At 48.9% G+C, this 134141-nt stretch overlaps 2 protein-coding genes across 4 annotated transcripts; both read left to right on the top strand.

The window, feature by feature from the left end:
- The first annotated feature begins 1833 nt into the window (after window positions 1-1833).
- Window positions 1834-22249, top strand: MXRA8 (matrix remodeling associated 8). Its single transcript, XM_056865517.1, has 10 exons — window positions 1834-1972; window positions 11197-11220; window positions 12116-12424; window positions 13450-13551; window positions 14505-14960; window positions 18994-19152; window positions 20353-20383; window positions 20481-20557; window positions 21014-21091; window positions 22163-22249. Exons 1-10 carry the CDS (start codon window positions 1834-1836, stop codon window positions 22186-22188), a joined length of 1401 nt encoding a protein of 466 aa, XP_056721495.1. The 3' UTR covers window positions 22189-22249.
- Window positions 22250-36235: 13986 nt separating this feature from the next.
- Window positions 36236-131858, top strand: DVL1 (dishevelled segment polarity protein 1). Of its 3 annotated transcripts, XM_056865447.1 has the most exons (16): window positions 36236-36412; window positions 86885-86954; window positions 93359-93480; window positions 95482-95594; window positions 109974-110112; window positions 114141-114234; window positions 115776-115845; window positions 116744-116883; window positions 118316-118392; window positions 119538-119605; window positions 120689-120838; window positions 125679-125810; window positions 126945-127112; window positions 128522-128728; window positions 130044-130082; window positions 131357-131451. In XM_056865447.1, exons 1-15 carry the CDS (start codon window positions 36243-36245, stop codon window positions 130052-130054), a joined length of 1731 nt encoding a protein of 576 aa, XP_056721425.1. In that variant the 5' UTR covers window positions 36236-36242; the 3' UTR covers window positions 130055-130082; window positions 131357-131451. The 3 variants fall into 3 exon arrangements, with proteins under 3 accessions (XP_056721425.1, XP_056721423.1, XP_056721422.1); XM_056865445.1 differs by lacking the exon at window positions 130044-130082 and having other exon boundaries at window positions 120689-120766; window positions 131357-131858; XM_056865444.1 differs by lacking the exon at window positions 130044-130082 and having other exon boundaries at window positions 131357-131858.
- Window positions 131859-134141: the final 2283 nt, after the last annotated feature.

The following is a 134141-nucleotide window of genomic DNA, read 5'->3' as shown; positions in this document are numbered from 1 at the left end:
CTCTAAGAGAACTGTGACTAGCCCAAGGTCACCCAGCTGGCTTCATGTGGAGGAGCAGGGAAACCAACCAGGTTCCCCAGATTAGCTTCCGCTGCTCATGTGGAGGAGTGGGGAATCGAACCCGGTTCTCCAGGTCAGAGTCCACCACTCCAAACCAGATCAGACTTCACCGCTCCAACCCACTGCTCTTAACCACTACACCACACTGGCTCTCCCATCTATTACCTGGAGATTGGCAACCCTAATTATACCCCACTGAGGTCCCTTCCCTCCCCAAATCCCACACGCTCCAGACTCCACCCCCAAAACCTCCAGGAATTTACCAACCTGAAAATGGCAACCCTATCCCAAGGCTATGGTGTTTTTTTTGGGGTGGGACTGATGCTGCTTTTAAAAGGAGACTTTTTAAAAACAGTATAGTAACTTGAGAAGGTAAAGTGAACCCCTTTTCTTTCCGTCTTTTTCGTCCCTGGCTTTCCGATTGGGTTGGTTTCTTGTGGGCACTTTTTGACACCTTTGATGCAAAGGTCGATTTTAACAGACACAGTTCTGCCAAAGTTTGTTTGTACAGTCGGGGAGAAAAAGATGACTGCCGTTTTGTCCCAAGGGAGGGAAACCTCTGTCAGAAACTACAGTTTTCATATGGAAAAAAGTACGTTCTCTGAAATTAGGGTTGCCAACCTCCAGGTACTGAGGTGAAACATAGACCATATATGTGACTTATATACAACACAATTATATACAATATGTACAGTTCACACAAAAAATGTAGAGACTAGCTGCACTATGTGATGTACTTTACTGACGTCTGATTGTTCCTACTTACCCTGTGTGGGAAGGAATGATGAATATGTAACAGCACTTTTGTATTAAGGACTGAAGAAAGATTTCCACTGCTGTGGATCTGAAACGGCCGTATCCATCGATGATTGTGGCTTTATATGAACTTTACACGATTACAATATTAGCATTCATTTGGTACTCAGTTGAGACCTTTGGAACTTCCTCTATATATTTGTGGTACTCAGTTGAGACCTTTGGAAATTTCTCTACATTTTTTGTGTGAACTGTACATATTGTATATAATTGTGTTGTATATAAGTCACATATATGGTCTATGTTTCACCTCAGTAGCTAATAAATATTTTCACTTTGTGTATATACAGTTTCCTGTACTGTTTTTCTAAACCTTTTGGTACGAGTACAGAGGTGCCGTTTTTCTCCCCAACCTCCAGGTACTAGCTGGAGATCTGCTATTACAACTGATCTCCAGCCGATAGAGATCAGTTCCCCTGGAGAAAAGGGCCGCTTTGGCAATTGGACTCTACGGCATTGAAGTCCCTCCCCAAACCCCACCCTCCTCAGGCTCTGCCCCCGAAAACCTCCCACTGGTGGTGAACAGGGACCTGGCAACCCTATCTGAAATGGTGTGATGTTCCTAGCAATAACACAGAGCTGGCGTAGCATGGTAATGCAGTAAGAAATGGTCACGGAAACAAGTCTTAAAACACCCTTGGATTTGTTTGCTTGCTTTTGTTGCAAGGGAATATATCCAAGAGCAGCACTTATTGTGACTTTCCCCCCCTCTCGGAGTGAAAGTCATTTGCCGCCATCCTTCCTGAAATCCAAAATGGCATGCCTGGCCAGGAGCCTGAAATGCAAGCGACTCTCCGCTCACGATGGAACGCTTATGGATTCCAGAGCTGGGCCAGGGTCTTATTTCCGCCTTTCTGCTTTTATCCTCCTTGAGGGAGAAATACCCAGTCTTCTGGCTCCTCTGTTTCCTATACCAGCTGCCTTTTCGACTCTGCAGGGCCGTCCGTTATCACGAGCATGGAGCTGGAGATGTGCGCCCCGAACACGGACCCTCCTCCTCCTCCGGGACGCTTGCGGCCGGGTCGACAATCCTCTCTGCTTGTCAAAGGACTCGACTACATTTTGAGAAGAAGCCGTCCAGCGTTTGCAGATAACAGTATTGGCACAAAACTATCTTGGCCGAGATCCAGTTCCTGGGGATCAGATGCAAGTTAGAGCGGGGGTGAACTTTTCCCGGGATCCTTCCTCTGTTTTTATCCTGGCCCAGTGAGCAAGTAGAATAGGAACTTAACCGTTTGTGCCTTCCCCCGGAAGATGACCTGCTCCAAAAGAGCGGATCCCAAAATACAGCTGTTTGGGTTTTCGCTCTGCGTTACTGCAGAGAAAGCTCGAAAGACCTGGTTGCAAGAGAGCCAGCGTGGTGTACTGGTCAAGGGCAGTGGTTAAGAGCGGTGGAGTCTGATCTGGAGAACCGGGTTTGATTCCCCACTCCTCCACATGAGCAGCAGAGGCTAATCTGGTGAGCTGGGTTTGTTTCCCTGCTCCACATGAAGCCAGCTGGGTGACCTCAGGCTAGTCTCACTCTCTCAGCCCCACCTCCCTCACAGGGTGTCTGTTGTGGGGAGGGCAAGGGAAGGCAATTGTAAGCCGGTTTGAGTCTCCCTTAAGTCGGCAGAGAAAGCCGGCATATAAAAACCAACTCTTCTTCCAGTCTCCAGCCAAGCAAGTTAGGGGCATGCAGTAGCTACCAGCCATCAAAACTCACGGCCTTCCCCTGCTGTTCCCCCGCTCATGTGGAGTAGTGGGAATCAAGCCCAGTTCTCCAGATTAGAGTCCTCCACTCCAAACCACTGCTCTTAACCATCATACCACGATGGCTCTCTACTGCAGACAAACCCTTGGGTAGTTGGAAGGTAACAAGCCAAGGAAATGAATCTCTTGAGTTTGGTAAAAAGGATATGCCCAAGGGCATGCAGTTTGCTTTTGAGGAGACCGATCCCACTTGAAAACTATCTCTCAAGGTCCTTCCCTTGTATCTAGGGTTGCCAACCTCCAGGCGGGTCCTAGGGTTCTCACAGATTTACAACTGATCTCCCTTGGAAGAAATGGCAGTCTCAGAGGGTGGACTTTATGGCACCACATCTCCGCTGTCACATCAGATGTCACAGGGGGGCTGTGGCTCAGTGGTAGAGCATCTGCTTGGCATGCAGAAGGGCCCGGGTTCAATCCCCAGCATCTCCAGTTAAGGGGACTAGGCAAGGAGGTGATGTGGAAGACCCCTGCCTGAGACCCTGGAGAGCCACTGCGGGTCTGAGTAGACAATACTGACTTTGATGGACCAAGGATCTGATTCAGTATAAGGCAGCTTCATGTGTTTCTGTGTTCAAACCCCTGCAAGCCCCCCTGTTCTGTCCCTGGGGCTGATCCCCAAGCACTTGGAGAGGTGGGGAGCCGGCAAGAATTTCACCAAGGGGCTTTGCTATCACAGCAAAGATGCCTGCCCGCCGGCACCTTCTAAACAAATGTCCGCCACTCCGTTTTCTGCCCCGTCTTCTGAGATTATAGCAAAGCCAGGCGAAGAGGAGGCAAGAGATCAAAAACCTTCAAGGGAAGGCAAAGGCGAGGGGGAAGAGAGAAAAAGAAACAGAACCCAGGCCGGCATCTTGGCAGCGTGTCAAAAGCGAGGCAGGAGCAGCTGGATTTTGTAAATGCCCGAGAAAATTAATACCATACCCGGCAGGGAGGCGGGTGGGGTGGAGGTTGTTTTTGGAAGGGGGAGTTGAATGGGACCAGCACAAACTCGCTAGATAAACGGTGACATCAAACGGGGCTTGGGAGAGAAGGGCAGAGGAAAAGTTCAGGAGGGATGTCTGTTATGTAGGAAGAGAGTGGTGGAGGGAAAGAAAAGGGTGGGGGGAAGCCTAGCAAAGGGACTGCGAGGAGTTAAACTTGGAGGTTTGGGGGTTGGAGTGCTGGGCGCTCATGTTTTTTGGGTTGTAAACTGATGAGATCATAAGTGTTTGCAAGCAAGCGAGCGAGCAAAGGGGGGGAGAAACCAGCCTGCAGAAATTTGCCTTTTCGAAGGAAAAAAAAGCCAGAGACGAGAATCATGGAGCCCGTGAGCAGATTCCTCTGGTGTGTACTGTTCCTTTTGCAAGGTAAGTTTGCGAAGGAGGGATTGGCTTCCTTTGCCCCCCCCCTTCCTTTTCTGAGCAAAAGGTGAATTTTAGAGCGGCTTTTCTTGGGCGAGTGTGATCCAGAAAGCGAGAGTTCATGCAGAGTTTTTTTTGCAATTGGCTAGATTTATTTACCCAATATACTTTCTCGGCCGACGACGAGCAGAAACATGAAGTATGTTATGTAAGTTTTGTGCTGGGGGGGGGGAGTATTTTATAGGTCTTTGCTCAAATGGCCTCCTTGGCCAGCAAGAATCCAGTGGGGGGTGGGGAAGTCAAAACGGCAAATAGGCTTTTTGCAGAAGTGCAGCGGGCGGAAACCCAACAGGCAAAGCGTCCCCACTGCATTGCCATGGATCTGAAAGCTGTACCTGTTGAACGAAGCACTGGTTTGAAGGCATCCCTGCTGACGTTAACAGGCAAAATTGTCACTGGGATGAAAACGGCGCTTGTTGCGGTGGCGCCTTGTAGAATCAGTCCTCTTCTTTTGCCCTTAACTGGCATGTGGGGAATCTGGCAAACACAGCCTTTCCTGGCCCAGCAAGAAGAGCTGGGAAGAAATTAACCTGTTGGATTTAATCATAGACTCATGGAGTAGGAAGGGACCACCAGGCTCATTTAGTCAGCTGTGTAAAGGCACCAGAACAAAGCCAATTCAGAGCCTCTGGGGTCTCAGAGGGCCACAGTTGCCTCCAGAAACATTGCACCGTCGTTGGTAGAAGAGTGGCCCGGGAGACCTGAGTTCGAATGCTGCTTTCTCGGGCTTAGGCTCCATGCCCGGCTTTGGGAAAGTCGCTCTTTCTGAAAAACGGAGCCACCCACCAACACAGTATGACACCAAGGGAGGATGGTGTGGAGGCGATATTGTAAGGTTATGTTGAAGGTAGGGTCGCCAGGTTCCTCTTTGTCACCGGTGGGAGGTTTTGGGGGCGGAGCCTGAGGAGGGCAGGGTTTGGAGAGGGGAGGGACTTCAATGCCATAGAGCCCAATGCCCATTTTCTCCAGGGGAACTGATCTCTTATTGGCTGGAGATCAGTTGTAATAGCGGGAGATCGGCAGCTAGTACCTGGAGGTTGGCAACCCTAGTTGAAAGGGGGATGGGGTATTGGTGAAAACGGGGGGAAGTGGGAAGAGAGGAAAAGGGGCTTTGAAAAAGTAGGGCTGCAGGCTGTAAATGGGTTAATCAGATGGGTTAACTTAAGAGTTTTTAGTTGATTAAGTGATGAGCTGATTGGTGGGCCTGCAAGAAGAGCACGCTTGTTTTGTGTGGTGGTTTTGGTTTGGGCAGAATACCAGAATCAAAAAGTCGCCGCTAACAACAACAGCTTTTGCTTATTACACTGTTAATTATTTTTACAATGATTGAGTACCTCTTTGTGCTCGGCCTTAGACGGACAGATCAGGCGTGGGAGAGGAACTGTAGATCAGCTTTGAGACCAGTCATGCAAAGCTTTTTACTACCAAAACATAAAGGGAGAAAAGGTTTGCCTGGGCAAGCTTTTGAACTATGCAGAGCTCCTCTTCATGCTAACGAAGAATTCTGTGGAACCTGAGATCCTGCCTACAATTATAACCTCCCGTAAACCGATCCGATAAAAGGTCTCACTGTACTTGGGTTTGTATCACTCCCTCTCAGGGCTCCATGTGACAAAAACCATTTATACCAAGTTGCAAAATTGTTTGTTCCTTTCCTGTTTGTGCTGCAAAACTGTTTTTTAAAGGAGATTTTGCAAATAGGTCCAAAGTAAAGAGACTTCACCCTGTCAGGGAGGCCAGTGGAAAGTCACTGAGAAGCATGAAAACGCTTGCTAGGGTTATTTTTTTTCCTGGTAATGGTTTTTAATGACCAATTAAGTGAATATAAAATGACCAAAACAGTTCAGGTGACATTTGTCCTAGCACACCTGTCCCACAGCAGAAATCACAGCAACCCCCCAATTTTTATTGATTTTTTTTTTGCTTCATTTATACCCTGCCTTTCCCCCTGCTGGAGACTCAAAGCGGCTCACATTGCTCTCCTGTCCTCCATTTTATCCTCACAACAACCCTGTGAGGTAGGCCAGGCTCAGTGTGTGTGACTGGCCCATGGTCAGCTGGCACATTTCCATGGCACAGCAGAGATTCAAACCTGGGTCTCCCAGATCCTAGTCCGACACTCTAACCATTATACCACATTGCCTTCCCATCTCAATATCTAATGCTGAGATGGGTAAATTGTTATGGGTCCGTTTATATACGTACGGATGTGCTATTTCCCAAGATTATCCCTTTTCCAGCGTGGTGTGAAAGCCAGCGTGGTGTAGTGGTTAAGAGTGGTGGTTTGGAGCGGTGGACTCTAATCTGGAGAACGGGGTTCAATTCCCCACTCCTCCCCTTGAGCCGCGGATGCTAATCTGGTCAACCGGGTTGGTTTCCCCACTCCTATACATGAAGCCAGCTGGGTAACCGTGGGCCAGTCGCAGCTCTCTTAGAGCTCTCTTAGCCCCACCTACGTCACAAGGTGTCTGTTGTGGGGAGGGGAAGGGAAGGAGATTGTAAGCCGGTTTGATTCTCCCTTAAGTGGTAGAGAAAGTCAGCATATAAAAACCAACTCTTCTTCTTCCGAATGACTGCAAAATGGAAGTGAGGGCCAATGGGAAGGAGGCCTGTGCCTCTCGTCCGCTCCACAGGAACGGTGGCCACTACTAATCATTCATTTTTTTAAAAAACGTATCAGAAGACTGCATGGGCGGGCTACCCTGTTGCGTCTAGACAAGTTAGGCGTGCGTTGGGCACATGCCTGACCCAGTTTGCAATCCACGTGACCCCTGCTTCGGAAGACAGCCTCACTGCTTTGGGAGAAGCGAAGAGCTTCCACCCAGCCATCTCAGAAGCGCTGTACCTGATCCTTCGAAGCTTTTCCCTGGTCCTTTGAGGGTTTACACTCATTCTTAACTCACCCTGGTGACAATTCCTGGAAAGGGGGAGCCTAGAATTGGCAGTCATTCTTTGTGTGTGTGTATGTGTGTGTGTTAAGTGCCTTCATTAGGGTTGCCAACCTACAGGTACCAGCTGGAGATCTCCTGCTATTACAACTGATCTCCAGCGGATAGAAATCAGTTCCCCTGGAGAAAATGGCTGCTTCGGCAATTGGACCCTATGGCATTGAAGTCCCTCCCCTCCCCAAACCCCACCCTCCTCAGGCTCCGCCCCAAAAACCTCCCGCCAGTTGCGAAGAGGGAACTGGCAACCCTAGCCGTCATGTCGCCTCTGACTCATGGCGACCCTATGAATCAATGTCCTCCAAAATCCTTGTTAACAGCCTTGCTCGGGTCTTGCAAACCAAGGGCCAGGGTTTCCTTTACAGAGTCAATCCATCTCACGTTGGGACCTGTTTTCCTGCTGCCTTCCCCTTTTCCTAGCTTGATTGTCTTTTCCAGTGAGTCATCTTCTCATGACGTGACCAAACTACGACAGCCTCAGTTTAGTCATTTTAACTTCTAGAGACAGTTCAGGCTTGATTTGGTCTAGAACCCACCGACTTGTCTTTTTGGCGGTCCACAGTATCCATAAAACCCTCCTCCAATACCACATTTCAAAGGAATCTACTTTCTTCCAGTAAGCTTTCTTAATTTCCAACTTTCAAACCGATACGTAGTAATGGAGAATACTGTGGCATGGATTATCTTGATCCTAGTCACCAGCAACACTATCCTTATGCTTTAGAATCTTTTCTAGCTTCTTTATGGCTGCCCTTCCCAGTAATGGAGAATACTATGGCATGGATTATCATGATCTTGGTCGCTGGCAACACATCCTTACACTTTAGGATCTTTTCTAGCTCTTTCACGGCTGCCCTTCCCAGTCTCAATCTCCTTCTGATTTCTTGGTAGCGGTCTTGGTCTGATTTCTTGGTTGATGCCATTCCCTGGGGCTTAAAGCTCTCCACACCACAAGACGTAACCTAGGGTTGCCAGGTCCCTCTTAGCCACCGGCGGGAGGTTTTTGGGGCAGAGCCTGAGGAGGGGAGGGACTCCAATGCCGTAGAGTCCAATAGCCAAAGCGGCTATCTTCTCCAGGTGAACGAATCTTTATCGGCTGGAGATCAGTTGTAATAACAGGAGACCGTCAGCTACTGCCTGGAGGTTGGCAACCCTAACGCAACCCCTCCCCTGTTTGAATGGCAGGAGATTAGAGACTTGGGTGGTCCTTATCATGCTAGCAGGTAAAGCGGGTGTAATAAAAAGGACCCCGAAACAGGGTCGACAGCTGTTCTTAGCTTGGAGATTACACCGTTTCACCGAACAGCACATATGGTGAATTTCCTGCTTTTTTTGGAAAGCCAGCCAAACTTTTAGAAACGGCCGAGCCAGAAAGCGGAACGATGGAATCTACAAAGGTCCCCACATTCTGTGCATTAAACAGAAAAGCGGAGAAAGGCCTGGATGCCTTCATGCGCAGCTGGAAAAGCATCATGGTGTTGGAGCGAATGCCACATGAGCTGGAATGTGGCAGGATTTTTTTAAAGGCAGAATAACCCCTGTTGACAGTGCCCCGTCGGGGGCTACGTCAGCCGGCCCCATAATCCTCCGGCGTGGGGCTTTCATCTGCGTCCCATCGTCCCCCGCTTGTTCGCCCTAGCTTGGCAAAGCCAGGCTTGCAATTTGGCCTCCGCAGAGCCGTAATTTGGGACGGGAACATTCTTGTCGGCGCTGTCTTTTCAGCTCTCGGACCACAAATGACAGAGGCGAGGAAGGGCCTTGCTTACGGCCAGCCGGTTCTCGTTCAAAATGTCGGCCGTTCGCGGAGCTCCACCAGCCGGAAAGACAGGCCTTGAAACGCAGCAGGCCTTGAGATAACAATTCCTAAATGTTGGGCTGCTCCATGCTGTATGAAAGGAGGAGAAGGGTTTTTATATGCCGACTTTCTCTACCACTTAAGGAAGAATCAAACCGGCTTACAATCCCCTTCCCTTCCCCACAACAGACACCCTGTGAGGTAGTTGGGGCTGAGAGAGCTCTAAGAGAACTGTGACTAGTCCAAGGTCACCCAGCTGGCTTCATGAGTAGGAGTGGGGGAACAAACCCGGTTCACCAGATTAGCCTCTGCCGCTCATGTGGAGGAGTGGGGAATCAAACCCGGTTCTCCAGATCAGACTCCACCGCTCCAAACCACCGCTGTTAACCACTACACCACGCTGTGAAGCCATCGAGGGCTCCTTCTGACCCTCAAGTACCCACCCAAAGATGAGGCTGCCTAGTGTGTCTCTGCATGACTAGCTGCTCTGGCCTTGTCGCCTTCATTGGGAGGGTGAACAATTCTACCAAATTTTTGCATCAGGTGTAACTAAATCATAAAATTTCCCCCCCTGTGCAGAGACACAGCAGAATTACCTGTTGTCAAAGGAGCGTATTTGTTGCTTCCGCCTCTTTCCAACCGGCTTCCACTGGTAATTTTGCAGAATTGGATGCAATTGGATCATCCGACTGCTTCCAGTGCAAAGATGCCGCGTGTTTTTGTTAGATGTGATCAGAACAATCACGGCCTGAGCAAAGACACAGGAGAATGATCTTTCCTCAGAGGAGGCTGCCTGTTGCATCTTTCCATGAGTCCCTGATCTAGGATTTCCTTTCTGTGTTCAGAAGGTACGTCCAGATCATTGGCTTATGATGAAATACACGTGTATGTCTGCGTGTGCAAGTAATTCTTACTCTTAAGCTCTCGAGAATAAACCTCTCTAAACAGAAAGTGTTGGGTTGGCATAAATGGAAAAAGTGTCTCCAGTTTTAATTCAGAAAAAAAGTGTGTTTCAGCTCTTCCAAGCATGGGAGTTAAGACCTACCAAGCAGGACAGAAGCCTATGAAGGAGATTGGTTGGCTAGATATAACTGATGGTCGTACCCTGTGGCAGAGTTTAAGGCAGCAAATTGCCAATTACTTTCATTTTTCATGTCCTGTCATAGGGACATTTGGACTTTCTTCCTGTGATGCAAAAATATATTTGGTTTTCACCTGGCCGAGTGCCTTCGCAGGAAGTGATGTAACAAGAGGGGAGGCGCTTACGTATGATATAGGTTGGGCAGGGCCAATTCTTCAACCAAGATATCCAAGGAGGGGTTGGGGTGGACCAGTGGGGATGGAACTAATGCGCCACAGAGCATAGCTTGTGTCCATCTGTTAGTGGTGTAGGAAGCTAGAGGGATTGCTTTCTGGATCTGCTGCACCCCTCCTAGCCAAGTCTGATTTTTTTCCTGGCCAGCCGTGGCACAAGAGGAAGAAATAGGAGCCATTTGCTTGGGGTGACTTAATGCCCAGAACTGGCCCTAAGAGTGGATCGTCTGGTACTGTGGGCGCTTCTGAGGCAGATACTTCATGCCAAGTTTTTTTGGAAAAAGCAATTTTGTCACTTGGTGCAATAAAAGAAGATGGCATACATCTCTCTAAAGATGGCATACATCTCTAAAATGACTAAACTGAGGCTATCGTATTTTGGTCACGTCATGAGACGACAAGAGTCACTGGAAAAGACAGTCATGCTAGGAAAAGTTGAGGGCAGCAGGAAAAGAGGAAGCCCCAACAAGAGATGGATTGACTCAATAAAGGAAGCCACAGCCTTCAATTTGCAAGATCTGAGCAAGGCTGTCAAGGATAGGACATTTTGGGGGACTTTCATTCACAGGGTTGCCATGAGTTGGAAGCGACTTGATGGCACTTCACACACACATACATCTCTCTCTCTCTCTGTGTATCAGGATTGGGGGCAAACCCAAGAAGCAGTGAGCAGAAATTGTATTTTGGATGTTGAACTGGTATGTCACGGCACAGTGGATGAACATGTAAAAGTCTGAGGCTATGTGTGCATGGCTGTTTTCTCGCGGTCACCCAGCCGACAACTTCGGGAACTTTTGCTTTGATTATGCCTGCATTTTCCACCCGTCAGAGGTCATCGCGCTCTCCCTGCGTGTTTCCGCGTGTTTCCCCTGCTTTTTCTGAATGCTGGTTAAACAAGAATCCAGTAAATATGGGCAATACGCATGGAAATACACGGGGAGAGCGAGGTGACCTCTGACACGCGGGAAATGCAAGCATGTTCAAAGCAAAGCCCCGAAATAGTTGGGGTGACCGCGAGGAAACAGCCGTGCACAAATGGCCTGAGAGGAAAAATATATTCAAATTCTAATATGACCTTTGTCACAAATTTATTTTTCCATCTTTTTCTTTTCAGAGACGCTAGTTCATCCATATTCAGGTGAGTAATACTAATAATTAAATGAAAAATACTTTATTTATTCTACTTCATTTATACCCCACCTTCCTCCACAATGGGACCCGAAGCAGCCCACGTCGTTCTCCTCTCCTCCATTTTATCCTTGCAACAACCCTGTGGGGTAGGTCAGGCTGAGATGGCATGACTGGCCCAAGGTCACCCAGCGAGCTTCCACGGCTGAGTGGGGATTCGAACCTGGGTCTCCCAGATCCTAGTTCATTGCTCTGACCACACACACACACACATTCTAACACATTCATCATCTTCAAAGCACTTTTCAAACAGCCCTTTAAGGGAGAACAATATTATTCTCACCTCCATATTATAAATGGCAAGACGAGGCAGACAGATGAATTTTTCATGCTGAACTGTCATTCCAGAAGTGACTGTGAAGCCCGCGCATACCAGCTTCGCATTACTTAAGAGCCCCTTTAACATGACCTTTGGTGTTTTCTCCGCCCCCACCGCGAAGAATCCCCTGAAGGAAGCATGCAAAATAACAGCGGTGCGTTAGCTATGCACATGCTAATGGCTATACAAACAGGAACAAAGGAGCAGGCGAGTGGGTGGAATTTCTCCTTTTGAGTTGGGACCATGAATACGCATTTTTAAAGTCGCATTTTAAAAAAGAGCTTTGAGCGAGCATCAAAATTGACCTTTCATAAATGGCCAGAGAGTCTTACCTATGTTTACTGAATGAGTTCATGGCTGAGGCATGATTTGCACATGGAACATGCTTTTAGATACTGTCTGTAACGGTTATCCAACCATTCAGAGCGCTGAGTCCTGACCAACAGTGAGATCCCCTTGGCACAAGAGGGTTTCAAGCGGGGATCCACCTTCCCTTATTGCCTTTCCCCTTCTGTCCCCTTCACAGTCCCCGCCGATGCCGCCAATCTCGAGAGCGTGGTTGTGGCCGTGCTGAACGTTACCGCCAAAGCGGGCTCACAAACGGTCCTGCTGTGCAAGAGCTACCGGATGGTGTGGACCCAGGACCGGCTGAACGACCGCCAGCGCGTGGTCCACTGGGACTTGTACCGGAACCAGCACGAGGATTATATCGGCGAGCGTCTGTGCGACATGTACTCGGCCGGGGAGCAGCGTGTCTACAGTGGCTATAACAAAGGCCGGATATTTATGCCCGACACCGCGTTTGAGGATGGCAACTTCTCGTTGGTCGTCAAAGGTACCAAGAACCCGCGGCGCTTTTCGCTTATGTCCCCGTTTGCGAACATAGAGCGAGCGATCAGCCCAAAGTTACCCAGAGTAGTTTAAAATGAGAAAGAGGTTTCACAACCTCCCAGTGTCTGTCTCAACCACGGATCTTCCCACTCTTCGTCTCACCCTCGTACCCAGGGGGTCCCCAACTTTTTTTTTTAACCTTGTGGGCACTTTTGGAATTCTGATGGTGGGTGCAACAACAAAACGGCTCCCATGAGAGCCGGAGCCAGCCATGACTTGTCAGGGAGCGAGGGCGTCCATAACTCTAATAGCAGCTCTTCAACATTTCAGGGGGAAGCTCTGTTTAACAGGATGCCTTTTAAAATAAACACATTGTTTTAGAAACATCTTTTCTTGCATACATCTTCAGTCATGCAGTGAAAATCCTGGTGCTAATATCATGTGGGAGGCCTTGTTTATCTGCAGTAAAAGAGCAAGATTCAAGTCCAGTAGGTGCTGTGGAACACAGGCAGGATGCTGCTGCTGTTGTCTTGTTTGTGGGCTTCCTAGAGGCCCCTGGTTGGCCACTGTGCGAACAGACTGCTGGACTTGATGGGCTATGGTCTGATCCAACATGGCTCATCTTATGTTCTTATGAGCATGCCTATTATATTTTGAGCATGCCTATTATATTAGGTGCTGTGGAACACAGGCAGGATAATGCTGCTGCAGCTGTCTTATTTGTGGGCTTCCTAGAGGCCCCTGGTTGGCCACTGTGCGAAGACTGCTGGACTTGATGGATCTTGGTCTGATCCAGCAGGGCTTTTCTTATGTTCTTATGCTCAGTAGCTTCTTAGACCAACAAAATTTACAGGGCGTAAGATTTTGAGAATCAATGTTCCCTTTGTCAGGTCTGACGAAGGGAGCTCTGACTCTCGGAAGCATGTATCCTGGAAACCTTATTTGTCTTTAAGGTGCTACTGGACTCGAAGTTTGCTCTAATATCATGAGCTCTTTCTTTTCCCTCTCTCTTATTGCGTTGTATTCAAGATATCGCCAAGAGTGACCAAGGCATCTATTCTTGTAACCTCCACCACCATTACTGTCATCTCTACGAAACTGTGAAGATCCAACTCGACGTCACCAAGAAAGGTAAGGGTTTCCCAGCCGTCCTGGTGAAGATCTGTGGCGGGAAAGGAGCCGGTGTGTCCGTGGTTAGCGTTTTGCCTTTTGTTCTGCTCAAAAAGTCTCTCTTGTAAACTCAACACACTTGTTCCAGGCAGCCTCCGATCTGGTCTTCTGTTGCTCAGCAAGGAGCAAATGAATGGCCGGGGAGCAGTAATTAAGATGTTTGTGGGCATGGGAGCATTTCCTGTCACGAGGCTGCAGAAAAGTCTCACGGGAGTTGCAGCCGTTTCTTTGAGGGGATGGAACCTACAGGCTTCGGCTGGAGAGTCTACTGGCCAGCGACAGGCTACAGGCGACCCTTTGGGGTCCGGTGCTGGGTAGAGATCGATTCCAGAAAGACCTATTATTGTGGCTGTTGCATCTTGGAAAAGGGTACCCCCATAAGGCGCAACCCTAACAATCAAGTGGTGGAGGCGCCTTTGCTAAGAAAGGCGAAAGAGTCTGGGGTTTGTTAGAAACAACATAGCAAAGCAGAGACTGTGACAGAGTTTTATAAAATTGGGCACAGCCTCCGTAATGTCTGCTCAGTTATTACAAAGACCCCATAAGCCTCCAGTAACCCGCTTAGGGTTGCCAGGTCCCTCTTCACCACCGGCGGGAGGTTTTTGGGGTGGAGCCTGAGGAAGGGGGTTGGGGGAGAGGGACTTCATTGCCATAGGGTCCAATTGCCAAAGAGGCCATTTTCTCCAGGTGAAATGACCTCTGTCAGCTGGAGATTGTAATAGCTCAGCTGGAGTTGTAATAGCAGGAAATCTTCAACCTGGAGGTTGGCAAACCTAACCCTGCTCCTTCTCCAAAGGAAAGTTATCTGGTGACTTCTGAACCTCCCATCTTGAGCGAGGGAAAGGGGGAGCGTGCAACAATATTGTCCTGTCAAACCAAAGCCTATGCTTCTCTCTTCTGTGTGGTTTCTGTAGTGAAAGGAGTAAAGAAGTATTGGGACGGGGAGAAGGCAGTGATCGTGGCCTTGGAAGGCAGCACCGTGGAGCTCCCCTGCATCAACCGGAATCACATCTGGACGGATCGGTACGAAGAGGAGGATCAGCAAGTGGTCCATTGGGACCGGCAGCCGCCGGGCGTGCCTCACGATCGGGCCGATCGCCTCATTGACTTGTACGCCTCAGGGGAACGCCGCTCCTACGGGCCTCTCTTCATCCGGCAAAAGATGAATATCACCGAAAGGGCCTTCAGCCAGGGCGACTTCTCCCTGAAGATATCAGGCTTGGAGGTCGCGGACGAAGGCACCTATTCCTGCCACCTCCATCACCACTACTGCGGCCTTCACGAGCGCCGTATCTTCCAGGTGTCTGTCGTGGAGCCGGAGCCGGAAAAAAAGGTGGTGAACCTCACCCGCCACGAGGCACCGGCTGCAGGTAGGTCACTCCAATGCTAAAAAGTGGGTTCCTCTTCATAGGAGGCTGTCTTTGGAAAGATAAAATGGCTGCCACTTCACAAAGGCATGAGGAAGGGGGTACGTTCACTGTGAGAGCGTGGCTGCTCCTTCGCAGGTATTCCATCGCTTTCGTAGAAGATAAGTATATCCTTTGTTGTGAGAAAGTGGCTGCCATCAGGTGGAAGACTCATGAATCCTATCATAAGAAAAGGGCCACCACCTCGTGAGAGCGAGCCCCTCGCCAGGGAGAGTGTTGTTTTGAAAAATAAAGCCCCCCAAAAGGCCGCCTCTTCACGAAGGGCTTGACCCTATATATTTTTTAGTTGTGAGATACAGTTGTGACATATGGACCAGCCCTCAGAATAACCATGGCAACAAAACCTGATGGGTAGGTCTCATTCTGAAGGGTTCACCTTCTGCTCACGTGAAGGCGATGCACCTTGAACCTCTGGGATGCGAGATTATCTCCTATGAAAGGCATGTTTCATACTCTCTGGAATCTATGTGAAATAGCGTTGCCAAATCTGGGCTAGAAAATTCCTGGAAATTTCGAGGTGGAGCCTAGGGAGGGCAGGGTTTGGGGAGTGTAGAGACCTCAGTGGAGGAGAACACTATAGAGTCCACCCCCAAAGCAGCCATTTACTCCAGGGACGCCGATCGGTGGAATCCCTCGTAACTCTGAGAGATCTTCAGGCCCCACCTGGAGGTTGGCTGCCCGAACGAGCAACGAGGGAAATGGACAGCTGTCTTTCAGGGAATCTTGCCTGTTGTTACTAACCCTGAATATACTTTGGAGAACCCCAATTGCAATTCTGGAAAGTTCAAGCCACTGGAGAACCGACCCGCACACCCCTCCATCTCTGAGAAAAGCCGCCCCTTTCTAATCCATTCCGTTCTGTTTTAAACTCATCCCAACCACCATGCATAGAAATCGCAATCAGAGTTTAATTATCTTTCGCCTGCTGGGTGCATAGCTCTTCATTTATTACCACTTTAAAATATTGATTGTGCGTTTAATATTTATTGCCCGCTTAATATCAAATTTGAAGACGGCGTGATAAATTTTTAAACGGGCTAGCCATAAAAAGCCTTGTGGGGTTGTGAAGACTGGTGTGGGGGGGTATGTGATGGGGAATCAGATACCTTTTGGGAACAGGCGTGAAATCAGTCAGATTTCCAGGCCCAAACTTCAGCACGCAAATTGGAGAAAACGGGAGAAATTTAATGAGAAGTCCCTTGCCTTCCCTCGCAGCAATGAATATCGACTGCAACCAGGAAATCGGCCAGATTCCCAAAGGAACCTATTTTAAGCAACATTCCAATGCAGATCTTTATCTTAAGGGGCTTTTTAGGCTCTGTCCCTAAAGATATGCGAGAGCTGACGTGACGTAGTTGCTAAGAGAGAAGGAACTGAGATCTGGGAGGTCCCTAGTTCTTCCACCATGAACCCCCCCTCCCCAGGTGGACTTCCAATCAAACGAGACGGCAGGACCTGTCCTCAGACTGTTACCCAAATGGCTGTTGGGGGCCGGGGCAGCACAGAGTTTGGGGTGATAAAGTACCTGGGACCCCCTCTGTGGAAATCAATCTTGGGTCTCCTAAAATACCACCCAGTTTGATTTGGGGCCACCCAAGGAGAGGCAAAGGGATTTAATCCGTTCGTTCCCTGGTGGTGGTTTCTCTAATGAGTCCCTTCCTTCACACTTCAAAGGGGGGAAAGATGGGTGCCCTACCAGAGTGTGGGGGAGGGCAGGTTTGCTTTTTTAAAAAAACTCTGCAGGATTAACCCTCTTCTCCCCCTCCCCACATGATTCTGACCCAAATCGGTGCCTTGCACAGCCAAAACGGCTTCTTAAAAATGGTTGGGAAGATCCGGTCACAAATCCTGCCCTGTTTTGACCTTCATGCAAGCTACTGTCCTCTCTGCAATATGGAGGGGGGGGGGAGGAATAGCACCGGCCTACCCAACAGGGCTGTTGTAATGATGGCAAAAACATTTGTCAAGCGTTTCAGTGCTGAAAGTGCTGTATAAATCCTCAGCGATGTTATTCAGTTAACTGTCGAGGGTTTTGTGCGTCCATTCTGGGCTTCTGCAGCCGTTCCTGGGTGGAGTCTGCTCCGGTGCCGGAAACAGACCAGGGAGAACTTGCTGAATCAATGGGAAGTTTATGTTGTATCTTCGGGAAAGCGGGGTGGAGGGGTGGAGAGGCAAGCTGGAACTACTCATCTGTCTGCTTTCCCTTCTCCAGCCCCTTCTAAGCAGTGTGTGGGAAGTGGATCTTTGTATACTCAGCAAGAGGGCAGCTTGCAGCGGACTCTCCGGCTGCAGGAGTCCGTGTCCACTCCTCCAGGGACGGAGCCTTTAAAAAACACACAGATAAACATAAAGAAAAGGAGAGCCACTCGAACTTTTCCTTGGATCCTCTTAATCCCAGGCAGGGCTCCAAGGCCTGGAACGGCTGCCGAGACAGGAAATTTTATTCCGCTGACAATATCAACACGGCCGGCTTCTATTTTCGCTGCCTCTGCCACAGGATCCAAAGTTAACTCTGTGGCTTTCGGCTAAAGGTTGTGTGTTGACAGGCAGCGTGGAAGTTAGGGTGAGCCTCCTTTCCCACAGGGTACAGGTTTTTCAAAAACGGGGAGCTCTTTTAGAAAACCTGTGACGGACGGACAGAGCAGTTGTTGCCGTTCGGGTCAGGGTGATTTGGCACCCCGAGTCCAATATACTTATCAACTCTGTAGGCCGCTTCGTTGAACATCTGCCGCTCCGTTCTGCAGAATGAGATTTGCCTTTCCCAGCTCTGGGAAGTCACTCGTTCCAGCTGATAGAGCCAGCGTGGTGTAGGTGGTTAGGAGCGGTGGACTGTAATCTGGAGAACCCGGTTTGATTCCCCACTCCTACACACGAGCAGCGGACTCTCATCTAGAGTTGTTTCCCTACTCCTACACATGAAGGCAGCTGGGTGACCTTGGGCTATTCATAGGTCTCTCCGAACTCTCTCGGGCCCCACCTACCTCACAAAGTGTCTGTTCTGGGGGAAGGAAGGGAAGGCGGTTGTAAGCTGGTTTGATTCTCCTTTAAAGGTAGAGAAAATCAGCATATAAAAACCAACTCTTCTTCTCGTTGAACCCCTTTTGGCTCTTGCAAACAAATGGTGCACAAAACCTCTCTTTTTAAACATGACCTACTTTAATGGGGTTGAGAAGAGGCACATTCCACATTAGGGAGGCAGGCTCCACTTCCCTCCTCTGGCTCCACAGATTGAGCTGCTACACCCTGCCGAAGAATGATTTCCTGGCATACTGTCTAGGATTGTGTGTGTGTATGTGTTTTGTTTTTCTTGAAGATAGTTCTTTTTTCTTTTCTTTTTGGCATCAAAACTTCCTTCCTCCTGGTAAGGTTTACACCTCTCAGATGGGCAGGTAGCACAGGATACTGGAACTGGAGCTGCATGGAGTATTTGCTCAAAGGAACCCAGGAGGAGTTAGTAACTTACCGTGGCCGCAAAATGGGGGGAGTGTGTCTTGCATGTACTGCTGTATGCCAAGATTCATTATTGTCCCTTGGTTTTGAGAGCTGTTCAGCAAGACTGATGCCCTTCCTTAGCGTCGGGGGTGTGGGTTGCTAGGCATGCAAATAGGTTTGAGGCTAGCCTGGTGATTAGTGAAATGGCTGCCAGTTAGGATGGCCAGTTACAGGTTGGGAAACTCCTAGCGATTTGGGGGCAGAACCTGTGGAGGGGGGTCTTTGGGGAGAGGAGGGAGCTCAGCTGAGATGTGGGTGCATAGAGTCTACCCTCCAAAGCCGCCATTTTTCTCCATGGGAATTGGTCTCTGTAGTCTGGAGATGAACCGTAATTCTGGGAAAACTCCAGGATAGGCCAAGGAATATCTTCTGACTGCGTTTAGTTGATCCTGTTCAGGGCCTTATCCCATCCTAGCAGTTTTTCCCCCACCAAGGAGTATCATTGACCGATCCTTGTTCTTCCGTCTCCCCTCTGCTCACCCAGATCCCAACGCGGGCCGCGGACACAACGTGATCAACGTCATTATCCCCGAGAGCCGGGCGCATTTCTTCCAGCAGCTGGGCTATGTCTTGGCGACGCTCTTGCTCTTCATCCTCCTCCTTATCCTCGTGGTCCTTGTCACCCGCAAGCGCCGCAGGAGGGGTGAGTGTTTTGCCACCTTCGTGGGGCAGCGAGAACATGCTTTACAAGGGTAACACAAGGTACCCTCGTTTCTTGACTGAGGACTGGCTTATGAATATAATTCTATGAATATTGCTCTATTGACCGACTGTTCTACAAATATCGCTTTAGGCTGCCCATGCCATTATGCGGTTTTTATACCCCTGGTGTGCTTTATTGTCAATAATTCTTTTGTAGTTTTTATTGCATTGCTTTGACTGTGTGAGTAGTCTCTGGAGAGGCAGGATGTAAATTTTCTAAACAAATGCGTAGGTTTCCTTTTCAAGGCCAACCTTAATATTTGCTGTGTATCTACCTGTAATGTGCACACGTCTGAAATTGGACAGAGGTGTGCAGGAGGTCCCAGTTTTGATTCCAGCTGCAATTCCAGGCACCTCCAGTTGAAAGATCTCAGGAAGACCCTTGTCTGTTGGAGAAAGAGAGACAGGGCTAAGCCTGACGGGTATAAGGCAGCTTCATATATTCTCAAAAGCAGGGGCGTCAAACTCATTTGTTATGAGGGCTGGATATGTTGCTTGGTTGGGTTGAGCCATGGCTCACTAGTCAAGATCAAGAGTGAGGGGGTAGCTGCCTGGTTGGCTCACGGGCCGGATAAGAGCTCTCAAGGGGCCGGATTCGGCCTGCGGGCCATATGTTTGACACCTCTGCTCTAGAGGGCAGGAGGCTGTGGCTCAGTGGTAGGGCAGCCGCTTTGTGTACAGAAAGTGCCAGGTTCAATCCCGGTCATAGGCTACCAGAAGTTTGGAAATGAAATCTCTCTAAGACCTGAATGTTGCCAGCTAGAGTAGATAATACCGAGCTCATCAACCGATCGCTTGATTCAGTATAAAGACGCTTCCTGTTAATTTAACGTTACTAACCATGGCTCAACTCACACATGCATGGATATCCCTCGATATCTTGTCCATCACTGGATCATTGTTCGTTTTGCCACTAATATCAGGGAGATTGTGCCCAAGATTGTGTGAAAACACTCCCTGTGGAGTTTGCCGCACCACAATCTTAAACAGAATTACACCCTTCTAATCCCATCAACTTCAATGGACTTTAGAAGGGTGTCACTCTGTTTAGGATTGCACCTTCAGTTTCTGATGACTCTTTCAGTCCTCGGGTGATGAAAAGACACGTGTCTGAAACACCCCGTTTCTCTCTTCTTTCTAGGTTTCGAGTACAACACGAAGAACTGTGACCAGTAAGTAGAGCTTCAGTCTCTGAGTGAAAGGAGACACACAAGTCTACCGAGGAACCATGAGGGCCAACCTGACTCTTTCCCTCTGTTGCATTCCTAGGAAAGACGTGAATCTCAGGGAATTTACGGTTGACACGACCAATTTGTCCAACTGCAAGAGTGAAGACATTATGCTGGGTAAGTGCTGGAGAGATTGGGGGTGATTTGGGATCAAGCGGCAGATGCTCTGCACATAATCGAAGAGTAACACTTCACCTCCAGGTCTGAGCTCTGTTCCAGAAATCCAGTGTTGCTTGGGAAACTCTGCCAGCCTGAGCTTGTCAGAAGAAGAGTGGGACAAAAAAAATTACTATTCAATTCAATTTATTTATTTGCTTCGTTTATACCCTGCCCTTCTCCACCATGATGTAATCCAAACCATTCTCTTGTGCATTTTGTCCTGTCAACAACCCTGTGAGGTGGATTAGGATTTTTAAATAGTACATCTGTCTTCGCCTTGAGCGCTCTTCAGTCCGGGATAAATCACCGGTCCCAATCCCCTCCCGGGAGGGGGGGGGCTGGTGTGTCCGCTTGTGGTTTTCCCTTTCCTGCGATCAAAGCCGCTTTCTGAACCGACTTCTTTTCCTGCAACAGATTATAAGAACAATATTGTGAAGGAGAAGGCTGAACACAGCAAGTTCTTCTCAGCCAAGAACATCGATTTAGACAAAGGTAAGGGTTGCTGCTGGCGGCATTGACCCGTTTCCCTTGGCATGCTGGCAAAGGGTGTGTCAAACTCTTGCTGTCAGCAGAGTCGACCGCCCATGGAGGGAGAAGCGTTTGGATAACTTAACAAACAGCAGCCGGGCAGCTGTGTTCGTTCCATCCATGGTTTCTCTTCAGAAACACCACAATTTAGTTCCAAGTGGTTATTACATGCTAGGAAAATAGTTTTGGTAGATGTCGAGTCATCATTTCCCCCTCTGTAGCTGTGCTGGAATACTCGTTTCCCTTGTGTCGAAAAAACCTTCCTAGCGCGGGTGACGCTTTGTGGTGCTGGGTGCTCCAGCGTTATTTTTGCAGCTTCACAATCCAGCGGCCGCCACAAACTTTGGAGCTCTCTGACGACCGTGGTGTAATTAATTGGCAGTGTTAATTGCTATCCTACAGCTCAGCGACCAGTGTAAACTGCGTGCAGGATTATTGTGCCAAATGGAACAGGCTTCCTCAGGAGGTGGTAGGTTTTTAAGCAGAGGCTAGGTGGCCATCTGTTAGCAATGCTGATTCTATGACCTTAGACAGATCATGAGAGGGGGAGACCCTTGGCCATCTTCTGGGCACTGGGTGTGTGTGGGGGGGGAGGTTGTGCAGGGGGTTGGACTAGATGACCCTGGTGGTCCCTTCCAACTCTATGATTCTGTGTTGTATTATGTGACATTTCAGAGTGAATCTGTGTTTGAGGCTTGAATTCCTTCATCCCATGGAACTCTGGGAATTGTAGTTGTGAAGATCTCTGCCAGGGAATTTTTCGCAGTCTTACCAGGATACCGTTCTCCACCTCAGGCAGGTTCCCTGGAGAGGTGCCATAAAAAAAAATCTAAATAATTGACATTTTTTTCCTACGTTTTTGCAGGTCGTTTTAATCCGTCCACATATTTTAGACTGCTGTCATCTAATTGCTGTTTGGGTGTCCCTTTCTAGCAGAGGACGTGTCGAACGAACGCTGAAATAAATTCTGTACCTATACGTTTTGGGGGAAACAAAATTCCGAACGCTAACCGTTCGCCTCTTTGTTTCTTTCAGACTTCAGGAAGGAATATTGTAAATGAACGCGAGGACCCCAAAGCTCCTGGCTGGACCAGAAGCCCAAGAAGAATTAAAACAAACCAAAGAAGCATCACCTTTCCTGTTAAAAAAAGAGCTTTCTGTAGACTTTCTCCCTCTCTTAAGGGAGCAACCAAAGCAACTGAAGATGCTTTGTGTTACACTTTTCTTCTTTATTATCCTTTAAGATGATCATTTATAAAAGAGGGGAGAGGTTTTTTGAGGGGTGGGGTGGGATTTTTAACTTTTTGCCTGTCTGAACTCTTCCCCCCCCCCCCGTTTCCCTACGATTATTTTGGTTTAATTTGCATCAATATTCCGAGGGTTGTTTTTTTTTAAAACTGACTTTTTAAAAATAAGCTGAACAAAATAGGCGCTTTGCTTTATGTTAGACACCAAACGGATATTGTGATATCTCTCACTGCGCTGACATTTAAAAGATTGTTTTTTTTTCCTAAATGAGTGTCTTGCATTGGGGTTGCTTTTGTAAGCGTGGGGACTTCTTTCCACCCTACACAGAACTCTTCATCAGACTGGGTGAGGAATTGGAATTGTGCTCTTTGGGGTCTGCACAGCAGAAAACACAATTTGAGGCTTAGTGGAACAGCTCCAAGATTGAGCCTGGACCCCCGCTCTGAATTTCCATCATTTTTTTTTTTGAGGACTAGGGCTCTGGTGGTCTTTTAGCCTTGATAAGGAGTATCTCATCTGAGATGTTGCCCCTGATGAATCAATTACTTTTGCTGAAGGCCCGTGGCCACCAAGCTAAGAGTCAGCATGGTGTAGTGGTTAGGAGCAGAGAACTCTAATCTGGGTTTGATTCCCCACTCCTCCACATGAAGCCAGTTGGGTGATCTTGAGCTAGTCACAGTTCTCTCCAAACTCTCTCAGTCCCACCTACCTCAAAAGGTGTCGGTTGTGGGGAGAGGAAGGGAGGCAATTGTAAGTCGTGTTGAGACTCCTCAAAAGTAGAGAAAAGTGGGGTATAAAAACCAACTCTCCTCCTCCTCCAACTCCTGCTCCTCCAAACTCAGAGCTTGGCAGAAACAGGGGAAATAATTCCAAATATCTCTATCGGCGGGAGATCAGTTGTAATAACAAGAGATCTTCAGCTAGTACCTGGAGGTTGGCAACCCTAGCTTGCACGCGCACCTGCCCGCCGTGCCATATCACTTCCTGTTTACACCCGGAAGCGTTGCATCGCAAGGGGCCGTTCACCACTCAAACGGCCCCTTGTGATGCAGCCCTTCTGGATATAAAGTGTTTTGGAAGTGTTGTCCTCGTGTCGTCGCAGCCGCGCGCACGATCTTGCCTCACCTCCTCCGCAGAAACCTCCCGCCGGAGGAGAGGGGGGACCTGGCAACCCTACTCTCCCCCTGAGTTTCCCCGTGTTTTGCCTGGCGTTTTCAAATTTGCGATAAAACAGGTCCCGCAAAACACGGGGAAACGCAGGGGGAGAGCGAGGTGACACCTGACGGTGGGAAACAGCATGCAGAATCGAAACAAGGATCCAAAGTTGTCGGAGGGGTGACGGCGAGGGGAAACAGCCGTGCATAAAAGACGATGGGATGACAGATTAGGACTCAGTCCGCATGCCCTACTAGGAAAGAGGAAACAGCACGGAGACAAAATGACCAAAAGAGGAAACAGCATGGAGACAAAATGACCAAAAGAGGAAACAGCACGGAGACAAAATGGACCAATAAGGAAGTCTTTTAACAGCAATAGGCCAGTCTGTGTCACGTGACACTCTCCAAGTCCTACAAATACTTGTGGTTTCAGACCAGCCAGTCTGACTTCTAACAGAGCTCTGTTTCGTTGGCTTCATTTGGTAGCTGCAAATCACCTTACTCCAACCCCCTCCCAAGCTAGAACTAGTCTTGATAGCATCCCATAATTTATTACACTAAGGCCCGATTGTCCGGTTAGCTGCAAAATTCAGAGCGACTTCCAGTTCCCTATTGTTGACATACATCCTCATCTCATTTTACTCAGGAAGGAAAATTCTAATTCACATTTCAACACAATGAGCTCATCCTATATTTTTTTTTACCTCTCGGTTTTTTTTTAAAGAAAAGAAAAAATGAGTTTTGCATGCCTGCCCGTTTCTGTCGCCAGCTGTTGGGGGGGGGGAAGCATCTGCTGCAGCCATTACAATCTGGAAAGCGGGGAGACGGAGTCTATCCTGCTGTGACCTTAAAAAAAGGGTTACGATAAATGCCGGCGTAGCTGGGCCGCTGGAGGAGAGACTTTTCCTGAAAGAAAAAGAAAAAAGAGAGACAAAGAATAAAGCCCAAACAAGCTTTTTTCTTCTTCTTCTTCTTCTGGGATTAATCTCCACTTGCATGCAGCCTAACATTGTGCTCCTTTCTAGATTATAGGCAGCTGTCGCCGTGGTAACGCAGCCGGACAGCCGTGGCCTCGGGAGCAAATTCTCCTGTGACCTAATATTCCGGGGGTGTTTTCTTCCATGAACTTTGCAGGCTTTCCGAGTCTGCTTTTGTGTATTCGCAAAGGGACGGGGGTTGCCCAGAACAGATGTTCAGTGAATAGCATCTTTGTCAGGGCTGTGGAGGCTCAAACTTGACACTTTTTTTTAATATATATATATATAGATAGATAGATTTTTATTATTTTTATAATAAAAAACAAAAAGAAAAGAAAAACAAAACAAATTGTAATAAACATAAATCCAAATACAAAAAAGAAAACATAAAGAATACAAAAATACAAAAAGAGCACTTATACAACCATCAGAGTTACATTATATTATATAATTTGTACAATATACAGTGCCCTAATATCCACCACCCACCTTAACAGTGTATCCCGCCACCACTGGACTTCTGGAGAAGTGTTTTGTCAGTATTTAAAATTACTATTATTATTTCTATTTTATTGAAAAAACTTTATAATTCATTAACTATACTTGTAAAATTCATTTTCGCCAATTTATCCCAATATACGGCGGCCTTTAACCATGTTTTTTTAAACTCTTCCATATCTTTACCATGTAAAGAATCTGTAAGTTTGGCCATCCGCATATACATCCAGAATTTCTCTCTCCAGTCCTTAATAGAAGGTTTATTTACTTGCTTCCAGTTTTTGGCAATTATAATTCTTGCTGCCGCAAAACTATATTGACATATGACTCTATCACCTTTATCCATATTATCTTTAGGAATACCCAATAAACAAAAAGCAGGATCTTTTTTTACTTTGGCCGAGACCTCGCTCGGATGCTCAGGCCTCAGCCCCCTCCTCTGACCTGTGTCATCCTCTGCCCCATAGCCAGTACCCACTTCAACTCACACCAGCTACTTTTAGACTCTAGTCCTCCCAGAACTACCGCTAGGGCTGCCAGGTCCCTCTTTGCCACCGGCAGGAGGTTTTTGGGGCAGAGCCTGAGGAGGGCGGGGTTTGGGGAGGGGAGGGATTTCAATGCCATAGAGTCCAATTGCCAAAACGGCCATTTTCTCCAGGTGATCTCTATCGGATGGAGATCAGTTGTAATAGCAGGAGATCTCCAGCTATTACCTGGAGGTTTAGCAATCAAACAATTCTCGAGTGCTCACAAATGTAGTTATACAATCACAAAAGCACTACTGGCAAGAAAAACACACTAGCATACATATGCCAAGTGAATATATTCCAAGTAACAACAAAGCATTCCAAATTTTGTTACTCATGTGCAATTAGTAAGTTACAGTAATTGTGAGTTCCTATGTATCACTGATAGCAAAAAAGTGCAAAGTTCATAGTTGCCAATATAATGGGCCTCCGGTATGTCCTCCCATTTCACAGCAGCTTCTTCAATATAGGCAATTTCTATGAAATATTTTCATGGAACATATGTTCTGAAATACACATATGTACACTATTACAATTGCTTATAAAGACATAAGAACCAAAACTGCACATGAATGAACTGATACATGTAAAGTGCATTTACAGCAGAATTAGAAAAAATGATATTAAAGGATTATCAATGTAAATAAATATATAAGCAACATACCCATTCACCGGTGTATAACCTCCTCTGTCAGTGGATGGCTTGCTGAGTTTGTGATTGTATAACTACCTGGAGGTTGGCAACCCTAACTACAGCTGATCTCCAGACTACAGAAATCAGTTCCCTGGGAGAAAACGCCTGCTTTGGAGGTTGTCTATGGTGTTACACCCTGCTGAGGTCCCTTCACAGCGAGGTTTAGGGAGGGGAGGGACCACAGTGGCATATAATGCCCACCCAAAATGAACAGGGGACTAGAGCAACTGCCCTATGAGGAGCAGTTGAAATACTTAGGGCCGTTTAGCTGGGAAAGAAGGCGATTAAGGGGAGACATGACAGAGGTCTGTAAAATGATGCATGGGATGGAGAGAGTGGACAAGGAGAAGCTTTTCTCCCTCTCTCATAATACCAGAACGCAGGGTTGTCTGCTGAAGCTGGTGGGTGAGACATTTAAAACAGATAAAAGGAAGGATTTCTTCACACAACGCCTTGTTAAACTGTGGAACTCCCTGCCCCAGGATGTGGTGACGGCTGCCAACTTGGAAGGCTTTAAGAGGGGACATGTTCATGGAGGAGAGGGGTATTCATGGCTACTGGTTAAAATGGACACTAGTCATGATGCATACCTATTCTCTCCAGGATCAGAGGAGCATGCCTATTATATTGGGTGTTGAGGAACACAGGCAGGGCAATGCTGCTGCATTTGTCTTGTTTGGGGGCTTCCTAGAGGCACCTGCCTGGCCACTGTGTGAACAGACTGCTGTGCTTGATGGGCCTCAGTCTGATCTAGCATGGCTTTTCTTATGTTATTTTGAGTTTACCCTACCAAGCAGCCGTGTTCTCCAGGGGAATTGATCCCTGTAGTCTGGAGATCAGATGTAATTCTGGGAGATCTCCTGGCCCCACCTGGAGCTTGGCAAACTTACCAGCAAGGTAAGCAATGGTATCTGAAGGAGTGAGCTCTGACTCACGAAAGCTCATACCCTGCCAGAAACTGTGTTAGTCTTTAAAGTGCTACTGGAAGGGTTCATTTGCCATCTTGTCCATATTTTGAGCATCGCCACACAGAACTGTACATTAGTAAGTGCCATAGAAATCAGAGAGCCAGCGTGGTGTAGTGGTTAAGAGCAGTGGTTTGGAGTGGTGGACTCTGATCTGGACAACTCCTACGCATGAAGCCAGCTGGGTGACCTTGGGCTAGTCACAGCTCTCTCAGCCCCACCTACCTCACAGGGAGTCTGTTGTGGGGAAGGAAAGGTGATTGTAAGCTGGTTGGAGTCTCCCTTAAGTGGTAGAGAAAGTCGGCATATAAAAACTTCTTATTATTATTCTTCGAAATTCAGCATATAAAACCAACTCTCTCCTCCTCCTCCTTCTGTTTTGAACTTGCAAGGCTGAATGATGGGACAGCAAGCAAAGCGCATCTTTTCTGCAGACCGGGGAGATCTTACAGGATTAATTTGCAAGATGGTTTAATTGGAGGCAGCTGTGGAGTGTATGTGTGTGTGGGAAATCTCTGCAGGTGCAGCAATAACCAGGGTTGCCTTGCTGATCCGACCCGTATCAAAATCTTCACCCCCCCACGCGGTGCAGCTGTAGCATCGGCAGGAAGCGCTAATTTCTGGCGCATGATTACAAATGTGTTAATTGCCGTACCTTTTTAGCCGATTGAGAAGAGGGGGTGGGGAGAGAAGGGAGTGCTTCTCAGACTGCCTGATTGAGGAAAGAAGTGTGGCATGGAGTGTTTCGGCAGGCTGGAGTGGAAATGGGGTGTCAGTGTGGTGTAGTGGTTAAGAATAGTGGTTAGGAATCATAGAGTTGGGAGGGACCACCAGGGTCATCTAGTCCAACCCCCTGCACAAGGCAGGAAATTCACAACTACCTCCCCCCACACCCCCAGTGACCCCTACTCCATGCCCAAAAGATGGCCAAGGTGCCCTCCCTTTCATCATCTGCATAAGGTCACAGAATCAGCATTGCTGACAGATGGCCATCTAGCCTTTGCTTAGAAACCTCCAGGAAAGGAGAGCTCACCACCTCCCGAGGAAGCCTGTTCCACTGATGAACTGCTCGAACTGTTAAAAAATTCTTCCTAATGTTTAGACGGAAACTCTTTTGATTTAATTTGAACCCGTTGGTTCTGGTCCAACTTTCTGGGGCAACAGAAAACAACTCAGCACCCTCCTCTCTATGACAGCCCTTCAAGTACTTGAAGATGGTTATCATATCACCTCTAATCTGGAGAACTGGGTTCAGTTCCCTGCTCTTCCACATAAAGCCCGCTGTGTGACCTTGGGCTATTCAAAGTTCTCTCCGAACTTTCTCAGCCCCACTGACCTCTCTCAGCCCCACCTACCTCACCAGCTGTCTGTTGGAGGGGGGGAAAAGGTGATTGTAAACCGTTTTGAGATTCCTTTCAGTAGAGAAAAGTGGGGTGTAAAAACCAGCTTTTCTTCTCTCCTCCACAGACCCAAAATCACTCGGTGCCACAGGTTTTAAAACTTGGCACTGCCCAATTGAGATATGCCACATTTATTATTATTATTAACCTCATTGATTGTGCAATGTTACAGAGTCATAGAAGAAGAAGAGTTGGTTTTTATACGCTGACTTTCTCTACCACTTAAGGAAGAGTCAAAACATGTGCCTTGACCACCAAGGACTGTACTTTCTCTCCAGTTTCCTCTTGAAACCGGCGAGCTCTGCAGTCTGACAAAGAGTTCTGTGTAACTGGGAAAGCTCGCATGCCCCTTGACCGCCAAGGCATTGACCCAGTGAAACTTTTTGCTTTGATAACCTTTGAGAGTAAACTAGCCACAAAACCTGTCCATGGAGCCTTGGAAATAGGCCCTGACCCCGTTGCCACCTTGCCTGGAAAACAGTCCTAAATCTACGCCTTCCTAAATCGAGGGCTGATTTGCAGCTATGCTTTTGCTGCCTCCACGTGGCCAATTCTTTTATGACATTTTTATCTGAATTGAGTGGAGAAATCAGGCATTGAAATTGTAGGTTGAGACATAAAGACTGCCCTGACCTGGATGGCCCAGGCTGACCCCATGTTATCAGATCTCAGAAGCTAAGCAGGTAGGGTTGCCAACCCCCAGATACTAGCTGCAGCTCTCCTGGTATTACAACTGATCTCCAGCCGATAGAGATCAGTTCCCCCGGAGAAAATGGCTGCTTTGGCAATTAGACTCTATGGCACTGAAGTCCCTCCCCTCCCCAAACCCCACCCCCTCAGGCTCCGCCCCAAAAACCTCCCGCCGGGAGTAAATAGGGACCATTTGAGCATATGAGATTTGAGGGTTGCAAGCAATAAAGGTAGTTATTTAATTCAATAAGAAGAATAAATACTCGTCCTTCAAAATCGCTTTTCAGAAAAGCAGACATGCATGGTAAACCGTACAAATTTAAGACAAGGTCTGATAGAGAGGGGACCAAAGATCCACCTGGGCCAGCCTCCTGCTTCCAACAGTGATCAACTAGATGCCTCTGGGAAACTCACAAGGAAGGTAGTTGTTTGTCCCCAACACTTGGTAGTTTCAAGGTATATCTCCCCTGTGCACGGAGGCTCTATAAATCTATGATGGCTTAGCGCCGCTAAGAAACCTACACTGCTTGGATCTGTCTAATGCCATTTTAAAAGTACATACAGTTGGTGGCGGGGGAAACTGTCTGCACTGCCCATCCTGAATTTACTGCCAGCCGGTTTTATTGGGTGACCCCGAATCAGGCGTGCGTGATCTCAAGAGTCAGTTAATGACCAACGTCTTCCTTCGGCTGCAATTGGGCTTTTATATATTTCCTTTCCTCTCTGCCGAAAACGCAGCCAGCAGCCCTGGATACAAGTCTGCAAGTATCTTTCACCAGGGAGCGATATATTTTTATGCTGGTTGCACATTTCAGACTGACACGGGGTTTAGTAGCCCACCTTGTTCACTAGGTGGGGCTGCGACATTTCCAAGTGGGGCAGAACCTCCCAGGGCGGAGGGGAGAGATGAATGGGCGAACCTAAAAGTTGAGCTGCAAATTTATTCAAAATACTGATATTGTTCGTTATATAGCGTACACCCAATTAAAAACCCTAGGCCCCAAAATGAGGCCGATCAATTAAAAGGCTCTAAAAAGATAATTGCTAATTTACAAACATGGTTGATGATCACAATTATATGTAAATGACCAATAGACAACCAAATGCGCTTTGGCCTATAGGACCTTCTTCAGTGGTCATTAGGGGTGCCTGGTCCCTCTTCGCCAACGGCATGAGGTTTTTGGGGCTAAGCCTGAGGAGGGCGGGGTTTTCGGAGGGGGAGGGACTTCAATGCCATAGAGTCCAATTGCCAAAGCGGCCATTTTCTCCAGCTGAACTGATCTCTATCAGTTGGTTAGAAAATCTGCAACGGAGTCTCCATTACAAAAGTGGCAAAAAATTCTTATTGGTGCTTACACATATGACATCAACAATACAAGAGTGAAAGATACATATAAGAACATCAAGGTTATATACAATATGTACAATCTCAAGGTTATATACAATATGTACAATCTAAGTAAGGTGCAGTCTCAGTGCACCAATTGCCATGTTCTTTCAAGTAAATGTTGCATTTTCTTCAAAAAGTCCAATAGTAGGTACTGTCCCAAAAGCACACTTTATCGGCTGGAGAACAGTTGTAATCTCCAGCTAGTACCTAGCGGTACTAATTATTGGTGTGAAGCCTGGAATATTCACCATTTGCATTGGCTCACACTGAGGTCTTGTAATGTATTTCCTATTTCGTCAGGATGTGTCTGTCGTCAATCAGTGTTAAAGCATATAGGTCCTCTGTCTGTCTTGCTAAGGTTGAGTCCCCCCCCCTTTTAGTTAATTCCTCAAACAGCTTGTCCAGGATGTATTCAGCCCCCCCCCTCATTCAGTTTCTCAGCCTGATTGAATGTCACCCCCTTCTTGTCCCCTGTAAGCATCCTTTAGCAATTGGACTCTATGGCATTGAAGTCCCTCCCCTCCCCAAACCCCGCCCTCCTCAGGCTCCACCCCAAAAACCTCCCGCAGGTGGCAAAGAGGGACCTGGCAAACTGTGTGTGTGGGGGGGGGACAGAGGGTTTGTCTTCACCAGGCTGGGGGGTTTTGTTCTGAAAAAGCACTGTATAGGAGAGATTCTGCTCTAGGGCAAAGCTTCTTAAACTGTGGGTCACGACTCCATGCCTGTTCGTGAAACTGGCTGTGGGGGTTGCGAAAAATGTGGCAACAGTAAAAGGTTTCCTTATGATATATTATCAGTAAATGTTTTATTTGTATACCTGTTTTATATACCTATATAACCAGGGGCGTGTAAAAATTTCTTGGGCGAAAAGGGGTTGCGAGTGGGAAAAGTTTAAGAAGCCCTGCTCTAATGTACAACAAACTAAACAAATTAGGAAGAATTTGAGTGGACAGAACTGGACTTCCTTCAGTCACAATGGGGGGTGGGTGGGCACAGAACACGAGGGAGGGAAGGGGACTTTTACTTTTAATTCTATATTATTATTTTGTTTTTTCTCTTGTTTTAACTTTGTTTAAAATCCTTTTTCTTTCCATTTGTTCTGTAATTTCTTTATTTAAATAAAATGTTTTCTTTTTCTGTCTAAAAATTCTATTAAAAAAAAAAGAACTGGATTTCCTTCCGGGTGGATCTCATAGGGTTGCCAACACCAGGTTGGGAAAAACCTGGAGATTTTTTTTGGGGGGTGGAGCCTGGGGAGGGAAGGGTTTGCAGAGGGGAAGGACCTCAGCAGGGTATAATGCCATAGAGTCCACCCCCCCAAAACGTTGTCATTTTCTCCAGGGGAACCGATCTCTGAAATTCTGGGAGATGTCCAGCTGGAGATTGGCAACCCCATCCACAAAACACACCTCCTCCGTCACGCATTCCTCGGATTGCCAGCTCTGGGTTGGGAAATACCTGGAGATTTTGGGGAGGAGCCTGAGGAGGGTGGGGTTCGAGGAGGGGAGGGACTTTGGTGGGGTATGATGCCATAGAGTCCACCTTCCAAAGTGGCCATTTTCTCCTGGGGATCTGATCTCTGTCACCTGGAGAACAGTCGTAATCCAGCCACCACCTGGAGGTTAGCAAAAGCATAGTGCTGTGGCTAAATAAAGGTAAGTATCACAATGTTGTGTGTGTGTGTTAAGTGCCATCAAGTCGCTTCCGACTCATGGCGACCCTAGGAATCAACGTCCTCCAAAATGTCCTATCTTTGACAGCCTTGCTCAGGTCTTGCAAATTGAGGGCTGTGGCTTCCTTTATAGTGTCAATCCATCTCTTAATGGGTCTTCCTCTTTTCCTGCTGCACTCAACTGTTCCTAGCATGACTGTCTTTTCTAGTGACTCTTGCCTTCTCATAATGTGACCAAAATACGACAGCCTCAGTTTAGTCATTTTAGCTTCTAAGGTCAGTTCAGGCCTGATTTGATCTAGAACCCACTGATTTGTTTTTTTTTGGCAGTCCACGGTATCCGTAACACTCTCCTCCAACACCACATTTCAAAGGAGTCTACTTTCTTCCTATCACAATGTTACCATGCATATATATCTATATCATTACACATCAAAGAATCCACTGATAGTGAATTTTCAGTCGTCGGGGAATTTAGAAGCAGAGAAAAAAAGACTGAAATTTTTTCCCCTAGCCTTGTTCATGTGCCTAATCTGGGATTTTTTTTAAAAAAAGGTATAAATGAAAAATACAGCAGGGCCCCAAATTCATTCTTTTATATATAAACTATGTTACGTTTCACTTGATATCAGTGTCAGGCTACTGCAGCAAAAAACGAAACCAGGCGTGCTATTATATTAAATTAATTATATTATATTAATTATATTATATTATCCTCCACCGAGCACTGTTTCCCTGCCAGAGAACACACCAGCTTGCTCGGGAACATTCATCTAAGCAGGAAGAGGTGGAGGAATCACCTGACCGCAGAGGAGCCCGGCCATTGGCTGCCTGCAGAGAGGGGGGCCGACCAGCGGTGCTTATTTGTATGTTTTGTGGTTTTAAAAACATCCCTTTTAAAAACAAAACCCCACAGTGCGTTTTGTGTGTCTGAGAGGCGTGGGGAAGGGGGGGGGGAGCGTCTGGCTTTTGGTAGATTTTTTTGCAAAGGCGCCCTGAGCAGTTTTGGAAAAGAGGGGGCGTGCACCTTGGGGGGGTGTTATTTATTTATTTGCTTGCAAAATCTAGAGCAAGATCCCTTTAAACTGCACGGATGGGGGGGGGGGGGGAGAGGGCGAGAGGCGGAGAGGCCTTGGGGTGGGGATGGAGGGAACCCAGCCCAGCATCTTCTGGCTCCTCTTCTGAAGCTGAAGAGCACAGTTGCTTGCTGGCAAAAATCCGTTCCTCTGCCCTAGATCTTGCACAGGGGTCTTTTGCAGCAATGGAAAAATTGGACAGGGTTTGTTCCAACCCAGAAAGCAAAAGGCCCTGTTTGGACTGGGACCTTGCCTAGGGGTCTCTGCAGCCTTGGAAAAAGGGGACAGCTTTTTTTCCAACCTAGAAAGCAAACAAGCCCCCTTTGGACTGAGACCTTGCTTAGGGGTCTTCTGCAGCCCTGGAAAAAGGGGACAGCATTCATTTCCCAAACCAGAAAACCAAAAAAGCCCTCTTGGGACAGACTCCTTTTGTGCACCCTCCGGTCTGGGAGGCCAGCTGCACGCAAGGGGTGATGGGGGAGTTATACTAGTCATGATGCATACCTATTCTCTCCAGGATCAGATGAGTATGACTATTATATGAGGTGCTGTGGAACTCAGGCAGGATAATGCTGCTGCAGTTGTCTTGTTTGGGGGCTTCTTGGAGGCGCCTGGCTGGCCACTGTGTGAACAGTCTGCTGGACTCGATGGGCCTTATAGAATAGAATCATAGAGTTGGAAGGGACCACCAGGCCAGGGTCATCTAGTCTAACCCCCTGCACAATGCAGGAAAATTCACAACTACCTCCCCCCCACACCCCCAGTGACCCCTACTCCATGCCCAGAAGATGGCCTCTCTAACTGTTAGAAAATCAGAGGCCTTGGTCTGATCCAGCATGGCTTTTCTTATGTCGGACCAGAACCAATGGGTTGAAATTAAATCAAAAGAGTTTCCGTCTAGACATTAGGAAGAATTTTCTAATAGTGGAACAGGCTTCCTCGGGAGGTGGTGAGCTCTCCTTCCCTGGAGGTTTTTAAGCAGAGGCTAGATGACCATTTGTCAGCAATGCTGATTCTATGACCATAGGCAGATCATGAGAAGGAGGGTACCTTGGCCATCTTCTGGGCATGGAGTAGGGGGTCACGGGGTGTGTGTGGGAGGTAGTTTTGAATTTCCTGCATTGTGCAGGGGGTTGGACTAGATGACCCTGGTGGTTCCTTCTAACTCTGCGGCCGAAAACACACGGGAGATTTTGCCTTGGATTTGCCGTTTTCTAGATGCACATTTCCTCCAGCCAAATTCTTAGGGCTACCAACCTCCAGGTAGTAGCTGGAGATCTTCCACTATTATAACTGATCTCCAGCCGACAGAGATCAGTTCACCTGGAGAAATTGGCCGCTTTGGCAATTGGACTATGACCTTGAAGTTTCTCCCCTCCTCAAACCCAGCCCTCCTCAGGGACTTGGCAAACCTACAAATTCTCAAAACTCAAAAATAAGCCCCCATGCAGAGTTTTAAGAATTCAGATGGGGGAAATGTGCATCTGGAGCGTGAGAAACCCAAGGCAAAACCTCCCATGCATTTTCGCCCTATCATTCTATGTTCTTATAACAAGGCTAGATTAATTCATGCCATCGTATTCCCTATTACTATGTATGGGTGTGAAAGCTGGACACTGAAGAAAGCTGATAGGAAGAAAATAGATTCCTTTGAAATGTGGTGTTGGAGGAGAGGGTTACGGATTCCGTGGACTGCCAAAAAAAAAAATCAGTGGGTTCTAGTTCAAATCAAGCCTGAACTGACCCTAGAAGCTAAAATGACTAAACTGAGGCTGTCGCATTTTGGTCATGTCATGAGACGACAAGAGTCACTGGAAAAGACAGTCATGCTAGGAAAAGTGGAGGGCAGCAGGAAAAGAGGAAGACCCAACAAGAGAGGGATTGACTCAATAAAGGAAGCCACAGCCTTCAACTTGCAAGTCCTGAGCAAGGCTGTCAAAGATAGGACATTTTGGAGGACATTCATTCATAGGATCGCCATGAGTCGGAAGCGACTTGACGGCACTTAACACACACACACAGGTGCACAAGAAAGTGGACTCCTTTGAAATGTGGCGCTGGAGGAGAGGGTGACGGACACCCTGGGCCGCCAAAAGAACAAATCAGTGGGTTTTGGATCAAATCAAGCCTGAACTGACCCTAGAAGCTAAAATGATTAAACGGAGGCTGTCACATTTTGGTCACGTCATGAGACGACAAGAGTCATTGGAAAAGACAGTCATGCTAGGAAAAGCGGAGGGCAGCAGGAAATGAGTAAGACCCAACAAGAGATGGACGGACTCAATAAAGGAAGCCACAGTCTTCAGTTTGCAAGATCTGAGCAAGGCTGTCAAAGATAGGACATTTTGGAGGACTTTCATTCATAGGGTCGCCATGAGTCGGAAGCGACTTGACGGCACTTAACACACACACGCACATAACAAGGCACCCCCCCCCCTTCCCTTCCTGCCCCAGTTACGGGAGAAATGCATTCCGGCCAGCCCCCGCCGGGGTGTTTTTCCCCCCGTCGGCCGCTAGAGAGCAGTGTGGGGCGCGCGATCCCCCGCCGCTTGCAAGGTTTGCAAGGTTTGCACCGAGCCCGCACAGAAATTCCCCTTCCTGGTCGGAGGCGAAGCGTCGCCTTGCAAAAAAAGCAAGGGGGCTGGGAGGGACCTGCGCCTTGAACTTGGCCTGGGGGCTTTCTCCCCCCCCCAGCTCCCCCCTTTTCTCTCTTCCCCCTCCCCCCCCTCTGGTTCCTCCTTCCTTGGGCTTCCCAAGCCGCCCTTGGCTTTTTCCTCTCCCCTCCCCCCTTCCCTCCCGACCCCCCCTCCTCCTTTCTCCTATGGCGGAAACAAAAATCATCTATCACATCGACGAGGAGGAGACCCCTTACCTGGTGAAGCTGCCCGTCTCGCCGGAAAAAGTCACCCTGGCCGATTTCAAAAATGTCCTCAGCAACCGGCCGGTGCAGAACTACAAATTTTTCTTCAAATCCATGGATCAGGATTTTGGGTAAGTTGGCAGGCGGGTCTGGGGTTGTATTTTTGCCGGGCTCGGTTTTTATTATTTTTTTTGCAAAGAGATCCTTCTGTTTGGGGTTTTTGCAAAGACACCCTTCTGTTTTGGGGTTTTGCAAAGAGATCCTCCCGTTTTGGGTTTTTTGCAAAGACACCCTTCTGTTTTGGGGTTTTGCAAAGAGATCCTTCCGTTTTGGGGTTTTTGCAAAGACACCCTTCTGTTTTGGGGTTTTGCAAAGAGATCCTTCTGTTTGGGGTTTTTGTAAAGAGATCCTTCCGTTTTGGGTTTTTTGCAAAGACACCCTTCCGTTTTGGGGTTTTGCAAAGAGATCCTTATGGTTTTTTAAAATGGGGGTCGGGATGGACGCGGTTGAAGCCCCCCACCCATCCCCACCCCGGTCGGTAGCCCCGGCACCTGTCTTTTGCCCGGGGGGGGGGAGATGGTGCATGAGAGTAGCACGCTTGCAAATTTCAGCGTTTATTTGTTTTGGGGTTTTTGTTGTTGTTGCAAACTGCAAACATTCAGTGTAATTTGTTTTTGCAAAGAGGTCGGAGAAATCCTTCTGTTTTGGGGTGTTTTTTTAAGGGGGGTTGGGATGGACACGGTTGTAGCGCCCCCAACCAAACCACCCATGCCGGTGGGTGGCCCCGGCACCTGTCTTCTGCCCAGTGGGGGAGATCGTGCGCGGTGCATGAGAGTAGCACGCTTGCAAATTTCAGCATTTATTTTGGGATTTTTGTGTTGCAAACATTCAGGGTAATTTATTTTTCAAGGGTTTTTTTGTTTGTTATTTTATTCTGGGGGGTAACTAAAGAATGCTGGACCTGGAAGGATGGCTTCTTTGGATTGTTTTGAGCAGGCCAAAGAACCAAGAGAGGGTTTTTTTTTACACGGGGGTGGGGGGTGGGGGTGCCAATTGTCCAGGTAAGGGTAAAGCTGGGGTTAGCCAGCCTGGCTTCCCTGGCACGGAGGGCTCTGGCGAGAATCAAGGGTGTGTGCAAGCGATTCTCTCGTAGGAGCTTGGTCATTACATTGTGGCAAGGAAATCTCCCAGATTTGCCCCTCCTGGCACCGTAAGACCCCCAAGGCAAAGCTAAGATGGGGTTCAGCTTGTTGGAAGTCTGGGGTGCCCGCTGGCGGAAGGGGTCAGCCATCAGGATTGGACTACTGGCATGGGTTGTATTCGAGGAGGTGCTAGGCCCCCACTCATGGGCATTGCCCAGTTACCAAGCGGGCATCAGAGAGGGTGTTGGAACCCCTGATCTGGTGGGATGCCCACAGAAGAAGGGGCATGTAGCCAGGGTCTGAGGTCAAGGTTATTATTTTATAAATGAAGTGGCAGGAACGTTACATTTCGGTAGGGGTTGGAAGGGAGGGATCGCTGTTTTCCTTCCTCTCGGCCGGGCCACATGAGCAAAGAGGAGAGACTCCCACGGGGTGGGGTGGGGTGGGATCTCTCTTAAAGGCTAAGAAGAACTGGGGGGGGGAACGGGACTGTCCTCTCTGGGGTTGGAGGGCTGAGAGCCGCGCGGGCATTTCTGCCCGTGCCGGCTTGGAAAGCGAAGGCCTCTGAGGTGAGCACCATCTTCCTGAAGGGGGTGGGGCGTCGGGGCATCATGCATTGTGTTTGGGTGTGTGTGTGTTGTACATTGGCTAGGGATAGACTATTTAACAAGATGCTTAGTGGTAGAGCATCTCTTTGGCATGCAGAAGGTCCCAGCTTCAATCCCCGGCATCTCCAGTTCAAGTGACTAGGCAAGTAGGTGATGTGGAAGACCTCCGCCTGAGACCCTGGAGAGCCGCTGCCGGTCTGAGTCGACAATACTGACCTTGATGGACCAAGGGTTTGATTCAGTATAAGGCAGCTTCATGTGTTCATGTGTGAGTTTCTGGAGAGGGGCTGTGGCCCAGTGGTAGAGCATCTCTTTGGCATGCAGAAGGTCCCAGCTTCAATCCCCGGCATCTCCAGTTAAAGGGACTAGGCAGGTAGGTGATGTGAAAGACCCCTGCCTGAGACCCTGGAGAGCCGCTGCCGGTCTGAGTAGACAATACTGACTTGGATGGACCAAGGGTTTGATTCCGTAGAAGGCATCTTCATGTGTTCATGTATACTCTTTTTCAGGAAGTGTCTTGTTTCTCCACCAGAAGGGTTTTTTTGCTGGGGGAGGTTCTACTTATCAGCACCTGCCCAAGGCCCTTTGGTTACTTTCCTGGCTGTGCTGTGTGATGTACGTGGTAGTCGTGATCTGGGAATTTGGGCTTCGAATCCCGGTGCTGTCCTGGGTGACCTTGGGCTAGTCGCTTTTTCTCAGCCTACCTACCTTGCAGGGTGGTTGTGAGGGACACACAGAGAAAGGGAGGATCACGTAGGCTGCTCTGAGCTTCTTGGGGGAAAGAGGGCGGGAAAGAGGGAGGGAAATGAAACGTATATCGTAGGTGGACTTCTGTCTCAGACTCGTACAAACGCCGCATTCCCTGATCCGATTCTGGGAACTCTTCCGACTCCTCCCCCTTTACCTGAATCTTGACATAGGGTTTAATTGTCTTTGTTGTTGTAGGTAACATATACATAGTCCCCCATGCACACACACATGTTCATCCAAAATCAAGGCATTATAGAGTGGATTTCTTTTCGTGCCCCGTATGTATCCTCGGATTGCCGGTAAACCTCACCTTAGGAAAACCTCGCCCCACAATTGATATGCTACCCGTGGCAGGTAATATTTGAATCAGAACTGGGTTCGAGCCTTAGTACTTGCCCAGAAACTGTAGAATTCTGGGTATATAATTTGGATTCCTCAATGCATAATTGTAGAATTTGTTAGCGGCTTAGATGATTGAAAATTTGCGCAGGGAGGTTATTATGAATATTGATTTCAGATTAGAAATGTAATGAAAATTTTAATCTTGGACTAGAAATCTAATGTGTTAATGCGTCAAGTATCAGATGTGGTGGATTGTCACAGGAATATATGCTTATTTTTACTTTCCCTTCCCTCCTTTTCCCTGTTTTATTCTGTACCCTAAAAATCAAATTAAATTTTTCAGGAAAAAAAGAAAAGAAAATTTGCTCAGGACAAGTCTATTTGTGTTGGTTAGCTGTGACAGTTAAATGGAACTGCTGTGTTCAGAGGCAGTTTACCTTAATGTTTTGGGTGCTAGGAACAAACCGGGAAAGACAATCGCCTTGGTGCCCTGTGTGTGGACTTCTCCAAGAGAGCTGCTGTTTGAAACAGGGTGCTGGACGAGATGAACTTTTTGGCCTGCTCTCTCAGGGAGCTCCCTCTGTTCCTCTGCCTGAGTGCGCATGTGCTATGATGAGCTCACACTTGCGCATTGACACCAAGAAAAGAGTGTGATCTAAGCCTTGGAACCAGATGATGGGGACTTTCAATGGTGACCGACTTTCTGATATGTATCGTGCTGCCTGCTGTTGAATTTGGATTGTTTTGGAGAACATGTCAACAGGAGACTAAGTCCAGGCCTTGTAACTAACTCTTGAGGCTTTTCCTTCTTTGGAAAGGAGCCGTGGCTCAGTGGTAGAGCATCTGCTTGGCATGCAGAAGGTCCCAGGTTCAATCCCCGGCATCTCCACTTAAAGGGACTAGGCAAGTAGGTGATGGGAAAGACCTCTGCCTGAGACCCTGGGGAGCCAGTGGTCGACCATCTGCTCGGCATGCAGAAGGTCCTAGGTTCAGTCCCCAGCATTTCCAGTTAAAGGGACTAGGCAAGTAGGTGATGCGAAAGACCTCAGCCTGAGACCCTGGAGAGCCGCTGCTGGTCTGAGTAGACAATCCTGACTTGGATGGACCCAGGGTCTGATTCAGTATAAGGCAGCTTCATGTGTATTGGGGAGGGGCTGTGGCTCAGTGGTAGAGCATCTGCTTGGCATGCAGAAGATCCCAGGTTCAATCCCCGGCGTCGCCAGTTAAGGGGACTAGGCAAGTAGGTGATGTGAAAGACCTCTACCTGAGATCCTGGAGAGCCGCTGACAGTCTGAGTAGACAATACTGACTTCGATGGACCAAGGGTCTGATTCAGTAGTTTCAACTTCTTTGGGGAAGGGGCTGTGGCTCAGTGGTAGAGCATCTGCTTGGCATGCAGAAGGTCCCAGGTTCAATCCCCGGCATCTCCATTTAAAGGGACCAGGCAAGTAGGTGATGTGAAAGACCTCTGCCTGAGACCCTGGAGAGGCGCTGCCTGTGTGAGTAGACAATCCTGACTTTGATGGGCCAAGGGTCTGATTCAGTAGAAGGCAGCTTCATGTGTTCCTGGCCTCCCCTCCTTCAAAGGACTCTTTTTCTCATTAGCTTCGGCATACGGCAACCGATTTGCATTTGTGTATTAAAGAAGAACAAACCCCCAACGTCATCTCTGGCATTTTGATGCTGCCATGAATCAGCGCTTGAAATTTAATAACCCCTCGGTCATAAATCACCCCTTTCCTCTCTGTTAAGGTCTCCTGTACCTGGGTCTATTTCTGGGCATAGCATCTTGGTGTTGTGTATCACTTACGAAAGGTCAGAGTGATCCGAGGGAGAGAGAACTGAGCGGCAAGTTGTATCCCTCCAGGGGCTCACAGCTAAGCCATCACTGGGGGTATTCCCTGCTTGCGATGTCCAAGCGCAGGGTTAGGGGTCGGCTCTCTGGGAACCTCTGGCAACGCCTAGTGAGACGTAAATTTCCTGAATCAGTATAGCCTGTTTTCTGAAACTAAGCAGGGTGGGCCCTGGTTAGTATTTGGATGGGAGACCACCAAGGAATACCAGAGTTGCTGGTATGGAGAGAGGGGACGAGGGAGAAGCTTTTCTCCCTCTCTCGTAATACTAGAACGCGGGTTCATCTGAAGCTGGAGGGGGAGAGATTCAAAACTGATAAAAAGAAGTATTTCTTCACACAACGCCTAGTTAAATTGTGGAACTCCCTTCCCCAGGATGTGGTGATGGCTGCCAGCTTGGAGGGCTTGAAGAGGGGTGTGGGCATGTTCATGGAGGAGAGGGCTATCCATGGCTACTAGTCAAAACGGACAGTAGTCGTGATGCATACCTATTTTCTCCAGGAGCAGAGGAGCAGGCCTATTGTATTAGGTGCTGTGGAACCCAGGCAGGATAATGCTGCTGCAGTTTATGGGCTTCCTAGAGGCACCTGGTTAACCTCCACAGCACCTAATATAATAGGCATGCTCCTCAGACCCTGGAGAGAATAGGTACGCTTCATGACTAGTATACTTTTTTACTACTAGCCATGGATAGCCCTCCATGAACATGCCCACTCCCCTCTTCGAGCCTTCCAAGTTGGCAACCATCATCACATCCTGGGGCAGGGAGTTCCACAGTTTAACTATGCATTGTGTGAAGAAATAGGTGTCATTGGTGCGAGTCCTCTGTTTCTTGGCTGTTCGGTGATGAGGGGTGCGTCTTGGATACGGATCGATCCCGTCTTGCGATTTTTTCAAGAGGAGGAAATTAAAGGCTGGAAGCTTGTCAAAGTTGAAATCGGGGCTGCCGCGCCCCCCTCCACTCTTCTTTTCTCCCCCTTCTTTTCCTCCTCCAATTTTGTGAACGGAATGAGTTACGCAGATCTGTCAAAACCAATCCTGTTTTTTGCCGGCTTTCGCAGAACCATATGGGCAAAGGTGTAACGCGTTTGCGGCAGGTCCTTCGCTCCCACGGCGATCCTGGCTTCGCAGCACGCCCGGCGAGAATACCTGCGCTCAAGCTGAATGCTAATTCAGCCACCGGGCTTTCTTCCTTCTCTCGCGCCCAGGCGGGCTCCCTGTCATCGACAGATATAACAAAAGAAAATGTTTTCGATAAGTTTAGACAGAAACGCTGGGCAAAAAGACTTGCAGCCCTTTTGCAGGGGTTCAGCAGCAGCAGGGGTGGAGGGGAGAAGGTCGCTGGGAGGCTATGGACGCTAGCCAATAGCTCCTTACCACAGTGATTCCACCCCACGCTCAAATTAAGTCACACTAGATGCTGGCAAAACTCAGCTGGGCAAACTGTCCTGGGGCCAAAAAAAGGGTATGTCTCCGTTCAGCATAGTGAAAGGCATCCCTCTTCGGTCAATTTCCTAGAATCATAGAGCTGTAAGAGTGAGAGATTGAATAAAATGCAGTACATTTGATGTTATAAAGTCATAGAATCATAGAGTTGGAAGGTACCACCAGGGTCATCTAGTCCAACCCCCTGCACAATGCAGGAAATTCACAACTACCTCCCCCCCCAGTGACCCCTACTCCATGCCCAGAAAATGGCCAAGATGCCCTCCAACCCATGATCTGCCTAAGGTCGTAGAATCAGCATTGCTGACAGATGGCCATCTAGCCTTTGCTTAAAACCCTCCAGGGAAAAAGAGCACACCACCTCCCGAGGAAGCCTGTTCCACTGAGGAACCACTCTAACTGTTAGAAAATTCTTCATAATGTCTTCTTAATGTCTACATGGAAACTCTTTTGATTTAATTTTAACCTGTTGGTTCTGGTCCGACCTTCTGGGGCAACAGAAAACAACTCGGCACCCTCCTCTATACGACAGCTGTTTAGGTGCTTGAAGATGGTTATCATGTCCCCCTCTCAGTCTTCTCCTCTTCAGGCTAAACATCCCCAGCTCCTTCCACCTTTCCTCATAGGACTTGGTCTCCAGACCCCTCACCATCTTTGTCGCCCTCCTCTGGACACGTTCCAGCTTGTCTACATCCTTCTTAAATGGCGGTGCCCAAAACTGAACACAGTACTCTAGGTGAGGTCTAACCAGAGATTTACCCGTTATGGTGCTTGTGGCAGAAGGCAAAATGTTGGACTTGGCTTGTCCATGCTTGGAACACGTGCTACCGTCCATGGGATAACCTGCTTGAGATAAGCCAAGGTTTTTGTGATGCGTATCACCATGATTGTAAGCGCCAGCATCTTTTTTTTTTTTTTTTTAAAGCAAACCCCAGAGTCTTTGGAGGCTGGTAGCCCAGGGCTCGGTGCCGTATGGTGTCTCTTGGAGCAGTGGCCGCACAGATTTCAAGATGGGGAGGAGGGAGACCCTTATCTGCAAGGGAAAGCTCGAAAAGATGGATGCTGTTAAATTTCTAATTAGCTTCCAGATTATAGACCTTTTTAATACCGGCTCGGGAGCTGCCGTAAAAACTGGATTTACCGTGGCACCGCCGCAGTTGGTGCTGGCTGGTTGCTTGCCGGCTCGTACGGCAGAGAGAGGATGACCAAGCGAAATATCATTATCTTCCCGTGACGGGGCTTGGGACCGCATTGCTCCCTCCTCCCCGATCCAAATGGGATCTGTTTTGAGGCGCTAATGGGATCTTTTGGAAGGGAGCTCTTCATTCAGCCTTGCTTCTGGTGACCAGAAGGTGCATGGCGACCTCGAGTGTCGGTGAACCAGAACCACGGAGGCCTGCAGTGGCAGAGGGCACAGCAAGCAAGCAAGGATGGCCCATGCGGAACGAGATCCATCTTCATTTCCGAGAACCCTTTTTTATTAGGTTGAGCATCATACAGCAGCAACAGACTTCTGATGAAGCTAATGCAATTAGTGAAGCAAGGATCAGATTCGTGAAACCTTGTAAACTTGCATAAATTGTTTTGCTGCAACTTGTAGAGATTGTATAGATCCGCTGCAGTGTGGTGTAGTGGTTAAGAGCGGCAGTTTGGAGCGGTGAGGTCTGTTCTGGAGAACCGGGTTCGATTCCCTGCTCCTCCACATGAGTGGCAGAGGCTAATTTGGTGAACTGGATTTGTTTCCCCACTCCTACACATGAAGCCAGCTGGGTGACCTTGGGCTAGTTACACTCTCTCAGCCTCACCTACCTCATAGGGTGTCGAGAGAAAGTCGGCATATAAAAACCAACTCTTCTCCTTCTCTTCCTCCTCCTCCTCCTCCTCCTCCTCCTTTTCCTTCTCCTGAATTATTGGAAATTCTTCTTCTTTTGCATAACTTGCATTATTGGAAATCACGTTTTTGAAACTGTATAAACCATCATATTCAGTGTATTAGTGGTACTTTATGTATATGTGTGTTCCAGGTACCACTCCTCTTCTAGTATTGTATACTACCTGGAGGTTGGCATCCCTAAGCTGTGGGAGGGCGGTGTTTGGGGAGAGAATGTAGGGTTGCCAAGCCTCTAGCCAATTGGCTCCGATGCCCACAGAAAATTTTCTGAAAAGCCAGAGGTTGGCCGGAGCAGGCTTGGCAGTAGGCAGGGTTGCCAGAAATTGACGTTTGTTCCTGCCTGTCTGGTCCTAAAACTTTTATTTTTCTCCCTTTGCTTCAAAATTATTTGTTAAGTCCTGTGTGGTTTCTTCTAGTAGAATCATGGAATCATAGAGTTGGAAGGGACCACCAGGGCCATCTAGTCCAACCCCCTGCACAAGGCAGGAAATTCACAACTACCTCCCCCCTCCACCCCCAGTGACCCATACTCCATGCCCAGAAGATGGCCAAGGTGCCCTCCCTCTTATAATCTGCCTAAGGTCATAGAATCAGCATTGCTGACAGATGGCCATCAAGCCTTTTCTTAAAAACTTCCAGGGAAGGAGAGCTCACCACCTCCTGAGGATCCTGTTCCTCTGAGGAACTGCTCTAACTCTTAGAAAAGTCTTCCTAATGTCTAGCCGGAATCTCTTTTGATTTAATTCCAACCTTTTGGTTCTGGTCCAACCTTCTGGGGCAACAGAAAACAACTCAGCACCCTCCTCTATGTGACAGCCCTCCAAGTACTTGAAGATGGTTATCATATCCCCTCTCAGTCTTTTCCTCTCCAGGCTAAACATACCCAGCTCCTTCAACCTTTCCTCATAGGACCTGGTCTCCAGACCCCTCACAGTTTCCTAGAGTCACCTTCACCAAAGGGGCTCTGCAGAACAGTCCCGTGTGACTTCCCAGGAGCGAGAATTTGCTGAGGAGTTAGGCCGGGGAGTTGCACATCGTTGGGCCGGCATTTCTGTCTGACTTCAGGCGAAGGGCCATCAATCACCTTTCCCAGTCTCACTGCTGCTAAATCTTTATTGCCTCCTCATAAAATGCAGTTCGCACATGGTAAAAAACAACCACCACCGGGATTTGCAAAGAGAATCAGCTGGCGCTTGGACTGTCACAGCCAAAGGCTTTCCTTTCATAAGGACGAAGGGCAAAGGGTGCTTGTTGGGTTTGCTTGAGGAGCTTAGTGGGGTTTGTCTCCCCCCTTAAGTCTGTTAGCATCTTGTTTGGGATTCAGGGCCACGTAGGGAAGGATTTGGGGGAAAACGTTGCTAGTAGGTGTCCTTGACAGCTAGGCATTTGAGAGTCAGTGTGGTGTAGGGACTGTGGCTCAGTGGTAGAGCATCTGCTTGGCATGCAGAAGGTCCCAGGTTCAATCCCTGGCATCTCCAGTTCAAGGGACTGGACAAGTAGGCGATGTGAAAGACCCCTGCCTGAGACCCTGGAGAGCCACTCCTGGTCTGAGTAGACAATACTGAATTTGATGGACAAAGGGCCTGATTCAGCATAAGGCATATTCATGTGTTCATGTGTATTGGGGAGGGGCTGTGCTCAGTGGTAGAGCATCTGCTTGGCATGCAGAAGGTCCCAGGTTCAATCCTCGGCATCTCCAGTGAAAGGGACCAGGCAGGTAGGTGATGTGAAAGACCCCTGCCTGAGACCCTGGAGAGCCCCTGCCGGTCTGAGTAGGCAATACTGACTTTGATGGACTAAAGGTCTGATTCATTATAAGGCAGCTTCACGTGTTCATGTGTATAGTGGTTGGACTGTCCATGTGGGATCTGAGAAGAGCAAGTGAGGAATCCACAGTCTGCCATAGAAGCTCATTGGGTGACCTTGGGCCAGTCGCACACTCTTAGCCTAGCCAACCTCGCAAGGTTGTTGTGAGGATAAAACGGAGGAGAGAGGAATGATGTAGGCAGCTGTTGGTCTCCCTTGGGAAGGGGGAAAGCAGGATATAAAACAAATAAATAGTCTCCCCACTCCTGGCTGTGAGCATCTCATCTGGGACTCCAGCCACCCAGGAAAGGGCTCGGAGAAAAACATTGCTAGTCGCTGCCGATTTAAAAACCTCGCATTTACCAATGGGGAAATGCCCGCTTTTCTGGATTGGAGGATGTGGCGCCTATCGCAGGAGCAAACGAAAGGCTGAGCGTTCAATAAAGTAAATAACGCCGTGCAGCGTAGGAAATATTCAAGCTGAGAAATGCCCGGAGAGGAAAACACAAAGCAAGGATAAGCAAAATCGCTCCATTTGTGTGTTTTATAGCTCGGGGAATGCAGGCCGTTCTCGGCGGTGGCAGAGCTTTTACGTGTTTGGTTTTAAAGCGCAGGGTACCAAACAGCCAAACGACAGGCCTCCGAGGATGTCCAGGGCGTTTTGGCAGGGTCACGTGGGAGGAAGCGGTCCTTGAGTTGGGTCACATGGACAGGAAACGCATCGCTGGACATGCAAAGGGCTGCGGGCCAAGATCTGTGAGCATGGAAAATGCTCCATCCATCCATCCATCCATCCATCCATCCATCCATCCATCCATCCTAAAAAACGGTCATAGACCAGCACAGCTCTTCACAATTTACCCCTGAAACCTTTAGTATTACACTCTACCCCCAGGCTTCGACAAATAGTAAAAAGGTTATTTGCACAATTTGCAAACTGTATATACTACCTGTTAAAATTATTGGCATACTGATGTTCTCAGCAGCGTCTGACGGATTCAACAGGCTGCTGCACAAAACCTTGCCGTTCCCACTTTAACCTGTGGATTTTCATCTATAAGCAACATTTTGGTATACCCCAGACCTGAATGGCTGGGATGCCGACTAAGCCAGGGAGAGATAAACTTAGAACGAACGTCTTGGTCTAGTGGATAGCGCAGTGGGATGTGCTCCGTCGTTTCGATTTCCTTTAAAGCACAGGGACATACCCTATCCTCCAAGGGAACCTTTCCATATCTCCCATCCAAAAACTCCCAGGGAAGAGCTTGACATCTAGCAAGGGTGAATGCTTTCTTGTATCTGAAGATGGGAAAAGCTCTTTTTCTGGAGAAACTTTTCTGCCCTTACCATAGGAGACCAAAAAAAAAAAAAAAAAGATCAGGGTGACGTATAGCCAGAGCTGGGGGAACGGACGGGAGGGAAATCTGTTCCCTTGGCGTGGGTTTCCTGGAGGTTTCTCATCGGTCATGGTGGGGAAACAGGATGCCCGGCTTATTAGAACCTGGGATTCTGCCAGCAAGGCGCTTCCTGTGTGCTTGCAGCTAAATCGACCTTCCACGTTCAGAAGCAGTATACCTTGGAATAGAAGGTGCAAATAACGGAAGAGAGGGGTTGCCTTCACGCCCACTAGTAGGTTTCCAAGAGCCTCTAAACAGCCACGGGGTGCTGAACTTGATAGGCCTCCGGTGTGATCTTTGCAGCGAGACCTGACTAGTTGTGATAGCTAAATGGGACCTCCACGTTCAGAGGCAGTGTACCTGTGAATCCCAGTTGATGGGGCCAACAGCGAGCGAAGGTGGTTTCCTTCTTGCCCAGCTTGTGGAAAGCTAGTGTGGTGTAGTGGTTAAGAGCAATGGTTTGGAGCAGTGGAGTCGGATCTGGAGAACCCTGTTTGATTCCCCACTCCTCCACATGAGTGGCAGAGGCTAACCTGGTGAACTGGATTTGTTTCCCCACTTCTACACATGAAGCCAGCTGGGTGACCTTGGGCAAGTCACAGCTCTCTTAGAGCTCTCTCAGCCCCACCTACCTCACAGGGTGTCTGTTGTGGGGAGGGGAAGGGAAGGTGATTGTAAGCCGGTTTGAGTCTCCCTTAAGTGGTAGAGAAAGTCAGGATATAAAAACCATCTCTTCTTCATCTGGTGGACCCTTCTGGAAGAAGGCTGCTGGGCTCGATAGGACCCTTGGCCTAATCCAGTCACAAACATCTGGTGCTACACAAAAGCTGGTGGGTATAGAATGGCGTTACTCTAGGCCTTGGCGCCTCTATGGTGGAAACATTGAATGTTGGATCAGAAAGCCAGGTCCGTTCTGCTGAGGACTGTAATGGTGTACGACTCTCGAATCCTTGTTTTTTTAACTTCATGACCGTTACCTATCTTCTCCCCGCAGGCCCCCCGATAAGCGGATTAGGACCCTGCAAGGTCCCTGTGGCACAATTTGCAAACCACGGGTTGTCAGAAGACTCGCACAGTTTTCCGCTAACAAGAATCGTGATCGTCCTGGAAAAATACTTATTTCGGGTCCTCCTTCCCTTCCCCTCTGTCCCATCCCCTGTCTTGCAAGCAGTAATTAAATTAACATTGCAGCTTGAAATCTAAGTGCAGGGTTGCTCCAGATTTTGGTTCCTGGCGCTTTTTGCTCAGTGGCTGTGTAGCACTGTAATTTGGCCGGTGGTTTTCAGCTTGGCGAAACCGCCTCTCCCGCCGAGCGAAGGGAAAGAAAAGTGGCTTTTGGGTCAGGAAAGCAAATGTGATTTTTTTGTTCTGTTTCTGTTTCTTCTTGGAAGCGGAGCCTTCCAGCGAGGCAGCTGCCCGGATCTGACTCTGCAGCGAATGTGCATGTTGTCATCGGGTTGTGGCTTTTTCCTGGATCCTCCTGAAACAATAACCCGAAATTTGCAATAAATTATCCTGCCGCTCGCAAATAAATGAGCAGGGTTGGGTCTCTTCCCGGCCGCGAGTGAGGGGGCAGCAGGGCGTAGGCCGAGGATCTTATGGATTGAGAGCTGGCTGAAAAATAGGAAGCAGAGAGTAGGAATCAATGGTCAGTTTTCACAATGGCGGGATGTGAGCAGTGGGGTGCCTCAGGGATCTGAGTTGGTGCTTTTCAACCTGTTCATCAATGACCTGGAGTTGGGGTTAAACAGTGAAGTAGCCAAGTTTGCAGATGACACCAAATTATTTAGGGTGGTTAAAACAAAATCGGACTGTGAAGAGCTCCAGAAGGATCTCTACATACTGGAAGAATGGGCATTAAAATGGCAAATGAGTTTCAGTGTGAGTAAGTGTAAAGTGATGCATATTGGGGGAAAAAGTCCCAACTTCACATATACACTGATGGGATCTGTGCTGGCAGCGACAGACCAAGAAAGGGATCTTGGGGTGGTAGTGGATAGCTCAATGAAGATGTCAACCCAGTGTGCGGCTGCTGTAAAAAAGGCAAATTCCATGCTGGCCATAATTAGATGAGGAATAGAGAATAAAACTGCTGATTTCATACTGCCCTTGTACAAATCTATGGTGAGACCACACTTGGAATACTTCGTACAGTTCTGGTCACCACACCTAAAAAAGGATATTACAGAGCTTGAGAAGGTGCAGAAAAGAGCAACCAAAATGATTAAGGGACTAGAGCAACTGTCCTATGGGGAGCTGTTAGGACGCTTAGGGCTGTTTAGCTTGGAAAGAAGGCGGCTGAGGGGAGACATGATAGAGGTCTATAAAATTATGCATGGTTTGGAGAGAGTGGACAGGGAGAAGTTTTTCTCCCTCTCCCATAATACTAGAACACGGGGTCATCTGCTAAAGCTGGAGGGTGAGAGATTCAAAACTGATAAAAGGAAGTATTTTTTCACACAGCGCATAGTTAAATTGTGGAACTCCCTGCCCCAGGATGTGGTGATGGCTGCCAGCTTGGAGGGCTTTAAGAGTGGAGTGGACATGTTCATGGAGGAAAGGGGTATTCATGGCTATTAATTGGAATGGATGCTGTTCATGCTGCATACCTGTATCAGAGGAGCATGCCTATTATTTTGGGTGCGGTGGAACACGGGCAGCAAGGTGCTGCTGCAGTTGTCTTGTTTGTGGCTTCTTAGAGGCACCTGGTTGGCCACTGTGGGTATAGACTGCTGGACTTGATGGGCCTTGGTCTCATCCAGCAGGGCCTTTCTTATGTTCTTATGAGCTGGAGCAGGGCCAGTATCTGGGGGAAATTCACTGATTACCCAATGTCAGTTTCCTATACCTTTCAGTCGAATTCTTGGCCGGCACATTGCGGTGCTGCAGGGTGGGGGAGCTGATTGTTCCCAAAGTGCATAGTTAAAAAAAAATCTTAAAAGAATGATTATGCTAAGAGTTTTCAAAACCTGGAATCATAGAGTTGGAAGGGACCACCAGGGCCATCTTGTCCAATCCCCTGCACAATGCAGGAAATTCACAACTACCTCCCACCCCCATCCCCAATGACCCCTACTCCAAGACCAGAAGAAGAGTTGGTTTTTATAGGCCAACTTCTTCTACCACTTAAGGGAGAATCAAACCGGCTTACAATCACCTTCCCTTCCCCTCCCCACAACAGACACCCTGTGAGGTAGGTGGAGCTGAGAGAGCTCTAAGAGAGCTGTGACTTGCCCAAGGTCACCCAGCTGGCTTCATGTGTGTAGGAGTGGGGAAACAAATCCAGTTCACCAGATTAGCCTCTGCCTCTCATGTGGCGGAGAAGGGAATCAAACCCGGTTCTCCAGATCAGACTCCACCGCTCCAAACCACGGCTCTTAACCACTACACCACACTGGTTTCACAACCCCCCTCCGAAGGCTGTACCTTGCTGAGCTAATGTTCTACTTGCAGGGTTGCTTTTATTTATTTATTTTGAAGCAGAATGTGCTCTCCCCTCCAGCTGTCTGTGCTGGTGCGGTCTCTGCTCTGCCACCTTGGAACTCTGCACGTGCACAATGCATGGATAGAGCGCAAAGCCCACGCAGAGTGACTGGGTAGATTTGAGAAGGCCTGGCTACAGAAGCTGGCTGGCTGCAGCTTTAAATGGCCTCCGTGCTCCGATCCGCGTTCTCGGTGCCCTTCTGGAGAGCGAAAATCCTCTGCCCCTTTTGTCAAGGCCGGCGCTGCATGTTCCCCCCCCCCTTGCTAGAGAGATTCGCGCCGCCTTCAGATCTTGTTTGGGAAATTGCTAAAGCTCTCCCAATCCACTTTGAATAATCTCCTTCCTCCAGATGGAGGTTGTTTGACACATCTGCCCGCACATACAAAGCCCCCGAGCGTGGCACCCGGCCATGCCTTGCAGAACGAATGCAAACTCTGTGTGATCCTATTCGGAGCTAACGAGAGCAGACCTGTGCTCTATTGATGGCCCCTGGCCATGGGGGTTAAGTGGAACCTCCATGTACAGGGGCAGTGTTATCTCAGAAGGCCAGTTTCAGGGAGGTGCAGGAACAGTGGGGAGGGCATTGCCTGTGTGGTTTGCTCTTGGCCTTTCCATACATGTCTAGTTAGTCACAGGATGCTGGACTAGAGGGATCTCCATTCTGAGGCAGCGAGGCTGTTTCAGTGTTCCCTTTGGCTGTGATAACTGAGAATGGAACCTCCATGTTCCAGGGCAGTCTACCTGAAATTGGACCCGGGGGAACAGAGGGGTGCATGGCTGCTTCCTGCCTTCCTCCCGCAGACCTCGTTTTGCGGTTTAAATCCTGCGTAGAAATGGACGGTGTTAGTGAGAATTAATTGTGGCTATTAAGAATAAAACCTCCACGTTCCTGGGCAGTCAACCTGCGACTGGGCTGGGGGGAAAATCAAGGGATAACCAGTTGCCTCTTGATAATGATCTCATTGATGCATATGGAAGCTAGAGAATCCACACAGCCTCGAATATGGTGGAGGTTGGAAGATCATTATTCTGAGAGGTGGAATGGTGTAGAGATAGAATCACAGAGTTGAAAGGGACCATGAGGGTCATCTAGTCCAGCCCCCTGCATGATGCAGGAAATTCACAACTACCTCCCCCATGCACCCCCAGTGACCCCTACTCCATGCCCAGAAGATGGCCAAGAGGCCCTCCCTCTCATGATCTGCATTTTGACCCGGTAGGTCCCCAATCAGCCATTAAGCTCGCTGGATGCCCCTGAACCTTAGAAGGGCATAGGGCAGGGGTGTCAAACATAAGGCCTGCGGGCCAGATCCTGCCCTTTGTGAACTCTTATCCGGCCTGCGAGGCAGCCCCCCCCCCACTCTTGGTCTGGGCTGGCAAGGCATGGCCCGGCCCGACCAAGTGACATTTATGTCATCTCCGGCCCTCGTAACAATTGAGTTCAGCACCCCTGGCACAGGTCCTATATTTAAGGCAGAAAGTAAATTGAAGGCATGTAGCAGCGTAAAGCTAGGCGCAACCACATTCTTATTTTCCTCCGGCTTTAAAAAGATTATTCATTTGATTTTTGATTTTCTGGTAGCGTGTGCATGTGTTTATTTTCGGGCTCCGGTGGCCCTTGTTGATTTTTATCACCGTGGGTGTTGTGATAAGATTCTGCTGGCTTTATTCACTGGTTTTATGGATGAGTTTCTTGCAAGTCCTATTTGATTTTCTCGATTGCATGATTTTAACTGTAGGCCTAGCCGGTATGCTGAGATGTGGGCCAAAAAAGCTTTAAACCAAGAACTCTGCCCTCCTGTTATTCTTGGGGTGAGGGGCATAGTCAGACCCCTCTGTATCAAAAGGGACTGCTGGAGAAAAGGGCAGTTGGCTCTGAGGTTGCCAACCTCCAGGTGGTGGCTGGAGATCTCCCAGAATTACGACTGATCAGTTCACCTGAGGCTCATGGCTGCTTTGGAAGGTGGACTTTATGGTACTATACCCCACTGAGGTCTCTCCCTTCCCCAAATCCTGCCCTCCCCAGGCTCCCCCAACCAGATATCCAGGTATTTCCCAACCCAGAGCTGGCAACCCTGGTCGGCTCTCAATGCTGACCTCAGGGAACAAGCGTGCCCAGATCTGCCACTTTGCCAGTGTTCCTGCCTTGGACTTCGTGTGTCCTGCTACTTGTGTGCAAGTGGAAACTTGCATGTCTTTTCCCACTCGTGGGAACCCCGGGAGAAGGTCGCCGCCGTGATCCGTTCTTCCTCCGCAGTTTGCTCTCTGACCGAGAGATATCCCGAGAGAGCTATTGAGAGCTGAGCTTGCGGGTTGATGGAGAAGGTAGAAGGAAACTCCCCGGTGAAGTTTGGGAATGGGAGGGCCTGGAGAGGAATTCTTGGCTTCTCCATGAAGGGAGTGTCTGGACCACCTAGCCGGGTTCATTCGAAGAACACCTTGGGAGCTTCTCAGGACCTGAGAGCATTTGTTGGACCGAATATCACTGGGGGGGGGAGTATTTGGTGCTCCCCCCGCCAAGCATTTCACATGTTTCCCCCTCCCTTGGGAAGGATGCATTCTCTACACCAGCGTGGTGTAGTGGTTTGGAGCAGTGGACTCTGATCTGGAGAACCGGATTTGATTCCCCGCTCCTCCACATGAGCAGCGGAGGCTAATCTGGCGAACTGGATTTGTTTCCCCACTCCTACACACGAAGCCAGCTGGGTGACCTTGAGCTAGTCACGGCTCTCTTGGAGCTCTCTCAGCCCCACCTACCTCACAGGGTGTCTTTTGTAGGGAGGGGAAGGGAAGCTGATTGTAAGCCAGTTTGATTCTCCCCTAAGTGGTAGAGAAAGTCAGCATATAAAAATGAACTCTCCTCCTCCTCCTCCTTCTATCCTTTTCACTGCTTGGCCCATCCCTCGTGGTCTCAGAGCGAAAGCAAGAGAAGAGGTTGCCGCTGGCCTCAAAGCTTGGTCCCTTCTCATAGAAATCTAGCTTGTAAGGGAGAAGACCAGCCTATAAAGGAGAAGTAGTATATAAATGGGAAGGGACTGTGGCTCAGTGATAGAGCTCAAGTTTCCATGCAGAAGGTCCCAGGGTCAGTCCTCAGTTGGGGAGGAGTTGTTGGGAATACGGCCAACTGACCATAGGGTTGCCAACCTCCAGGCAGTGGCTGGCGATCTCCCAGAATTACAACTGATCCGCAGGCTACCGAGATCACTTCTCCTGGAGAAGATGGCTGCTTTGGAGGGGGGACTCTATGGCATTATGCCCTTCCCCAAACCCCACCCTCCCCAGGCTCCACCCCCAGAATCTCCAGGAATTTCCCAACCTGGAGCTGGCAACCCTCTGTGGAGGAGATCTAGGAAGATACAGAAGATATAATCCTGTTGGCTTTGAGAACTTCTGGCCCTGCTGATTTTTTCCCTTGAAACAAACGATTCCTACCCATTGGTTCAGGTGCAAAGGTGTTAAGGAATGTCGATGAGCATTCTGAACCGTTCAAGAGCTGGAGGGGAATGCTGAAAATGCACGCAAGGTCTGTGTTGCTGGTAACCAGGCTCTGGAGAGGAGGGAATGGGCAGCGCTGTCAAAGCACTGGTCGGGTTTTCGGTGGCGGTTTGGAGGCGCTGTGCATGAGAGAGTGGTGCGTGAACGGTGCGTTACGGTGCGTTGGAATCATGTGAACGAGAAACAAGGGGGAATGGGCATAAGAGGTTCTGGCCAGAAACCACACCTATGCATGTAAGTGGGTCTATATATTTGGTGGCTACTTCCATATTCAGCTGGAGGGAGGGGAACATTGCCTTTATGCTTTGCTTATGCATCTTGGGGGCGTCTGGCTGGCCGTTGCTATATTAGATCCAGCGTGGTGTAGTGGTTAAGAGTGGTGGTTTGGAGCAGTGGACTGTGATCTGGAGAACTGGGTTTGTTTCCCCACTCCTCCACATGAGCGGCAGAGGCTAATCTGGTGGACAGGGTTTGTTTCCCCGCTCCTACACATGAAGCCAACTGGGTGACGTTGGGCTAGTCACAGCTCTCTTAGAGCTCTCTCAGCCCCACCTACCTCACAAGGTGTCTGTTGTGGGGAGGGGGAGGGGAGGGGATTGCAAAGCAGTTTGAGTCTCCCTTAAGTGGTAGAGAAAGTCGGCATATAAAAACCCAACTCTTCTTCTTCATCATCTGATCCAGCCGAGTAGATCTTACACACTTGCAGAGGTGATGGAAACAAAGAGCGGACAGGTCTATCGCCATCCGTTGACCAGGATAGCCAAGAATGGGACCTTGATGTTTGGAGGTTGTATACCTCTGAAGGCCAACTCTGGGGGAGGAGATGGGGGAAAGCCCTCTATTTTTCTTGTCCCGCTCAGACACTTCTCAAAGACTGTACCGTTAGGAACCGATAGTGCCGAACGAGCTGGGCCTTTGTCCCGATTCAGTAGAATGGTTCTTCTGCCTTAGTGCACATGTGCTGCAATAGCATCGACTTAAGTTTGTAACACGTGCCAGTTACCTCGGAGAAGGCCCGAGACCATTCGGGCATCTTTGGGCCCGTAACAGGTGGTCCGGCAGCGACCCACCCCCCATGAAATCCAGGCGAGGGGTCTGGAAATGGTGGGGTTTTTCTTGCCTCCGGCTGTCGCTCAGACTCTGCCGTCGAAAACCTTTCAGATTGTGGCTCGCGAGAGAATTGCTATTGATTGAATGTGTGCAGTTTGCTTGAGCAGCCCTGACGGACGGGGACGGGGGGGGCGTGTGGAGGTGTGTTTGGGTGTCTTTCTCCGCCACGGGGGCGGTTTGGGAGAAAGCCGTGTTGCTCTTGAAATGGGACGGCTTTCTACCCAGCCGTTCATCTGTGCCGGGGATGGATTGAAATGTTACGGCCTGCTGCTTGTCTTGTTCTTCCCTCCTTTCGCTCTCAGAGATGTTCTTTTTTTCCCCTCTCCCTTCTGTCCGCGCTTAATAAACTTGTCTTTCTGCCTTCTCGGAGTTCCTTCTGGCGAGATCTGTCATGGCGGAGAAGATCTAGAAGGAAGTCCCCTTCCCTTCCCTTTAGTTCGGGGCGAAGGCTCCTTGGAGAAATGGAGATAATTTAATTTAAGGGGTTTGTCCTTTTATGTATGGAAAACGTCTCCAACTTTCTGGCTATGGAATTGTTTCGTAGGTGTGCAAGGAGCTTCCCAGTCTTGCAGGGGGGTGGACGGGTGGGATTTCACCTTGGGTGTCAAGGCAGTTTATTTACGTGGGAGAAAGGAGAGAAAGTTCTGGTCCCCACACCTAAAAAAGGATATTGCAGAGCTTGAGAAGGTGCAGAAAAGAGCAACCAAAATGATCAGGGGACTAGAGCAACTGCCCTATGAGGAGCGGTTAAAACGCTTAGGGCTGATTAGCTTGGGAAGAAGGCGGTTAAGGGAAGACATGATAGAGGTCTATAAAATTATGCATGGTGTGAAGAGAGTGGACAGGGAGAAGCTTTTCTCCCTCATAATACTAGAGCGCATTGTCATCTGCTGAAGCTGGAGGGTGAGAGATTCAAAACAGTTAAAAGGAAGTATTTCTTCACATAACACATGGTTAAATTGTGGAACTCCCTGCCCCAGGATGTGGTGATGGCTGCCAACTTGGAAGGCTTTAAGAGGGGACATGTTCATGGAGGAGAGGGGTATTCAAGGCTACTGGTTAAAATGGATACTAGTCATGATGCATACCTATTCTCTCCAGGATCAGAGGAGCATGCCTATTATATTGGGTGCTGAGGAACACAGGCAGGATAAATGCTGCTGCAGTCGTCTTGTTTGGGGGCTTCCTAGAGGCACCTGGTTGGCCACTGTGTGAACAGACTGCTGGACTTGATGGACCTTGGTCTGATCCAGCAGAGCTTTTCTTATGTTCTTATGTGTCAAGGTAGTTTATTTACGTGGGAGAAGGGAGAAAGTTAAATCTGCTCTGGGGGGCTTCTGAACAACGTTCTGGTTGTTTCCTCAAAAAATGAGCGGCCAACTGCTTCCTTCCGCCCAGACTGTGAGCCAGCCATGGTGCTAAGCTGGGCCTAGAGTGGAGCCGACTTTGCCAGATACTTTATTGCATAGTCCCGGGAGGATATCCTCTTACAGGTAACTAGATCAGGACTTTGGAGAGCACCCTGGGAAAGCAGATGTTCTCCTTGGATTCCTGCTCAGGTCAACTGGGAAGGGGGGCGTGCAAGACCACCTGGGTGGGTGATCTTGGCTTTATGTCACTCACAGAAGAGTCGCTGTGGGATTGGGGGAAGGCTGCGTCCCAGTGGCATCGGACAAAAGGGAGTTTGGCCGGGTTACTGCCAAGTCGTCAATAGCGGCTTGGGTTTTAATTGGGATCGGCTCGGTACGCCGGGACGATCAGGGTCCGGGACTGGAGGACATGGCTTTAGCTCGGCTCAGACTGTTCCAGACATTCCCTTCCCACGCAAGAGTTCCTGTTCCCGGGAAGGGCAACGCTGCGCTCATCTAGTCCTGGTGCTTAATTGAAAAGGACACGCCTGGTGAGCAAGCACAGAAGGTTGTAGTGTGCGGAGAAGGGGGCCTAAATCCATGCCCCAAATTCAACCCGTGCGAAAGGCCTCATTGTCGACTACATGGGCTGACCTTTTCGGGAGGCAGCTCGTTCAAAATGGGTCCTAGTAATCCCATAAACAAAGAAGATACTATTTCTTTGCATGTTCACACATTGGTGATTGGAGACACTGGTGTCCTTCCGAAGAAGCGTGTCCGCATTTAGACCTTACAAATCAACTGCAATTTAGTCGTGGGGAGAATGAGCCGGGGAGTCCTCTGGCTCCATTCAGACGCTCTTCCAACAAACCACAGGTTGGAGGATCAGGAACATGCTATGGAGTGCCGTCCTGACTCTTCTCGTGGTGTAGGGGTTAAGAGCGGCTGACTCTAATCTGGAGAACTGGGTTTGATACCCTACTCCTCCACATGAACGGCGGGCGCTAATCTGGTGAACCGGGTTGGTTTCCCCACTCCTACACATGAAGCATGCTGGGTGACCTTGGGCTAGTCACAGTTCTCTCTGAACACTCTCAGCCCCATCTACCTCACAAAGTGTCTGTTGTGGGGAGAGGAAAGAAGAGGGGAGAGGCAATTGTTGTGCGGAGAGGCAATTGTAAGCTGGTTTGAGTCTCCTTGAAAAGGTTGAGAAAATCGGGGTATAAAACCCAACTCTTCTTCCTCTTTTTCTTCCTCTTCCGCCTCCACTTCCAAGTTAGAGGAAACTCAGAATCAGTGCAGAGAATTGGTATGCAAGACAAGAAGATGACCGGAGGACGCAAAAGAAGGGACCAGGCGAGTCCCTGGCACAACTTCCAATCTCCAAGTTGGGGTTTGGAGAATCGGCTGAATTCAGCCCCTGACTTTGGTTGGGATCGGGTACTTTACAAGGCATGAACTCTCCAATGGATGTAATAAACTCCTGGAATGGAGGGGGTGATATTTTGGTGCTTGCAAGGAGAGTAGGAGGGCACGATCCCTTGGCCCTCTTCAGATCCTCCGGTCCATAATTTGGAGATTCGATTCCTGAATGGTGCCAGTATAGCGGTGGTGATATTGGGTTGCATGTATACAGGCCTCTGATTCTGCCAGAGTACAAGAAAAGCTGCAGAATGTCAAATTTGCTGCAGGATTCTGCTTCTTCTTTTTTCTAATTTTGTTTTTAAAAAATTCAAGCTGTTGTGGTTGTGAAGTTATACTTGAAAATGCCTCCGAATTCATCAGCCAAAAAAAAAAAAAGTGTGCATTTTTAGATAGTCTGTGGGGATTTCTGACTCTCTCCAGAACTGGGTGTTAATTTGTCATGAGTTCCCTTTTCCTTTTGTTACAAATAGCTCTATGCAGTGGTATAGTGCCTTTGAATAGCGCCAGGGATTACTCACTGAGACGTGGGTTCAAATTTTAGCCTTGGTTTGAGCAGACTGCTGCTTTTCAACCTCAGTTGACATGAAAGGCAGGTTGGGGAGAAGAGAAGCGTCATGATCTCACAGTATAGTGGCGAAGACAGTATGAGCTGGAAAGATCCTGGTTCGAATCTCACTCTTTCCATTCACCCACCACCATGCGGTCCGGTCCCCCCGCCCGCGACGTGGGAAATGATACTGGCCTACATTACTGGCTTGTTGTAAAGATTTAAATTACTGGCAGATATGGAGGAGGAATGCTTTGAGCCGCAGATGGTTAAAATCTTCACAAAGATCTTTCCTTTACACCTGAAATCCTGGTTTGCAGGAGGGTGTCGGGGAGGGGCCGTGGCTCCGTGGTAGAGCATCTGCTTGGCCTGCAGAAGGTCCCAGGTTCAATCCCCGGCATCTCCAGCTAAAGGGTCTAGGCAAGGAGGTGATGTGAAAGACCTCCGCCTGAGACCCTGGAGAGCTGCTGCCGGTCTGAGTAGACAATACTGACTTCAGTAGAAGGCAGCTTCGTGTGTTCAAGTAGGCTTGCCAATTTTAAAATAGCTAGCATTTGTTTTTCTTGGCTTAATTTTGTGTTGTGTGTGGCTTTAAAAAAAAGATTTTCATGATTGCAGACTGTTTATTTGTTGAACATAATATTGTGCTTAGCCTAATGGAAATATGTGCGCATAATCAAGACGTAGGTGGAGTTCCTAGAGAACATGTTCTATCTCTTGTGTTTTTTAATCCCTTTTTCATAGGAGCTCCTGGTAGTGGCCAAGTTTCTCTCCTCCTCCGTTTTATCCTCACAACAACCCTATGAGGTAGCTTAGGGCTAAGAGAACATGAATGGCGCAATGGCACTCAATGAGTGTTGTGGCTGAGTGGGATTTGAATCCAGGTCTTGCAGGTCTGACAGCCCATTACTGACCTTGAGGGCTGAAAATCCTTAGGAGGAGTGCAGGGGCCGGTGCTGGTATGGGCGCCGGCGTTGGGCCTCTAATGCTGCCCTCCCTGCGCTGCCCTGGCAGTGTGGCCCTGGGACACCTGCTCAGCCTCCCGCCAGGAGGGGCTGTGGCTCAGTGGTAGAGCATCTGCTTGGCCTGCAGAAGGTCCCAGGTTCAATCCCCGGCATCTCCAGTTAAAGGGACTAGGCAGGTCGGTGATGTGAAAGACCTCTACCTGAGACCCTGGAGAGGGGCTGTGGCTCAGTGGTAGAGCATCTGCTTGGCATGCAGAAAGTCCCAGGTTCAATCCCCAGCATCTCCAGTTAAAGAGACTAGGCAAGGAGGTGATGTAAAAGTCCTCCGCCTGAGACCCTGGAGAGCCGCTGCCGGTGTGAGTAGACAATACTGACTCTGAAGGACCAAGGGTCTGATTCAGGATAAGGCAGCTTCATGTATTAGAGAGGGGCTGTGGCTCCGTGGTAGAGCATCTGCTTGGCATGCAGAAGGTCCTGGGTTCAATCCCCAGCATCTCCAATTAAAGGGACCAGGCAAATAGGTGACGTGAAAGACCTCCGCTTGAGACCCTGGAGAGCCGCTGCCGGTCTGAGTAGACAATACCGACTTTGATGGACCGAGGGTCTGATCCAGTATGAGGCAGCTTCATGTGTTCATGTGTCCTGACGGCACTCCCAGGGGGTGTTCCCGGGGCAGTCCAAGGGAGGAGGCTGCCTAAGCCTTTTCAGGCTGGGGACACCCCCTTTGGCCTCACCTCGATGGAGGCCACCTTTTTAGGTGGTGTATCCCCATGGAACCCTGTGGAGCAGTTCCAAAGGGCTTGAGGGTAAGCATTTTGGCTTCGAGGGGGGGGGGCTGAATCTTCCTTTGGAGGCGGCACGGCGCCGCCACCCCCAGCCACCGGTTCAGCCCTTCCCCTCAGGAATGGGCTGCTAGTCTGACGCTTCAACCGCCGCAGTTTGAATCTTTTTTTTAATATAAATTTTTATTAAATTTTTATAACATAACAAAAACAAACAAAAAATACAATAAAAAATAACATAAAAATACAAAAAAAGAAAATGCAAAAAACAAAAGGGTATCTATATATCTTGATTGTTACATTCATGATTACTAAATTATAAAGTTCAAAAAGATACCCCTCCCCCCTCCACCCACCTAAAAAGTGTCCCAGCACCCGACTTCCGAAGAAGTGTCTAAACAGTATTTATCTTACTTATTAACACAAAAATATAAAATTAATAAAACTAGTTTCTATAACTCGTTAATTAATGATGTAAAATCCATTTTTGCCAAATTGTCCCAATATGAGGCGGCCTTAGACCATGTTTTTTTAAATTCTTCCATAACCTTTCCATGTAGGAAGTCCGTTAATTTAGCCATCCTCATATACATCCATAACTTCTCTCTCCCGCAGTTTGAATCTTAAGATTCCCCATTGATGGTGGAATAAGCCATCAACCTTTGTTTATGCGCACGCTTCTGACACAGATTCCCCGAATTAATGCACATTGTGCTGTCTCGCCTTGTATAATTCCATTAAAAAACAACCGCCGCTTTCTCTTAGATATCTGGTTTGTTCAGATTTTAATATTTTATCTCTCATTATTCAGAGGTGTTTTGTCGGCTGTGCTTTAAAATCAGCTGAGCGGAGGAAAAGAAAACGTCTGCGCCGCTTCGTGTCGGTTTCGGGTGCTGTCTGTTGTGTCGGTCCTTGTTCTGTTCATCCCCTTTCGAACCAACCGGCTCCCAGACCTTTCGGCCGCCGGCTAATATCCTCGGTTAGACGACGCATCAAAATTTATAACGTTTCCCAGCAGCGACAAAATGAGCTGTCGGCTTCTCTCCTGTCGTAAGGTTTGACAAGCGTCTTGAGGGAACCTTTGCCCACCGGGGTCTGAGATGAGCGGCTTAGCGGCTTGTGGAACTGGTAGTTGGCAATCTTTGGACGGTTCTTGGAGCAACTGGTCAAAAGGGGTATTGTAGTGCTGGGAGAGGTGCCAAAAAAGCAATCCATATGGTTGAGGGCACCTTCACGGAAGTGTGCGGGGCTCCTTTGTTTCGAAAAAAAGGCAACTAACTGAGTGGAGTGTGACAAGGCTTAAGGGGTTCCATCTTTTAGCCATTCTTATAATCTGTTTCTAGCCCTAGGACTGTTTTATGACTATGGTTATAGACTGCTAAAAGTTGTTTTGAAGAAGAAGAGTTAGTTTTTATATGCTGACTTTCTCTACGCTTAAGGGAGACTCAAACCAACTTATAATCGCCTCCCCTTCCCCTCCCCACAACAGACACCCTGTGAGGTAGGTGGGGCTGAGAGAGCTGTGACTAGCCCAAGGTCACCCAGCAAGCTGGCTTCATGTGTACGAGTGGGGAAACAAATCCAGTTCACCAGATTAGCATCCGCCACTGACGTGGAGGAGTGGGGAATCAAACCCGGTTCTCCAGATCAGAGTCCACCGCTCCAAACCACCGCTCTTAACCACTACACCACGCTGACCTGTTTTTATCATTTTTATTGCATTTTTTTCTTTTTTTACTTTGTAAGGTGCTGCTAACACACACACACACACACACGGAGAGAGGAGTGTATAATGTTTTCTAAACAAATGATCAGTTAAATCATGCGTGGTGTGGTGACAGTAGATAGAAACGTTTTTTTCTCCCTCTCCCATAATAATGAAACTTGGGCGGGGGAATCCAGTGAAGCTGACTAGCGATAGATTCAATACAGACAAAAGGAAGTACTAGACATTAGAAAGTATTTTCTAACAGTTAGAGTGGTTCCTCAGTGGGACAGGCTTCCTCGGGAGGTGGTGAGCTCTCCTTCCCTGGAGGTTTTAAAGAAGAGGTTAGATGGCCATCTGTCAGCAATGCTGATTCTATTACCTTAAGCAGATGATGAGAGGGAGGACATCTTGGCCATCTTCTGGGCATGGAGTAGGGGGCACTGGGGATGTGGGGGGGAGGCACTTTGAAATTTCCTGCCTTGCGCAGGTTGGACTAGATGACCCTGGTGGTTCCTTCCAACTCTATGATTCTACTTTTTTTACTTTAATATACTGAAGATCTGGAGAAGCCGGACTGTCTCTGTCTGAAACTCATCTCCATGAGCAACGGTTGAATTGGCACGGGCGGGGGGAGGGAAAGTTTTGTAAATGAGATACACCACAGAAAAGATACTCCCCAAAAGGTGATAAGAATCGGGCACGTTTATTCGGAAGCAGGCGATCCTTCAGAACCATTAGATTCTTTCCTTGAGCATATGAAGCATTTTCTGCAGAGTCAGATTACCGGTCCACCTAGCTCAGTACTGTTTACGGTGTTTACTCCGACTTGTAGTATCTCTCCAATGTCTCTGGCCGAGAAAAATCTCGCTCAGCAGATCTGGAGTAATTTCTTTTATGCATGTTTTGGGGGTAGCTTCCTTAAGTAATTGGCTAGAAGGGCTAAGGTGTAATGTCCATAAATCAACTAGTGGTTCAGGGTTGGGTTGAAGGAAGCTTCTAGTGTGCTTTCACACACGCTGAATGATGCAGTTTCAATCCACTTTCAATGCACTGTGTGAAAAGGCAAAATCCACTTGCAAACAAAGCGGATTGAAAGTGCATTATTCAACGTGTGTGAAAGCTCAATGGTAGCAAAGGCTAGCCGGGGCAAATCAGGAGTTCTTAATGGAGGAAATCGAAATATTCGATGTCCACGTGGAGAGAGATTTTCGTTTCAACGTGCGTTCGCGTTGCAAAACCGACCCAGGGCTAACGGCAGGAGGTTGCGTCAGATGTGAAACCCGGATTGGCTTGTCGCCTTCTCGTCTGCGAGGAGTATGCAGGGCGAGGGGAGTGTTGCAAAGAAAGCGTTCCCTGTTTTCCCCTGTTAGTTGGTTCCTTTTTAATCTAAATGCTGCTTTCGTTCGGCAGTAATTGCCATGATGGCCCAGATGTCAGAAGAAACAGGCCCTAACCAGAGCGCGCCTCGACTGTCATGTTCTTTTTCCAGCTGGCTGAGAAAGGATCTATTGTGTAATTGTGTCCCGCTTAATACCCTGCGAGGTGTTCCTCGCAAGGAGTGGGGGGGGGAAGAAAGGAGAAAGGGGGAACCAAGGGACCTCTTAGTCCCTTGTCGGGAACACACACTGGAAGCGAAATTCCTCCCGTAGTCTTCGACGTCCCCGGAAAATGCCTTTTTCGTCCGGCCGAGTCCCGACACGTTGGATTGAGTCATGATTTTATTTTTGGCGTGTGAAGGATTTCAGAGATGCCGAGAGAAAAAGCGGGTGTCGGAGAGCCAGCGCTCTGCTCACCCGTAAGGAGGGTGCTGTGCTTTCTCGTTTTTGGAGCCGGAGGAAATCGGCGGGGGGATGGACCCCCCCCCAAAGATCTTAATCGGAGGAAGGGAGGGACTGTGGTGCCTGTGAGTTCTGTCCAGATTGGTATTGGTGACGCGAACGAGTGAGCCGGTGACATAATAGATCTTGCCAGGCCTGACAAGCCCACGAGAAGCCGCTCCTGACATAGGCTTTTTGGATTCAATTGGTTTTGACAACCGGGAATCTGTTGCAGCCGCCCCAAACGAGACACATCGGATTCAGTATAATCGGTCTCTTGACACCCCCTTCCTTTGGCTTTAGAAGACTCTCCTGAACACATGAGGCTGCCTTACACTGAATCAGACCCTCGGTCCATCAAAGTCAGTATTGTCTTTTTAGACCGGCAGCGGCTCTCCAGGGACTCAGGCAGAGGTCTTTCGCATCACCTACCTGCCTAGTGTAATTGGAGATGCTGGGGATTTAACCTGGGACCTTCTGCGTGCCAAGCAGATGCTCTACCACTGAGCCATGGCCCCTCCCCGTGACTCGCGCCTTGTATTCACCAATTTTAGTCCCTTCGACATCTTTGTGACATCAGGGTGGGGGACTCCAGCTCCCCGTAAAAGGCCATCCCGATTTATCAGCCGAAGGTTGTGTTCTTGGTGTTGGCTGGGTGGATATTATTGCCCCACTAGGGCTTGGGCGTACATGGGCATGTCCCCTCCACGCCAACCCCTGCTGTTTCCTCTAAATTGTTATCCAGACGTGATATAGAAGAAGAAGAGTTGGTTTTTATATGCAGACTTTCTCTACCACTTAAGGAAGAATCAACCTGGTTTACAATCTCCTTCCCTTCACCTCCCCACAACAGACACCCTGTGAGGTAGGTGGGGCTGAGAGAGCTCTAAGAGAGCTGTGATTAGCCCAGGGTCACCCAGCTGGCTTCATGTGGAGGAGTGGGGAAACAAATCCAGTTCACCAGATTCGCCTCCGCCGCTCATGTGGAGGAGTGGGGGAATCCAACCCGGTTCTCCAGATCAGAGGCCACCGCTCCAAACCACTGCTCTTAACCAGTACACCACGTTGGAGGAGAGACTCTTTGTTGTAGCATCCACGTGAGTGTTGCTCAGTGGGTCGAGCACCCACTTTGCATTCACGAGGTCCCAAGTTCAATCCCCGACATCTCCTGTTAAAAGGCTTTTCTCAGCTGGAGCCCCTGCCAGTCAGCGTGGACACCAGTGACCTAGATGGACCAGTAGGGTTGCCAACTCTAGGTTGGGAAATACCTGGGGATTTGGGGGGATGGAGCCTGGAGAGGGCAGGGTTTGGGGAGGGAAAGGACCTCAGCAGGGTATGCAAAGCAGGCGCTAGCAATGCCTGGATATTGCTCAGACTTGAGATGGCAGAAAAACATGAAGGAAGCGCACGTAGCCCGTGCTCAGGATTTTATACGGAAACGCTGGCAGGGAGACATGTGCTGTGGAACCGGATGCCTCAGTGCTTATTAGCATAAATGCAAAATAGATTAGTTGAATAGAGGATATCCATCCATTGCAGAGTTCCACAACCCTGTGGCAGCTGAGGCCTGCTTCCCCCATCCCAGTTAAAAGTGGAAGCATGCTTCATTCATACACCCAGAAGGGCTTATTTTACAGGTTTTAAAGCCAGGAGACATAGAATCATAGAGTTGGAACGGACCACCAGGGTCATCTAGTCCAACCCCCTGCACAATGCAGGAAATTCACAACTACCTCCCCCACCCACATCCCCAGTGACCCCCTACTCTATGTCCAGAAGATGGCCAAGACGCCTTCCCTCTCAACATCTGCTTAAGGTCATAGAATCAGCATTGCTGACAGATGGCCACCTCGCCTCTTCTTAAAAACCTCACCCTCAGCAAAGCTCATGCTCGAGTTTCTGCATGAAGAAGAAGAGCTGGTTTTTATATGCCGACTTCTTCTACTACTTAAGGAAGAATCAAACCGGCTTACCAATCACCTTCCCTTTCCCTCCCTACAACAGACACCTTGTGAGGTAGATGGGGCTGAGAGAGCTGCGACTAGCCCACGGTCACCCAGCTGGCTTCATGTGGAGGAGTGGGGAAACAAATCCAGTTCACCAGATTAGTATAAGTATATATAAATCTTGGCGACTTGAGTAAAATGACGTTCTACTGAAATGTACCATTCAAAGTCTCTCAGCCATCAAGATGTATCAAGTCAAAATGGGTCACCTGTTGTAAAATGACATAGGTGTATTCAGAATTGTATGTATAAAGAGCGCCGAAGAAGGCTTTACAGCCGAAACGCGTTTGGTCTCAGCTTTGGAATTGTTTGGCTGTATTATGGTGGGGTTTTTTTTTTTTGTATATTTATAATAGATACTAGAGGCTTGAACAGGGCTATATATAAGTTGTTTATTTTTGTTTGTATTACATTTATTATACATCATTCACAGGATTACTTGTATCAATATTAGCCCCGTGTTTCATGTTGATTCCTGACCTTTGGGTACCTTATTCTAGTTTTTTAGGGTTAAGGTTTTTTCCCCTTTTTGTGGTTGGCCAAGAAACGTGTGTGTGTGTGTTAAGTGCCGTCAAGTCGTTTCCGACTCACAGTGACCGTATGAATCCGTGTCCTCCAAAGTGTCCTATCCTTAACAGCCTTGCTCAGATCTTGCAAATTGAGGGCCGTGGCTTCCTTTACAGAGTCCATCCATCTCTTGTTGGGTCTTCCTCTTTTCCTGCTGCCTTCTACTTTTCCTAGCATGACTATCTTTTCCAGTGACGCTTGTCTTCTCATGATATGTCCAAAGTACGACAGCTTAGTCAATTTAGCTTCTAGGGTCAGTTCAGGCTTGATTTGATCTATAACCCACTGATTTGGGTTTTTTTGGCGGTCCACGGAATCCGTAACCCTCTCCTCCAACACCACATTTCAAAGCAATCTATTTTCTTCCTATCAGCTTTCTTCACTGTCCAGCGTTCACACCCATACATAGTAATAGGGAATACAGTGGCATGAATTAATCTAGTTTTGGTGGCCAGAGACACATCTTTACACTTCAAAATATTTTCTAGCTCCTTCATGGCTGCCCTTCCTAGTCTCAGCCTCCTTCTGATTTCTTGGCTGCAGTCTCCCTTTTGGTTGATGATGGAACCAAGGAATAGAAAGTCTTGAACAGTTTCAATTTCCTCATTGTCAACCTTAAAGTTGTGTAATTCTCCTGTACATTGCCTCTAAATTGCCCCAAATCGCTCTTTGCTCTTAGGGCTTCAGGATGTGCCCCCTTTCCGCTTGCATTTCCCCCCCAGGGCCCCTCTGCCCTGTCCCCACAGCCGAGCACCCGCCCTACGCCCCCCCCCTTCACATGCACTTCAGTCCCCAGGAATGCCGGAGTTCAAGACTCTCTTTAAACATCTCCGCTTGTTTACCCGGCGTGGCCAATGCTTTATTTGTCTCTCGCCGGCTTGAAAGCCTCGCCGGCATTCCCAAGTTCAAGAGCGTTCAGCTGGCCCGCCTCTCCCAGCTTGTCGGGGCACGTTGGAGAAAGAGAGAGAGAGTCAGTCTGCCAGCAGCCGATAGAAAACATTAAGAGTGGTTCCCAGTGGCAGGATTCTCGAGCAACCCCCCAAAAAAAACCACCCTCGAGCAACCTGTACGTTAAAAAAGAAAACCAATTTCCGGGTGCTCCTGCCTATAAACCTTTCCCTCACAGGGTAGCCTTGCTTTCAGAAGTCGTCTCTCAAGGGGCGTAACTCAGGATGTCCAAAATGGAACCTCCAGGGCCAGAGGCAGTGTACCTGTGAACGTACAAAACTGGAGACTAACAGCCAGGCGGGCCTTGGGGTCCTGCACAGGGGCTTCCCAGAGGTTGGTTGCTGTTCGAATCAAGATACTGGGCTGGCAGGACTCTTGGTTCTGGCCCAGCAAGGCTCTTCCTATGTTCTTTGAAGAAGAAGACTTGGTTTCTATATGCTGTCTTTCTCTGCCTTTTAAGGAGAATCAAACCGGCTTACAATCGCCTTCCCTTCCTCTCCCCACAACAGACACAACAGCGTTCTGGTATTATGAGAGAGGGAGAAAAGCTTCTCCTTGTCCACTGTCTCCACACCATGCATAATTTTATAGACCTCTACCATGTCTCCCCTTATGGTGGGCAATTATCTGCAAATTAACCAGGCTGCCTGCCGCCCCTCAGATGGGAGAAGCATCTTTTGGGGGAGAGAAGCAGCTCCCAAATGACCGATTTTGAACAAAATAGGGCATTTTCTGAATTCTCTGAAGTGTTACTAGATGCTTCAAAAACACTGCTTCTTTCCTGGGCATGTGCCCAGGAATAATATGAAATTTTACTTGAAATTTTACTCCCTTTAGCCGCCTTCTTCCCAAGCTAAACAGCCCTAAGCGTTTTAACTGCTCCTCGTAGGGCAGTTGCTTTAGCCCCCTGATCATTTTGGTCGCTCTTTTCTGCACCTTCTCAAGTTCTGCAATATCCTTTTTGAGGTGCGGTGACCAGAACTGTGCACAGTACTCCAAGGGTGGTCTCACCATAGATTTGTTCAAGGGCTGTATGATAGCCGCAGTGGAACTCCCATAGCGTGATGCCATAGAGTCCCCCATAGAGAGGGAGGGCACCTTGGCCATCTTCTGGGCATGTAGGGGTCACTGGGAGTGTGGGGAGGAGGTAGTTGTAAATTTCCTGCATTGTGCAGGGGGTTAGACTAGATGACCCTGGTGGTTTTCTCCCTCTCCCATAATACTGGAACGCGGGGTCATCTGCTGAAGCTGGAGGGTGAGAGATTCAGAACAGATAAAAGGAAGTATTTTTTTCACACAGTGCGTAGTTAAATTGTGGAACTCCCTGCCCCAGGATGTGGTGATGGCTTCCAGCTTGGAGGGCTTTAAGAGGGGAGTGGACATATTCATGGAGGAAAGGGGTATTCATGGCTATTAGTTAGAATGGATACTAGTCATGCTGCATACCTATTCTCTCCAGGATCAGAGGAGCATGCCTATTATATTAGGTGTTGTGGAACACAGGCAGGATGGTGCTGCTGCAGTTGTCTTGTTTGTGGCTTCCTAGAGGCACCTGGTTGGCCACTGTATGAACAGACTGCTGGACTTGATGGGCCTTGGTCTGATCCAGCAGGGCCTTTCTTATATTCTTATGTCCCTTCCAACTCTGTGATTCTATAATCCGAAGCTGTCGCCTTCTCCAGGGGAACTGATCTCAGCGATCTGGAGATCAGTTGTCTTTCCAGGAGAGCTCCAGGCCCCAACTGGAGGTTGGCAACCTTTTCGTGTCCTGATATCCGCCTCGGGGTGTGTGCATACCTTTCCCTCTTTTTTATTTTTAATTATCTTCAGACTCAGAGATGGCTTATTAAGAAATCAACCCCTGCTTGGCTGGGTAGGCCCTGGCAAAAAAAACCCAGATAGGACTTTGGTGCGTCGCTGTGTGCATTTTTCTCTCCAGAGTCTGACGGGAGTTTGGAATTTGGCCGCAGAAGGAGAAGAGACAAGATTACAAAGCTGTTTGCGGTGTTGGCTCAGCTGAGCGGCAAGGAACGTGCATCCCTGCGTGCGTCTTGATCCAGTCCAAATTAGGAAAGGAACCGGGGTGCTTCAGGAGATGCTATCCGGAGACTGCCCAGGCATCTATTGGCAGAGCAGAGAGCGTTGTTTGTCTGTAGCGAGAATGCCAGGCGATCTGTTGTGCCCCTGGCAAAGTCCAAGCTTGTCGCATCGTTTGCCTTGCGTACCGAATCGGTGCTACCAGTGTCTAGGGTTGCCAGCTTCCAGGTGGGGTCTGGAGATCTCTCACTGTTGCAACTGATCTCCAGACGACAGCGATCAGTCCCCCCGGGAGAAAGTGGCTGCTTTGGAGGGTGGACTCTATGGCATTATACCCTTCCCCAAACGCCTCCCTCCCCAGGCTCCACCCCCAAAATCTCCCGATGTTTCGTCCGTAGATCAGTTCTCATTCCGGGAGATCTCCAGGCCCCACCTGGTGGTTGGCAACCATTGGTAAATGTGGGTACATTTGGGGTTGTTTTGAAGGATGTGGGATTTCTGTGAGGTCCCTGCATCTCTCCGACTCTAGGCGTGGCACCAGCTGCCACCAAATCTATGTCAGAAGCAGCCGAGGGCAGCTTTTTCATCTTGCCGCTTAAGTCTCTCGAGGGGCTGTGGCTCAGTGGTAGAGCATCTGCTTGGCATGCAGAAGGTCCCAGGTTCAATCCCCAGCATCTCCAGTTAAAAGGACTAGGCAAGTAGGTGATGTGAAAGACCTCCGCCTGAGACCCTTGAGATCCGCTGCGGGTCTGAGTAGACAATACTGACTTCGATGGACCCAGGGTCTGATTCAATATAAGACAGCATGTGTTTAGGGGAGGGGCTGTGGCTCAGTGGCAGAGCATCTGCTTGGCATGCGGCAGGTCCCAGGTTCAATCCCCGGCATCTCCAGTTAAAGGGACCAGGCAAGTAGGTGGTGGGAAACACCTCTGCCTGAGATCCTGGAGAGCCGCTGCCGATCTGAGTAGACAATACTGACTTTGATGGACCCAGGGCCTGATTCAGTAGAAGGCTGCTTCATGTGTTCACATTGTTTGGGTACCAGTTCTGGAGATCAAACTTGGTACCTTTTTATTCGGGAGGGCCCAAGAAAAATTCCCGATCGCAGTAGAAATGGGGGGAAGGGAACGACAGATTCAGAGCAGACCAAGCGAGGAAGGTAGACGGCAAAACTTGACGGCGAAATGAAGTGTTTTTATTCTTAATCGCCGAGAAAGACACAGTTGCCACTGGAGATGGCGTTATTTCTGTTCATTAGCAGCTTGTCGTAGTGTGACGTGCCTGTTTTCTTGATGGCAGAGGAGCGCAGGAGGCAAGACATTTATCCGGTAGCTCAGAAAGCAGGGCCTGAATTCTTTTTGGGGTGTGTCCCTAGTGAAAGTTTGCTGCCGCCGTTGGCACTGTGCGAATGAGGCCGCGGCCCCTCGCCCCCAGGAAAGCAGGGTGCATCCTGACGTTGTGCGTTTGAAATGCTGGGCCCTCTAAATCGGCATCTTGGGGCGTGGGGAGAAGGGTCGCCAGCACATCATTATCGTCTTCTTGCATCTAAACCGGTTCTCGAGACAGCCCGTCGAAAGGACCGGAATGACTTTCTCATGAGGAGGCGCTAACCAACCCGCCTGGAAGAACTAGGCGAGCAAGTAAACGTCTTGCCAGCTGTCGATTAAGCACCCCGCCTACGACCTGCGTGGCGGAGCCAAATGCTTGCCACCGCCAATGTACATTTTTTAAATTTTTGCCCAGTGCAATGAAGAAAATTGGTTAATTCGTTCACAGCAACGTGGCTGGTGGGTCTCGTATGCAAGACTGATTTCCCTCCTACCCCTAACCCAGAGCTGGCAACCCTATATTGCTCAGAGGGCCAAATTTGCCCCTTTTGGTTATCAGATGCTCCCCCTGAAGAGCTCCCCTAAAAAGTTGGTGAGCTTCCTAGAGGCACCTGGTTGGCCACTGTGTGAACAAACTGATGGACTTGATGGCCCTTGGTCTGATTCAGCAGGGCTTTTCTTACGTTCTTAAGAGGAAAATGAGCACAATCAGGAGCGACTGAATTACTCAGAATATTGAAAATGGCCACCAAAACAAAAGATGATTTAAGACTGAGACCCTGGAGAGCCACTGCCGGTCTGAGTAGACAAATACTGACTTTGATGGACCAAGGGTCTGATTCAGGGTAAGGCAGCTTCATGTGTTCATGTGTTCAAGAAAACAAAAGATGATTTAAGAACGATGTAGACAAGCTGGAACAGAGGAGGGCAACAAAGATGGTGAGAGGTCTGGAGACCAAGTCCTATGAGAAAAGGTTGAAGGAGCTGGGTATTAGCCTGAAGAGGAGAAGACTGAGAGGGGATATGGTAACCATCTTCAAGTACTTGAAGGGCTGTCATATAGAGGAGGGTGCCGAGTTTTTTTTCTGTTGCTCCAGAAGGTTGGACTAAAACCAACGGGTTGAAATTTAATCAAAAGAGTTTCCGTCTAGACATTAGGAAGAATTTTCTAACCGTTAGATCGGTTCCTCAGTGGAACAGGCTTCCTTGGGAGGTGGTGAGCTCTCCTACCCTGGAGGTTTTTAAGAAGCGGCTGGATGGTCATCTGTCAGCAGTGCTGATTATATGACCTTAAGCACATGATGAGAGGGAGGGCACCTTGGCCATCTTCTTGGCATGGAGTAGGGGGTCAATGGGTGGATAGGGGGTCACTATGGATAGAAGGTGGGTGGGGGGCGGAGATAGTTTGGAATTTCCTGCATTGTGCAGGGGGTTGGACTAGATGACCCTGGTGGTCCCTTCCAACTCTATGATTCTGTGATCTGGGAGAGGGTCCGGCATAAGGGGGCAGTTTCTAATAGGGTAACAGCATTGGGGGGGAGGAGGGCTAATCCTCCCCATGTCCATCACCACGGCTCAGATCTAACTCCCTTCCCCCATAAATGCTGTTGAAGCTTTAAAAATAAACCGGGAGGCCCAATCTTTCGTGTAAAGTGTCAACCGAGCCCAACGTCTGGGCTCTGATCTGCGTTTTGTGTGTACCGTGTGTCTTGCAAAAAAAAAAAAAATCCTTTCTGCTGAGACTGAATTGTCTCGTAAACTGCAGGGTATGTCGGATTGGTACATTTGGTCTTTTTAATGTTCTGTGTCAGAGCCTCACAGCGCTTTAGAGAACAATCGGCAAAAAAAACAGAAGCGCCTTCCGAAGAGTCTGATGCGTCGGGGAGGGGAGAGAGAAACCCTGGAAGTCTTCTGGAAACTTCAAAATGCGCCTTTGCCAGGGAAAGAGAACGACTGCAGCTTGCTTGTGGGTTCCCCGGAAGCGTTTGGCTGAAAACAGGCTGGTGGGCTGGGGAGGGCGTATTTTCTGTTTTGCTCGGGCTCTTTTTGCCTTGAAGATGCAATATAAAGAACCGTGACGAATTAGAGAGTAAATGCAAAGGGGAGTATTAGAATCTTAAATGGACAGAGGAGGAGGGAGGGGAAGTTACAGAAAGTATTATAAACATATGAGAAATGTTTGTGTTTTTTTTAATATTAAGACAAATGATGATGAAATTAACTGTTATATTATTAAAAATAATAAAACAAATTCAAAAAAAAAAAGATGCCACGGATATGCGCGCACTCACGGTGCATCATGCTGTTCTCGCTCGCAGAATCAGCAGGGAAACTGGCCTTCTGACAGACAAACAAGGTGTGGTCAGGAGCATTGTTTTGCAGATGCCTTGCAGCCGAGGTGGGCTTCGGTTCTCACTTCAGACTGGAAACTCTCTTTCCTCTCGTTCCCCCAAAGGTTCGTGTTTAGTGGTTTATGTAGCAGTGAGAGTTTTCCACTCTCAGAGGAGCCCAACCCAGACAGTTTTGAAGCAGATCAATTGCTGTGATCAGTGGCTGTGTTTCTAGATCTTGTAATTCACTAGGGGAAAAAATACGTTATCTTACTTAACCAGCCACTTCAAGCAATGGCACAACTTTGAACTGTGTTAGAATTCCTTTTTGTTGCTGATGCTTCAATACTATTAATGAAACAGTAAAAACCCCACTAATATATATGAAAATTAGGTTACATGGAAAAATCTAACAGATTCTAACAAATTACTACAGATCTGAAAAATTACAATGAAAAAAAATTACAATGAAAAATACAATAAAATTACATACCCATGCCTGTGTCATGCCAGGGATATTGTTTGCCAGGCATGCTTGCATGCTGTCTGTCTGAGAATTATCTCTGGCATTCACTATGGATAGAAGTCCTCCCAGGACTGCACTGTTTTTCTGTGGCTGTTTGGGAATGTACCAGGGAAGATTTGTTCCCAGGGCGGGGAATTTACCAGGGAGAAGAGGAAGAGGAGTTGGTTTTTATATGCCGACTTTCTCTACCACTTCAGGAAGAATCAAACCGGCTCGCAATCGCCTTCCCTTCCCCTCCCCACAACAGACACCCTGTGAGGTAGGTGGGGCTGAGAGAGCTGTAAGAGAGCTGTGACTAGCCCAAGGGCACCCAGCAGGCTTCATGTGTGGAGGAGCGGGGAAACCAACCCGGTTCACCAGATCAGCCTCCGCCGCTCACGTGGAGGAGTGGGGAATCAAACCCGGCTCTCCAGATCAGAGTCCACCGCTCCGAACCGCCGCTCTTAACCACTACGCCACTCCGGCTCACAATTCCATGCTTATTAAAACAGGTTCAGTTGGAAGGTGTTTATGCCCCCTTGGCTAATATTGCGCTCCTTGGCGTCTCGTCCCCCCTCCACACACAATATCTCCAGCTGAATGTATGCAAATGCCTGTCTGTGCCGCTCAAAAAACGTTCTCTCCCGAGGGGGTCTGCAGCGTGCGCCTTTTTTTTCCTGCGTTCATCTCTCCGTACAAATGGGGAATAATGAGCCCTCCCTCCCCGTCTTTTCCTCCCCAATATTCAGAAATTGCCGTCGCCACTTTATACAGAGATTGATAGATACGCATGCAAATAGGCCGCCGTCTGCCAGCCAGGCGGGTTTCCCATTGCCGCTCGCTGCATTTGAATAATAATGCCCCCCCCTGCCCCCTTTTGCTTATTAACTGCTCAGGGCTGGTGGGTCGAATCAGGAGCCAGAAAGGCGGCTTCGGAAGGGCTAGATCGAAGACAGGAAGGATGGCTCTTGGGGGAGCCTGCTTGCTAACCGGGTGGGGAGGAGACAGGGGCACGCGTAGCCATGCTGGACAGACCGTCGGTCTAGCTCGATATACAGCAGAGGCTGTGGCTCAGTGGTAGAGCGCCTGTTTGGCAAGCAGAAGGTGCCAGGTTCAATCCCCTGCATCTCCAGTTAAAGGTCCTGGCAGGAGGTGATGTTAAAGACCTCTGCCTGAGACCCTGGAGAGCGGCTGCCAGTCTGAGTAGTCAATGCTGACCTTTAGACCAATGCTCTGATTCAGAAGAAGAAGAGTTGGTTTTTCTGTGCCGGCTTTCTCTACCACTTAAGGGAGACTCAAACCGGCTTACAATCACCTTCCCTTCCCCTCCCCACAACAGACACCCTTCGAGGTAGGCTGGGCCTAGAGAGCTGTGACTAGCCCGAGGTCACCCAGCTGGCTTCGTGTGCAGGCGTGGGGGAAACCAACCCGGTTCATCAGATTAGAGTCCGCCGCTCACGTGGAGGAGTGGGGAATCAAACCCGCTTCTCCAGATCAGAGTCCAGCGGCTCCAAACCACCCCTCTTAACCCCTACACCGCGCTGGCTCTTCCAAGCTTGTCCCGTGAGCGAGACTTTCTCCCAGGGTGTGCCCTCGAAAGGCATCTTACATCACCGTTGGGGTCTCCACGTTCTGACGGTCACCACCCAAGTTCACCAAAGGGCAGCTCTGCAATTGGAACGGCTTTGTCCTCCACCTAGCCCTAGCCCGGAAAAAAAGGGCTATTTTAAGAGCTAGTGGTTCTGACAGCACACACATAATTGTTCCCCGGAGAGGGTGAAAGCAGAGCTGGTCAGTTGAGATAAGGCTGCTGCTACCACGGGGCTACCAGCTGCTCGCTGGCTAAAAGGGCCGTCTCCAAGCAATTGCTGGAACACCGTCAGAAGGCACACGAAAGATGCTGGCCCCCGTCCTTATTAGGGTTGCCAACCTACCGGCGGGCCCTGGAGATCTGGAACGACAGCTGATCTCCAGACGAAAGAGATCCGTTCCCCTGGAGAACGTGGCTGCTTTGGAGGGTGTGCTCTCCGGCATCTGAGTTCCCTCCCCTCTCCAAACGCCACCGTCCCCCAAATCGCCAGGCGTTTCCCCATCTGGAGTTGGCAAGCCTGCGTGGCTCACAAAGCCTCTTGATGCTTTCCGAGACATCTCTTTTGAAGAAGAAGAGTTGGTTTTTGTATGGTGGCTTTCTCTACCTTTTTAAAGGAGAATCAACCCAGCTTTTTAAAGTCGCACCTTTTGACTCAAAACGGCCTCGTAGCTCTCCCGGGCTGGCAGAAGGTTTCACGGCCACCTTTGCAGGAGGGAAAAGAGGCAAGCCCCCTCTCCCTGCCTCTCCGCCTTTGAGTCTTGACTGAGCTCAGCGGAGAGCGTGGCAGCTGTCGGCTTCATCCGACTGCGCGGTATTTTATCGGCCGCGTCCAGGTCGTCCTTTTAGGGGGTGGGAAGGAGAAGCCCGAGATAAATTATGCAGTCCTGGGTTTGAGGCGTTTGTCACAGCAGATCTTCTTTTATTGATGAGGTGCCAAAGCGTTTGACTTGTGGAAGCGGGGCTGTTCTCTTCCCTCCTCCCTTTTTTTTAATTGCACTGCTTTTGGGGAAACCAATCAGTTTGTAAAATGTATTTAAGGAGGAGAGGACCGCGGTGCGGGAGAGGGATGCCAGCCTACAGGTGGGACATGGAGATCCCCCGGAATTACAGCTCAGCTCCAGACTACAGAGATCAGTTCCCCTGGAGAAGATGGGTGCTTTGCAGGGTGGACTCTATGGCATTGCACCCCACTGAGGCCCCTGTCCTCCCCAGGCTCCATCCCCAAATCTCCAGGAGTTCCCCAACCTGGATCTAGCAACCCTACCCCCCCCATCCCCCACCGGTGGCCTGAGGGGACCTGGCTACCCTGGTACAAGATCTGACTTCGGGCATCCATGTTTTATTTTATTGATACTTAATGATTGCAGATCGGCAAAGGTTTTTTTGTGTGAGTGTATTCTTTTGCTGTGTGTGTGTGTGCGTTAAGTGCTGTCAAGTCGCTTCCGACTCATGACGACCCTATGAATGAAAGTCCTCCAAAATGTCCTATCTTTGACAGCCTTGCTCAGATCTTGCAAATTGAAGGCTGTGGCTTCCTTTATTGAGTCAATCCATCTCTTGTTGGGTCTTCCTCTTTTCCTGCTGCCCTCAACTTTTCCTAGCATGACTGTCTTTTCCAGTACGATAGCCTCAGTTTAGTCTTATTCTTTTGCTGGGGTACAGTAAAATCCATGCTTTGTGGAGGATTGCGAAGAAATTTGCTTCAGTTAGTCATGCTTGCTTTTGACATGATCTCATAGAATCATAGAGTTGGAAGGGACCACCAGGGTCATCTAGTCCAACCCCGTGCACAATGCAGGAAATTCCAAACTACCTACCTCGGTGGAGAGTAGAATGGCCAATCTCCAGGTAATGGCTGGAGATCTCCTGGGACTACAGCCCATTTCCAGCCGACAGAGATCAGTTCACCTGGAAAAAATGGCTGCTTTGGCCACTGGACTCTATGGCATCGAAGTCCCTCCCCTCCCCAAACCCCGCTTTACTCCGGCTCCACCCCCAAGGTCGCCAGGTATTTCTCAACCCGGAGCTGGCAGCCCTGGGGGAGAGATGCCCATCTTAGCAAAGAAGCTGCCCATATGATAAGCGTGCTCAGGTCTCCTTCAGTATGTAAAGAGAAGGAAGGTACCTTCTATCATGCCTGGTGGACGGGCGGAAAAATTAATTTTTTTTGGAAACGGGTAATTATGGAATTGGGGAATTTGATACAGAGTAAGATAAAGAAGAAACCAGAAACTTGTTTACTAGGTTTATTCCCAAAAGATATTAAAAAGGAAGATAAAGCAGTTTGTCAGTATAGTTTTGCAGCAGCTCGACTGATAATTGCTAAATCCTGGAAAGGGGGGGGAAACTTTATATGAAAGATTGGAGAGATTAATTGACTTACTATATACAAACGGATAAAATTACAAATAGTTTGAAAGGAAAAGGCATAGAAGTATTTAAGAAACAATGGCAAAAAACATTTATATATTGGGCAAAAACAGCAAAGGTAGATTTTACAAAAATAAATAAATAAATAAAACAAATAAGTATAGGTTTTATTTGTTAAATAAAACAAATAAGTATAGGGTAAGATAAGTTTATAAATCTAAGAGATTAATCAATGGGAGTCGCTCACAGATGAAGGGGGGTGATGGGGGATGGAGGGTTATAAAGTGGAGGTAGTGGGTAAACTGAACATTACTATTTTTCTTTTTGTGTTGTGACATTGGAACTGTGTAATCCATCCTCTATGAAAACAATAAAAAAAAAATACACACGAAAAAAGGTCTCCTTCGGTATGGTATGGTGGGAGAAACTGTTCACCAGTGGGATGGGGATAATCTGTAATTCCTGGGGGGGGGGCGGTTTTGCAGGTTAGATGGTTGCCACCTGCCGGATCCCCCAAGGGCCCCCTTCTCACCCCGAGCTCTGCATATCAGGTTGGTGAGAAATTAGTTCGTTAATGTACTTTTGTTAGTCAAGGAAGTCAGATGCTCACAGGGGAGAACAGAATGTTTCAAGGAACACGGGCCGACCGCCAAAAATCGCAGCTCTGTTTTGAGTTCCCTCCTACGATGTCTGGTCTTTTTTATCTCTCGCACGCACGCTAGCTTTTGTCCTACCCTTCCTCCCGAGAGCCAAGGGCAGGACGAACAGTTCTCCGTCTCCACTTTATTCTCAGACCAGCCCTGTGAGGTAGGTTCGGCTGAGAGTGTGTGGTCGCCCAGCAATTATCCATCGCAGAGTGGGGATTCAAACCTGGGTCTTCTAATCCTTCCAGAGATTAGAACCCAGGACCTCCTAGCCCTAATTCAGACACGAAAACCACTACCATATTCTAGCTCCTATAGTGCTGCTTTCCAGTTAACTCCCCCTACCACCATATCCTAAAATAATTTTGCTACAGATTTCCCCATCAGTCAATGATATGAAACAGTGATGGGGAAATTTATAATCTAAGGACCTAAAATGTCCTGAATTTTATATGGGGTGGAGTGAGGCATCAGTGTGAGTCTAAGGGCGCTTTCGCACATGCCGAATAATGCACTTTCAGGAAAAAAAAAGGAAAAAAAAGATATTAATCAATAATATGACTTCCTCCTCACCCTCTTCCATCATAAAATAGATTATGTAATCTTTTGCTAACGGAACTAATCCCAGTAGTATTTTAATAAACACATTCTTATCCTATCTAAAGTTATTGAATCAGTACAAATCAAAAATTAAAAAATAAAAATAAGGGATTTAAGTTAAATAGTATTCGTTAAATGGTCCCATTAAGGATTAAATTTTTTACAAAATAAAAACAAGGGAACCATTAAATATTTGTATATACTAAAAAAAAAAAGTAAAAAGATGTTAAGTTCTCCTACATCTCCCTCCTTTTCTATAAAGAATTAAATGTTTTATAAGTCTTTTATATATCCCTCGTTCTTAAACCTCAGAGCTGGCGATTGGTAAAGGGTTAACTCCAAACGTTCGCCCTCCAAATGATGCGCCACCATCTCAACCCTCCAAGGACTGGGCTTGCTGAGCAAGCTGGTAGCGAGTTGTTGACGGTTGATTTCCCCAGTCTTTCCCACTCTGTCGGCCACGTGATTTTCTTGGGAGCCTGCCCGAGGTAGGGCTGCTCTAAAAATAGAGACCTCTTCGGAACTGATTAACATTTTTGGGTCTGAATGCACCATATGCAAGTCGGTTTTTCTTAAAAAAACGCACACAAAAACCACCCACGTAACCTACTTCGGGTTGCATCCCGCAAACCCCTTTCATCGGGGTCGAGGCTGGCCATTGTGGCCTGCTGGCCCCCAACCCAGCAGCCCCCTTGAAGGGTAGCTGATCCCTCCAACTGCGAAACCAGGGAGTTGGATATAGCAACTGCAGTAGTGGAACATCCCCAGGGTCTACTGGAAAAGGTGGAAATTCGCACTCGTAGCCCGCCGACCCAATCTCCCCTTCCCAAAGCAGGCCGCTGGCAAGAATGGTTTCTAACCTGTCCTGTGGGTCAGGTCCTGATAAATTAATTCCGGTGTAAGTAAGAGCCCCGTGGCGCAGAGTGGTAAGCTGCATTACTGCAGTCAAAAGCGCTGCTCATGACCTGAGTTCGATCCCAACGGAAGTTGGTTTCAGGTAGCCGGCTCAAGGTGGACTCAGCCTTCCATCCTTGCGAGGTCGGTCGAATGAGGACCCAGCTTGCTGGGGGTAAAGGGAAGATGACTGGGGAAGGCACTGGCAAACCACCCCGTAAACGCAGTCTGCCTAGGAAACGTCGGGATGTGACTTGACCCCATGGGTCAGGAATGACCCGGTGCTTGCACAGGGGACCTTTACCTTTAAGGAGGTTGCACTGCCCAAGCTCGGGGGCTCCATACTGGACTTTCATGTAGAAGTCCTGGGTTCAAATTCTCACGGTCGCTGAGGGTTTGCTAAAGGGGCTCGGGCCAGAAGTATCTATACCTGCGCTGATTGGTGAACATTTTTACAGGAAGTAAAAAAAACCTCCATATGGACCATAGGCCTTGATACCAAGTTGGAACCTGGCTCGACCTAACCCAGTAGCGTCCCCTCCGAGGGGCAGCTGCTTACCAATGCAGAGGGCAGAGGTATTTTTCAACCCAGTGTCCCAAGATCTTGGCGACACCAGGAGTATTCTGCACTCAAGACCCGCTGACCTTCTTTCCTGGTCGCCTGGTAGAAATTCTCACTAGCCACAGGTGACCAGTGGCTCTTAACATGCAAGCCAGTACGCCTGTGCTGCTTGCTGCTGAACCGCAAAGAAAAGGGGGGCTGTCGAACAATGCAAGAGGGGAAACGTCTTCTCCCCCCCCCCAAGTTGCTTTTCCGAGATGATACTTAAAAGACTTCAGACAATAACAGCGCAGGAAGCATGAACCCTCTCTAACTCATTCTGCTGATTAAATTGCTCCCGGGAATGACTGGCGTAATAAAAAATTGTGGCGCGTACCGAGTGCTATCAAAACTGGTGTTTAATAACCAACTGCCTGGAGCAAGTATGAATAAGAGGTCCTGTTTAACTGTTGATGAGGTATCCTTAATGCACCTAATATATATGCAACTGAGGTCCTAGGAAGACAACGCACTGACTTGTGCTGGTGTCCAGCCTCCGATTCAGCAAGCCCTGGGAACTCAGACTGGCCGTGGTTTTTCCTTTTGAACCAGGGTTGTCCTTCATACAAAGCCAGGGTTTCGCCCCTGAGCTGTGGTCACTGAGTATCTCACGTTGCGTTTCTCTCGTTTCTCCTATTCATAGGCTACTCGGCGTGGGGTAGTGGTTAAGAGCGGTGGTTTGGAGCGGTGGAATCTGATCTGGAGAACCGGGTTTGAGTCCCCACTCCTCCACATGAGCGGTGGAGGCTAATCTGGTGAACTGGATTGGTTTCCCTGCTCCTCACCCGAAGCCAGCTGGGTGACCTTGGGCTAGTCTCAGCTCTCTCAGCCCCACCTATCTCACAGGGTGTCTGTTGTGGGGAGGGGAAGGGAAGGCGATTGTAAGCCGGTTTGATTCTCCCTTAAGTGGCAGAGAAAGTCATCATATAAAAACCAACTCTTCTTCTTCCTTCCCCTCCTCCTCCTCTAATGGGCTTGGGGTGGCATATGTGGCCCACTTTTTTCTCACCACAGCCCTGCAAGGTAGGTTAGTCTAAGAGCCAAATGACTAGACTAAGATCACCCAGTGAACTTCCAGGCGTAAGCAGAGATTAGAACCCAGGACCTCCTAGCCCCAATCCAGAACTCCCAACACTGCAGCACTTGTTTTTTTGCTCTTTTTGGTAGAAGCAAAACATATCATTTTGCTCTGCTTTCTGACAGTACAGCAGACATTTAAATATATTGTTGCTGCCGTAAAGATTTTTTTAAAAAACATGAAATTTTAGACTGTCGGATTCCATATTCGTTTCAGACAGGACCATGCATATTTTGCAACTGCAGAAGTCTATCATACAGTGTTCTAGTTTGCTTGGTGGCTGCCTGTTGTCCTGAGAATTCCCCATGCTGAAACGCATCGGTGACGTTTACAGAAGAAGAGTTGGTTTTTATATGCCGACTTTCTCTACCACTTAAGGAAGAATCAAACCGGCTTACAATCACCTTCCCCTCCCTCTCCCCACAACAGACACCTTGTGAGGTAGGTGGGACTGAGAGAGCTCTAAGAGAGCTGCGACTAGCCCAAGGTCACCCAACAGGCTTCATGTGGAGGAGCGGGGAAACCAACCCGGTTTACCAGATTAGCCTCCGCTGCTCATGTGGAGGAGTGGGGAAGCAAACCTGGTTCTCCAGATCAGACCCCACCACTCCAAACCACCACTCTTAACCACTACACCACGCTGTTACATGAATGATGGATTCTGAGGTTCTGAATTCCTTGTTCTTTATTTTGTAGAGTTGCAATCCTGCCTCCCCCCCTCTCTTAAAAAATAAAATAAAACTCTGGATTTAATTTAGACCATCGGCAGCTTGCCTGCCGCATTTCTTGGTGTGCATCTTTCTTTCAGGTTCCTGTTGCACACTAGCACATAAGCGCATTAAGTCATGCATCTGCATCGCAGTTGCTTCTTGTGCCTGATTGCATGCGCTCATGTGCTGGCAACCTACAAAAAATGAGAGAGAGAGAGAGACGCTGATGGGCAGCTGTATTAAATTTCAATAGCAGTTCTGAAATCAATTTCACTCAATCGAGAGAAACTGGGAGACTGAGAGGGGGAAGCGGGCCGAAGCGGACCCACGGAGCAGTAAAAGAACGGGGCAAAGCCACTCAGCCCCCAAACTACCCAATTAAATTCTCCTCCTGCGGCTTGGGTTCAAACCACCCATGGTACTGCTGAAAAATAATGATTTTCTCAAATAGTGACATTTTGAAAAATAGCGGCAGCTGCTGTACTTTGCGTTCTAGCGCGATTTTGCCGCCTCTCAAAGCCCAGCTGGGAGTTGCTGCCTTGCCTCGTAGCCCAGGGGCTGAAAGCGGTGTTCCAGATTGCAACGGAGCCAAGAGCTGTTTTCTCTGCTGGTTGCGCGGAAGCAGCAGCTGACCGGCGACGCTGCCTGGCTGCGTCAGCTGCGTCTTTTTGACGGCTTGCGATGACCTGCTCGTAGGGGTTGCCTTTTAGGGGAAGGGGCGGAAAGGAGCGAGTGAAATGATCACGGGGCTAGAGCAACGGCCTTATGTAAAGGCAAAGGTCCCCTGTGCAAGCACCGGGTCATTCCTGACCCATGGGGTGACGTCACATCTTGACGTTTGCTAGGCAGACTATGTTTGTGGGGTGGTTTGCCAGTGCCTTCCCCAGTCATCTTCCCTTTACCCCCAGCAGGCTGGGTACTCATTTCACCGACCTCGGAAGGATGGAAGGCTGTGTCAACCTTGAGCCAACTACCTGAAACCAACTTTTGTCGGGATTGAACGCAGGTCATGGGCAGAGCTTGGACTGCAGTACTGCAGCTTACCACTCTGCGCCACGGGACTCCTTAACTGCCCTATGAGGAGTGGTTAAAGCGCTTAGGGCTGTTTAGCTTGGAAAGAAGGCAGTTAAGGGGAGACACGATAGAGGTCTATAAAATTATGCATGGTTTGGAGAGAGTGGATAGGGAGAAGCTTTTCTCCCTCTCTCATAATACCAGAACGCGGGGTCATCTGCTGGAGCTGGAGGGCGAGAGATTCAAAACTGATAAAAGGAAGCATTTCTTCACACGACGCATAGTTAAATTGTGGAACTCCCTGCCCCAGGATGTGGTGATGGCTTCCAACTTGGAAGGCTTGTGGATTCGCCGGCCCTGGTGAGAGGAGACCAGAGTAGGCCAGGCCATGGCCCCGAAGGTTGCGGGTTCAATCCCCGGAGTTCCAAAACTTAGAACGAATGATGTACAAATTGGATGGAAACGCAGCCCTCTCTCCCCATTTCCCCCCTGCGAATATGGTTATGTTTGGACTACGCTTTGGAGGAGTCACTTCTTGTCTTGTGGTTTGTGCGGCTTTTTCACACTGTGGAAGAATTGAGGAAACTGTAAATAGAGAGAGGGCGATTTCGAAACCGAGAAACCACATACCCGGGGCTTTTATTAGGTTTCAAATTGACAGCGTCCCTTGGAGGCCAAAATTGATTTTGAAGGGTGGAATAAAAACGTAGTTGTTTTCGGTTGCAGCGATCCTCAAATCTGTGGACCTGTTCGTGTGTTACAAGAGAATTGTTCACGTTTCGTGAGACGTTTCCTGAGAAGAAGATTGATCCATTAAAACCTACCAAGACCCTGTCGTTCAGTTTCACAGAGGAGGTTGCCTGCCGTGTCTCTGCATGATTGCTAGATCTGGGCTTTTTTAGTTTCCAGTCAGCCTACACCATATGCAGGTAGCTCTGTTCTGTCGCTGGATAATTCAATCACATCTGAGGCAGAGCTGCAGCAGAGTTACCTGCCTGCAGGGGAGGCTGCCTCTCCTATCTCTGCATGAGTCTCTGCTCTAGTTTTGCTTTTGGGAAGCACTGTAATATCAGCAACTCATGAGGAAACATATTGGAGGGTTCCTTACTCATACCCTTCCTGTTTGTCGTGTCAGGAATGGAGCATGCCTCCTTTGTTAGGAAAAGGCGGACTATAATGATGTAAATAAGTAAGATTTCAACTGGGGTGTGGTTCTCTGGGAAGAGTAGGGTCACCAGCTCTAGATGGGGAAATACCGGGAGATTTGGGGGGTGGAGCATGGGGAAGGTGGGGTTTGGGAAGGGGAGGGACTTCAATAAGGTATAATGCCATAGAATCAAGCTTCCAAAATGGCCATTTTCTCCAGAAGAAACTGATCTCTGTTGATCAATTGTAATAGTAGGTGATCTCCAGGCCCTACCTAGAGGTTGGCAACCCTAGGGAATAGTCTTTGAATTTTACACATGAACACATGAAGCTGCCTTATACTGAATCAGACTCTTGGTCCATCAAAGTCGGTATTGTCTACTCAGACCAGCAGTGGCTCTCCAGGGTAGGGTTGCCAACCTCCAGGTAGTAGCTTGACATCTCCTGCTATTACACCTGATCTCCAGCTGATAGAGATCAGTTCACCTGGAGAAAATGGCCGCTTTGGCAATTGGACTCTATGGCATTGAAGTCCCTCCCCAAACCCCGCCCTGTTCTGACTCCTCCCCAAAAACCTCCCGCCGGTGGCGAAGAGGGACCTTGCAACCCTACTCCAGGGTCTCAGGCCGGAGTCTTTCACATCACCCACTTGCCTATACCCTGTAACTGGAGATGCCAGGGATTGAACCTGGGACTTTCTGCATGCCAAGCAGATGCTCTACCACTGAGCCGCAGCCCCTCCCCTGTGCACGTTTCCTAATACATATTTCCTAGAAGTGCTATTTATCCTAACTTGGGCAAGGTGAAATTCTTGGGCAAGGTGCCAGTGTGTTTTCCCTTGTGAGTGAGGCTAAGCTCTCCTCTCCCAGGGCCACAGCTCCAACCTGATCTTCCAGGATCTGTCTCAGGGTGGCATCTTACCACTCCCCTTCCAAGTCCATTCTCTCTCTCTCCTTTCACTTTTCCCTACTGCTTAAACTCTCTCAACCTCTATTGTAATATTTATTTGAATCCCGTGCCCTGAAACGTAGGTGTGGGCTTTTGCAAGAGGGTAGGAAAAAAAAAAAGATGAAAAATTAGCTTGGCGATGCATCATGATGAACCCCGTGTAGGTGAAATTGACTCCTTGGTGCTACCCGGAGCAATTAGCTGTCGCCTTGAAGCTTTGTGTTCGGGACAAGTCCCCAGTGGGGTCTGCCAGAGCGTTACAGATGTCATCTTTCACCGAAGGCCTTTTCAACGTGGTGTTTTTACAGCTCTTTGCTGTCGGCTGCAGGGAGTTGCTGCTTCTTAAACGGGCAGGGATTTTAAGTTGAAAGGGGGATGAACTTTACCGCCTTCCTCGCCGATCTCTTTGAAGAAACTCAAGTGGTGTAGTGTTTGGGCTTAGACGGGAAAGACCTGAGTTCAAATCCCCACTGGGTCGCGGGGAATGGTACTTCCTGGGAACTCTAAGACATAGTGGGGCTCATTTGGTAGGTGCACATCCCCGCTTTGTGGCCTGCTCACAAACTGGGGCCTTATCCTTGCTGCTCAGCAGCTCCACCACGGCTGATGGCCAGAAGGTAGTATGCAGCCTTCAAGCCAGTAGGATCAGAAGTCTGCCCTCTCACCCTGTATAGGCTGAGCTGCTCACAGACTGCCTTGAATCTACCTGCTAACAAATATTCTTAAATGGCACATTAAACACAATTACTTATCAGGGGCAGATACCAGGAAATAGGAACTGACCTTACTAAGGAGATGCTGCTGTCTTACAGTGACTTACTTTACATTGGCTGGAGTAGAACTGATGCAAATCAAGAGTTTCCATCTAGACATTAGGAAGAATTTTTTAACAGTTAGAGCGGTTCCTCAGTGGAACAGGCTTCCTCGGGAGGTGGTGAGCTCTCCTTCCCTGGGGGTTTTTAACCAGAGGCTAGATGGCCATCTGTCAGCAATGCTGATTCTATGACCTTAGGCAGATGATGAGAGGGAGGGCATCTTGGCCATCTTCTGGGCATGGATTAGGGGTCACAGGGTGTGTGTGGGGGGGAGGTAGTTGTGAATTTCTTGCATTGTGCAGGGGGCTGGACTAGATGACCCTGGTGGTCCCTTCCAACTCTATGATCTATGATTCTATGATTGTAGCCAGTGTGGTGTAGTGGTTAAGAGCGTGGTGTAGTGGTTTGAGTCCACTGCTCCAAACCACCGCTCTTAACCACTACACCACGCTGGCTCAGAGAACCTCCGCTGTAGCCATTATCAATGTGGGTCCGTTATCTGACATCACCTTTTGACGTTTTCCTTTTCTTCTTTTTCTCCCCCCCCCCCCCAGGGTGGTGAAGGAAGAGATTTCCGATGACAATGCAAAGCTGCCGTGCTTCAACGGACGTGTCGTGTCCTGGGTATGTTGAGCTAGATGTGCACTGTGGGCCATGCGCGGCGAGAAGAGTTCCTGGCCACCGAAGGAGGCCTTGCTAGATCCAGTGTTGGGCAGGGCTTGTTTCACCTTTTGAACACCTTCCGAGAAGAGAGGAGAATTCTTGGCAGGGCGGTGACTCAATGAGAGAGCCTCATCTGGCTTGCCAAAATTCTCCCTCCCGTGCTGGTTTCAGACGCTTATTGGCTAGCCCTCAAGATGACACCATTGGGACGTGTGCACATCCTGCCCACAGAACTTTTGCAAGAGGTTATCCCAGCTGGGATCCTGTCGAAAGGCTTGCCTTTTAGCCTCTTGCAATTTCACACGCTGCCCTCGTTTGGGACTGATTCACACACGCCTGGGCAGCCCTGAACAACGGGACTCGTCGGCCTCTGCGTCTTGAAATTTATTTATCTGATTCATTCAAACCTGCAGCCTGCAGAGTTGTGCAATTTGCAGCCAGCCCTACCCAGGTGCAATTCCAATTAATTATAAATGAGATGCTGGGATGGAGAGGCAGTGAACTGATCTTGAATAACTTACTGTTTTAGTTTAATAGAATCTCTTCTGTGTGTGTAAAGTGCCTTCAAGTCGCAGCCAACTTATGGTGACCCAGTAGGGTTTTCAAGGCAAGAGACTAACAGAAGTGGTTTGCCATTGCCTGCCTCTGTGTAGCGACCCTGGACTTCCTTGGTGTTCTCCCATCCAAGTACTAACCAGGACCAACCCTTCTTAGCTTCTAAAGTCTGATGAGATGGCTAGCCTGAGCCAAGGTAAAGACTAACAGGCATGGTTTGCCATTGGCTGCCTCTGCATAGCGACCCTGGTGGTCCTTGGTGGTCTCCCATCCAAATACTAACCAGGCTGACCCTGCTTAGATTCTGAGATCCGATGAGATCAGGCTAGCCTGGGCCATCCAGGTGAGGGCATTTCTCTACAGTAAGAAAAAATTGCTGAATGCAGGAGATCACCCATTTAGAAGAAGAAGAGTTGGTTTTTATATGCTGACTTTCTCTACCCCTTAAGGAAGAATCAAACCGGCTTACAATCACCTTCCCTTCCCCTCCCCACAGCAGACACCCTGTGAGGTAGGTGGGGCTGAGAGAGCTGTAACAGAGCTGTAACTCGCCCAAGGTCACCCAGTTGGCTTCGTGTGAAGGGGTGAGGAAACCAATCCAGTTCGGCAGATTAGTGTCCGCCACTCATGTGGAGGAGTGGGGAATCAAACCCGGCTCTCCAGATCAGAATCCACCGCTCCAAACCACTGCTCTTAACCACTGCACCACGCTGGTTCTCTTTAGACTTGCATGTGTGAATAGGCCATTGCCTGTCAAATATATCAGGCAGAATTGCCATGTTCCTGAATCACTTCCAAAGAGAGGGCTGCCTGGTTCCATTTCCATTTGTGTTTTGCCACATGCTGGGGTTGCTAGCCTCCAGGGAGTTTGGGGAGGGGAAGGACCTCCGCAGGGTGTAATGTCATAGAGTCCACCCTCCAAAGCAGCCATTTTCTCCAGAGGGACTGATCTCTATAGTCTGGGGATCAGCTGTAATTCTGGGAGATCTCAAAGCCCCTATCTGGAAATGTTTTCCAGCATAGCTGCTGGACCGTCCCACAGGCCCTTTGTTCAGTAGGGTCTGTGGAGCGGTCATTGTTGTATTATACCCTGGGAAGTTTTTGAGTGGATTTCTGCAGTTCGCCGCACGGTTTTATAGCTCTTGCCGATGACTCACTCATCGAGCGCCTCGAAGCCAAACGGGGGCGGGTTTACGAGCATTTCAGCTTTGGGTGAGGGCTCTTCTGGATCCACGCACCCGGTGTTTATTCAGATGTGCTCTCTCTGCTTTCCACTTTTGTAAGACTTTCTCCACAGCCCTGCTCTACGTAACGCCGCCCTCTGAAATACGGTGGGTCGGTTGTGTGGGGAAGGGCCTTTTCAATAGTGGCACCGAGTCTGAAATGTCCTCCCTCGCGGGGAGGTCCTTGCTGGGTGACCTTGGGCTGGTCACACTCTCTCAGCCCCACCTACCTTACAGGGTGTCTGTTGTGGGGAGGGGAAGGGAAGGCGATTGTAAGCCGGTTTGATTCTTCCTGAAGTGGTGGAGAAAGTCAGCATGTAAAAACCAGTTCTTCTTCTTCTTCTCAGTCTTTGCTTCCAAGGCTGCCTCTAACCACGCTTGGAATTGGTTGGTGCAACAGCTGGTAAAGGTGTAACACCAACCTCGGTTAGTGCTAACAACAAAGGGGGCATTGGCATGCAACCCAAAGAGGGGGAGTGTAAACCTGAATTGGGAAATCAGGCAGTGTGAAATCGCTGGTAGTGAAAATTCGCTGTTATCGGCAATCCCGATTGTGCTCGGTTGTTTTTTTGCCCGGTGGCCCAAGCCTTTCCATAGATGCTCCACGGCCTCCTCCATAACCTTCAAGTCGACCTTGCAGGATCAGGACTACCCAAGCTGTCTTGCGAGCCGTGAAATGCCTGTCTGTCGATGAGGCAGAGGAAGGGCTGGATCTTTTGCTGTTCTCCTCGCCCCTGAAAAGCTTTCCCCTTGTCCTCCGGCAGAGACACCCTGCTGAGGCCGGGTCTCCCCCCCCCTCTTGTTCTGCAAAGAGAATAAGCTGACTGTTTCATGTGCCGATTCGGAAGCCGAGCCGAGCCCCGGCTGCCGATGAGTCGTGCACAGTGGGTCGGCCATTGTAGGCCATGTTCAAGGGCTGCGGCGCGACGGTGGAACGCTCTTCTCCCATTCGCTTCCTTGAGATCGGCGAGCTTCCCGATTGGCGCGTGGTGATGTCATACTTCTTTTCTCCGGCGATGACGTGCGTGCCCGATAAGGGGAGGGGGCGTCGCTGCGATACTGTACATTTTCTAAGCTCGGTGTATGGATCTGCCGCATATTGATAACATCATTCAACCTTACCTCTCGTCCCAAGGCACCACGGGGAGGTAGAGACTGGCCAGATTTGCTTAGCACGGTGGTTGCCAACCTTTTTTCACTTGCGTACCCCTTGGTACGCAAGTGTTTTCCCCAAGAGCCAGCGTGGTATAGTGGTTAAGAACGGTGGTTTGGAACAGTAGAGTCTGATCTGGAGAGCCGGGTTTGATTCCCTGTTCCTCCACATGAGCGGCAGAAGCCAATCTGGTGAACGGGATTGGTTTCCCTGCTCCTCCACCCAAAACCAGCTGGGTGACCTTGGGCTAGTCACAGCTCTCTCAGCTCCACCTACCTCACAGGGTGTCTGTTGTGGGGAGGGGAAGGGAAGGTGAGTGTAAGCCGGTTTGATTCTCCCTTAAGTGGCAGAGAAAGTCGGCATATAAAAAGTGGCAGAGAAAGTCGGCATATAAAAACCAACTCTTCTTCGTCTTCTTGGCTGCCCATTTCCACAAATTGTAGCCCTCATATTACCAAAATGTTTGTAATTAATATCGTTGCTGTTATTTCAAAATGCCTTTTCTTGTCATTACTCCATTTTTTGCGTACTCCTAAATGTCCTGGTTTGTACCCCTGGGGGTACGAATTTTGCTGAATCCTAGAGAGGCATGATGTTACTTCCGTGCTTGCCCTAGAAATGGAATCATGCTGTTAATGTGCTGGTGATTTTTGCCTTATTTTCCCCCACACTGGCCTACTGAACTGCAGTGGGGGTCAGGGCTGCCATGAGAGGTCTCATGCTATAGTGGGAGACCTGGAAACCCTAGCTACTGAAGGAAAGTCAGGTGGGAGTGTTGAGCCATCTGTCTTGCTCTTAGAGGTTTTACCATACTTTCCAGTGTGATGCAATGGTTAAGAGCGGTGGTTTGGAACGGTGGACTTTAATCGGGAGAACCGGGTTTGAGTCCCCACTCCTCCACATGAGCGGCGGACTCTAATCTGGTGAGCTGGATTGGTTTCCCCATTCCTACACATGAAGCCTGCTGGGTAACCTTGGGCTAGTCACAGTTCTCTCCGAACTTTCTCAACCCCACCGACCTCACAGGATGTCTGTCGTGGGGAGGTGATTCTAAGCCGGTTTGATTCTTCCTTACGTGGTAGAGAAAGTCGGCATATAAAAACCAACTCTTCTTCTTTCATTTTATCAAATATCGTTATGGCTGTAAGGACTAGAAACTTGTCTCTTTTTTCCTAAAGAAAAGAACACTTAAGTATCACAGCTGAATTCTACAATTCACAGCCTACAGTCTGCCTGATCCAGGTTATCAAAAGTCGCCCGTCTCCTCTAAAAGACAGAAGAAAATTTCGTACACGTAGCTTTTTTTTCTTTCCACTTTCCCCATCTGCTCTTCTCCGCCTGTCTCTTGGGGCGACTCTTACGGAAGCCGGGTGCTGCCGTCAGCAGAAAGGAGCGCCGATTTCCCTTTGAAGCGAAGGGAACTTAATGCATCGGGGCAACTTTCAGGTTCCTAACGGGGACGGGAGGAGCGTGCGCCTCCTAAATCCTTCCTTCAGTTTCTCCTCCCTCTTATTTTTTAAAAAATTGTGTGCAAATTCTCATCAGCTGAGCCGAGCCTCGGGGAGGGATGGTCTCTGTGGCTCTTTCTCTGTTCCGCCAACATGCTTCTCTTACATACCTTTCCTGTTAATGTTTTCCCCAGTGCGTCGGTTAGAGGGATGTCAATTTTGGTCAGCCGGCTGTCGGGCTGAATGCCGGCGCTGCCTCTTCTTCCAGCGTTTCCCCAGCGGCTGCTGTTTGGGGTGATAGATTGACCCTGATGAGAAATATGTTGCTTTCCTAGGGAGAAAAAATCACTTTTCTTAACATTTTGGGCCTTTTTGGTGTACGCCTCTCTCTCTCCTGTGAGACACACGCAAACACACATTTATATTCTTCCCTGCCTCATCCCTCCGCTTTTTGCTCCCTCTGGGTTCGTCCGTCTGTAGCTAGCGTAGGAAATTTAGCCGGTTGACAAATGAACTCATTACGTTTGTGAAGGCTTACGTGCCCCCACACGCCTGTTGAGAAAACAGGAAACCCTTTCCTGTTGCTGCTCGGCGGGCAGCGATGATCTCACCGAACGTTCGGCCTTGCTTTACTTAACCGTAAAACAGCTTTGAATTGTACGGTGTTCTTGAAAGGTAAAGATTAAGAAGAAGAAGAAGAGTTGGTTTTTATATGCCAACTTTCTCCACCACTTAAGGAAGAATCAAATCGGCTTACAATCACCTTCCCTTCCCCTTCCCAGAACACACCCTGTGAGGTAGGTGGGGCTGAGAGAGTTGTGACTACCCCAAGGTCACCCAGCTGGCTTTGTGAGGAGGAGTGGGGAAACAAATCCAGTTCACCAGATTAGCCTCCGCCTCTCATGTGGAGGAGTGGGGAATCAAACCCGGTTCTCCAGATCAGCCTCCATTGCTCCAAAGCACCGCTCTTAACCACTACACCACACTGGCTCTCCAGGAAGAATCTAACTGGCTTACAATCACCTTCCCTTTCCCTCCCCACAACAGACACCCTATGAGGTAGGAGGGACTGCGAGAGCTCTAAGAGAGCTGTGAGTAGCCCAAGGTCACCCATATGGCTTCATGTGGAGGAGTGGGGAATCGAACCCGGATCTCCAGATCAGAGTCCGCCATTCCAAACCATCCCTCTTAACCACTATGCCACACTGGCTCTCCTAGAGGTGGTCTGTGGGGTTGGGAAAGGGTTACAAGATCTCACCCTGGAAACAGTATCTTCCATGTCAGATAATTCATTAACTAATGAATTGATCAGATTGATCAGCCTTTCTTCCCATCGGGGCGCCAAAGCAGCTTACATTGTTCTCCTCTCCTCTATTTTGTCCTCACAACAACCCTGAGAGGTAGGTTAGGCTGAGAGTGTGCAACTGGCCCCAGGTCACGCAGCGAGCTTCCATGCCAAAGTGGGGATTCGAACCTGGGTCTCCCAGATCCTACCACGACACCAATTCATGCACTCTTAAAAAAAAGTATGGAAGAAAATAATAATAATAATAATAATTTTATTAGGTCTATGACCGCAGTCTTGGACCAAGAAAGGAGGGAGGGATAGGGAAACAGGGAAGGGATAAAAAACATAGAGGAACATAAAAGGCATAAAAACAATACTAGATTAACAATGCTAAAAACCAGGCGTCAGCCCGGAGAATAAAATTTCCTAACTAAGCTAGACTAGTCAAAAAGGGCAGGAGTCCAGTAGCACCTTAAAGACTAACAAAAATATTTTCTGGTAGGGTATGAGCTTTCGTGAGCCACAGCTCACGGGTATGGAAGAAAATGTAAGTGGGTGGCATGTTTCTGTTTTCACCCCAGCTATCTAGCAGTGGCATTTTGGCAGGAGCCTTCCTGTGACGAATGTTTGTTTTCGAAGATTTGTGGAGTCTGTCCCTTTCGGCTGGTCTAATTCTCTCTCCTCTCTGACTTTTGCAGCTGGTCCTGGCCGAAAGCTCCCATTCGGACGCGGGTTCGCATTGCACCGAGAGCCACACGGATCTTCCTCCTCCCCTCGAGAGGACAGGAGGCATCGGCGACTCCCGACCCCCCTCTTTTCAGTACGATAAGTTTCTGTCCTCTTTTCGTTAGTTGCGTTTCTCCGACACAAAACGTGCAAGACGAGGTTGTGTTTCGTTGCTGGATTTTGCTGGTATCTGTTTGCTCAAGATGTTGGGTATGCTGCTTTTCTGCCGTTGCGTTCAAGGTGGGTTGACAGTTGAAAAAGCACCCCTGCAGAATGGTGCCCGTCACACTTAAGGGGTCTGAAAGGAAAGAAGATAACAAGCAAAATCAGGCGTTAATTCTTGGGTAACTTGGCTGCTGTGGGAGGCACTTCTGGGAGGACCCCCGGTCAAGTAGTAGTCAATCCCAGGCCAGTGTATGAAGGGGCCTCGCTGTCTCCCCACTTACTATGCAGCCGGAGCGGGTAGCTTCTGCTGAAAGGTTTCCTTTTTAGAACGTGAAGGCTTAAGGCTTGCCCGCCGTCAGAGGAGTCCACCCCCTGTGTCTCTGAAGGAGTTCCTGCTCCAGGTAGTCCCTCTTGAACGGATTTACACAAAAACACAACCGCCATCCTCCCCTGAGGGTCTTAGGAATGAACACTTCGTGCACCCAGAGCAGAGAGATCGTAGAACTGCTGTGGTTGCTTTTGTCATATCCCCTCTCAGTCTTCTCCTCTCCAGGCTAAACATACCCAGCTCCTTCAACCTTTCCTCATAGGACTTAGTCTCCTCTCTTTCTGGCTTGTTTTCAGGGCTGCATCGCAGCTGCTTCCGTGTACGCCCCCCCAAAGGAGAGCGGGGCGGGGTGGGGGGGGAGCTTGCCTTGGCCACCTGCATCTTGCCAAGGTTCTGCTGCCCTCTCGTGGCTTTCCCGGCGCCCTTGTTCGGCTTCACTCTGCCTTTGTCTTCCTGACACATCCCCAGCTGATGCCCAAGGGGGCATCGCATGTGCGCTCTGCGGGGTGTTGTTTTCTCTGTGGGGAGTGTTCCTGCCCAGGCAGAGAGGGTCACTTGCCGCCTTGCAGGGTCAGGGTCTCCTGGTGAGGAAAGGAAAGATTTGGACCCTTGCCAAGTTGGGCCTTTTAGAATCATGGAATCACAATGTTGGAAGGGGATCTCGAATCTGGTCACCACACCTAAAAGAGGATCTTGTACAGCTTGATAAGGGGCAGTATGAAGCAGCTTCATGTGTGGCCAATATGCGAATAGGACTTTTGGGATTTATACTTCTGGGAGAAAAGGGCTCGGACACTCGAACAGAGTTTGCACCATGCTGCCACCTACAATTCTTAAGATTCATTGGAGGAAGTTGTGCCAATTGAAGTGGCAAAAACTAACGTTAGAGAGCAAGTTTGGTGTAGGGGTTAGTGTGCCAGGCTAGGACTAGGAAGATCCGAGTTCAAATCTCCTAGCTTTTGCAAAACTGACCGAGCAGCCTTAGGATAACCATTCTCTTCTCAGCTTCACCTACCTGACAGGGTGGTTATTAGGGTAAAATACTGCAGGGAAGAAAATTTCAATACCGTTGCTGTGCTAAATGTCCCGTTCCAGCCTGAAACCGCTTGTGGTCACTAGATGGTGCCGCCGAGACAGATTGAGGAAACTTGGACTCATTCGTTTTCAAATGCTGGTTGTAGGATAACAGCTAAATGTTGCAGCACTGCACATCTGTTATTTTTGTGACGAGGATGGTGACGAGGATGCTTTTTCTCCCTTTGAGATGACTGGCTGACTTTGTAATTCATATGCAAAAGTAAATGAAATTCATGAAGGTCATAGGCTAAGATAGCCGTAAGCGTTTGGCACTCGGGCGGCTTCCAACAAATGGTCCCACGTTTATGTTTGAGACGGCTTTTGCCAAATTCTTAAGTTTCGCATCTGACAAACAAGCGCTCTCTATGTCACTGTCCCACTGTGCTTGTGCCACAAGTTTTGCTGAATGTTTTGGGAACGGCTTTTAACGTGTTCACACTAACTACGCGGAAGGGCTTTGGGAGTTCCCCTTGAAAAGTGTGGGCTTATTTGGAACAGCAACCGCATCTTTCTCCTTTTCCGCAGCCCGAACGCCGCGAGCAGCCGAGACGGGCTGGACAATGAAACGGGGACGGAGTCGGTCATCAGCCACCGGCGAGAGCGACATCGGCGGAGGATCCGGGAAGGCCACGAAGACGGTAAGCGGCTTCCTCTCGTTCTGTGTTCCTCTCATTCAGAGGGTCGCCTCGAGCATGGCGTGCTTTGACACATAGGTTCCACATCAAATATTGCCTTCGGAAGCCACTAAGCCCGGGGTGTCAAACTCATTTGTTACGAGGGCCGGATATGACATAAATGTCACTCGGTTGGGCCGGGCCATACCTCGCCAGCCCAGATCAGGACTGGGTAGTGGTGGCTGCCTCCCCTGGCTCGCGGGCTGGATAAGAGCTCTCAAGGGGCTGGATCTGGCCCCTGGGCCTTATGTTTGCCATCCCTGCACTAAGCGGATTCGTGCACAATAGGAGGAAACGGGTTCTGATTCATGCATGGCCTATTAGGGAGCCCAGTAGCCACTATTTATAACCTATCTGCTGACTGCATAGGAAGTGGGAGTTATTTGACATGTTGTGGGGGACTGGGTCTTCTTAAGCTCCTATTCATGCTAGGACCCACATTGGTCATCCCGCTCCTGTGTTTCCTAGGGGCAGGCTGGTTGGCCGCTTTGTGGACAGAATGCTGGCCTTTTTGGGACTTTGGTCTGATCCAGAAGGGATCTTCTTATGCTCTTATGTCCACGTCAGTTAATATGGACCAGCTGCAGTATAAGTCCAGGAGAACAGGGATCTACTGTCTGGGGTTTCTGGGAGTATAAGAATGATGGGAATAAGAGTGGAAAGGGGAGGGCTGGGAAAGTCCCATAATAGGGCCTAGACCACAGCTGTGAAGCAGGCAATCAGGAATGGGACCCTGAGCAGCCGTCCCATTATTTGGGTAAAAGCCCTAGTAGTGGAGGCTGGGAGATCCTCTTTCTGATTCTTGCCTTAGCCTCATTGGTCTTAAACCGCCATTCTCTCAGCTTCCTCAGAGCCCCATCTATAATAGTGGAGTAATTGTGCAGGCCTACCTTACAGGGCTGTCATAGGGGTGATGGAGATGGTGTGCCCAGAGTGCTTTGAGTATGCATACAATGCTCTTTCAACGCTGCTTCTTCGTAATCTTACACTTTATCTGCTAAGTGTCACTGTGGGGTTAAAACCCCAGTAGAAGTGGGGATGGGGGAAGCAATGTCTGTGCATAGTAGAAGCATCCCAATATGGCATCTGGTGTTCCATGGCCTCAACCAGGAGATAAGAGAGAGGGGGAAAATAGGGGAGAAGAGTCAGCTTGGGCTTCAAGGGGGAAAGGAGAGCACAGGTGGAGAAGATCAGGGGGGAGCAGACAATATGGGGAGGTGGCAGATCTTCGCTGGTGCAGATCTTTCGCTGGCAGATCTTCACTGGTATCTTTGAATGCAAGTGTGTGTCCTTGGGAAACATGGCATTTGGGGAAACACAAGGTTTTGTTGGCTCCGTGGGATGCCCAGCCTTAGTCTGTAGTGGTCTCGAAACCCTCTGGGTTGTGCTGAGATGTACACGGGGGTCAGTGTTGTTTGGGGTAGAGGTTTGTTCCTCCTCTGCGGAGTGAGGCACAGCCTCGGCTGAGGAGCCGATTTATTTTGTAACCCTGCCAGCCCGAAAAGATCGATCTTCTCCAAGTGAGGTTCGAAACAGAGGAGGTCAGGGCCATGTCTTAGAGAACAAAGGAGCAATTACCCATGAGAAGGTGGGAAAGGTGATGGAAGCGAGAGACCTTTTGTGGGACCTGGGGGGGCAGCGGCACTGTTTTCCATGCGTGGCATTTTCGGTGCGGTCAGAAACCCGCCCTTCTCTTCCTCCCCGCCGTTCTAATTAGCCGAGGCTCTGTCTGCGCATCTGGCTGTTTTTCAGATGGCCAGCCGAACAAGAGGGCAGTTGCCGGAGAGGGCAGAGAGGGAGGATCTCCCACCTCCTCTCAAGACCAAGCGCACTTGATGCTTGGAAAAGTTGACCGAGTCCTATTAAAAGGGAAAGTGGAGCCGTGCACTTAATTAGGCACATGGGAGGTCTGGCAAGGCGAGTTCTCGGGACCCCGTGCTGGCTGGGACAAAGATTTCGGCCGCCCCCTCCTTCTGCTTCCTGAAGACGAGTCGGAAGAAAGGGAGGCCCTAGAAAGCCTAATTAGGCAGATAATTAAGAGAGGCAGTTTTGTTTGTGTCCAGAATGCTTCAGAGGCTTGGCCGGGGTCCCCACACCACCCCCCAGCTCGGCAGGTGCCCCCCCCATTCACTATGTTGCCTGGATGTCATACGGGTAGAGGAGCCAAAAGGGTTTTGGATTCGGCACCTCTTCTTTGGGGCTGGCAGATGGCTGGATGGAGAGAAAACAGCAGATACTGGTACCATGTGAACACATGAAGCTGCCTTATACTGAACCAGACCCTTGGTCCATCAAAGTCTTACTCAGACTGGCAGTGGCTCTTCGGGGACTCAGGCAGAGGTCATTCACATCACCTACCTGCCTAGTCCCTTTACCTGGAGATGCCGGGGATTGAACCTGGGACCTTTTGCATGCCAAGCAGAGGCTCTACCACTGAGCCACAGCCCCTCCCCAATTATAGAGAATATGAACACATGAAGCTGCCTTATATAGAATCAGACCCTTGGTTAATCAAAGTCAGTTTTGTCTACTCAGACAGGCAGTGGCTCTCCAGGGTCTTAGGCAGAGGTCTTTCACATCACCTGCTTGCCTGGTCCCTTTAACTGGAGATGCCAGGGATTGAACCCGGGACCTTCTGCATGCCAAGCAGAGGCTCTACCACTGAGCCACAGCCCCTCCCCAAAAAGCATGTCTGTGCTTTTGAATGGGTCTACCAGGAGAGGTGCGGGGCATCTAAGCCTACCCCTGCAGTCGCGAGACCAGAACCGTCCCATTGGATCAGAATAGCTCCTCGACTTCTAATGGTTTTTTATTTTTTTAATTGACGTTATTTGTAGCCTGCCTTTCTAACGGGGGACTCGAGGCAGATTGGACCTCTTTGCCCGGCTCTCGTTCGCCCAACCTGTTTCCCGGAGCTTCGTCCCCAAGAGAAGGCACTGCTCTCTTTCAGCCTTGTTCCAGCGTCTTAGGTCTCAAAACAGAGGGTGCAAAATCTGAACTTCCACATTTGGGCTTGCAAATCTGAGCTTGTTTTGAGTTGTACTATGACCTCTTCCACCTTCAGGCTCAGCTTGACAAGGGCTTGCTTCAGTCCCTGCTTGTTAGAATAACTTCTTCCCTTTCCCTTTCTTCGTCACACCTAGCAGTGGCAACGGAAACGGCTGCGTTAGGGTTTCCAACACCAGGTTGGGAAATTCCTACAGATTTTGGGGGCGGATCCTGGAGAGAGGGTGGGGTTTGGGGAGGTGACAGACCTCAGAGGGATATAATGCCATAAGAGTCCGCCCTCCAAAGCAGCCATTTTTCTCCAGGGGAACTGATTTCTGTAGTCTGGAGATCAGTTGTAATTCCGGGAGATCTCCGGATGCCCACCTGGAAACTGGCAACCTTAGATGGTCCTGAAACTTACGGGGTTAGTGTCAAGACCACAAGGAGTACGGTTGCTTACTCTGGGTTGGGAAACCCTGGAGTTGGCAGCCCCAGTTTCCTTTCTTCCCCGCTGGGCCGCAAGCTGCTGTTCCACCCCCTGTCCATCTGCAGTGGGGGCGCTGCAGTGCAGCTGACCAGCAGTTCTTTTTGCCGACAAGCTGCTGCACCGCTATAGAGTGGAGGACCACCAGACCCGTTACTAGACTCCATTGGAGACCCCTCCCCTTTCAGAGCTTTAAAGCAGGAAGGCTGGCAGGGATCACTGCCTTGGCTTCTTTGGAGCAGCTGTCAAAGTTGTCTGCTCTCTTTCCTGAAGCAAGAACCTCTTTTCCGGAGTCGACTAATTGGGCAGGACTCGCCGAATGGCCACCAAAAGACCTGAGTTGATATATATATTTTTAATGGGTTTCCCCGACAGTTTGAGCCAAGTGCCTTCGTTGGTTCCTCGGGTTCAGCCGTTCTCTGGCTGCTCGCCTTCCCTCCGTCAAGGGCCTGTTGGATTCCATGCTTTGTGAAAGCGTTTTCTGCGGCCCCGCACAACGAGGCCATTTCGGCTTCTGATGAAAGTCGAGGAGGAGGCGCGCTGACCTCCGGAGCGAGGCCCTGGCCTAATTGTCCTGACACATTAAAAGGCCCTCGTCTGGAAGTCTCTGCTACCTTTCCTGTCCTCCGAGGAAGACGAGCCAGGAGCGAACAGGTCAGGCGGCCTCCATCATTAGCAGGGAAGCGCCTTTGAAGTCCGTCTTTGCTTCGGAGAATTGCTGAAGGGCTGGAAATGTATTGAGAGGCTTCACAGAATGAAAGGAGCAAAGTAAAGGGTTAAGAGAGGGACCCTGAACATACAGTGATCGCTGTGGTCTGCAGCCCTCAAATATTGACTTGTTTTATTGATTTTTAAATATTTATATAGGTAGGGTTGCCAGGTTCCTCTTCGCCACCAGTGGAAGGTTTTTGGGGCGGAGCCTAAGGATGGGAGGGCTTGGGGAGGGGAGGGGCTTTGGCTCAGTGGTAGAGCGTCTGCTTGGCATGCAGAAGATCCCAGGTTCAATCCCCGGCATCTCCAGTTAAAGGGACTAGGCAAGGAGGTGATGCGAACGATCCCTGCTTGACACCCTGGAGAGCCGCTACCAGTCCGAGTAGACAATACTGACTTTGATGGACCAAGGGTCTGATTCAGTATAAGGCAGCTTCATGAGGGATTTCAATGCCATAGAGTCTAATTGGAGGTCTTTAAGCAGAGGTTGGATGGCCATCTGTTAGGAGCGCTTTGATTGTGGTATCCTGCATGGAAGGGGGTTGGACTGGATGGCCCTTGTGGTCTCTTCCAACCTTGTGTGATTTTGTGAATTGCCAAAGCTGGTGTTTTCTCCAGGGGAACTGATCTCTACCGGCTGGAGATCAGTGGTAATAGCAGGAGATCTCCAGCTAGTCCCTGGAGTTTGGCAACCCTAGATATAGGGTCCAGGTGAGATTAAATAATAATTCCCATGACTACATCCGACCCGAATGAAACAAAAGAACGCTAAAGAGAAATGATCCGACGTCTAAAAGTTAAATTAGAAGTGGCAGTTAAAGTAAAATGGCAGGATAAAAAAAATTAGATCTAATGATCGTTATTGCTAGGTTTTTATAAGCAGAAGTTAAAAAGCTGAAGGGGAACCCAGCAAGCAAAAGCTCCCCCTCCTTCTCCCACCCCAGCAAAACACACATTATCATAAAACAGAATTATTTGGCATTTTGAAAACGGCGGGCTGGGTTGCCTTCGGCTTAGAAGAGCTGGCTGGTTCTTAAACACAATAATTAGCGAATGGTAATTTGCAGGCACTTGCCCGTATTCCTGGGTACAGCAGGAGCGATCTGCGCTTCGAGCCGTTCGGAGAAACAGCTGCGCCTGCTCCCTTGTTTCGGAAGGGAAGGATACCCCTGACAATCCAAACCGCGATCCTAGAAAAGTTAGAAGTCTGTCTCCTGTCTACATTATGTGAATGGAGGGCTTGCTGGAGCCCCCCTTTTTAGGGCATCTATCAAAACCAAGTACATCCCTTGCCCAGCGACATACCTTTCGATATTAAGGAAATACTATTAGGAGAGCGTTTACTCTAGCTTGATGTTTGGCCCTGCAGCATTAGAAGGAAAATTAAAAAAGACTCCCCTCTCACAAAGGCCCTGTCCCTGCAAACAGCGGCGAACCAGAAACACTGGAAACATGTCCTTCTTAGGTGCAGTTACTATAAGGAGGAGAGGGAGAAGATTCTTGGCCCTCTTTTAAGAAAGAGCACTGGTTATCCTGAATCCGTTAGAGTTAGCACCCTTCTTAAGGACGAATTTTCTCAGGCAACAAAGTTAGCGGCCAAGTTTTGTAGAATGGTATTGAATTATAGGAAATCGAAATAGAAGTGAAAAGTTGCAGAGGGGATGGATTGTTTAAGTTTATATGGTTGACCAGTTTTTAAAGAGAGTAATATTTTGTATAGTGTTTTAATCAAAATGTGTTTTGTACTGCTGGTTTGGGTACGCCATGTAACTGCAAACATTTTATGCTTGGTCTAAGGCAGGGGTAGGGAACCTTTTTTCTGCCAAGGGCCATTTGGATATTTATAACATCATTCGCAGGCCATACAAAATTATCAACTTAAAAATTAGCCTGCTGTATTTAGTCAAACATTTAGCCAAGAGGCACGACCAGAGACGGCTCCGAGTGTCTGCCACATAGAGCAACTCACTTTTGAGCTCTCTGGTCCCCAGCTGGGCCCAAGAGATTCAGGCAGGGCAGCATCCTTCTGAGCTAGAGATCTGCCAGGACCCATGAAGGGCCAGACCAAATGATTTCGCGGGCCTTATACGGCCCCCGAGCCTGACGTTCCCCACCCCTGGTCTAAGGACTGTAATAATAATAATAATAATAACAATAATAATAATTAATGTGGAGGGATTTTAGCACAATTTATTCTGCATTTTTGGCGAACTTGCATGACTTATTCTGGATGCTTACATCAGGAGCACTTGGAGCCCCACCTCCAAGGGTGTCAGCAGGTGCCACGGGCGCCACATTGGGGACCCCTGCTGTCGAGCCGAGCTGTGGGGCCCTCCTGTAGAGCCGTGCTGGGGGTGTGCTTGATCCTCGCAGCCAGTATCCGCGTGCCCGGCAGCCATTCTGTATCTGCCGCAGCGACTGCAGCAGATACAGAATGGGTGCCGGGCACTCGGATACTTGCACGCGGATACTTGCACACGCACATGCGCAAGCTCACACGCTGCACGTTGGTTTGGTATAGCCAGACTGGAAGCCACGACTGTGGGAAGGTAGAGTTCTTGCCCCCTTTCCCTTCTCAAGGTCACCATGTCTGGACCTGCCCTTCTGTCCTCCGGATACTCACAAGCTGGTGCTAGGGGTTTCTCCCTAGCCAGTCTCCATGGGCTTAGCTCTTTTCGTCTTTCCTCGTAATCCAGCCCATCAGGCACCCCCCCACACACACATGCGGCTGTCCTCTTGAGCCCCTCGGCATGGGTGGTCATGTTTTTCCGTCGTCCCTAGAGACCGGACGTGGGTTTCCACGGGTGACACCCCCCCCCCCCCAACAGGCTGTCTGCGCATTCCATGGCAGCAAATCCTAGCTTATAGCCGAGGGTAACTTGACAGAGGGTAACTTGCCGTCTGTCCCGGCTGTCGGATTATGGTACTTGATAATCAGGTGCCTTTCTCAGACACACTCGGATTTGCGTGTTCAGTTTCTTTTCTTTTTTTAAAAAAGGGGTGTATTTACAAAACCCCAAAAGCTTCCAGATATAAAGAAAGCTACACGCATTAGACCGTTGCGGCCAAGAGTCTTGTGCTACCTTAAAGGCCAAACCATTTATCGTGGTAGAAGCTTTTATTGGCACAGGCCTGCTTTTTCAGATGCTTGCATATTAATTCTGGCAGCTGACCTACCCTGTGTTAAAAAACACCGGCCAGGAAATCCTAATCCTACGGAGCGTGGCCACTGGGAGATCATTTGCAAAGCCCCCTTTGATTGGCTACATTCCAAGGGGGCAGGCTGGAGGCAAATCCATTGATGCCGGCTGGGGTGCCGGAGGTACCTTTGAGTCACAATGTGGTGTACCGAAAGGTTGTTTTAAAGGGGTCTTAGAAGAACCCAAGAAGATCGGTTGCATGACAGATGAGAGAGCGCAGGTATGTTTGGGGAGCTTTTTGGCAGGGTGGGGAAGAGGGTATTTCTATGTGGGCATGTGTGTTACAGATGCAGCAGTGAGGAGCCGTTTGGATGTACGCCTGCGAGCTGCTACTCGGGAGGAATGAGAATCCCCGAAGTATTCTAGAAGGGGGCGCGAACAAAACAGGCTCGCTCTCTAAAGCGGAATAAAACTGATACGGTTCGGTCTGACCCCAAAGATCGGTTTGCAGGACCTGAGCAAGGCTGTGAACGATAAGATGTTTTGGAGGTTGTTAATTCATAGGGTCGCTGTAAGTTGGAAGCGACTTGATGGCACTTGACGCACGCAACCCCAAAGACATTTGCAGGGCTACATTTTGCTTGGGTTTCATCCCCCACCCCAGAACTGTGGAATCAGCCCTTCTGTTGCTTGTTTTATAGGGTTTTTTGCGAATCCGTTGATCTCGTAAGGTGCAGAACTATAGTCTCTTTAATCGGGGGCGTGGAATTGCTCACTTCGGTGCCCCAGAGACAAAAAGTCCCCTGAAGAGAAGCCTGTACTGTGATTTACATGTGGCTACGAAGCCAGCATGCTTCCCTGGCTGCACGGGTAGCACCGTGCAAGGACAGAGTCCCATGGGGAAACGTGTTGGCCTCGCTTTTAAAAGAAGGCTAAGCGAGCACATTTAAGGGCGCAAGGTACGCAAGCTTGGATCCGAACAGCAGCACCTTCCCTCATCCTGAAGGTCCAGTAGCTGCTGGAGCATGTACACGTTACCTGTTTTGTGTGTGGAATGCCAGTACAAATGTGAATCTCGGGGGACCATTTGTACCATTCCCGTTGAACCGAGAAAATCAATCCCCGCACAGCCAAACGGCACCCACTGCCAACTCTGCTCCCTCAGTTTGCCCATCTGTGAAATGGGAATAACATCTTGCAATGACCTGTTTTGCCACCACGGATAGCTATGGAACGAGGAGGGAGTATGCCCCCAAGTGGGTTTCAAAGCATATATGATTTCCTCCTCACGAGCAACGCTTGGCCAACTCGCTGGCTCTGCAAGCTGAGGGACTGTTGTAAACCAATAAATGGGCTTTTATGATACGTGTGCATGTCAAAGGCACAAATCCTTCTTCAGGTCTTTCTCAGTTGCTTTTTAACTTGAGATGCTGGGGACTGTGGCTGAGATCTTTCACCTGCAAAGCATGGGCCACACCACTGAATCACGGTTGATCCCCTGAAGCGGTGGATCCGCCTCGTGCCAGGCCTGATCACCGTTCCATTCTGCTCCGCATAGGCTATTCTGACTGATGGCGGCGCTCCAGGATCTCAGGTGGAAAGACTTCTTTCCCAACGTGAGATTCTTTTAACTAGAGATGCCGGAAACCGAACCCAGAACTGCCTCTGTTCGAAGCAAGTGCTTCACCTCCAAGCCCCAGCCGCTCCTCTGACGAGGCTCATTGTGAAACATTAACAGATGATGAATTAAAATGCGCTGCTTTTATTTTAACGTTGCCTTGAGTATATCCCAAAGCAGGGCTTTATGCCTTACGGGGAATTTTGCTTCCTCCGCTGGCCCCTAGATACCGGAAACCGGTGCTTTGGGTTTGCTGGCTAGGGTTCACCCTTCGGTTAAATGTGAATGGCAGATCTGTAGCCGTAAGGTGGGTGAAGAATCCCGAAGGGTCTTAAGAATGCAAAGACCAAGCTGAAGTGGGGCAAAACTCATTTATCACATCATAAATATCCTTTTTCTGTAAAGGTTCCTTTTTTTTTGTACTGTGCCATAGGAAAAGCCCATGTTCTCGTTGCAAGAGAACTCACCGTCCAATTTTTGTGGCTATTTTAATTACACGTTTGTAACCCTGATAACCGTAAATAACATTTCACTAAATTCATCTTCTGCCTCAGCCCCATGGCTATAATCTGCCCCTGCTGGTCGAAAGCAATCAGGCAAATTCGAACGGCTTATGGACAGAGGTTTATCCGGTACATTCCTAGGATCCCATCCTATTAAAAAAAAAAAAAGGATTGGCGCCTGCCAAAGATAATCGGTGAAAGTGACTTTTATGACTCCTCGTGCAAAATTTTATGACTCCTTGTGGATGCAAAATTTATCGGGGTGGGGGGATTTGGCAGCGTCGGTTAATTTTAAAGATGATGCAAATTGTTTCTGTTCTGTTTTCCCCAGACCTTTGCAAGACCGGGCGCTCGGTGGTAGATTTTCCCCCCAGGCAAAAGACCTTCTTGAGAAATCTGACATGGAGGAAGTAACATTCCAGTCTGTACATGTATTTCATTTTCTGTAATTTCTGAGGCTAAAGGAATGGCGGGTCCTTAATACCCCATCTGGAGAGCTGAAGTTATACATTATTATTATTACAAGTTTTGCCTCCCACCAAATCCTTCTGGCGAGGTGAAACGCTGGGAGCTTCTTGTCAGAGTGCCGTCGGGTCAGCTGTGGGCAGGGCGGGCCACAAAATGGTCACCGCGGTGCTTTTGCAATGTTTCGGACGAGGCCGGACACAGCAAGATGGGCAACGTGGGGCGCCGCGTTCCTCTCAGGGACCCGACGACAGGAAACGCTGTGCCGTGAAGGGTCGTCGTTTTTTAAGGCCACTGGAACCAATCAGATGCTTCCCAGAAGCTCCGCCTACCGTACAATGCTGTAGGTATCGGGTTTCTTAAGGGTAGGTCAAGTCACCTCTGAGGGTATGGTGCCTGGCAACCAGCCGGAGGGCTGTTGGTGGGGATATGGGGGGCCCCTGTGACATGGGTTGCCATGTCATGTCACTTCTGGTAAAAAAACAAAAACACACACACACAGGTAGCTCTAGAAATCGCCAGAAACTCTATGGTAAGACCATAGCATTTCCAGAGATTCCTAGAGCTACCCTGTGTCACTTCCTCTTTTTTTACCAGAAGTAATGCCTCAGCCAGTGAATAGGACCCCTTTCTGAGGAGTTGTGCTGGTCGCATGTGTATGACCTGTTGAAAGAATTCTGGGAAATCGAGTATTCAGAGCATTTCACGGGCACATTAGACCTGTAGTTCTTACAACAGCCCAGTAAAGTAGGTCAGTAACGGGAAAGGACAGTAAAACGGGCACTGTGCTTGGCTACCTGCTGGTGGGGGAAGGCTATTTAAAGAATGCCTCAGGGCCCCGATCCTGATCTAGCCCCCAGTGCAGGGTCGGGGGGAGCAGATCTTGTTCCATCCCGCCTTTTCAAGTGTGGTGGCAAAATGTCCTTCTGCGCCAATTTAGGGTTGCCAGCTCTAGGTTGGGAAATAGGTGGATATTTGGGGGGTGGAGCCTGGGATCTCAGCAGAGGATAATGCAGTGGAGTCCACCCTCCAAAGCAGCCATTTTTTTCCAGGGGAACTGATATTGGCTGTCTGGAGATCAATTGTAATAGTGGGAGATCTCCAGGGAACCTCTGGGGCGATCTCCGAGTGGAAGCGGGTGCTCCAAGCATCGCTGGTTGGGGCAAGTTCTGCAGCTAGGCCAGGGGTCGGCAAACTCATTAGTCAAAAGAGCCAAATATCAACAGTACAATGATTGAGATTTCTTTTGAGAGCCAAATTCCTTAAACTTAAACTATATAGGTAGGTACACTGTTTATTAACTTAATAAACTTTAATTAAAGTTTTAAGTCTTAATTAAACTATAGGTACACTGAATAAAACTTGATATCATACTTAATAGTGATCTTATTTATTGATAAAAATTAAATTGTAAGTCCCTGCCATTTCCCCCTCCCCGTCCTGAGTCCTTGTCTGGAGGCCTGGTCTACCGCCATTAAAGCCTATTGGTAGACTTGGCCTCCGGCTGAGTCCCATTGGGAGGCTAGGTCTACCCATTGGCTTTCTTGGCAGTAGACCTGGCCTCCGGAGGCCCATAGAAGCCAATTGGTAGACGTGGCCTCTGAAGGGGAACTTTTTCCCCTCCTCGGAGTCCAGGTCTATTGCCAAGAAAGCCAGTGGGTAGACATGGCCTCCCAATGGGACTCAGCCGGAGGCCAGGTCTACCAAAGGAAGCCTGCCCCGCCCAACAGCTGATAGGCAGGGAGGGCCAGGAACCGCCGAGCCGCCCGCCCAGCAATCACGCAGCTAGAGGGCAGGGGAGGCTTTAGCCTCCCAACCATTGAGGGCAAGGGAAAGGGGGACCAGGCCATTCTCCACGGGGGGGGGGGGGAGACAGAGCACCCCCTCAACCGCTCTCTCTCTCTCTCAGGCACGCCGGCTCCGCAGCCTGGCTGCCGGCGCGAGTGGACGCAAGAGCAGGGGCTCCGAATAAAGTTCGGAGAGCCGCACTCAACGGGCCAAAGAGCCACATGCGGCTCTGGAGCCGCAGTTTTGAGACCCCTGAGCTAGGCTGTGAGCCACAGCTGATGGCCCTCTACATCATCTCTTGGTGACTTCATTGCATCAAGGCCACAACAATCTCTGGTAGTCCGTACAGCCATAGCGACTAGTAGCTTGCCACTTTTTGCATCAAATATTTTGCACAATTTTTCCCAAAGCCAACTGGTACGCCTGATTGCAGGTTCCGATCTGATATGCTCGATGTTGCTCCACCCTGAACCGATGGAGCTATCTTCAAGCTGATGCATGGGACACATCCCTCTGTATCTGAGAGGGGGCACGCAAAGGGTTAAAATCCCAGACCCTGTGTTTTCCTTCCCCCAGAGTTGCCCCCCCTGTGTGAATTCCAACACATCCCTCCTCCTGCCTTTCCCTCTTTGAGAAGGAAACCACATAAACAACTGATATGGGCCATTAATTCTCTATAATAGGTGGGAGCTTTATTTCTTGTTTCATCTGGGATCAATTATTGACCCGGGAATGAATGAGGAATCTGTGCTCGGCTCCGAATCAGACACTCGGGACCGGCAGTCCCTTTCCGTCCGGTTGACGAACTTTTTTTGTCCCTCCCAAGTTCGTGGTCCCAGTCAGTCGACATGGTCATCAGGGCCTGGGGAGATATTTGGAGGTGCCCGGACATGTCGACACCTCCAAGATGCCAGTAATCGCAGGGAAGAATTTGCTCCTGCCAGGTTGCTAATCCTCAGTAGATTTGCAGCCGCACGTGGTTTACGACTGTGTGTGTGTGTGTGGAGAAAGGCCAGTTCCCCTCATCAAAGATGAATATTTCGGCTCCCTTGGTAACCGCAGAGTGAGCAGAGCCCATAAAGATGTTGCTGATACCAAGAGGACGTACAAAACTGAACAGCAGTCCAGTCTATCATATAAACAAATGCCAAAAATTATATTCACAATGTTGAAATAGTCACAAAAACAATATCTACCAGGACTTAATACATGAGGAAAGTCCTTATACAACTTCGGTTGCAACTTGATTCTCTGGGTTGGTACCATAGAGTCCGTGGTTTATTGTCTTGTGTTTGCATAGATTATCAAGTCCACCTTATTTCTTCATCTGACAGGGATCCGGTATTCACCTGTTTCGACAACGTTTCTTCTCCAAAAAGCACTGATAGACTGTGTGAAGCTGTTATACATAAATATAAATTGCGAATATCATTTTTGGCATTTATTTATGTGATAGCCTGGACTGCTGTTCAGTTTTGTACATCCTCGTATTACAGCTTGTCTCCCCCGCCCCTTTTTGATTTGGATACCAAGAGGACGGCTGTTCTGATTCTCTTTTTGTGTTGTGGATCGAGAGTCCAGAGTCAGCGACTACTTTCCCCCCAAGGGCTGCTTTTGAGAAGGGGCTGCTGGCCTGATACCTGTGACCCTTAGTGTGATAACCCTATTCCTCTTCCAAATATCTACTTTCCTTCTGAGTCAGCAGTTGAGGGGGGAAACAGGTGATGGGTTGGGGTGCCAGGTTTGGGCCCAAGGCTTCCAGTTGCTGACCTGTAGCCGAATGAATTGTGTAACCATTTTTTCAGCTTCGTTGACAGGGAGTTGAGGCTAATGGGGGGCTATGCTGTACCCTTGAACGATCCCAAACAACCAGGGATCTCAGAAAAAGTATGACGATGTCGAGGGACCATGTAGCCAATCAAATCTGGCTGCAAAGATAACATTACAAAGCCTATTCCGACTAAGGGCAGAATCGTTTCCTTCCCTCTGGATGCGGGTCAGAGTGGATGGGGCGCTTCAAACATTTTGGGCCAGTTTGTCACATAAGAACGTAAGAAAGGCCATGCAGGATCAGACCAAGGTGCATCAAGTCCAGCAGTCTGTTCACACAGTGGCCAACCAGGTGCCTCTAGGAAGCCCACAAACAAGACGATCGCCGCAGCATTATCCTGCCTGTGTTCCACAGCACCTCATATAACAGGCATGCTTCTTTGATCGTGGAGAGAATAGGTATGCATTGTGACTAGTATCCATTTTTACTAGTAGCCATGGATAGCCCTCTCCTCCATGAACATGTCTACTCCCCTCTCAAAGCCTTCCAAGTTGGCAGCTATCACCACATCCTGGGGCAGGGAGTTCCTCAATTTAACCATGCGTTGTGTGAACAAATACTTCCTTTGATCTGTTTTGAATCTCTCACCCTCCCGCTTCAGCAGACGACCCCGTGTTCTAGTATGATGAAAGAGGGAGAAAAGTTTCTCCCTGTCCACTCTCTCCATCACATGCATAATTTTCTAGACCGCTATCGTGTCTCCCCTTAACCGCCTTCTTTCCACGCTAAACAGCCCTAAGTGTTTTAATCGCTCCTCTTAGGGCAGTTGCTCTGGTCCCCTTTAATCCCCACTAACGCCGCCTTCTTCCTCGCAGTCTCCCGCATCAATGGGCACCCCAAGCTCGACCGGCATCGGGAGCATCCACCGGGCTACGACAGTTCATCTACGATGATGAGCAGCGAATTGGAGTCCAGCAGCTTCATCGACTCTGACGATGACGAAAACACAAGCAGGTACAGAAGCACGCATCAGTTGACTTCTAAGTCTTTCTCCCAACCTTCCTCCACGTTGGGCAGGTCAGCATATACGGTTCTCCCCTCCTCAGTTTTTGTTCTCTTAACAGCCCTGCGAGGTAGGATGGCTCCAAGGCAGCTCATGAGAGGGAGGGCATCTTGGCCATCTGGGCATGGAGCAGGGGTCACTGGGGTGTGTGGAGGGGGAGGTAGTTGGGAATTTCCCACAGTGTGCAGGAGGTTGGATTAGATTACCCTGATGGTCCTTTCCAGCTCTATGATTCTATAATACTGAGGTCACCCAGGAAACAGTCTTCACATGCTCAAAGGCATTCTGGCCTCATGCAAGAAGATGAAGAGTTGGTTTTTATATGCTGACTTTCTCTACCACTTAAGAATCAAACCTGCTTACAATCACCTTCCCTTCCCTTCCCTTCCCCACAACAAATACCCTGTGAGATAGGTGGGGCTGAGAGAGAGTAACTAGCCCAAAGTCACCCAGCTGGCTTCATGTGGAGGAGTGGGGAAACAAATCCAGTTCACCAGATTAGCCTCCGCTGCTTATGTGGAGGAGTGGGGAATCAAACCCGGTTCTCCAGATCAGAGTCCGCCGCTCCAAACCACCGCTCTTAACCACTACACCACGCTGGCTCTAGAGGATATAAAAATATGGGGTAATGAGGAGCTCGCGTCTCTCCCAGTCCTGCATCCAGAGACCCGAATATGGCCGCTGATACTGAGGGTCTGAAGCAACAGAAAAATCTACCTGCTGATGGGACTCCACCCAGAACCTGGCAGGTGCCATCTGGACTCCCCCCATAAGCTGGCATTGGCCATCTTGGCTCTGCCCACAGTCTGGCATCTTAGGCCTGCCTTTGCCATGTGAGATTCTGCTCTGGCTTGGGACCCCTTGCCCCCATCTTGGGGTGTGTGAGGTGTGTCGTTTTGAACTGCAAAACAGCCAGCGCTTCCCCTTGGCAAAGTCCGCCAGCCCGTATCATTCGCAGCCCTTTAAGACCTCTGTGTTTGAATTCTGCCCCGTCTCTCTGAAGGCCTCCCGGAGGAGCGCAATATCTTTCTTTCCTCCTCTCCTTCCATTTTAGTAAATAAACGGAATATCTCCATAGCAGCCGAACGGGATTAAGGGCAGGCAGGGTGGAACCGCCGGAGCCCGCTCGACTCGGCTAAATCCCAGCCTGCAGTTTTAATAACCCAGGGCCCCGCCGTGCCTGATCTCCCACCCACCCCCCTTTAAAAAAATACAAGCCCCCAGAGGCTGCCGACGGGGGCCCGTTGCTTTCTGAGCCGGGGCAGCCCACCTTGGCACGCTCGAGGAACAGGCTGGCCAGGGAAAGGAGCCGGGCGGAAAGTGCCAAGGTATGTGGTTTAATATCACAAAGATGATGTTCATAAGCGGATGAGACATTCCGTCGGCGAGGGAGGGAGGGTGGATGGAAGGGGCTGGCTTTCTTTTCCCCACAGAGAGCACTTGTCCGAGAGGGAAAGAACAAAGCTTTTGTCTGGGGCTACAAGGGGAAGCGTCGGAGAGCTTGTTTGCCAGGGCTGGCATTGGGTCCACCTGGTTAGGAAGAGAAAGGAACCTGCTGGAAACAGCCATGCCGCCTTGCAAAAGAGGTGGGCTTCCTCGCGGCCCTCCGGCTTGTGAGTACTCCGCGTTTTTGTCCTGGGTAAGAAATGTTCACGGCCGGGGAGCAGTTGGCGCTGATCTGCTGCCTCGGTGCTGGGGAAAAGGGAGAAACGTATTAACAATTGGCAGGTGGCCAGGCAAGTGTGTTGCTGGGCATGTGCAGAGTGGCGGTTCTCCTCGCCTGCCGGACCTCCTCCCGCCTCAGATGATGGAGAGGGCTTTCTGGTTAGGGTTAGGCAAGGAGACGTGTGCTGCCACAAGGACCTGGTCTTTTGGGTAAGACCTGAATCTTTCTTGATTGGCTTTCCAGCCTGGATTCTGGGGGTTTTTTTGGTTAATTTTGGTGTAGTGGTTAAGATTTGGAGTGATTTGGAGCGGCCAGTCTGCGGGTTTGATTCCCCACTCCTCCACATGAGCTGTGGAGGCTAATCTGGTGAACTGGATTTGTTTCCCCACTCCTCCACATGAAGCCCGCTGGGTGACCTTGGGCTAGTCACAGACTCTCAGCCCCACCTACCTCACAGGGTGTTTGTTGCGGAGTGGGGAAGGGAAGGTGATTGTAAGTCGGTTGGATTCTTCCTTGAGTGGTAGAGAAAGTCGGCGTATAAAAAACGACTCTTCTTCTTTTAAAAGGGTGTATCCCTCTTTTCTTGCAATGAACTTGGGGTCAGTTATGTGTTTGGACAAACCTGTTTTAGGGGCGGCGGAGACTTTCAGGTGTTTGAGTTATGTGAGATAAATGGCGGTGCTCTTAGGAAAGGGATTGTGGCTCAGTGACAGAAAACCTGCTTAAGCCGCGAAAGATCCCAAGCAGGGGTTGGGAAAGACCTGAGACCCCGGAGAGTGGCTGCCAGTCCGAGAAGCCCTGGAGGAATTCACAGAATTTATGCTTGTTTGAAGGTCTACTATAATAACTTAGATTCCTGTAGTTTGTGATGAAGAGGAGAAGATTGAGAGGGGATATGATAAACTATCTTCAAGCACTTGAAGGGCTGTCATATAGAGGAGGGTGCCGAGTTGTTTTCTGTTGCCCCAGAAGGCCAGACCAGAACCAACGGGTTGAAATTAAATCAAAAGAGTTTCCGTCTAGACATTAGGAAGAATTTCCGAACAGTTAGAGCAGTTCCTCAGTTTGATTCTCCCCTTAAGTGGTAGACAAAGTCAGCCTATAAAAAAACAACTCTTCTTCTTCCTCCTCTTCTTCCTCCTCCTCCTCACTGCATGGAGAAAATCAGCACACCAGTGAGTTTTAGCCTGTCTGTATCCCTGACACTCTAGCTTTCTGTGAGCAGGGTGATTTTTTAAAAAATGAATAAACATTTGATCCTGGGAGGGGGGACACCTCCCCACCAACTGACTTGGTACAGGCCAAACACGGGTTTACCACCGGTCAGAATTATGACTCAAGCAAACTGTTTGGATTTCCCTGTGTGCTTTTCTGGGTAATATGGTCAAGACCACCTTAAAGCCCAGGCAGACCCTTCTGACCTCTGCTATTCCAGGTAGATTTATGCATGGGCCAGGAGAAGGAGGGGATGCTCTTGCTTTGGAAAGGGGGGGGAGGCAGTAAATTATTCTCATTAAACCGGCAGTAATTTCAGGTTGTTAAGACCCGCTGTCGCTATTGATCTATGCCAGTCATTCCCTGGAGAGCAGAGGAGAAAGAAAGCTGTGTTCTCTCTATAATTAAAAGTGGGTCTCATGTTGCAGAGGAGCCCCGTGGCTCAGAGTGTTAAGCTGCAGTACTGCAGTCAAAAGCTGTGCTCACGACCTGAGTTCGATCCTGATGGAAGTCGGTTTCAGGTAGCCGGCTCAAGGTTGACTCAGCCCTTCCATCCTTCCGAGGTCGGTCAAATGAGGATCCAGCTTGCTGGGGGTAAAGGGAAGATGACTGGGGAAGGCACTGGCAAACCACCCCACAAACAAAGTCTGCCTTGGAAACGTCGGGATGTGACGTCACCCCATGGGTCAGGAATGACCCAATGCTTGCACAGGGGACCTTTACCTTTACCTTACCTCATGTTTCAGACTGAGCTTAAAGGTGGGTCCCTGGCTTGAAACGGTTGTCCTGCAGTGATATATGCAATGCATCTCTTTGCAACCAAGTAACCCTCTAATCGAAACCTCAAGCTATCGAACCGGAGTCCCCACACCGCCTCAATGCTATCCAGTAAAGCCCCACTCCCTGAAATGTGATTACCTGAGTTGGTCCAGCACCTATTGGCTAGCGCCAGTGTCATTTGCAGGAGCACGGTTCCTCTTCCCTGTGCTTCTCTTGCCATGTTGACTACCTAGGCCAGCGATGCTCGCTTGGTGGCCCGGGAGCCACGTGTGGTTCTTTCATGTGGCTCTTCTGAATTTCTCCACTCCTCTCCTCCAGGCTGAGTAGCTCAACGCAGCAAAGCACTTCTTCCCGCCTCATCCGGAAGCACAAACGCCGGCGGAGGAAACAGAAGATGCGCCAGATTGACAGAGTAAGCCTGCTTGGGCGGGGGGAGGGGAGTCAAAATCAGTGGGAGGGTGCGGCTGAGAGGCAGTCAATTAATTAATTAAAATCTTCTGATAGGTTAAATACTGTCTATTATTATTATTGTTGTTGTTGTTGTTGTTGTTATCTAGATTTATATCTGGCCCTATTCCAACCATGGCCAGGCTCAGGGCAGGTTACATCAATATGTAGCATAAAACGATAAAACATTCAGTTCATACAGTATTAATTAAAACCATCAATTCAGTTAAAATCCAATTGAAATAAAATCAAAAATCAGTTGGCAAATAGTTTTGGTGCTGTGGCCGATTTTAGAGGGTTAGGCAGCCCATTTTTTAAAAGCCTCCTTATTTTTTAATACAGGTTTTTAGAGAAGTATGAACAGTTGCCAACTTAGGAACGGCGTTTTCCCTATGCTCTCCTACTGGAAGGAATGCCTCTTCCAAATGGGGGAATGCCTCTTCTAAGACAGTGCTTGTTGAGAAATAGACATGCACCATGAAGCGGGGGGATGCCCTCTTTCTTCATAACGATTGGTTCATTCATCTGCAGACTTCATCAGTCATATAACTAACAGTGCAATCCTAAGGAGAGTTAACACCAGTCTGAGCCCATTCATTTCAATGGGCTTAGAGTGGAGTTAACTCTCCTTAGGATTGCATTGAAAGATTTCCTTAATTGAACAACGGCTGTTTTTTAGAGAAATGGGGCCGGTGGGGGCTTCCTCTTCCGAACTGGCTGTACAGTGAATGGACTGTTTGTAAATGGTTGAAACTTTTTGTTTGAAATGTTTGCAACTCTTGTTCAATTTCCCCCCTCCCTTCTTTACTGTGTTTGTATACCACTTTTGAACACTGTAAAACTGTTAAAAAAATAGGGCCTGTATTAACAATGTTATAATGTACACCTTGTAATAAGCATAATTGTTTTGTTATAGTTTATAGTTTCTAGCTCAACCTTTGAAGCTCCTTCTACATATCTGGTTGAGTCCCCCTCCCCCTGTTTGGTTGTTCTGCTGCTTTGGAACGCCTGAGTTCTCAGAGCAGATTACCTTCACAAAACAGCTGAACATAAACGTTAGCAGTATGTACCAGCATCCTTCACGGATTAGGGTTGCCAACCTCCAGGTACTAGTTGGAGATCTCCTGCTATTACAGATGATCTCCAGCCAATTGAGATCCGTTCCCCTGGAGAAAACGGCCACTTTGGCAATTGGACTATGGCATAGAAGTTCCTCCCCAAACCCTACCCTCTTCAGGCTCCGCCCCATGAACCTCCCGCCAGTGGCGAAGAGGGACCTGGCAACCCTATTCATAAATGGAGCTTGTTTCAGGCTCAGTGGAAAGGGGCTTGGCTCCTTCCTCCCCTCCTCTGGTGACACCCTTGATGGCGGTTCCGAACCCGCATGTCCACATCCTCTTCAGCTATGTTCTTAGGCTGTCTTCCAAATTGTTTCTCTCAATGAGCTTGCCCAGTCAGCCCTTCTGACAGCCGTGGTCCTTACGAGCCTCTCTCGATGTTTTCCAGTCGTCGTCCTTCAGCAGCATCACGGATTCCACCATGTCTCTGAACATCATCACCGTCACTCTCAACATGGGTAAGCCTATTGGCTGAGCTGCCGTTAGGTCACGGGATGCTCACAAGCATTCAGACTGCCAAAGGGGGGAAGGGTTGGGTCCCAATACCGACAATGTGGGTAGATAGATACAGCAAGGGAAGGAGGCTGAGTGGGGAAACTCGCATGGAGGGACAGGAGAGGTGGGGGCTGTTGACTGAAGGGATGAGGGTTGGAATTGGCTAGAGGAGGCAGGGAACCCTGCCTGGAAACTCAGTATCTTAAGGAACAAAGTCGCTGTAGGCAGTAGGCTGAAAAGGCAAAGGAATGGCAATAAATCTGTAAACAGGCGCTTTGCATGTACAGTGTCCCAGATTCAAACTGTAGTGCGGGAGTGTCAAACATAAGGCCCGCGGGCTGGATCTGGCCTCTTGAGAACTCTTACCTGGCCCGCGAGCCAGCCGAAGCAGACACCCCCACAAATACTCTTGATCTGGGCTGGCGAGGCATGGCCCGACCTGACCAAGTCACATTTATGTCATGTCCAGCTCTTGTAACAATTGAGTTTGACACCCCGGCTCTAGTGCATTTTCAGTTGACAGCAGCTTAGGTGGTAGGACAAGGATCTTGCTTGAGATGTTGGGGAGATGCTAGCATCAAAAGATGTACTGCCTGGCTAGATGGACCAATCCCCTGGCTTGGCTGATAAGGCAACTTCAGGTGTCCATAGGGTCACCTGTTCTTTTGAAATGGCCAAACCGTTCTGGCTCCAGATCCCTTGGCAGTCCTGCACCCGTCGTTGGTGTGCATGAGGGACGATAGGTCATATTCAGCCCAACTAGTAGTTGGGCATTTTAGAATGTCATGGCCTAGCACGTCCAGGCCGGTCACCGCCTCCTTGTTCTGAATTACGCATTCTCCCCATCCCCTGTTATTTCAGAAAAGTACAACTTCCTGGGGATCAGCATCGTCGGCCAGAGCAACGACAGGGGAGATGGGGGGATCTACATCGGCTCCATCATGAAAGGTGGGGCTGTGGCAGCTGACGGACGGATAGAACCGGGGGACATGCTGTTACAGGTTGGTGCGAGTGAGGGTCGCTTCATCCATCCAAGGGCATCCACTGAAAACACCTCCTCATGTGTCCTGTACGCCCTGGCTTCAGCATTCTCATATCCCAAGATATCTCAGCTCTGAGCTGGTGGTCTCTAGATTGTGCCTATTTTCCCTTATGAGAGTCAGCATGGTGTAGTGGTTAAACTGTCGGCCTAGGATGTGGGAAACCCCGGTTCAAATCCCCACCCTGCCATGGAAACTTACTGGGTGACCTCGGGCCAGTCACACACCCTCAGCCTCGACCCTGGCGAGCATTTGGATGGGAGACCTCCAAGCAGGGTCATGATGTGGAGGCAGGCAGTCCAGGTCCAGGAGTTTTATCTGTTTTTTGTTTAATGAAGGCTTCTTCTAATTCTTCTAAAAAAATTGGAGCATCAATAGTCTCTTGTTGGGCTGATGATAATTTTTTAATATTTATAGAATGTAAAAATTTCTCCATTTTCTTACCTGAAATATCATCTTGTTTGTATAAGCTGGTATAATAAGCTACAAATTCTTTCTGTATGTCTGTTGTTGTATAAACCGGTCCTTTTGTAGTTTGTATTTTGGCTATAATTCTTTTTTGGAAGGAATCTCTTAGTTGACTAGCCAAAAATTTACCTGGGCGGTTTGCATGTTCAAAATATCTTTGTTCGCAGATTTCAAGTTTTTATTCATCTCTTCTGTGACCACCAAATTTAACTGATGTTTAAGGGGATTTATCTTCCATAAGATAGTAGTTCTCTGGCTCTCTTAAGATTCCGAAATTAGTTGCTGTTCTAATTTTTGTAGATCCCAAAGTATATTGTTTGTCAACAGAGAGAGAGGTGGCATCATGTGGACATTTTGGGAAGGATTTCCAGGCATAAGGAGTTTTTTTTTTTTGCCGTCAAGTCGCAGCTGACTTATGGTGACCTCATAGGGTTTTCAAGGCAAAGGACATTCAGAAGTGGTTTGCCATTTCCTGCCTACATGTCATGACTCTGGTATTCCTCGGAGGTCTCCCATCAAAATATAGACCAGGGCCGACCCTGCTTAGCTCCCGAGATCTGACACGATCAGGCTAGCCTGGGCTATCTAGATCAGCCAAGGCAATGTTGAGAAGAGGGTCTAGTTTAGGGGCTCTAAATCTAACAAAGGTAGTCAATCTGCATCTGGTTTGACCACTTTAGATTCACTTAACCGGATGCACCTTCACACCAAATAATTTCTTGCTCGTTAAAAAAAAAAAAGCTAGTAGGGCAGGAAGAAATCTGGGCTCGAACCCTTCTCCCTGACCTGCCCGTTTCCTAGGTGCAGGGATTTTTTTCCTATGGAGGAACCACCACCAATCTGGCCACCAAAGGTGGAATAGGACCCCAACTGACGATCTGAAGACCAAGTATCTAAGAAACAACCTTCTCATGGTGCCTTCCAGGTGAACGAGGTCAACTTTGAGAACATGAGCAACGATGACGCAGTGAGGGTGTTACGCGAAATCGTCTCCAAGCCCGGGTGAGTGATGGCTGTTGAAGGTGGTCGTTCGTTGCTAGTTCTAAGATCGAGATCCATGTCTAGCTGTGGTGTGGGGCTGGCAGAACGTGTATGTGAAGTTTTGGCTCTGCCAGTTGGACCCTGGTAGATGCCAGATCCTGCAAGGTCCAGGCACTGAGCTAGATGGACCAGTGGTCTCGGACAACAACGTATGCTCCCATGTATTCAGTCTGAAGGGAGGAGAACCAAAGGGTAAGGAAATGAGAATGCCATCTAGAGTTGGGAATGCCAGTCAGTGGACTGGTCAAATATTGTCAATTGAATATGTTCAACAAGCTTAAAGTTATGGAAGATGCCAGCTCTAATAAATAAATACTATTTGACTGCAGTAAAATTGTCAGATATTCCGTAAATGCCATTTTCTATTGTCATTTGGTAGCAAAACCCTGACTCTTTTACAAAAATACTTGCTGTTGTATTTATTTAAAATATTTTATATCTTACTTTTTCCCCAGTCTATGGGATTTGGAGCAGTTTACATCCAAAAGCCACTGTAAATCTAAAAAATACAGACAGTACATATAAAAAAGAGAAAGCAATCACCCATTGCCGATTTTGCTTTATTTCTGTTTTAATTTCATTATATAAACCATAGGGTGATTCTGGTGCTTTCTCTCTGTCTTTTATTCTAGAAGAACACTTGAGTAAATTGTTAAATGAGATTAATTTGTCACAATTTTTTTAAAAAATGAGGTTGCACAGTAGCCACTGAGTGATTTCATTTCATAACTTGCTAGAGCTTATAATTTAAGCATATCTTTTTTTATTGTTTATTTTTAAAAAAAAGATTTGGTCAAGTATTTTTTAAAGCTTTATTTAAATGCTTTATTTAAATGCTTTATTTATTTAAACTTTATTTAAATGCTTTAAAGAATTCTTGATCAGATCTTTTTTTTTACACTGGAAAATCACTGAACCCTAGAAGAGTGAGTCTTACGTCATAATGCGATTTTTCTGAGCATGTCGCTTGGCTCAGAAAGGCGGTCTGGAGGTACGGTGAGATTCGAAACAAGCCCTGGAACCTGGTGGTTGATTCAAAACATGACGTGAATCTTACCGAAGGTGGTCATTTCCTTGACTTGACTCCAGTTCTGTTTGGTTTGCAGACCCATCAGCCTAACAGTAGCCAAATGCTGGGATCCCACTCCGAGGAGTTATTTCACAATCCCCAGGGGTGAGTGAGCAAATCCTTGTGGCAACAACAGTGTGGGAGATCGCCCTGTTTCTAAAAAGGATGGGTGAACGAGATGGGGAGAGGGTGCCTTTTCACCCTCTCGTCATACCTAGCATGGGGGTCACTCAGTAAAACTTGTCACCAGGAGAATTAGGACTGACGAAAAGAAGCACTCCTACGTGTAGTACAGAATTAGCTTCTGGAACTCCTTGCCTCATGGTGCAATGAAAAGTAATGAGAGATCCGTGTTTGATCAGTGTCTGGTCACAAATAGAACTGTTGGGTTAACAGGTAGTATATCTCTGAGCATGAGATGCCGGAAACAAACCCCAGGGAAGGACTTGGGAACTTCAAGAAGTGATCTGTTTAGCTGCTCTTATGATCCAGGTGCTGAACTTGATGGAACTCGGTTTGATCCTGTAGAGTGGTTTGTACGAGGCTGCTACATAGTCGCGGACAGCCTGTAGCTTCCGCGTTGCCCTCTCGTCTATTCCGAGTTGAGTCCCAGCTTTCCTCCTCGGCTTCTTCATGTTGCTCGATCTTATGGGTCACAAAGATTCATACGAATTCATGGCCAGTTTGGTAAGCAGCAGTACTGCAATCCAAACTCTGCTCACGACCTGAGTTCGATCCCAACGGGAGTCAGTTTCAGGGTTGACTCAGCCATCCATCCTTCTGAGGTCGGTAAAATGAGTACCTGGCTCGCTGGGGGTAAAGTGTAGATGACCGGGGAAGGCAATGACAAACCGCCCCGTAAACATAGTCTGCCTAGTAAAAGTCGGGATGTGATGTCACCGCATGGGTCAGGAATGACCCAGTGCTTGCGCAGGGAACCTTTACCTTTAAATGGGTACTAAATCCTGCAAGTGCACAGTCCCTGGTAACTAGCTGGGCCTGACACCAGCCACAAGGTATGAGGTTCCAGGTTCAGTACCCAGAAGTCTGTGGTGCTTACTCGGGCAAGAGGGCATAAATTCACAATGTTCCTTCCCAGCCATTCTGGGGGGAACCTATTTGGGGCAGGCGCCACATGTCGGAGGCTTTCTCACTGTGTTCTTTTCTTTTCTCTTTTGCACGTTCCAGCTGAGCCGGTGCGGCCGATCGACCCCGCGGCCTGGATCTCTCATACCACGGCCCTGACGGGAGCGTACCCCCGTTACGGTATGAGCCCCTCCATGAGCACCATCACCTCTACCAGCTCCTCACTAACAAGCTCAATTCCCGATTCGGAAAGTAAGTCGCACTGCTGCCAGAACCGGGAAGTTTTTCCTCCTGCGCAGGGCCGGCAGTGTAGAGCTGTACAAAAACGAAACAAACGGAAAAAATAAAATACACAAAACGAAGAGTGGCCGCAACAAAACGACCGTTTGGATTCCCACCGTGTAGGGAGCATAAAACTTCTCTTCCCCGTCGCAGGGAGTCTGGCCCTTTAAGAGAGAGAGCAGCAGTTGTCCAATCAGAATGTCTCAGGTGGCCTTACTGGATTCTTGTGGAGCCCTTAAAGGGCCCAGCTCTAATTTTGCTTTCTCGGACGTGGAGAGAAAAGGAGTCGTCCTTGCGCCCCTGGTTCATTCAGCCCTGTGTCCCGACAGTTCACCTGGAGAAAATGGCTGCTTTGGAATATGGACTCTATGGCATTATACCCCAATTGAAGTCCCTCCCTTCCCCAAACCCCGCCCTCCTTAGGGGTCTTATGAATGTTCCATGCAAAAAACAAAAAGAGTCCCCGCGGTAGGGTTGCCAGCCTCCAGGTGGTAGCTGGAGATCTCCTGCTATTACAACTGATCTACAAGTGACAGATCAGTTCACCTGGAGAAAATGGCCGCTTTGGGAGATGGAGTCTCTGGCATTATACCCCACTGAGGTCCCTCCCTCCCCCTGCCCTCCCTGGACTCCACCCCCAAATTTCCAGGTGTTTCCCAACATGGAGAAGGCGACTCTATCATTTCTCCCTCCAAGAAGAATTGGTTTTTATATGCCGACCTTCTCTACCACTTAAGGAAGAATCAAACTGGCTTACAATCACCTTCCCTTCCCTTCCCCTCCCCACAATAGACACCCTGGGGTCTTCAATGCCATAGAGTCCAATTGCCAAAGTGGTCATTTTCTCCAGGTGAACTGATCTCTATCGGCTGGAGATTAGTTGTAATAGCAGGAGATCTCCAGCTAGTACCTGGAGGTTCAAACAACAAAAAGGGCTAGGTCCTGTAAGGATAATTACTCAAGAAGAAAAACAGTAACCAAAAATGAGTCGCTAACAAGTAGTGCTATATTACAACAAGTGATGTGACAAAATAGGACAAACATTAGTGTGGAAACTCATTTGCTTCTGTCGGAGTGTAGAGTGACAATCAGCGGTTAGGCTGATGTCGTGGGCTTCCAGGCTAGGGTTCCCAAGGCTGGCTGGTCAATCCGCAGGTTGAGTTGACCTTTGAGTGGAACCTCAAAGATGCAGCCGGCAGAAGCTACTGCTCCAGTTGATATTTATACCAAGCCTTGACCAATCCAGACTCCTCGTACTGCCTGCCAATCCTAGGGACCAGCGGTGGATGTATTTCAGCGCCTCAGGTCACAACCAGCTTAGGACGACCCCAGCAAGGGACTTTCAAGGCGAGTGAGACGCAGAGGTGGTGGGCTATGGCCTTCCTCTGCGGGGCCTTCCTCGGTGGCCTCCCATCCAAGTACCAACCTTGCTTCGCTTCCGAGATTTGTCGAGGTCAGGCTATACCATGCTGCCTTCCTTCCCTGGCTGGTGTTCGACCCCCCCCCCTTGTTCCTTCTGTGTCTTAAAGCAACTTTTTGAGGCCCTGCATAAACAATCCACATAGCTTACAAGTCCCAAGAGTTTCGTGGCTGAACCCTTGATAATTCGTCTTAAAAATAAGTCCTGCGAAGATTTGATCGCATCACTTTTTGGCTGCCTAATAAGGCGGCAGCTAGTCTAGTGGCCTCATCTTGGCAGAGAATGGTTTTTCCTACAGACCGGAATGGGGTCCTTCACCCTTGTTAATGAGAGCAACGGGGTCTCTTCGTTTTTGAAAAACAAAAAAATTATCAGCCAGAAGAGCACTTGCCATAACTTTATCACCCCCTCCCTATTAAAAAAACACACACTCCCCTGTTCTGTGCATGCTTCAGATTACAGAAGTCTCAGATGCCCGCTGATGGTTGTCAGCGGGTGACCATGACATCGTTTGCATTCCTTTGGAGATGCAAGACGGATCAGGTGCCTTGATATGTGGCAACATGAGCTTGGGAACCCGGGACAAAAGGTGCCCTCGTAATTGGGCTGCTAGGAGAAGGGGGTTGAGCAGGAGTGGTTTTTTTTTTTTTTTAAACCCTGCAGAGTTGGCAAGCAGGCATATATCGTGAAGAAGAAAAATGAATAGATCAAGGAAGGAACAGGTGCTTTTCAGCACCTCTGTGTTCCTTGTTAAGTTTTATGGCATTGTTTCTCAGACTTTTGAGCTCTTCAGGTTTGTGTGTGTGTGTGTGTTGGGGTGTTCTTCGGGATTAAAATGGGAATGCTGACAGTCAGGTGCATACGTACCTGCTTGGTCAGCCCTCTGGATGGACGGGCTTCCTCTTTATTGCTTTTGATGTGCCTCGTGGATTTGGCACCCAGTGAGACTCGTGGGAAAGAAGTCCACGATTGCTTTGCCACCACTCAAAAAGCCCTGAGCCTCTTGATCCCATGCCACAGAAGATGGAAGTAATAGATGCATCCGACACAGTGTCCTAATCTGGGTGGCCCAATCTCATCAGATCTCAGAAGCTAAGCAGAGTCGGCCCTGGTTGGTTCCTAGGTGGGAGACCATCAAGGAAGGCCAGGGACACTACCCAGGAGCAAGCAGTGGCAAACCGTCTCTGTTCAGCCATAAATTGACTGCAACTTGACGGCCCTTTCCACCACCTTTTTTGGGTACATGTAGTCTAAGAATGACCTTTAAAAAAAAAATTAAGCTTGGGTTTCAACCAGTATCACCCCCTTCTAAGAAAGATCAATTTTCAGAAGCATGACTATAGGAACCAAGCCGGGCAGCTTTGAACCCCAGATCCAGGCAACTTTCCACCCCCACTCCCCCGCCAGCTGTTTGTAACAGGGTCGCTCTCTCCAAAACAAGGACCAGCTCTCTAGTTTTATTGCTCCCTACACGCTACAATTGGAATGTCCTTAAATGAAACCACACGTTGCTTTTTTTTCCTTGCTACTAACCAAACTAACTTCCAGGCAAAGCCAAACTTTGGCCGCAGAGCTCTGGCAGCTGATTGTGTAAGGAGCCAGGCAGCCTTGTGGGCGAACAGCACATGGCCGACGATGTGTGCTGTGTGTTTGGAGGTGCATGGCAAAGAGATGAATGTTCCCAGTCTGTCTTGTGGCATTCGCTGCTTTCTCTTTTTACAGGCGTGGAAATGAAGCAAAGTGTGGGTCTGTGGGGTTTTCTGCCGATAAGGGGGTCTTAATTCAAACCGTGCGGCTGGAATTGGAATAAATAGGGAGCCTTCGGGTCTGCTCTGTGCTGCCCCTTGTGGTGAGCGGAAGAGTTGCAGGCTTAATGACGCCATGATGTTCTCCTAGGCTCCAGGTAAATCTACCCAGCCAGGCAGTGCATTAATGTCTGCCTGGAAGGGATATAAAAAGTGCTGTTTCACGCTCGAGTTTTGCCCGAGCAATTGTCAATTTGGTCTAGTTGGCCTGGTTGCCATCCCTGGGTCTTAGTTCCCCTTCCTGCTGGATTCTCCTTGGGCCCGGACCTCCAGGACTTGTTTTCCTCTCTCTCTACTTTGTCAGCTCTCCCGGTTGCTTACAGCTCAGCACCCTCGCCCTTAGTTACTCTTGGGCTCACTTTGTTTCCTGCCACAGGGAAATTATGACCATGGCAGCATGCATGGATATGTTGGGCAGATGATGATGCGGTCCCAATTCCATGCCCTACCAAAGGACAGAAGGAGCTGCTGGCGGATGGTTAGAATTCCGACCTGCCCAGCTTTTTCTTGTCTCCTCGTAATGCCTGCCTGCATCAAATCCACCAGCGCCTGAAACTCGGTTAAAGGCGTAACAGCTGTTCTTGGATCCAGTGCCGTTGGAGCTGAATGGCTGCGAGTTCTGCCAACGGCTCTGTAACTAATTGTAATTTGCATGAGACGACTGGGCCGCAGAATTCAGCCTTCTCAGCACCCGATCTGGATTCCTGTTCAGCACAGAGCCTCAACAGCACAGACGTGCAAGTTTCCACATTCTTTGGGTGACTCTTGCCTCCGTTTCAGATCAGCCAGGCCCCTGAACGCTGGGCTGGCTGCAGGGGAGGACAATTCATGTCGCACACACTACCCTGCTCAATCCACTTAAACTTATTGCGCAAGTCGCGTTAAAATGAATGGGGGCTGTACAAGCGAACTTCCCTAGTTCTTCAGACCCAGCCCCGGATATCTGAAACGGCCTCATACACAGTAGACCGGGGTGTCAAACATAAGGCCCATGGGCGATTCGCCCCTTTGAGAGCTCTTATCCGGCCCGCGAGCCAGCCGAGGCAGCCGCACGCCCCCACTCTTGATCTGGGCTGGCAAAGCATGGCCCTGCTTGACCAAGTGACATTTATGTCATATCCGTCCCTCGTAACGATTGAGTTTGACCCCTGGAGTAGACTGTTGGTCCACGTGTTCTCTTTCATGACTGGCAGTCATTATCCCGGGTGGTCAGGTCTTTCCCCAAACCCGAGATCCTCTTAACAGGAGGCATGTGACCCCCTGCCTGCAAAGCACCTGCCTGCAAAGCACAGATGCTTAGATCTTTCAGCCAGGGCAGGGGGCCGACTCGAGATGCCAGTCCCGCTCAAACAGGGCTCCTTTCCTCTCGCCAAACGCCTGTTCATTTCAGCGAGGCTTCTGCAGGCGAGCTTTCGCATGGCTTGGCCTCATCAGCTCTGTCCTGCTTCAGCAGCTGCCACCCAAGGTTGACGGCTTCCGCTTTCTCCCTTCTGTGCGAAACTGCCTTCTGTCTGTCTCTCCGTCCCACTTCATCTCTTGCTTTGCTGACCGTGAAATTTCTCCACCCCCCTTTTCTGGCTTTCAGAACTGGATGAGTCCCCCTTAACAGTTAAGAGCGACATGGCCACTATTGTCAAGGTGATGCAGTTGCCGGATTCGGGCCTCGAGATTCGGGACAGGATGTGGCTGAAAATAACCATCTCCAACGCAGTAATAGGTGAGTATCTCCCACTTTCGTGCGAAGGTTCTCCTTCAGAGTAATGTTTATTAGGAAACAAAATGACAACGTTTGCACGTGAATTTTTTCCTGAATTTGGTGAGTCAGGAAACTGGCAAAGGCCTGCAGAGTTTCTGCACCCAGTGATATCAGTCCTAACCACTATGGGCAAAATGTTCCTTTTTTTGGGGTGGGGGGGGGAGGTAGAAACCGCTAACTGAAATTTTCTCTAGGACAAGACTGCCTCCTGCTGCTTTGAATGTGCAATTGCAGCTGACTCGCACAATACTGTTTTGTTTGGCGCGATATCAGGTCCCAGTGACGCTTGCGTGCCATTTTTAGTACATATCTTTGGCCCCTAAACATTTGGGATTGGGGCCGTGACACTGGGGAAGAGAGAGTTCTACTCTTTCCCCTTTGCATCATTTCTTTCACCAAAAATAGGGCCATGCTCAGCTGTTTAAGCACCAGCAGTGTATGTGGGAGAAGAGCCCTGTGGCACAGAGTGGTAAGCTGCTGTACTGCAGTCCAAGCTGTGCTCACGACCTGAGTTTGATCCCGACAGAAGTTGGTTTCAGGTAGCCGGCTCAAGGTCAACTCAGCCTTTCATCCTTCCGAGGTCGGTAAAATGAGGACCCAGCTTGCTGGGGGTAAAGGGAAGATGACTGGGGAAGGCATTGGCAACCCACCCCGTAAACAAAGTCTGCCTAGAAAACAGCGGGATGTGACGTCACCCCATGGGTCAGGAATGACCCGGTGCTTGCACAGGGGACCTTAACCTTTACCTTTTAGTGTTTGTGGGGAGAAAGGCAGGGAAACAACATGGTTGGGGGTGGGGATGAAGCTCCATTTCCCCCAGTCCCAATACATTCCGGGACATCTACTGGCTACTTAATCACGTCCCTGTGGATGAGCAAGGGTAATGGAGAACTAGGGTAGAAGAGAGCGATATGAATTAATAAGGAGAATGAAAAAAAATCAAGGAGAATGAAAAAAAATCAAATGCTCATGAAACGCTGTGACTACATTTGACTTCACTCGGGTAATAACACTTCCCTACCCTACAGGGTGGTTGTAAGGGTTCCTCAGCAGGATGCTGTGTCCCTTTCTTACTACCTATTTCCTGTTTTACAGGAGCGGACGTGGTCGACTGGCTTTACACGCACGTGGAGGGCTTTAAAGACCGACGGGAGGCCCGGAAGTACGCCAGCAGCATGTTGAAACATGGCTACCTCAGGCACACTGTGAATAAAATCACCTTTTCTGAGCAGTGCTACTACGTCTTTGGAGATCTCTGTGGCAGTAAGTCTGACAGCAACCAATAATCTAACCGTGCCATCTTTTTTTAAAAAAAAATCTCTCCAGAGAGAGCCAGCATGGTGTAGTAAGAGTAATGGACTCAAATCTGGAGAACCGGGTTTGACTCCCCGTTCCTCCACATGAGCAACGAACTCTAATCTGTTTGTTTCCCCACTCCTCCACATGAAGCCTGCTGGGTGACCCTTGGTGTGACCCTAGTCACAGTTCTCTCCGAACTCTCTCAGCCACACCTACCTCACAAGGTGTCTGTTGTGGGGAGGGGGGGGGAAGGTGATTGTAAGCCTGTTTGAAACTCCTTAAAGGTACCGAAAAGCGGGGTATAAAAACCAACTCTTCTTCTTTATTTTGCCCTGACGCAGATTGCCCAGGCTAGCCTGATTGTATCAGATCTTAGAAGCTAAGCGGGGTCGGTCCTGGTTAGTACTTGGATGGAAGACCACCAAGAAAGTCCAGGGTCACTACGCAGAGGCAGGCAATGGCAAACTGCCTCTGAACGTCTCTTACCTTGAAAACCCTACTAGGTTGCCATAAATTGGCAGCGACTTCACGGTACTTTATACACACACACACACACACACACACACAGAGTATATTTTGTGTATTGTTAATGCTTGCTTAGTCTTCAATAATCTTTACAAATATTTTAAAAGACTTTTAAAGGCAATGCAGTCGTTTCCTACCAGCTACTCCCAACCTTAATGTAAGAGGGCTTCCCCAGCCTCGAGAATCAGGAATGCCTGTTGGATCGCCTTTAATCTGGAACTAGTCTTACAGCAATACATGAACACATGACGCTGCCTTATACTGAACTAGACCCCTGGCCCATCAGAGTCATTATTGTCTGCTCAGATGGGCAGCAGCTCTCCAGGGTCTCAGGCAGAGGCCTTTCACATCACCTACTCGCCTAGTCCCTTTAACTGGAGATGCTGGGGATTGAACCTGGGACCTTCCGCATGCCAAGCAGATGCTCTACCACTGAGCCACGGCCCCTCCCCTAAACTTGTATCAGGCTTTGGGAGCTGTGGTGGTGGAAAATGCCATCAAGTCTCAGCTGATTTATGGCACCCCTGTAGGGTTTTCATGGCAAGAGATGAACAGAGGTGATTTGCCATTGACTCAGAAAAGCTGGAAACCCCGATGTAAGTAAAGAGTTATTTATTACTAGTTTCAGAGGATAGCCACGTTGGTCTGCAGTAGATTGAAAACCAGGAGCACCTTAGAGACCAATCAGATTTTCGGGGTATGAATTTTCAAGACAGGGAACTTTGACTCTCGAAAGCTCCTATGCCGAAAATCTGGTCGGGCCGTAAGGTACTTCGGGACTCGAATCATATTTATTCGTTGTCGTTTTCCCAGCATCATCCTCACGGTTCGTTTTCCTCCACCTCTAGATCTAGCGGCGTTGAATCTTAACAACGGTTCCAGCGGGGCTTCGGACCAAGACACCCTTGGCCCCCTCCCGCACCCAGCCACACCCTGGCCGTTGGGGCAGGGCTATCCTTACCAGTACCCCCTTGCTCCTCCTTGTTTCCCACCAGCATACCAGGACCCAGGCTTCAGCTACGGGAGCGGTAGCGCTGGGAGCCAGCAAAGCGAAGGTGAGTCTTCCTGCAGAATCAACCCTATGGGGTCCTCTCTATCCCTCCTGGCCGTTGGCTTGATTTTTCTCTCCGCCGCCCCCTTGCTTCGCTTTTCTCTTTCCTTCCTCATTGGTTTCTTGTGTGCCTCATGCATGGAATGGATTTCTTTCTGCTGTAGCAAATTGGCTGGTTAATGGTTGTGTTAATTAAGCTGCCTGCATGAATTCACGACGTCTTGGCTCACCTTGGAGGAGAGCTGTTTTGGTCTCCTTGGGTTGTCTCTTTACCTGAACTTAACAATTTGCGAGATCCACCGGAGGATAGAGTCGAGGAGGACTTGTGTTCGAATCCCAGCTCGGCCATAGGCCTTCCACAATACCCGCTGGGTGCTACTTAACTGAACATAAGAACATAAGAAAGGCCCTACTGGATCAGACCAAGGCCCATCAAGTCCAGCAGTCTGTTCACACAGTGGCCAACCAGGTGCCTCTAGGAAGCCACAACAAGATGATTGCAGCAGCACCATCCTGCCACCAAGGAAGTCCAGGGTCACTACGCAGAGGCAGGCAATGGCAAACTCCCAGATTAAAGGCGATCCAATGGGCATTCCTGATTCTCGAGGCTGGGGAAGCCCTCTTACATTAAGGTTGGGAGTAGCTGGTAGGAAACGACTTCATTGCCTTTAAAAGTCTTTAAAAATATTTGTAAAGATTATTGCCATTTTAGGAATCCATTTCTCGGGCCCCATTATACTTTTTACAATTGATGAAAAAGTGCCAGATGGTATCTAGCTTCCCTGATTTGCAGTCGCAAAGCCGCTCAGAAAAGGGTTTCCCTTTACCTGTTAGTTCCCCTAAAGGCAGGGCATTTAATCTGGCTTTTGAAAGTAAAATTCTATATTTGGGTACCGTCGGGGATTTGCAGTATACTGGTAGGGTCTTCAGGATTGGAAGGCCCAAATAATATAAAGCGCATACGATTTTAGGAATCAGTACAGTGAAGTGCGGCTGCGCAGAGAGTCACCTTCTTTGGGTCTGTAAAACTGAACCCCAATTAGCCTGTAGTGGTGGCAGAGTTGCCGTGCCAGTTCCGTCTGTGGCAGTCCTGGGGCCATTGTGCAATGATTTCCCAGCCTGTGTGTGAACTGTAAGGACAACAAATGTCCTGCATGAGCATGCCCTGAAAAGCTGGTACAGGAGCCCAAAGGTATCTTAGCTCTCCCCCCCCCCCCACACTGCCTGGTGGCAAATTTTCTGCTGTGGCTGCTACTGTGTCGTTTTTCTTGGGGGGTGTCTTTTTGTAACTGTTATTCCCTTGTTTTGTCCTGAGCAAGCCTTAGACTGAAGGATTCCTAAAGGAATGGCTGAGATTGGTAAGCGTCTTGCACCTCTGTAAAAAGTACTCTCGGTCCATAGCATGATCATCTAGATTCTTGTACCCCCCTCCTTCCAAACGTTCAACTTCTTTCTCTCTTTCTTTTCCTGGTCTTGCTTATTTTCATTTGAATTATCTCCAGTGCCCCTGCCAGCCTCTCTACTGCTCAGGCTGTGTGCAGGGTGTCAGGTGTGTCTTGAGCAAGGGATACCTGGGACCAGAGTCGTCCGGGAACTGATCGGCTGGTTTCAGTTAACAGATATCAGTTACGAGGATGCGGATTCAAGTAGTAGGGGAGGTTGAGTTATTCAGGACCTTGGAGAGTTCCCGAGTGAGCTAGATGTTGTTCTGGTAGGGTTTATTTTTTAAAACTCAGTTGAGCAACAAGATTGCAAAGTAGACAAGTGAATTGGTCCAGGCTCTGCCCCTTAGCTGAGAGCTAATTGGAATATCTTGGAATCCTGCACTCCATTGTCGCTAGGTGGTCTCCAGTGGTGGTCTTGTTTTTTCTGCTGGGAGCTTGCAAAGGAACCTAACTGTCTTCCACCCTCATGTCCTCTTCCTTTGCATGGTCCACAGAGTACTTATGTTTGGTCTGAAACTCAGTGGGTCTCTGAGGCAGCTCCTGCTGACCATCATCTATAGATGATTCCTCTCCTCTTCCTTTGAGCCACCACCCAAGGAATCTTGGAACCAGGATGTGGCATCTCTTGGCTCAATCCCTAGGGCAACTCTCCCAGAGCTAGGCAAGTCACTTCCAAACATTGGCACTCCTCTTCCAAGCAGCACCAGCTGCTCTGGAATTGCCTTTCCACTGTATGACACATTAGCATAAATGTAAAAAATAAAGCAAATGGATTGGAATCTCCACATTTTTTTGGAACTCACATTTGCGTGAAACGCTATGCTCCATTTGAGCTTTGAAAGTCTCTTATTGCATTTTAACAATTGCTCCTTTGCTTCATTTTCCTTGTTCATCTCAAACACCATCCTGTTCATGCTATTTTGCTCTGTTGCTTCTACACAGTTTCCGGGCATCCATGCATGATGGAATCTCATCTGCTTTTGTCTTAGTGACCGTGATCGAGTCAAATCCTGTAACCGTCCATAGCACGCGGGCTTCTGTGTTGTGCAGGATTTTTGTTGCTGCTATTCCATGATAATTCCAAGGGGGAACCAATTTAGCGGGCAGCAAAGGAAGGAAGTGCGGTTAAGCTAACCCACTTCCCTCACTTTCTTTCGTTGATCCTTCCCATCCTCCCCCACCCCCAGGAAGTAAAAGCAGCGGCTCTAATCGAAGCAACAGCGAGACTAGCCGGAGGGCGCTCAACCGGGAGAAGGATCGCAAATCGGCTGGCAGCGGCAGCGAATCGGATCACACCGCCCGGAGCGGGGGAGGGGGTAGTATCGCACGGCACGAGCGGCCCCCCAGTCAGCTCAGCCACCGCAGCTACGTCTCCGCCACCCCCAGCGAGAGGAGCCCCCGCAGCCACCATTCGTACGGGCCCCCGGGAGTCCCCCCGCTTTACACCCTCCCAAAGCTGGGTTCCAAAGTCTATGGGACGAGCGGGCCTCCCGGAGGGCCACCCGTACGAGAACTCGGCTCCGTCCCTCCCGAGCTGACGGGGAGCCGTCAGTCATTCCAGAAGGCCATGGGCAACCCTTGCGAATTCTTCGTTGATATTATGTGATCAGAAGTGCCTTCAAACACTCTGCGATAAGGGTTGATTTTGTTCCAGTGGGGTTGCTTTTTAGTTGGCGAATCGACTTCGGACGCTTAAAACAAATCGGGGCCGGGGAGGGGAGAAAATAAACATTTTGACTGTTCTTGCATGTCACACCTTCCTGACTCTTGATTGTGTGTTGCAAACAAACAAGGAAGAGAAATTCTGGGATGTTGAATATCAGCAAATCAGTGGAATCTCCCATACTCCCCTCCTCCTTATCTTTGTTTTTCTGAATGTGGTTGATTGGTGTTCTCTTCACATATAAGCTTTGTTCTTAGTGGCACCTCTTCCAGTGCAATTATACTGTGTCCTTCTTGGCTGAATCAAGGAATAAGATTTTGTATTACACTTTCCCATCATGCGTATTTGCACCTTTTAAAAAAATGATTTCCCCCCCTTTCCCACCACGCGCGTTGGCTACTTCTGATTTTATTTTTATTCCTATAAGGACAATGCTAGCTAGCAGCTGTGAAACCTAGGGTGTGTCCAAGCAGAGATGCTCTCTTGGAGGCTCTCTCCAGAGGTGGGCGGTTCCATTCCAAGGTTGCTTCCTTTTGCTTAAATACTAACACAACTGTTCTAAGAAGGAAAAAAGCTACTTGGAAGTAGGTGAAATGCCGACTTCTGGGGTATGTGCTCATGGCTCACCACCCTGCACTTTGTAATGGGACTCCTGTTCGTTACGGCCAAATGTCAACCTTGCATTGGGTTACAGTGACCCTCACCATTTGTTCATTCTGTGTGGAAAGAAGCCCCACGGTGGCTGTCAGTGTTTGCCCGTTTCCAAAAGCTGCTACAGGCCTCCATAATGACAGGTCTGCGGTCCAACTCTTTCCTTCATAGAGATAAGGAGAAAACGGATTCTGCTGCCACCAGTGTTAACTTACTCTCGGCGCTGTGTTTGCCGTACAATTAAGGAAATACTTGACCCAGTGTTCTTCAATCCTCTCTGGCGTCGGTAGGTTTTTTTTCCCTACACCGCTGATGGGAACAGCCAGAGTGAAGAACGACAGAATCCAGCTCGCTATATGTATACAAAAAAAGGCCAAATATCCTGAGTCCCTCACAACGGTAGACCTTTGTAATGAATAGGAAATTGTAAAATTTGATTCCAGCAAGGCAGCCGGACAGCGACGAGGACACCATCGTGTAGAAATGCACCCTTAAATTTGGAGGCAACCGTGTGACCTCTTAAAGAGATAATGTCCAAGAACCTCTTTGGATGGTTTCTGGCTGAGGTTTGGGGCAGCATCCTGCGCACCCTGAAATAGGCGCAGCCGGAATCGCATTGTGAATGTATAAAAAATTAATTGGCTGACTTGACGCACTTTTGCTGCTGTGAAAACACGCACTGCCTTCTCATATGGAAGAGGGGGAACAATTCCGCAGATTTCCAGAGCAAGGAAAGGGGAGTCGGGACTGGGCAAGCACTTACTGCCTGTGACGTTACGAACATGCCCCTGGAGAAATGTCCGTAATGGTTTGTGCAAACGGTTTGTGATTATTACTGTTACTTTAGTTAGATGAAAGAGGGATGTGTACACAAATGCGCGAGTGACGGTTGCTTCGAAAACATTAGGCGGGCCATTGAAAGAACAAGGGCGGGCCCAAGACTGAGGCCTTTTATGCAGGGATGTTTCCCCATGGTCACCCCCGCCGACTGCTTCGGGGCTTCCTTTTGATTATGCATGCCTTTTCCGTTCGTCAAAGGTCACCTCGCTCTCCCCGCGCGTTTTGCCTGCCTTTTCCAGATTCTGGCTAAAACAGCATCCAGAAAACACAGGCTAAATGCGCGGGGAGAGCGAGTCAACCTCTGACTTTTGGAAAAGGCGTGCGTAATCAAAAGGAATCTCTGAAGCAGTCGGTGGGGGTGACCGTGGGGAAATATCCCTGCCTAAAAGGCCTGAGAGCTTGGTCCCGCTTTTGATTTGTGAGAAATGTATGTGTGGAAGTCAGGGGAAGCTTGACTCATCCCAGGGGCAAAGAACACCTGTCAGGTATGTTACACCTGTCTTGGCATTAACATTACCAACTGCTGGGCTCTTGCGATGAACCCTTCTGTCAAAAGCCCCGTGTGAGTTGTCATTCCTATCATAAGTAGAGGTGAGCAGAGCTTTCCCATTTGCACAGTTTGGTCCTCTGGGAGCAGGAAAACCCTCTTCTCCCCACACTTGCCTCTGCAGTACTCTGCTGGCTGCTTTCATGTCTCTTACATTTATGGAGAAAGATTTATTTCTGCACTGATTAGTTTGTTCACTTGAGCTGCCCATCAGCTGAGCAATAATGCACCAAGCTAGGTGTGACTCTGAAGATCTGCCATTTGCAAGTTT

This window comes from Euleptes europaea, chromosome 19 (assembly GCF_029931775.1).
Source record: "Euleptes europaea isolate rEulEur1 chromosome 19, rEulEur1.hap1, whole genome shotgun sequence".
NCBI classification, from domain to species: Eukaryota; Metazoa; Chordata; class Lepidosauria; order Squamata; family Sphaerodactylidae; genus Euleptes; species Euleptes europaea.
Note: the sequence above shows the minus strand (reverse complement) of the source record. Positions and strands in the feature narration are given on the sequence as shown.

Bases quoted from the DNA above. Each gene is read 5' to 3' on its own strand.
- MXRA8 (XM_056865517.1), top strand. From the start codon at position 1,834: ATGGAGCTGGAGATGTGCGCCCCGAACACGGACCCTCCTCCTCCTCCG. The intron at 19,153-20,352 runs GTGAGTGTTTTG...TCTTCTTTCTAG, and splicing joins CCGCAAGCGCCGCAGGAGGG to GTTTCGAGTACAACACGAAG. The intron at 20,384-20,480 runs GTAAGTAGAGCT...TTGCATTCCTAG, and splicing joins AACACGAAGAACTGTGACCA to GAAAGACGTGAATCTCAGGG.
- DVL1 (XM_056865444.1), top strand. From the start codon at position 36,243: ATGGCGGAAACAAAAATCATCTATCACATCGACGAGGAGGAGACCCCT. The intron at 95,595-109,973 runs GTAAGCGGCTTC...TCTTCCTCGCAG, and splicing joins CCGGGAAGGCCACGAAGACG to TCTCCCGCATCAATGGGCAC. The intron at 110,113-114,140 runs GTACAGAAGCAC...CCTCTCCTCCAG, and splicing joins GATGACGAAAACACAAGCAG to GCTGAGTAGCTCAACGCAGC.